This window comes from Acanthopagrus latus, chromosome 4, assembly GCF_904848185.1.
Source record: "Acanthopagrus latus isolate v.2019 chromosome 4, fAcaLat1.1, whole genome shotgun sequence".
In the NCBI taxonomy this organism is placed as follows: Eukaryota; Metazoa; Chordata; class Actinopteri; order Spariformes; family Sparidae; genus Acanthopagrus; species Acanthopagrus latus.
In genome coordinates this window covers 5,394,070-5,538,248 of record NC_051042.1, presented here as the reverse complement: position 1 = coordinate 5,538,248, position 144,179 = coordinate 5,394,070, and the positions used below count along the sequence as shown (strand labels likewise).

Below are 144,179 nucleotides of genomic sequence, written 5' to 3'. Positions count from 1 at the left end.
TATATATATATATGCTGTTTACGGTTAAGTAAGACTGAACAAACGTCACATTAAATTTAAAAAAATGTAACAAGCTAAATACTGTCTAACATAAAATGTTCTTACATGGAGCTAGTCCTTCAGGAGCAGCTACACAAATGCATCATGGCCTGCACTACAGCGTGTCAGCGGATTGATATCTCATTAGTGTGATGTGGTCTCAGGTGCGCTGTTATCGGATATTTTACCGCGGCCTTGAACGTGACTCAGCCAATCAGCACCGAGGACCGGAACTATAAACAACACCGTCCATCACCAGATCAATACTCCGTTCACACATGCCATCAAGTATCGCGATGCACTGGCTTTGCTCTCACTACGTAAATATCACATTTAGCTTCTTTTTCAGTCCGAGCAGATGTAACGCGACGGTTCGGAGGCGTTTGTTTCCGCCCGGTACCGAGCTGAAGTGTAATGAGAGCTGTGCGTGAGTGAAACAGACCTACGAGTCGTGCACAGGGTCATTTGTGAGTAGGAGGGGCAGCCGAGGCAGATTAGATAGCTGCCAGGCAAACGTTTCATTGTGTCTCGCGCTAAACTGTTGCCGATTGGATCGATGGCGTGTATAGACTCCTAATAATCCAAAGGTATGATCAATCGATCGTCATGTGTGTCGAGTGAACGGGATGTTCGCGGTGTTTCGGATTGCCTTTGTTTCTCGGTAAAATGGCGGCTTGTCCTAGATCTGGAAAAGTGGAGCAACGGCGCGGCTCGACGATTTGTTGTCATTGTGTGTCTCGGCCTCGCGTCGACGTCGACAGAACCTCGACGAGCCAAGTGGACGAACACCGAGCGGTCCAGAACCAGGCGAGGAGTGTGTTTGTATGCATCGCGCCGCCGCGTTCTCGGGTAACGGTCCGTGCTAGCGCCGCTTCCTCCGGCCCGTCCGTGCTCCGCGGCTCGGCTCGGCTCGGCGGCTGCAGCAGGCTCACCAGTGCGCGCTGCTCCGTGTTCCCTACGGCTCCTGCACAAATAAACGAGCCCGTCCGGACAGTTCGTGAGCGGCTGTACGTGCAGGATGCGGCTCGGATCGAGGCTGTGATCTTTATGCATCACTGATAATGTCATGACTTTGAGTATCCGCATCCTTAACGCGCCAAGTGCTCGGCTCGAACGTGTCGGTGTGGAAGGTGTTCTCCCGTCACAGCGCATCAGACGCCGAGTCAACAACAACACGAGCGGGTTTTAAAAAAAACGAGCCGCTGCGTTCGTAGATGAAAAGTTACAAATATGGCTCCTCGCACGGCTCCTTGTTTATACCGCTGGCTCGAGAAGCGGTGCTGCATCTCTAACTGCTCATCACAAACGTGATGCTGGAGCCGAACAAAAGTTCCGCCAGCGTCCCCGTAGCACCTGCCGGCTGTAAACACGCTCCCGGCAATGTGACCCGAGCTCTCCATCATCTTTTAACTTGCAAGAAACTTTGAGTCCCCACGCCAAGACATCACACGAAGGATTCTCCATTAGCTGAGTGTGAGACGGTACCGAGCGAGATGTGAGGTCCAACTTACGTCTGACGGAGTGCGGTTCCGCAACTCTAGGTGAATTCTTTTCTTCATGTCCATCCTGGATCCGCGCGCCCGGGATATGATACACACTTTTACAAAATTACTGCAAATGCAACTAGCAGCTCCAGAACAGACTGCTGTTGTTCATTCAAACTTGATCCGCTCGGTGGGCGGGAGCTCGGCTCGGGATTGTCGTCACCGCCGACCAATGGCAGCGGCCGAATGAAGAGGGAACGGATTTACAGACGCACGGGCCAATGGAGCCTCCCCTTTTAAACTGGGTGGGGTTTTGTTGTCGAAGTTTGGCTGTTTGTTAACTTCAGTTTACATGTTTAATGTCTCACACAGAGGTTTAACACTGAACACACACGTCTGTCAGAGTGTGAGCCTCAACACCAGACCTCCACTGGACCTCAGGTTCTGATGGTCAGAGCTGGGGGTGATGTGGAGCTCTTATTTATTGTCATTAAACAAGGTGCACACAACACACTCATCCCAGAGTTTACAACACAAGAGCAACAAAGTGACAACAACAGAAGAAAAACACTCCCAGTAAAGGAATTTTAAAACGATATGTGACACAAACAAGATGTTTTAATCAAAACTGAAGCAGGACTGGTTTAAATTAATAAATAATGACAATGATTTGAACAGGTTTGCACAAACGATTATATTTTTTTATCGATTCATCCACAGATTATTATAAGATAATCCTTAAGGAGTGCAGAACATCCTGGGCTTTAGCCCCGCAGACAGTGTTGCCACAGTTAGCTTGAAAAAGTAATCTGATTACTGATTACTCCTTTAAAAAGTAACTTAGTGACTTTACTGATTACTTCTTGATAAAAGTAACTAAACTACCTTACAAGTTGCTTTATTTGTGACATTCAGCGGCTGCCACCAACAACCCCCCCTGCCTCAACATAAAAATGACAACCAGTTTTGCCCATTATCACTTTATTGGAAGTGCATTTTTAACAGTAACCAAGCATGGCATTGATAGTAGTAGGGATCTTGTTTATTATGGCACCAAAGGAAATTTTGAAAATTGGGCTGTTAAAGATGCAATTTCAACTTAGTTTGAGAAGGAAATGAAGGCCAATCGTTGGGATCCTCATTGTCATGTTTTAATCACAAATAAAGCTAATTTTCCCTCACTATGGACCTACTGAGTAATGTTTATGTTGCACAGGTCTTATAATATATTAGAGCAGGTAGAACATTCCCTATAATTTCTTCACTTCACTGTCTATCTGCATTAGGCCTACAGTAGGCTCTGTAGGGTATTAAGAGAAAAAACCATTGTCATTTACCAGAAACTACACACCCAGACTACACCCAGGACCACAATTCAATTTTTCACAAACCTGAGCTGATGGAAGTATTATCAGGGGCTGGGGGAGATGATGTCTCACTCACCACATTTTCTTGCTCTGGCTGTGACATTTTTTTTCCAAAGAACCTCCATATACCCACAATAACTAACTACTCTAAATGCTGCAATGATACCAAACAGTAGGCTAACAGACGAGCTCTGGTAATATCAGTGAGGCATAGAGGCGGAAAGAATAATACTGATGTTGAATTTGCAACAAATTATTCTGACTCTGCCCATATATTGGCATCTGCCATGAGGAAAGCCAGGCCAGCTTCTGCGCAATTTGCGCTGGTGACAGTGTTGCATTTGTGGCTGCTGGTCGTTCCATACGCAATGACATAAGAACCTCTGGAGCTGTTTTCATCATTAGGCAATTGTATTTGATATTTTTTTCTTTTCTTTTTAAGGCACAGAGATCCGGGGGTTATTCCCAAAACAATCAGGGCTATAGCCGTGTATGCCCAGGTCTAACAACGGGCCTGTACAGCAGCAAAGGGGATATAAATATATTTAAAGCAGTAATAAGTATAAAACTATAAGTGAAAAGACGGGAAGAACAATATAAAATATACAAATAAGCAAAACTTAAAAGATCTTTATGACATTGCAGCTAAACATTTTACTCAGACTGCATTTTAGTGCAAAAACGGCTATAAAAATACTTTATTAACATTATTTTCATCTTTCACTGGGTTACATTCTTAACATCAGTCCTGATGATAACGACCAGATATTCATTCATCTTCTGGATTTTAACCTTTTCAATTTTGTTGACATGATGCCACTGTTTTTCAATGAAAAACACAATTATAAACTTCACATAGTATTTCTATGACAGTGTTTTACATGGAGCATTTTTTTATTCTAATTTTTTTTTTTTCAGTTTCAGTTGGGCGCAGTGTTATTATGAGGCAAAGCCCCCTACAGGATACAGGGGGAACGACAATGTATCTGGTCTATTACGAGCCAAAACATATCTAGTGAAAGATAGTAAAAATTACAGAAACTCCTCCGGGACAGAATGAAGCCTGATGACATGATCGTGTGCTGTAATGACATTAGCTGTCTGTAATACCCACAGGGTTTATGGACCTATTCTATGAGCTGAGGCTGAAATTGAACACCTCTTTCAAAATGTTTGTGTATGCAGTGTAACTGATCCAAAAATTAAAGTGAAAACAAAACATAACATGTTTCAACAGTTGCGTGAGGGCTGAAGGTAGAAATTATGTAGAGCTCTTATTTATTGTCATAAAACAACATACACCAACACTTGTTCCGGTATTTACAAGACAAGAAGGAAAACATGAGACAACCAAAATATAATCACAGAAACAGTTTTGAATAATATGTAACACAAACAAGATGTTATACTCAGAACATGACCGGTGAAAAAAAATGCAGTTTACTTTTCGCTAATAACTGCCATAATACTTAATGATTAATCTGCAGATTATTTAAGAGAAGAATATTCTTTATTATTCCTACAGTGGGGAAACTTGCATTAGAACAGCAGCACAGGGGAGAGCAGAAATAGAGAGCATCAGCTTTAAAATGGTAATAATACATGAGGATAACAGCAGTAAGAACAACAGAAATGAGAAACAAAACATCAAGATATTTACAACACAGCACATCGGGCTCATGTAGCAGACTCACATTTTGCACTGACCACAGAGTGAGTCTCCAATGGGGAACCAACCAACGTATTTCATATATTATTAATGATTCACCGATAAGCAACTATTAAGGCAGCCGACTATCAGTAAAAGGAATACATTCAAATTTGCCACTAATGATTATTTTCAAGACGAATCATTTGTTGTATAAAATTAGAGCCTGACTAGTATTCGGGCAATTTTTTGAGGACCGATGCTGATGTTACAGAGTGAAAGATTCCAGTATTGATTCATCAGCTGGTATAAACCCCGAAAATGTGGTTATAAAAAACTGACAAAACAATCAACAGTACACTTTATTGTCCACAATGACCTCAGTGCACTAAAACCACAGACTTCACTGAGAATGTAATGATTATAAATGACCCCACACATCTTTTATTCTCCATTATAATGTCTTTAAAAAATAAGAGCACATCAGACAACATATACAAGGTTGATCAGTTCATCCAAGCAGTATATCGGTCAGGCGCCATATAGAACGTAAAAATAAAATAAATACATGGTGAAACACGCTCTTCATAATTTCCTAGAGCCCAAAGCGACATGTTTGACTCTTTTTTGTCCTACTAACAGTTCAAAACCCCAAAGAGAAGCGGCGGACTCTTACATTTAAAATGTTTTTACCTGAAAAATGTCTGGAACAAATGAGTTATTAGACAAATAGGCAACTATTTTCACAATCATTTAATCAGTGTGAGGAATTAAAAACCAAGTAAAGATCACAGCTTCTCAAATGTGAACATGTCCTGGTGTCTTTCCTCCTCTGTGACAGTAAACAGAATATCTTTGGCTCGTGGACAAAACAAGACACCTGACGATGTCTTCTTAGTGCTTCGTGAAACACTGATGGCCATTTTTCATTTCTGACATTTTATCGATAAAACAACCGATCGATTGATCGAGGAAATGATAGAGTAATCGACTACCATGATACTTCTGTCTCCATTCCTTTAGGGGTCATTGTAACTGATAATGATATTGATTGTATAATATCAGGAAACTGATATTTTCTGAGATGTGGTGGGAAAATGTCACAACAAGATGCAGCCATATAACAGATGTGAATAAAAGTTGTAACCTGTAGATTAAATCTTTGAACATTACGTTGTCATACAAATGGGACATAAATGTGTATTTATATTTGACTGTGACATTAATACATGATAACTTAACTACAGGCAACGTGTACAACTATATTTAAAGGTTATTGATTTGTAATCTATAGGAGGAATCTCCTCTATCAGCTCATTTAAGTAAGCACTAAAGTGAGTGGATGTTTAAAAGATTCTTATTTTAGGGTTCACAATTATATTTCAGGTGACCAGCACAGCAGGTCTACATGCTTTAGGCTTGAAAAACTCAGTTTCCTCATGGTTCAATGCAGCAACACTCACATTCCCGCCTGAGATGCCCAGTTCGAGCTCTTTCCTCTGTAAGATGTGACAGAAGGAGAGCTGTTGATTCTTACGGTTTGCGTTCAAATGATCAGATGTTGCTGTCCGTTGCATTTGCCCGCACAGAACTGGGAAAAGGGGCTTTCGTCTGCTCTGCTCCTTCTACATGGAGCGTGCTGCAAAAAGACTGGAAAATAATTGAAGTGATTTCTTTGAATGCTATTAAATCCAGGCTGAGAGCGCTTGAGACAACCTCCTTTACTTGTACCTTTTTTTTATATAATTTTAATTGCTAATTGTTTTTTTTTACAATTCAAATTGCTGTCCGTATGTTGTGAGTGTAACTGTAATTTTTTGCTGCCACTTGGCCAGGACTCCCTTGAAAAAGAGGTTTTTAAATGGGACTTTCCTGTTAAAATAAAGGTTAAATAAAAGAAGCAGAGTTTTCTGCAGGAGCTTCTGTTGGCGTAGACTTTTTACATTCCACTTTCACAAGCACAAGAACCTTTTTAACACACTGGAGGACAGAAACAAACAAATCAAAAAAGCATAATAGGTCCCTTTAAACGAATTAAGATATATAACTGCAGTTTCATCTTTATGGTTTTGTGGTTTTTCAAAGTCTCGCATGACAAACTAGTTTACATTTTCATAATTTTAAAAAACAATAGATAGCTTTACTTAAAAAAAAAAAAACACGAGAAGCTATCTATTGTTTTAGAAAACAACAAACAGCTTCTCATGTTTTTATGTAGTAAACTTATCATCTGAGCTGGGTTCTAGGAGGTGAACTGTCTGCAGGTGTTGGCAGGTTGCACAGCTCAGTCAGCTCAGTACACTGTTGATCCACAAGGGGGCAGCAGCTCTGTTAGTCTATAATCCACATTTACAAGTAAACTCTTGCTGTTCAGTTTTGCAGAAAACATGAATAAAGGTTGCTGATGAGGACTATAACTACACTCCTCACTCAGTAGTATCTGGTCACATGTATGGAGAGAAAAGGAAGCAAACACATCAGTGAGGCAGTCGTCTGCCAAGTAGAAATACATGCCCATGGTTATCAGGAGTCTCACTGCTTGTCCTCTGACTTTATTAGTGTGAAAAATACTGTGCACGCTCGTGATAAGGGGGACTTGTAACTGCCAATAACGACATTATTGGTGTTTTGCAGCTCTCTGCCCGCCGTCGGTCGTCCGTCTCCTCTCACTCTGCAGTCTGAGCTACACATTAACTCCCAGCTTTATTCCATTAGTGTCAGACAGGCTGCAGTTGTGAAAGCAGCACACATGCATCATGGTTAATGAGGCTTAACAAAGGGGAACACCAGCAATTTAAACTTAACATGTATTATTAATCCGGTGGAAACAGTGTTGAAGGGTAATGAATACAGTGCGGCGGAGCTGCTGAATGTGGGTTTGTCTGCTGCACCGAGACAGTGGACATCTGTTGAGACTGACTCAGAGCTCTGATGGAAGAACAGACATTGTTCAGATATGTCAAGATCATGTTTTATGGCCGCAGCGTTCCTCAACCAAGCTTTAATGTTCTCGATGTCTTGAGCATCATTTTATGCACATTTCCACAACATTAAGCCGGATTCCGTCTTGAGATCCAAACCAGAATTTATGGTAAGTCTCTGAGGAATTCAGCAAAGTTTGGTTGCACGACATCACTGACCGACCCAGCAGTGGTTCAGTGGGATGAAGAGGTGAAAGAAGGAAAAGAGCCACTAGAGGGCGGCTCAGAGCTTTTATCCTCCACCAGGGTTCACTGTGGGAAACACCCAGCCACTCTGAGCAGGGAGCCAGTACATCTCCATGCATCTACAGCTCAGTTCAGCTCTGCAGCATGAGTGTTTTTCTGTTATCAGTTATCTGTGCTGATTTAGCCGCAGCATCATCTCCACCACTGTCGTTTGACTCGTCACCCTATTTTTGTGTAATGATTCTGTCCTCTTCTATATTTTCCTTATTGTAAATTAACTCTGAAAACACAGTAACGAAAAACTGTGACTCTCTCTGACAAATAACTGCTACGACTGACTAATATGTTGATTTGATTTGATTTATTTGCCCAGTAAAACAAAGCAGAAGAAACACACCCCTCAAGTCCTAAAGGCCTCAGTATGCATCACGAACATGCAATCACAAACAGCATAACTCCGCCAAGGTCCAAAAGTTCAAGCTTAACCCAATGTCAAATAAAACACGTTTAAATCTGCTGGATCCAGATTGTTATTTGTACTCACTCACAGCAGCCACCAAAACACATCTGATGCGATGAAGATCATTACAGCCTAAAGAAATGCACAGGAAGGCTTTGAAAAAATGTCTCACAGTGTCAACGAGAGTGAGAAGAAGTTCCAGGATCTGTCCCGTACCAAAAGTTAACGGGTCTATTCCGGGTTGAGACATCGTCCGTCCACGTTTCGTTGAATCAGTTCAGTAGTTTTTGCGTCATCCTGCTGACAAACCAACCAACAAACTGACAGGAGCCGAAACATATTCACGAGTATCGGTACTGTCCATTCAAAACGAGCCATACGGTGCAGCTGCTGATGTATTTTTAACCAGATTTCTTTTCTTCTAGAAACCAATGTTTATAGATGATATAGGAAAAACTTCATATTGCCAAAACAAGCGCCCAGAACAGGGAGAAGGTGGAGGAGGACTTTGTGTTTATTACAGATAATGAGTGAAGCATATAGAAAATAATGGCATCACTTTGTCGTGTAAATGTTGCTTTATTTATATTTATAGCCTAAAATCACAAATCCAGTGTCCTCAGTGGGCTTTACAGTCTCCACGGTGTACGACTCCCTCTGTCCCCTCCGCCTCGATTCGGTTCAGAGAGAATCTGATTCTTTTGGAAAATGTTTAGTTGAGGTAAAGCTTCAATTACCTTTTCCCTTTGAATGTGCCATCCACTGCACACCAGCACTTTTCCTTTTGAGGGTAAATACAGTAATCCGTCTGTGGTTAACAGGGGTTAATAACAATCCTTTTATCACCAAGCGTCTAGCAATCTGCCGCAGTTAGAAAACACCTCATTAGCTCTGTATGCAGCCTGCTGAATCAGACCTTTCATTCAAACACAGCGTGAGTGATATCGTGTTAACAGGAATGGTTTTTAAATTTGACTCTCCTAGGAGAACAGTCACATTTCCACAGTCGGTACAATTACAGAGTTTGATTTACTTCAATAAACATCCAGTTGTTCTAGTTCCCTCCAGTCAGAACAAGTTTTTCTTCCTCCAGTGTAACGTTTGAGCTTCACTCTGTAGGATGACAAATGTCCAGAGTTTGACATAGAAGGCTGTTCTCACATTCATTTTTTTCCCCTTTTATTGTTACAGAGGTGGTAAAAATGTATATATTGTTTGCTCAAGTAGAAGAACACATAGTTGTGTGAAAATGTACTGATTCGACGACCTTGATCAGGTGAATGTACTAAAGTACATTATCAAAGTAAAAAGTTTCCCTCTGAACGATGTACGATACCAGTCATTTTTGTGCAAAGCTAACTGAACCTAATGTCATATCAATATTACTGTAACACCCCATAAAAACCTACAGGTAGGATCAGTGGGATTTGTCCCAGCTGTTCCTGAACGCGCCACAGAGACAGTCAGTTGAGTCTCATTCCCAGGACGTCACGCTGACACATGTTGAGCAGCAGCAAAGTGAGAAATGCAGGCAGACGCAAAATAAAAATAACCAATAACCAACGCCTGTAGTTGGCTCTAGTTTGAACTCTTCCCTGCATGACAAACACAGGGTCGCCTGTTCAAATCTTGATTAACTTGACAAATATGATGTGACATATTTTTTATGTGTCTTCCGTGTGTTTGCCAGACTGCTTGCCTCATCATGTCAGAGCGGTCTGGCTTTAACTAAACAACTTAACTTCAATTCTGGAACAGGAGAAAAATGCGTGTTTATCCTCATAACTCCTGGACGAACGACCCTTGACTGTGTTTGCAATGTCAGTGACTCACCACGATCACAGATGTCTCACCATGTCAGAAACCGCTTCTGTGAGGCCATTTTGTCGGTTGTTTATCATCACAAGAGAGAGAGTTTGTGAATTTGAGAGAGTAATTCTTGTTTAGATTGCTCAGAAAATATACGGCTCATCCAAATCCAAACTATACAGAACCAGAACTGGAAGAGCTGCTGCAGACTAACATGTTTCTATCTTCTGTTTGAGGAAAATCTTTTTTTCTCTGCTGAAGCCTCCCAGCTGCTGGACTTTGAATTTAGATCAGCCTCCGTCATTTGTTTACAACTTCTTGAGGCTTATATCTGCAGAAATGGAGCATTTATATGAAACTCAACGTCTGAACTAGCTGCTGGTGAAAGTGGCTGATCTGTTTGTTTAGATGTTGTATTGATTCCTCTGGGTTGTGTTTTTGGTTTTAGCTCTGTCCTGTTGTATTCTGTAGTTTTATCCTCTTGTGTCGTGTCATCACTTTAGTTCCTAGCTCACCTGTGTTCCTCCTCAGCCTAATGACATCACTGACCTGCTCCTCAGCCTCTCGTTAGTTCAGTTTGTATTTAAGTCTTCTCTTTGTTTGTCCGTCTGTTTCCATCCTCACATCAGTTCCATCTCTCCTGCAGGCTCCAGTAGGGCGCTTCCTTTCCCCAGGAACATGTTCCAGCTCCAGGGGGAGCCCGAGGCATCGCCAGGCCAGATGAGATACGTTATCTCTCCAGCGAGTTCTGGGTCTGCCTCAGGGTCTCCTCCCAGTTGTACGTACCAGGAAAACCTCCAAAGTAAGGTTTGCGCCCAGGAGGCATCCTGATAAGGTGCCTGAACCACATCGGCTGGCCCCTTTCGTGCCAAAGGAGCAGCTGCTCTACACCGAGTTCCTCACCCTGTCTGTAAGGCTGAGCACAGCCGCCCCACGCAGGAAACTCATCTGGGCCAGTACCCACAGCTCGTGGTCATGGGTGAGAGCTGGAACGTATTCTAGATCGACTGGTAGACAGAAAGCTTTGTCTTTTGGCTCAGCTCCCTCTTCGCCACAAGGGTCCGATTCACCAAACCACCTTTTCATCTCACGCTCCACTTTCCTATGACTCATTAACAAGACCCCTAGATAATTAAATGCCCTCGCTTGAGGCAAAATCTCACCCCTCAAGGACCATGGCCCCAGACCTAAAGGTACTCGAACACCAGGTTTGATTAAAACTTGCTAGCCACATGCCCTGCCTCTGTTGTGACTGTATTTGAGTATCAACATGTATCTCTTATGCAAGTGGTATGGATAATCATTCTTTTTATTTTATTTTCTGGGTTGTTGAGCAGGGTTGTTCTTCTTCTCCAGTATTTCCACAGTTATTCCAATATTCACACTGTCACCTTGGGATAGTGTCCGTGGGAAAACACACCCTTCTGCATACCTGTGCCGAAACCCAACAGGTGTTTCTTCTCTCCGGCTGCATCTGTTGAGATGTAATTCCACTAAAATTTTGCTCAGCAGGTCTTTTCCACAGAGGCCATGTAGACGTTTCACAGCAGTGAAAGTGCAGGCGTGAATAACAAAAGTGATGCTGCGCAAGCACATGCTGTCCTAAAGCGGAATCTGTTTAGTGATATCTGGTAGCGTCTCTTTGATTTTGGTCTTTGTTTGTCTGCTTGTCTTTATCTGCTGGACTCTGTATCTCAGTCAGATGACCTAATTACATATTAAAGGTTATAATGCTCAGGAACCTTATGAAACATCTCTTTCAATCAACTTCTGACATTGTGGCTGGCTTATATATAAGTGTGTGTCTGCGTGTGTAGTTCTGCCTATCACACTGCAGGATGAGGAATGATACCTATGAGAATGTGCTTGTGAAGGAGCTCATTAACCACAAGAGGGGGGTGTTTGTTAAGAGGAGACACCATCAACAGGCCATGTTGAGTTTTGAGGGGAAATTGTCCAGATGTCTTTTGTGAATATGTCAGACACTTTGATTTAAAGAGAAAGAACTACACTGACAATTGGCAGAAAGCCTCATTATTAAATCCTAAAGCACAGATAATTCGTGTATGCAAATCTTCAGTTCTAGCTTCACTGTTAAGACCAATTCAACACTCTCTTGAATCCTTTTCAAACCATAATTTATCAAATAAGCGTCACACGACCAAGCTAGTGTTTCCACAGTGCCGACAGGGAGGAACAGTGTCCACAGAAATAATCAGGCTCTTCCACTCTTCCCCACATGGCAGCACTTTTCTGGTAACCTCAAGTGCTCACACACAGCGGATTTCACATTAAACCCTTCTCATGATGTTACCTCCTTGTTGAGTCTGATTAACTCCTCTCCCACCAGCAGCTGTCTGCAAATTTAACTACAAAAAAAAAAGAAAAGAAAAAAGAAGTTGATTGGACTTGATGAGAGTGAAGCTTTTCCTCTGCTGGAGTTTGGAGGGATTTGGCAGCTCTCCTGGGCAGCGACCAGGTTTTAGGAGGCAGGATTAAGGCAGGTGTTCTTATCTTTATATAACGTAAAGCTCCAACAGCGGCTGTGCCGTATACTGTGTGACGCACAAGACATCTTTGAAGTGTCAGAACAGCTCTGCGTCAGGACGATGTAATGAGACAATAATGAACTGATGCTGTGAGATGATAAGATGAAACAAAATTGCCAACATAGAATGAGAACAGAAAGTGTTTCCCTGTGAGTTATATAACTAACAAAGTTTGCATGAAGACGCCTCAGATAAGAGAAGAGTTATTTGGGATCGCTGATTTGAATCTGGCCTCCGGCTATGATCTTGAAAACAACCCTACTTCTCTGTGCTTAAATATTCTGAGAGCACCTCGATTATAAAAGTGAATCGTGCATCCTAATGCACCCCTCATACTGTGTGTGACTCTGGGTTTAGCCCTCACATTGGGCACAATTAATCACCACCTTGTTAACTGCTCATTGGCATGAAAGTCAATAATGGAAATGCTAATAGATTGATCAGGCTATAACCTGCAGAGCGGCACAAACCAAGCAGCATACTGACCCAACTAATCCGTTCAAATGTAACGGTGCAGTTTAAACATGCAGCCGGTGAATAATTTCATATCAGTTCTCTCAGTCAAAGGCTCCTTCAACACTTCTCTACCATTTATCACCCAAACGTCCACAACATGAAAATGAAGAAACAGTCGCACTCATTTGCACTTTCTCACATTATTAAAACAAGAAAACAAGTTGGTCAGACAGAGGACTGCTGAATTGTCAATTTTTGACAATGGGAACGTTGTTGTAATTGTTCCACTGTGTAACGAACTGAAAGGAACCAGATCGCTTGCAATACGAGGTGCAATACGAGGGTGGAGCTTCACAGATCCGCTAGAATGGCTGTACACCCTTTTGCTCGATCTTGATCTGAAGTTGAGTTTTTTTTTTTTTTTTAGAACTGTAAATATTACACTTACTGTCACATACTGTATCACTTGTCCGCCAAAATTAGCAGGTCTGCAATGGTTTTTTTTTTTAAATGTGGGTCGACATGATAAAAATTGACCATTGACCCCATCATGTCACGTGGCGTCACATCATGAGTGCACTGTTAACGAGAGAAAACAACGATAGACCCATTGTGAAACGGTGAATAAATTCTTTTGAGGGTCACAACCCGTGAAATGACTCGTTTCTCTGTCATAAGTTGAGCCATTAGGTCCAATGACATTTGTAAAGTCTAGAAGAGCCACACAACTAAAGTATCTCATCCTGCGACAAGTTCCCGCTGGGTGCTAAACCAGAAGTTAGCCGGCTCAGTTGGTGATCCAGGTATTTACATAACCAGGAAGTCTGACGTTTAGATCACAGCCGAGCCGAGGTGAACCCGTGTCTACTGCAGAGTCAGCTGACCCGGGTGTCAATGCAGAGTTTACACATTCCCATTGGATGCAGCGGGTGTAGCTGAGATTTCTAACGAGTGGAAAAGTTACTGTTGTTTGTCCTCGTTGTTCTCCTCTCTCAGCTGAAAGTGTTCATGCAGCAAAATCCATTCAGCCAAAAGTCACCATAACTGGCAGGCGGTTTGCAAATTTCCTCCCACTGCTCAGGCACATAAAGTGGCACTCTCTGACCTCAGGGTGGTGCTGTAGCACTCAACTTGACATTTGTACAAATTATCTCACAAACAGCTTGACCTTATTTCTGCATCAGGTCATCTGCTCTGAATTAATGCCACTAACAGGTAAATGTATTATTCCATATGTACCACTCAGATTTCCCAGATTTGTTAGGAACATGTATGATGGACTACACTGACTTTGCCTATCTGACATCTAATCACGACTAGTCCTCAGACCACTGTTGCTTCGAACTGGTGTCTTTTGTTTTATTCCCCTGGGGATAAGTCAGAACACGCTAAACTAGCTCTGGTTTTTAAAAATGGCGGTCATACAACCCCGCTCCAAGCTTCTGACGTAAGTGGTTCTTTGTTCTAGACCAGCAAAATGTTGTTGCCGCTCCAGAACCAATTTTACTAATTGGGAACCAGTTCTTCTGACCATCCAAATGCAAAGAACTGGTTCCAGAGTGAGCACTGGCTCTGAACCAGCACCTGAACCACCTTGGTTGGAATCGTGTTTCAGTTGATTACAGCAGCATTCACAGTATTAAACAACTTTAATTTACTTTACTTAACGGCACAGTGGAACCTGGTCGATAATGGAGTGGATACACATTGGCCTACACTGTGGTTTTTCTGTACACTGAGCAGGAAATCAGCAAGAGTCTGCTGGTCGACAGTTAGAGCCTGCTGACCTGGCTCGTATGTGCAAGGCCTCCAGTGTGTAAGGTGATCTTAGTAAGGTGAGTGATGCCATCGATGTGTCTTGATTTCAGTCAGTGGTGTCAGTCCGGCCATGAGATGAGATCGCTCTCCTCCCTGGATCCTTTTTAAGAGGATGTGTATCTCTTGTGGCGCTGTGGAGTGCAGAGTTTGTGGTGTGAGGCTCTTTGAGGGCCTGCGGTGCCTTTAACCTGATAAAGAACATCTCAGGACCTCCTTATATCCATAAAAGCATTAGCTCCTTGTAGCTCCTGCAAAATTAAACCGCCCTGCATGTGTGAGAACAGTGGGAGCCGGAACAAAATGAGCACTCACGACCAACAGCGTCAGGACGCATTCATTATTCATTTTAATTGATTCTGGCAGTTTGGAGACAATACCTTGTAATGCAACACCCATCCTGGACAGGAAGACAATAAACACACACACACACACACACACACACACACACACACACACACACACACACACACACTAATCTCCCTGCTCCCTGCTCATGTGACTTCTTCTTCTTCTCACTTCAACCTCAAAACTGTGACTCAGTTTTTATTGTTCGTGATGGAGTGTGATTTTTATGTGAGAGCATCATGATGTCTAATGTTAATATATAGATGGAAACTATCAGGAATTTAATGAGGATTTCTGTGTGCAGTTCTGTTCATATCTCAAGCAGGTTGGTGCTGAAGGAGACACATTTAGCTCCCTCTCAGATTCATAATTCTAATTTGTGTTAACATGCTATGGTGCTCAGGTGCAGCAGCACTGTGTTCTCTCTCCTGTCTCTTTAAAGGGCCACTATGTAGTTCTGGAGAAGAGATTCAAACTCAAAATTTTTATATTTACAATATTAATGGGGTAATAATACAAACTCATAAGGTCCCCAGAGCGTTGTTTGAAAGGTGGCAGGGTCCGCTACATATAAACAAAGTCAAACAGTATAAAACAGTGTTGCCCTTTTAGGTCAGTTTGTCTTTTCAGTTTATTCAATCATGAAAACAAAGAGAGTTTTGGTCTCCTCTGATTGGTCAGCTCACACATGCCTGACCCAGCACTGCTAACAACCACAGAGCAGCTTCGCTAAATCAATTCTTACATAGAAATCTAGCCACTATGCATAAATTATGCAAATGTATGGTGACATAGTGTTTTGTCACATAGTCACACAATTAAAGGCGGGGCTACTGATGAAGCATTCCAGGAGCTTTTGTTGACCTTTTTAACTTTCAGGATCTTTTATATGCACAATAACCTATAAAACACAAAGGGTGAGGAAGCATAAAAAAGCATAAAATATCTCCTTTAGTTTTCATATCTTACTCTGTGCTTCAAATAGAATTTCTCATACATAACACATGTGCAACAGTTTCCACAGTTGGTGTAAACGATGCTCATGTGGGATGCCGAGCAGCTTTAACTGTTTCTCTGTTTATAATCTAAAAGATCTAAATTGCAAATATTAACCAAGTCCGTGTTTTCTCCCACGTCCTCTTATCTAATCACAAGGTTGCTAAGCAGACAAGAGAATGGATGAGATGCACACGCTCAGAGTGGAAGTGAAACAAGAAAAGAGAAAAAGAAGGAGGAGAAGAAGGTCACATGCATCTTGATGTAAATGGCAATGCACTCAGCATCGCGCTGCAATTAAAATTTAATGAGGCCTCTCCATTCTGCTCAACTAGAGCAGTCAGATGTTACTGTACAGACTCTCTGCTCCTCAGCCTCGCCATTCCCGTCATCCACCAGCTTCTTCTTCTTCCTTCCCCCTGCTGGCTTTGCTAAAACAAACCACATGGAAGATAATATTCTGTGTTCTTTAAAAAGGATTCGTGCCTCACATTGATCTCGATCTTTGGAGATGGTGCTTGCGTTTCATCTGCTGCAGGGCGGCGCTTATTTAATTCATCAACGTGAGATCTAGTTCACATAACAAGGGAGGATTTTAGACCTCTTTGTTTTGCTGTAGCTGAGACATATGAGAAAGTAAGGAGTATCATTAACAGGGCATTGAAGCAGCACCTGATACATCCTCAGAATACACCTATAACACACTCTGTCACGACATCCATCCCTTTCTCTGCCTGTCTCTGTCTCACACACACACACACACACACACACACACACACACACGCACACTGACACCAAACATCCCTGCCTGTGCCTAATCATGTTTCAACATGGTGGATGATGCATAATTACATATTTGCAGAGTGCTAATCTGCCGCCATGTCGTCATGTTTATAATGAGGTGAAGGAGCGTTTGACACAGATCTGATAATCTGTACAGTATGCTGGAATTAGGCTGCGGCACACGAGTGGGTTCTGCAGACTCGGTAGCTGTGACTGTAATGTTGTAGCTACAGATGATGAGCGATGAGGCTCCACGAACGGTCTTCTCTGAAACACGGCGCTGCAATCAACAGTTTCTACATTGTCTGTTAATCCGTTGATTATTTTCATGATTAACTGATTAGTCACCTGGGCAGTAAAATGTCAGAATTTTTTTTTCTCAAAGCCTGAGATGACGTCCTGAAACACAAACATGTCTTCTGTCACAGAGGAGGAAAGAAACCAGAACAAATACACATTTAAGAAGCTGGACTCAGTATGGATTCTCATGTTCCCCTCAGGATGATGGGGCCGGCTGTGGCTCAGGAGGTAGAGAGGGTCGTCCACTAATCAGAAGGTTACTGTTCAATGGCCAGCTGCATCTCGAAAATATCCTTGAGCGAAATACTGAACCCCCCAAATTGTTCCTGATGAGCAGATTGGCAGCTTGCACAGCAGCCTCTGCTATCAGTTTGTGAACAGTTGAATGTGACAAGTCCTGAAAAGCATTTTGAGTGTCGGCAAACATGAAGAGCGCTACAGAAAAGTCCATTTACCATTTACTAGTAACTATGGTGTCACCATCAGCTCGACATTCTCTGTCGCCCAATATTTGATTTATGTCCAAAGTTAATGACATATTGGTGCTAGTTGGCAAATATCATCTTCACCATCTAAACTAAGATGGTGAACATTATTACAATACCTGACAAAAGTCAACAAAAGTGAGCTGTCCCCAAACCCTCTGCTTCGTCTTACCCAGGAAACTAAAGACAGAGCACAGGGAGCTTCTTCTCTGTGACTTGGTCCTCTTTAATGTCTGCTTCACCTGTGGGACAACACAAGACTGGCAACAATCCTTTTCACTGTTGACAACATATCACTCAGAAGTTCTCCCAAAGATGAAAATTCAGTCATTTTCTCCTCACCGTTGTAAAGTCAGGCTGCAGCACCCTCCTGAACAACTGAAGGAGATGGGGACTTGAAAAATGAGAGCACAAAAAAAAAAAAAAAACCCACAACATGGCTCCACACATTTGAAAAGATGTTATTTACAGCTTGTCCATGAACACGTCAGGGGTGTGAATTAAATCTTTTCATATCATTTTTGTGATCTGTGATCTTCTGGAGGTTTGGATTACACTGGAGGAGCTGTATGGAGCCGTTCACCTCCCAGATCTACTGATATGCTGAAGAGAATGCTAAGTGTTTTTTTTTAAGGAGACCTGGGGACAGGCAGGCATCACCATGATGTTTCCCTAACGATAAGCAGAGCAGAAGTGATGCATTGTTGGGTTCAGTTCTAGTTTATCCGTGGTTTTTCAGAAACTTACTTTGGTGACATTCATTCTGGTGATTGGGTTGCTGCTGCTGTCGTGGTGAGACTTCCACATGCAACATATATGTATTCTCAATAAAGTAATCCAATTAAGCTGATGTACAAAAGTAATCTGTAGTCTTCACTCACCCTCACTTCTCTCTGCAGCAGCAGCAGCAGCAGCATGATTGACATTCATGAAGGCAACCTGTTCCTCTCAGAGTGAAGCTTCGTGTCCTCAGACTCCTGAGAGAGACATGTCAGAAGTTTCCGTTGAACTACTCCTGAAATTCACTGCAGTAAGAGAGAGAAGCTGGGGAGATGAATGAAATTATAATTTATCTGGTATCAAGAACTTTTGTAATTTGCATGACTTGTGTTAATGTTTTAAAGGCCGAGTCCTCATTTGCATAATTTCCATTATCCCATAAGAAGAAGTGGTTGCAGCCTCATAAAGCCACTCTCTCTCTTTCCTCTGGTGCTCATCTCTTCCTGCTCTCCTCTTGTAGGGAAATGGTCTCACTTAGTTTTACATGGAAAGACATAGAAATCCATTTTCCTCAGGTTTTACAGCGCAAAGTTGTTGTTTTTGTTTTCAGTTGTACATGCATCTCAAATCATCTCATGCGGACATGCTACAGAGATATGATGTGCTGCCATCTCTTCAGCAGGGACAAGATGTTTCATGGTTCTCTGAGGTGATCCTCTGTGGCAATCATGATCGTATCAATAACTTACCAGTAAGCAACTGTAATGGATTGTATCTGAGTCATGGTAAAGGTACAGGATACTGATGATCGACACGCACAGAGGCAGCAGAATTCATTGTCAGCTCTGTAAGAAGCTCATTCTGTCCTGAAACCATTTTTAAAATCTTAAATATTTCCTCCGCGGTGTCTGTGCGGCCGTAACAATGGCGGCGCTGATTTGCCAGCAGAGCACAGCTGTGCTCTCTTATTCTCTCACGGTGTATTTTGACTCCTCCACACCTCTTGCTGTCTTTTGACTTCTCGCCTGTAGGAGGAAAAGAAACTGGCAGAAATATGTGAGCAATGCCTCTTTTCTCACTGCTGGAAAATTGGCACATCTGCCAGACAAACAGTCAGCCCAGACGACACAAAAGGAGGCCGAGCTGTGAATTGATCAAGAGTGATGTGGGAAATACTCAAATGTTCGTTTTTGCTATACTGTCAGAGATTGATGAGAAAATCTGGAAAAAGACTGGAAGCAGGATCATCAGCTCACCTGGCTTTATTTGACAGTTTAGACAAACCACATGTAACTGAATATGTCTCATTAGGCTAACTGTCATCTTTTGCCTCTAGTCTCTATGCTAAGCTAAGTTAGCCAGCTGCTAGCTGTGGCCTGAGATAAAACCTTTTCTTACATAAGAGCGGTTCTGAACTTCTCATTTAACTTTTGGAAGGAAAGCAAATATGTGCATTTCCCAAAATGTCAGCCTCTTCCCCTGAGACTCACAGCCTGCTGACTGCTCACAGGACTGAACAGAACTCCCCTCGTACAGAAACGTGATGACAGGGAAGCTTTTTGAATTCGTATCTTGGACTAAATGAGAAAACACATGATTTCAGTACATTTTTTCCTCTCCCCTCTGTTTACAACAGATTCTGGTATTAAATTGTGTGTGGGTGTTTTTTTGCATGTTGTGCGCACATAAATATTTCAGTGTCATCTCATGTTATTTTGTTATTTCATTATATTCTATTCATGTCACTTGTGTTTATATGGGTCACGGTCATGTGACTGTCGACTTAAACACCCGTATATTGTTTGTTGTTGGAGTCCTGACGAGGAATGTTCTCAATGCTCGTGTTCATGTGTAGAGACCCTGGTGATACTATTAGCAAAGTTTCATGCTGTGTCAAGCCCTCTTAGTGTTTTAAAAAAAAGTGATTTCCATGCTATCGCTAAAGTGCCTGTAGCACACCCATTGTAAATGAGTTTGACAAATTCATGGCAAATCTTAAAGGTGTCCCTTTCGTCATAGTTATGCTTTCTAATTTACATTTGACTCGGGTAAATTCACAAAAAGACCCTAGGTTGCATTTTGGCGAGAGTTTCACTTCAAGGCCCCCACACTCCGCCCAGACTCAAACCAACAGCCAACTGCCATCTGACCCGTTCGGCAGAAAACTGGCATTGAACATACTGCTTCGACGTACTGCCAACTCCACAGTAGTCTGTACATTCTGTGCTTACGCGAGATGCAATAAGTCTCCTTAACAGCTGGTGGCGCTAGTCTTGGGCCAGTACTCCAAAACATGAAAACAGGAAATGACAGATCGGAGTGCATAGAAAAACAAGGCACACACAGCATTCTGCCCCTCCCACCCACCGTGCTGATTCGCTAGCACACCGCCAATCAGAAGAGTCACACAGCTAGCACACAACCAATCAGAGTATCCAATGGCTCCAACGGCCGACAGCCAACCTTCTCAGACTTTGCATGTTGAATCGGAGCAGACGCAGCCGGCATGGTTCCAAAAGCTTCCAACGCAGCTGAACACACCGAACAGATTGTTCCCGAGTCTCCCCAGACGCTTCAGACGGCCAACAGTTGGGCCGGTGTGTTTCAGGCTTTAATGCCGATTTTCATAGTGGTTGAACCAAGTAATTACAGTGTAACGTCATGCACAGAGGCCCAAAATGACTTTTTCCCATCAGCTTATGTTGTCAAAGAAGTGACTATAAAAATCATGAATGATTTTCTTTCATAACCCACTGAAAATGCCTTGTTACACCATCATAATTGGATCCATTCAGTCCAATAACATTTCCAGTTCTAAAAGAGCTGCACCATTAATTCCTTTCATCCTATTTACATTAGCCCGGTGCTGAACTGGAAGTCTGCTGGCTTGGTTAGCTGAAGTCTGGTTCGCGTGCTCTACGGGCCCCAGAAAATGGAAGATTGATCAAATCTGCTGAGTGGTGCACAAAGCCCCAACAAACTTCCCACGCGTAGAATTGCCCAGATCTCTGTGGGCCACAGAGCATCACACTACAGACGTCTGCTGACCGAGCTGGCCAACATCAGGTTTAGCGCCCGGCTAACATGTTAGGGAATGAACTGTTTCTAGTGTCAGTTCACCACCCAGGTCACTGTGAGAGGATGGGGTCAGGTGATGATGATCTGCAGGCTGTAGTTATCCTCATATCGACCAACTTCACCACCAAGTCTCAGTCTAAGAACCTCCTTTAGATCATTATCGTAACTGTCTCAATGTGCAGAGCCCTCACTTACTTCTCCGTCAGCTTATTGATTATTTCAATTTGGTGCCGAAGTCAAACGGCACATGGTGAGCAGAGTATCCGCCCTCCAAACAGTTGACTTGAGAGCAAGTTGTCTTCGCTGACTCCAGATTTGCAAATCACGACCGAGGACAAGGCAACAAATGCATCCAGTGAAAAGTGCACAGACTCAAATTTGTCAGAGCGCTTTAGCTCCGTGATGGATTGCGAGCGAAAAAGCTGAGCTTTCATCCGGCCGTCAGGAGGAGCTGCCTGCTTCAGCACTTCTATATCCTCTTTAAAAATGAGCAGCTTTATGGTAATTGCCACAGAAGTATTAAAGTAATAAATAACAAGTTTTAACAAAAGCAAGAAATCATATTCATGATAGCTGGGCTGACAGTTTTTGTTACAGTAGTTTTGAAGTTTGCCTGGATATTAATATGTCTCAGAATATGTCATCGCATTTAAATTCAGATGTAAATGCGTGGTTCAATCTTTAATCTGTAGTTTGGTTATTTGCACCATGGACCACACTTGTGAGTTTGTTTGGATTCAGTTAAGGAGAGACTGGAGAGTGTGGGGGTGGATTTGCATTTAAAGATAAAACTGAGCTGGCCTTTTGGATTCTTTGGCTTGTTTTTATCTGCTCATCAGACGACCCTTCTTCCACTTTGTTCACTGTTTAAACAAAACTTTCTTTCTGAGGAGAGCTCAGAAAATATTTATAAAATCAACACGGCGCTGTTCCCTCTCGCTGTCTCTCTGAAATGCTCTACATAAAGTAAATTAAAAAAAACACTGGGAGCCGTAGCACATGAATCTTTTATGACCTTGAGAGAGCCAATAAAGTGAAAGACAAAAGGAGCTGGGCTTGTGATGCTCTCTGAGCGCTCAGATCAATCAAATGTCAGACAGACGGACTCATCTCTGGCTGGAATCTTAATCCGAGCATCTGAGTCAGGAGAGAATCAAGTGCTGTGGTTACATTACATATCGTTATAAATTGCTTTAGCTGACCTGCAGATTTGTAGAGATATGATTCAACTGAAGCCCAATTTAAATTCTCTTCATGAAGCACTGATACACTGATACATTAAGGGAACAGTTCACACTAACAGTCATTACCTCCTCACCTCCGTGCCGATTGAAAGTCAGGTGAAGTTTCGTCGTCCACAAAACATTTCTGGAGCTTCACAGTAAAACATCGGGAGAAGTCAGAGGACAACAACAAACAATGTAAAATGGCTCCAGACAGCTCGTCCGTCTTGATCAGGTTCTCCAGAAGCCGCTGAGATCAAATTGATTTGCAGGCTCAAGGTTGTGCAGCCATTTCAGACAGGGTGGATGCTAACACTTTTAGCTTAGCCGCTACAGTGGAGAGTTCAGCTTTAAAAAGGGTGTAAATGAAGTCTTTTCAGATGAATTCTGGATGTCAGGACTCTTGCTGGACGAGCCTTCTGGAGGCATTTCTACTGTTTAGTTCTGTTTTACAACACGTCTCCAGTTACTTCAGTTGTTTAGCAGAATGCTGCAACTCTGTTTTTCCTGTCAAGTTCCAGAACTATTCTGTGGACTATGAAACTGACTTTCCATCAGCAAGAGGGTGAGTCTATAGATGTACCTAGTCTTTAAGACCTGTCCTGTATCTCACTGATGTATTGTCAAGATAAATTACATGTAGATATACTGTCCAGTGAGACGTAAACGTCACATGGTCTGGCGCTGGAACAGACAAGTGAATGTGTCTGAAAAGCGTCTCTCTGTGTTCTCTAACTGGGTCATTTTCAAGGTTTATTTATTTATCATTCCACCAAGCAGGGTTGTACAACAAAACGCGAGCTGTAGGCCGGGCGCCTCGGGTACTTCTTCATCCATCTTGCATGAATCTACCTGGATTAGTGAGTTGAAATCTTTATTAATTTACTTTTATCCTTCCAAAACAGGTTAGCATGCAATATTCAGGATGCTCAAGGAAACGTGGTCTGTTGTTTGGTACAAAGAAACTGTGTCATCGAAGCTCATATGGAGCCAGACGGACCAGAAGACGAATTCTGCAGTGCAATAATGCTCAGGTAGCAAATCATATTATAAGGTTCCTCTATGATTTAAATAATTTACAATAATGCTTAGGTAGCAAATCATATCATAAGGTTCCTCTATGATTTAAAGCTTCAGTGTGTGCACTGAAGATCACAACCAATGAACGCACCAGCATAAACACATCACAGCAGTATGGCGTCACACATAGTGAACAATTACTTTTCATCCCTTTTTACTTCATATGGTGTTCATTTGTGCAGTAAACACAAGTTGTTGTTTTCATTTTCATTTTCACTTTCATTCGATCGATTTAGTTGATCTGTGCTCGACAGAAGTCAGAACAGTGACAGAACCGGGCCAGAGCCGACTCCTCTTGTCTTTAAGTGCCCTCACCTGTTAAATCAGCTGCTGCAGGCGCTGTGAAGTTTTCAGACTTGCCATTCAAACGCCGGTTTACAGCGAGTGTCCATGTTGTAAGAGCAAATGTACTGGGACACTCTTAGATTGGACATTGGAAATATCGATTAGAACAATGAGTCTTGGATGAAAACACACATTCCCCTGGACCAATCAGTGTCTTACGAAGAACTCCTGGCAGTTGGTGTAGATGTGACAACCAGTGAGAGAAGCAGCAGTTCATGTGAAAACACCAATGGAAGCTCCTCAAGAGATTAGAAAGGATGCTGCTCAAGGGAAGTGTGTTTCCATAACATAATCATGATCGAAGGCAATTCAAGATGCTTTACATGGACAAAGAAAAGTATGCGTTATGTCAGAACTGGGAAGAATTTCCTCCCAACCGGCTCCACTGGTGGCCGCACTCTCCTACTGGTGATCTGATTAGTTGAAGCCTGTGATGGGCGGTGACAGACAGATGGTTCATCCAATCACCTGCCAAGTATTTGTCAAAGGCTCCTTCCCAGATTCCCTGCAGAAAACCATGTGGTGCATCAGATCAACAGTACATACTAAAGTCTTGCTCAGTGTCACATCCACTTTTCCAACAGTAACTAACTCCTTTATTCCCCAGTTTTCACTTGCTGTTGATAAATACATTTCACTGCATCACTTAGAATTATTATTAAACAGGACAGCACGCAGGAAATTAATTTCTAAAGCCAACTGCATCCAGGCCTGTATCAGTCCTGTCCCTGGGTGCCATGTGTGAAAATTAGCATTTGATGATTTCCCTTTGCTCTCCTTCTTCTTCCATTAGCAACACAACTTTATCGCTCTCAAGGACTGAGAATGTAAATTAGCAATCTAACTAACAAAGTATTATCAATCTGAGCGGTCCCCGAGGGATTTTGCGTATTTCATGAGACGGTGAAAACACTCTTCATTACTGCAATTATATTACACTCAGCAAATCTCAGTGTGGTGCACAATATGATGCTGCACACACATCCTGGATATTAAATACACAAATCACTGAGTGGCATTCGGAGGCTTTGGAGAATGAATGTACGACGCTGTCGCGTTGATGTAAGAGAGGAGTTTATTTTGAATGTCTCCATCCACAGCGATGCCTCTCCTCCCTCTCCCCTCTATCTCTGTCCACACTGTCAGTCAGTTCATTTCTCTTTCTCGTGCCTGAGGTTGATGTCAGATACAGAGAGCAGCACATTAAAGTGGCGCACCTGCTCTCCTTTTCCAAAAGTTAAAATGAGATATGGACTCAGAATACCAATAGCCACAGATCAAATGAATGGCAGGGATTTGGAGCGCCTTATCTCACTCAGTCAGTCGGCTTGGCGTTGGCGCTCGGTACAAAGACGCAGAGAGAGGACCACGGCCTCAGAGATCCTTCCAGCTATCCCTCTGGCTGCAGAGGAAATATCTACACGCCCATATTAGATTCATATTTTCCTATATTTTCATCGCTTTTTCAAAGAATTCCTCTATTTCCTACCCATGTTGTGTTTGCCCAAGCCTCTTCTGGTAGACACTTTGGAAAGGAGTTCATGCAGTTCTTGCAGCATTTTTAAAGGGGGAATTTGATTTTTAAGACAGAGCATTAAACCCGCTAATCCCTATTTTCTGCTGCTGTCGCAGTGGAATGATTTCTGACAGGTATTAAAAAAGTAGGCCGCTGTTTGAAGTTCATTTGAAACAGCTCCAGCGGGTCCACATTTTGAACTTGGAGGTAGACTTTGATAGTTTGAGCCACCAAAAACCACCCAGAAATCTCCTCAGCTGTGTTGTGTTTAATCAGCCTTTGAACGGAATTTTTTTTTGAAAGGAGCCTCTTAATTTCCATGAAATTCCTCAGTTACTCCTCAGCGAGCGGGGCTTGATGGAGACGGCAGCTGCTGCTTGTCAACCAGAAATGTGATTAAGTTCTGAAATATTCTGTGTCAATTGAAGAACCCTCAGTGAGTCTTCACCAACAGCGACTCACGTGTTCCCTCTCTCGTTATGCATCCTACGGTGGAAGAAATGAAAAGGGAAAATTATCTGCTCTGAATTGCTTCTTTTTAATCCCAAATTTAAATTCTTTGGTCTCCACTTTTTCTTGCAGAGCAGCTTCCTTTCGGCAGCGATGGTGAAGAATATTACTCTCCACAAAGGGGATGATGGATTATTATGCTGTATGCATGTTGAGTGAAGAGATGAGCTGTGAAGGTATATTTCCTTTACCTTTCAATCTGTTATCAGTCCCATTACACTCACACCTGATATCATTTAAAATGGTATTCTAGAGCGTATAACAATGTTGTGTGTCTTTTTTTTTTATTTTTTATTTTTTTATAAAAGAAGGGTAAGCTTGGACGTGCAGTTCAGCCTAATCACAGAACAATGTCACAAATATACAGCTCAGATTACCTTCTCAGCTCATTTGAATCTATTCTGTCACAGATGAATATCCTGCTGGAAGCCTTTTTCATTGATTTGGCTGCATAACATCTCATTACAGACAGTCCAGTGGCTTCGTTTTCTTGTTCCTGCCAGGTAATTCTGCTAATAAATGTAAAATAAACAACAAAAAAAACCCTCTAATGACTAATATAAACTTCCGAGGCAAGCTGAAATAATCAATGCACAATACCGCACACTGAAAATAAAACTCCACATAACACATTCCTCCCAGTTTCACAGAATGTATTAGGAATAAATTATCACCTGGGGTTTCCTTGTTCTTCTAATGCAGGAATATTAGAAGACTTATAGAGGAGCAACATTAAAAAACAATGGAAAATGATTATGAAAAACCCTCCTCTAAGAATATTTCTGCATGTAGAAACACATGAATCGCCCGGAGAACATGAACTCATCTTTCCTCTACCTGTTTAATCATCACATTTTGAGTTCATATCAGACTTTAAAGAAAAAGAAAAACAGTTTAAAGCAGTGCGGGCTCTATAGGGTTAACAGTGCTAGCATATTCATAATGACAGTGTTAACATTGCTCATGTTTAGCAGGTATAATGATCACCTTGTGCAACAACTTAGTTCAGAGTGCTAGCATGCTTACATTTGCTAATAAGCACTAAACAAACTCGAGGCTGAGGCTGATGGCAATGTCATTAGTTTTGCAGGCAGACAAGTAAAACATTTGACCTGAGGATGGTTCTCTGCGAAAACGTAGGAGAGCACCTGAGTCACTCCGGTTCATCTTGAGTGACTCTGACTCTGTCTATGACAATCCTTTTAATAGCTGTCGAGAAATTTCACACTAAACGCCGTGGTCACACTAGATTGAAATTCAGAGGTTTATTAAAGTCACCGGGATTCATCATCTGGGGATCATGAACATCTGTATAAGTTTTGGTGCCATTCCAGCAAGTAGTGTCATGATTTATCCATTCATCCATTTTCTTGCGCTTTTTCAGGGTCGGGGCTGAATGGCAGCTGGGTAGGCCCAGTGTACTCGGTTGAGATATTGTACTCAATAAGTGGAAATCTGGACATACTGGTGGCACTCGAGGGAAACTAAGGGATCACAAAAGTGATAAAGATTCATCCTCTAGGGAACAAGAATGTCAGCAAGTTAAAGTTTGCAAAAGTGCACACATCCCAAAAATGTATTTATACTCAATACCAGACAGAAATTCAAATGGGAAATTACAGATAATGTTCCAATGAACATTTATAACCTCCGTGTGAAGTTCTGGGCACATCCCTTTCTTGCTGCCAAGGCAGAGAAACATATTCTGAAGATGAATCACTCATGAAGAGATCTGCCTTTGACGGCTGGAGTCTGTGCTTCTTTTCTCCCTTTCTTCTCCTTTTGCTCATGCCTGTAGGATGCACATGCTGCCTTTTGCAGGCTCTGTCTGCTTGGTTGTTTGTGTCACAAATCACAGCATCACAGTGGACTTCTCTTGTTTTTCAGAATCTCTTGAACAACTGTATGTGAAAACATGTATAATAAATTCTCAACCACCCAAATACACCATAACAGAATTGTAATGTCAAATAAACCATCATATATCATGGAAAATTGAGGAGGGAGAGCTACTCAGCATATAAAATAACCACGTGATACATAGTGAAGAACAATCAGGTCCTCTGATAAAACATCAGATGTGTCTTTACATGTTTATGCTTAAAAATGATATCAGGTAGGTCGAATGCTTTGTAAAGTTTAATCAGATCAATTCCATGTCTCATTGCCAGAGCATCAGGGATGAGCAGTCAATGAATGTCTGTGCACAAAATGGCAATGCAGCCAGTCACTGCTGAGATATTCATATCCAGACCAACCAGCAGACAGACAATGCCCTGCTGCCTGGAGCCACGCCGCTGTATGGCTAAAAACCCCTCACTGCAGACAATACCAAGAGTTGCAGTTTGATTGCAGTGTCAGCTTTTTCTTTTGCAGTGCATATGGAATAAGAAAGAAGAGAAGCTTGCAACTTCGGCCATAAACTATCCCCATAAGACCACCAGCAAGCTGTGAATCCATACATATTGGTTTAATGAGCATCCTCGACCAGGACCTCTGCAGCTTCTGTGACAGCATTACTGGCAGTCAACTCAAAGTGAAAGTGTGAGAACTCTTACGCAGCTTTTTCAAAGGGAAGATGTTGCCGTGTTGCATCATGCACGTGCTGTACCCTGAGGTCTCTTTGCCTGTGATGATATCATCTTCCTTTATTCATTTGCACGGTGTGTTTCATGAGGTCTGGCATCCGCATGTGTAGTGCAGAGCGGGGAATGTCTATTTTATTTAAGTCTGCGCTGAAATACCATCATCCAGCCTCATGCAAAAGACATTAGAGCTCAAAGAAAAGCTTGAAATTGCACTTTATCTAACACATTTCAGCATTTCAACTGTGTTTCCTCACTCCTGTCAAAAATACTGCAGTGCCTTATTCATACTCAATAACTTGGGACAGGTGCATTTATCCCAGAGTTCCCTGTGCCAGGGTTGAGGGGAGCTGTGGGGCACAGTGAATAAGAGGCAAAGGAGGTTCTGGGCTGGTCACCAGTCTGTCACAGGGCCGATTTCACATTGAAAATCACAACAAAGGGTAAATTATTCCCCACCAGAATCAGCCGAATTTGCCATTTGAATCCAGTTTTCATTTGCTGTCAGGCGTCTAACACACACTGCCAAGAACAAATGTACAGGAAGAAACACAGTAAACTACTCTTACTTTCTGGACAATGGTCATTTTGAAAAGACAAATTTCATTCACTCCAATCAGAAATGAAGTCATGCTGCCTCTGTGTTTTGTTGTTTTTTCTGGAACAATGACAATAAAAATCTATTGTATTCTCTTGACCTCTTTGTTTTTTATGAAAATCTCCTATTCCTGCCAGAGGTATCGCCTCTCTATGCAAGATTTAAAATTAATCAGCATGGTGGAATGAACAACCTTGGTTTATCACTGAAGGTATTCACTTCCTTGACATACTGGAATCAAACTTGACATGGTGAGTCTTTTCAGTTGCAGATACACGAGGAGCAGGGTCTGAACACAGTGAATAATGCATTATGTTGAGAAATGGTGAGAAAAAAGTGAGACGTAAAGCAATGCAGAAAAAAATGTCAGAATGCTGGATATGTGATGCCTCCCAAAGAGCTGTCAGAAAGGAAATGAATCATTTACAGAAATAATTTGTTCTCATTAACTAATCAAATGTTGATTTCTCAGTGTTTCACCCTTTTAGTCCATTCATACAATCACATATGTAAACCATGACTGCACAAAGTGGGGCCGTGGGTCAGCCGACCATGAGGTTCAACATGGACATGCAACATGATGTTTCTAGTGATAGTGAATTACAGTTTGATTAAAGAATTTGGTAAGCCTTTCTTTTACAGTCCCCTAATTACCAGGTATTTACCAGGTAAATTCATGGTAACACAAAAGTGTTACTAGGTATTACCAGTGGTAAGAAGAAGTAAATACAATGAAACTATTGCCAAAATGCTGGGCATTTAACTGGTAAATATATGGTAAATTATAGTGTGTTATTGTGTAATTACTAAGAAGGTAAGTACAATGAAACTATGGCCAAAATGCTGGATATTTACCTGGTAAGTATATGGTGAATTATATTGTGTTACTGGGTAATTACTGCTAGTAATTAGCAGGTAGCTACAGTCCTAGTTATTTACCCAGTTAATAATAGTACCAAAAATGTGTTACTAGATATTGTATTTACTTTCATATTACCACTGGTAGTTACCTAGTAACACTTTTGTGTTACCATGAATTTACCAGGTAAATACCTGGTAATTAGAGGACTGTAAAAGAAAGGCTTACCAAGAATTTGTATAATCTTCAATGCAGTTGTATCTTTTGTAAAGGTAAAAATGCTCTTTAATTATATATGATCCCTAATTGTTAAATATTTTTCAGAAATTTTGCAGGAGGAGCCAGGCTTTGTGCATAATGCCAGTCAGTTCTGTGGAATCCAAGTGACAATGTTGTGTGCACCCCTGTATCTGCCATATTATCTAATTCACAACAAAAGAAAATGTGTTTGGAAAAAGTGCTTTGACACAAGATTAAGAAAATTTTACAAACACTGAAAGAAATGAACATGCATATAAAGTGATATAATTCACATATAATCTAATTTAATCCTCATTTATCACATTAAGATCTGTAAATTATCGATCACAATCAGCAGACTGGCCTAGACCGTAATAACTGTGATTGGAATGTCTACTTTGAGATTTGCTGCTCCATTTTAGTGGAACAATTTACAACAGATGCTGAAGTTCACTTCTGTAAGTATGCACAGGTTATAGCCGATGTATTTTTGACTAATACATTGGTGCTTGTGACAAAATTACATCTGTAAATATATTGATTCATATTTAAATTTTTTATATAACAGATGGTTATATATGACCATCAACATAACTATAGCAAGGATAGAAACATCTGTAAATATTAGCTCTTAATGTAGACTTTACAATCACATTATTAACTGTTGGTATGAAACTATACCTGAAGCCAGTCTTTTGATCGTGAGTTATTAATTACAGATCCTCAATTAAGAAATGAGGATAGATGTTATTATATAAGTATTATATTAGTTTATTTGAAAGCAAATACGTTTTCATTTACAGTATATATCTGTGCTTCTTACCTTTTTAAAGTTGTGTTGTTTTTATAATGTAAACCTGTTCTTCTATGTTCCCATTGGTAAAAATAAAAATAAACAGGTTGAGATTCATTCAAATGGATAGATATTTTTCTATGGTTGCTGTGTTCCTTTAAAATATTTTTATAACATCATTTAGACAAGCTCAACACAGGTCAACGTGATATTTTATTCAAACACTTTTATTTTGTAATATTTCACAATGCACCGACTTTACAAGATTAAAAGCAGTTCCCCAACAGCACCAACAAAACAAATCCTGGACTCCAGCCGGATAATTTGATTGGCTCGTAGATTCCGCCGAGCTCTCGTTCTTTCTCGCGATACTGAAGATCCTTCCCAGTGAGAGGCAGATCTCAAAGTGCATTCAGTTGCTGTTGTGGCTGGGAGTCAGCACAGGCAGTCAGTCAGTCCCTTTGGTTGAACCCTTCTTCAGCCTGAGGTGAAACGGGAGTCTTTTAAACTGCCCGACCAAACGAAAACAACTCTCACCGCTGTCTCTGAACCAACTCTGATTCTGCACGACACCTTTAGTCCCGCAGGTAAGGCTGCTAACGTTACGTCTTGTTGGCTCCCTCTGTCCAGACACTCATATGCAGTGCTAGCTGATATTTTCAGTTCAGTTTCACATCAGCAAAGCAACATTTAAATCCCACCTGTGTCGGTTTCCTCTCCTGTCACACCTTCCTGTCGTGAGACACTTTGGCGTGAAGTCTTTAATACAACCTTGAGCTTGTCGGGTTGTGTGAACTGAGCCAGAGGGGGAATACAGGAACTTCAAAGCTCACTGTTGACTGTCTGTCTCTGGAATGCATACCCCCTGTTAGCTTGTATGCTAACGATAGATCTGCTTAGTATAAAGTAGCTGTTGGCTGGCTCACTAGCTAGCTGGCTAAGTCGCCTGCAATACAAAAAATATCAGCGTTTTACATTGTTGTCCGGTCGGAGAGGTTGTGATGAGGTGGCTGCGCGAGGAAGCCATGACAGCTGGCTCTGTTTTTTGTGAATGGACCAGAAACTGACAAACTTAACTTGTGGCACCGGTTAGCTAACGTCCAGTCATCTGTGGGTTAACAGCAGATGGTTTCTTCTAAGATCATGTTGTTACATGCAAGATATTTTGACATAAGTGCTGCGTTTCATTTCTAGTTTCCTCTGATGACTGATGGATAGTGTTTCTGTCTGATGTGCAGCAACTTCTCCATCCTCAGAGATGTTTCGCTTCCACCTCCACGCGGCACACGTTTCTGGAGCTGTCCTGTTATTATAGTCTGAAGCTAAAGTACCACTTTTGTGCAGTTGTGCTTCTGGCAAGACAGCAGTCAGAGATGCAGTGACGCTAGCTTTACTTTATGTGCTCAGCACTACCCTTGATATCCATACCAGTCCTTCACTGCCGGATCTCTCTATGTTCTGGTGAAGATACAGCTGTTGCATTGTTAGTGTGTGTGCACTGTGAAGCGTCAGCTGTAGTTGGAGGGAGTTTATTTTCATGATACTGACATTTTGCTGTGTGCCCGTATCCTCCTTTTCCTTGCATGTGATGCTTGGCTTCCTTGGTTAGAGAGGAAATGTATTATGTATTATGATCTGTATTTGGATAAAATATACAAACATACAAAATTTCAATAAAAATAGTGAGCATGGCATTACAAGCAATGAATAATTTGTAAGATGCCATTGTAGATGGCCCAAATGAAAGTAGAACATGTTATTGAAAATATTTATAATAGGAACTTCAGATATTACTCCCAAGTCAGTGTCCAGCAGAGAGTGTGTGTTGTTGTACTAGACACCGGAGGGAGGAAGGATCTCTTGCGGCGTTCAGCGGTGCACCTCGGTTCTGTCAGTGTATTTGCTGAAGGAGCTCTGATGTTCATTACAACAGGCTTAAAGGGAATGCGAGGGAAAAAAAACACAACTGGACAATTAACAATTTGGCTCATCATCGTGCTTTTGTACAGAGGAAATTATTTGAACATTTGCCACTGCTTAATATTGCGATAGATGGATGCAGGTGGTTTTGTGGATTTTATGTCACAAATATTGTACATCTTGGAGTTTAAAAAGCTGAATAGAATAAATTGGCTGATAGTAATTTCTTTTACAAGCATAAAACAATGAAACTGATCGTTCAGTCGATATTTTCTGTACATCTCGTGACTGAGTTGCACTGACTTGGACCCTTTTTTTCAGTTGAAAAATCAACATATCTCCATGTCCAAATTAGCCCAAACATACACTGATAGAGTTCTGTACTGTAATTTGCATAGGCTGCATATTGCCATATTCCATGTGTATTCCCATAAAAGCTTTTTTTGATGGACGCTATGTAAATGAATTAATTTGATGGAAATGGTGTTATGTATTTCATTTTATATATGGTCTTGCAGTGCCCATGTCTCTGCTGATCTGCACTTTGCTTCCTGCGCAATCTCTGAATCTGTGAATTCCACACAACAGACAGTGTTAAGAATTGTCTGTGGCTCATTTTGTGTCCTTGCTTCAACACATAACCTCAAACAAAGTCTAGTGAATGCGTCTAGTTTCAAATTGTAAAGTTGAATTCTTCTTTTCACAAGGTCTTTCATCTTTGTCAAAGTGCTATGACTTGAATTTCTAACTACTCCACATTCTATACTGAGTTTTTAGTTATTTCACTGGGTGAAATACCTTGAATGCTTCACATTTTGCTGAAGAGCGAGCTAAAACATGTTTGAATGTTTGACAAATTCCATTTCACTGATTACATGCCTATTTTTCTCTTAAACATGCGTCAGTATGTGTCTGTGCACAAACATAATTTGATTATGATTGATTGACTTAGGTCGATACTCAGTCATCAGCAGAGTATCAACCATCATCAACCTGATACGCTCACCTGGTTTATTACTTATACATTGAGGTTATTACAATATGTAAATGTCTGATAGGGCTCAACACTATCAGCTTCCATGTTTTGACCACATCAACCATTAGTTTCAATCCGTCTGATGCTGTTAACAGTTCATTGTGTGTTAAAATGCCTTTGAACCTCCCAGTGCGGATGTGTAGTCCTCCACCTGGATAAATACACATTTCATTGTTAGACTGATTTTACACAGTCATACATAACAGTTTGAACTTTGCAAGTTGGAGAATCTTGGAAAATCCTTTTAAAACTGACCTCTGAAACAGTGGGAAAGTAGAACATTAGAACATCAAAGACGACCTTTTACTGGGAGAGTTGATCCCAAAATCAGCCTGAACTATACCCGCCAATCATATTCACATGCAAAAGGAAATTTGCCGATGTTCATGGACTTCAGGCTCGGGCTGATGACATCATGAACCTCTAATGTAAACATTAATGGCATCCTTCTCAGGTGAAACTGCCTAAAGCAAAGTCTGTGAATGATCGTGAGTAACTGGGGCATGATTTCAGGAAAGAGACATTTCTGTTTAGTTTTTCCAATGTATTCCTTTGGGTGCTTTAAACACCACAAGCCAAGCCTCGTCTAGTTCCATTAAAAAGAAAAAAGGCAGACAGCTCTATAGTCGATGTCTCCAAAACATGGCATCTCACACCAAAACAATCTAGATAGATAAATAATGCTGTCGGTAAAAGGAGCAATGTGTATTTTTAATCTGGATTGGACTGTTGTTTTAGTTACATTTACGTGTAAAGGTTAATTCCTGATCTTGGAAATACTGAGGAAGACCGTGAGATGTGATTCAATATCCAAGAAATGCAAATAGGCCTATTTAAATGTTAAACTGAAGTATGTGTTGTCAAGTTGTAACCTATGACATGATGGCAGCTGCTGTTTCAACTTTGGCAGCCAGCATTGATCCCTGGCAGCCAGCCGGCCAACCATCTAAAACTTGCTGTTGGGCACTGTGTGGTGTCATTTGGTGCTCTGAATTTACACATGAACCAGAAAGGCAGTGGAGTGAAGCAGATGCAGAGTAGGTTTTCCCTGAGTGGAACGTGCGGAGGAAGATGCACACAAGCAATGAGCATTAGTTTTTATTGAATGGACAAGAAATGTATTTATGTTTAATATTAATGTTCATATTGTGCTCATATTAATACAATTTTTCAGGCTGCCACATGTCCATCCACACATCAAACATGATCATATAAATTGGGCTCTTCGATGCCAGTGTGAGCTCTGTACACAATCCAGCAGCTTATTTTGTAAATGTAATGCTGCATTCAGATTCAACATGGTACAGTGTGCAAGTGATAATGCATGTTTTTGCAGCGATAACTTTACCTTGATAGTTATTTATCTGGCACACTGTCTTTGTCCCCCACATCCACAGAAAATCTTCACACTTGCGTTCAGATTTGAGGCTTCACATATAAAATGCACACCCGCACACACATTCTGCAGACATTCACAGTCTGAAATGAAACACTTCAAATACAGTGAGAAGGTCCTGGTTTCGAGACTGGGCTGGGTCAGGTAATTTCATGATCTCTCCGGGGCCTGCATGGGTTCTCTCTGGGTAGTCAGGCTTCCTCCCACAATCCAAAAGACGAAGCAAGTTAGGTTAATCGGTCACTCTAAATTGTAGGTGGGAATGCGAGGGTAAATGTTATGTCTGTATTACTCAGCCCTGTGATAAACTGGTGACATGTCTAGGGTTACTCCCAGAAAACAGAATAATGAGTGATGAAACCTAGACATGTCACCAGTTTATCACAGTTTTTATCAATTGCTTGTCTCACGGCGTTCATCTTTTTTGGAGCTGCAACAAGTATTCGAATAATTGGTGAGTCGATCAAAAGAAAAATAATCTCCAACTATCACTAATCACTTCTTAATGTGAGGATTTGCTGCTTTTCTGTCTGACTTATGACCTTAAATAAAGAGTCCCTGGCAATCTGAAGATTACACTTTCACTTTGGGAAACTGAAATGAGCACTTTTCATACTTTTTCTTTAAAGAATGAATTGATTAATTGATGATGAAACTAATAGTTAGCTGCAGCCCTACATCTTTAAAGCCTGGCTTTGCAGACAAATATTTAAATACCTGACTGACTGTTCAAACTGGTGAAAACATGTGAAAACATTTACATGATACAGAAAACAGAATAATGAGTGATGAAAAAAGTCATATATGGTTTATGGTTTCATTGCCAAAGAGGGTGTCCTGAAGTGTGCTTACAAAGATTTGCACACAGAACCTTGTTCCATTGAGTGTGTATTTGTACTATTTTTGAGTGGTGGCAGATTGCAATAACACAGGCAGAAGTTGGCAGCTTGCTGATTAGGCAGTGAGCTAATCAGAACAAAGACTTTATAGAAATGCCTAAAGAAGACCAAGTATAACACTCCAATCTCACACTGTGAGATATTGCATAAATGAACACTATGGAATGGATGATACTTTTAGAATACTTTATGAAGAAGAGAGGAGATTCTGAGTGAAAACTATTTGGACCCAAACAAGTACCTTTTAAAATCCATAAATCTCAGCACCGGGCAAAGTAATCCTTTAGTCACTGGTATTGATCAGCGGCTCCTCGTAGATGTATTAAGGCTATTTCCTGCTGTGGTGCAAATTGTTCCTCCTCCAGCAGAAAACACCAGCAACACAATGTTGTTGTAATCCACTTTAACACTACAGCTTTGTTCCATATAGTTTATTATTTTATGATTTTCAATGCCAATTCTGGTACTTTTTTTGTTTTTGTTTTAAACGCACAGTATTTCAGTTCAGTCTTACAGATTTTCCAGCATAAAGCATTGATGACACTGCTGCTGAAGTTTTGGCTTCGTTTGGTTTTTCTTTACATACATATTGTCGTCCTGTAGCTGCGGCTCTGATCTGTGAGTGTCTTGCTTTTTAGTTCATAGATCCTGGTGTTTTTCAGTGAGAGGTTGACTGATTAAGTATTGGAGAAACTTGGCTGTGATGGTGGCTGAGGATTTAGTGATTGTTCAGACCCTTCGGGATCCTGGATAACAATTTGGAGAGAATTTGATGAGCATTGGTTCCACTGTTACTATATCAGGCTTCTCAACTGGAAAATTATTACTTTAAGGGGAAAGTAAAGGCTATATTTTTTCCCCACATATAGGTTTGTTATGGTTGGTTTAATGCACAGTTACAGATTTTTTCTTTTTCTGTCTTAGGGATTGACCACTATTTTATTTTTCCAGGGCCAATACCTATACTGATTTTTAGTAAGGATACCAATAACCAATATTTGGAACAGATATGCATTTGCACAAAAAATAAATATATTGACATTTATTCAATATCTTTTGTTACCATGCAGATTCAGATTATTCCGTTTAAGCTATTGTGATGTGTTACTAATCAGATTGTGTTGTGGGTGGGATATCGAGTGAGACAACAGAGTGGTGAATACAGAACAATCCTGCAACAGTCCAAAGTAATGCATTTTTAGATTTAATTCAGTTAATCAGAAATGGGACACAATAAGCACTGAAACCCATAGCCGGAAAATGCTTCTGAAAGAAATTCTCTTGATTCTGGGGTATTTAAGATGTCACAGGCGTCGTCGTTGAACCCTTATTACACATCTCAGTTTGTCACCTCCAGTAAATATTAATCATGTAGTCTATCCGGTGATATCTGCTGAATTTGGCAGAGTGCAGTTTTATGTCACTGCTCTTTGATTTATTGTTGATGTATGTCCTTCCAAAGCCATTTGAGTCTCTTCTCTGATGAGTGCCCTTAATCAGCACATTTCACCAGCCTGCACGAAACAGTCAAGTGTCCTTGTGACTGGAGTTCTCTCTTCTTTTCTCCGACTGCGTGGTCTGTTTAAAATACTGATACAGCACAGGACAGAAAGCTGTCGATTGTTAAGTGTTATATATTGAACTCTAGCTATTTTCCCCCTTTCATGCAGATCTTGTACTGCAGAATGGGACCAAAGAAGAAACCAGATCTGCAACTTGTAGCATTTCCAGTCCTTTGCTGTGTACACTTTAGTAATTACTAACCTTAAACCTGAGACCAGTGCTAGTTGTCTTTGATCCACTGACTCTCTGAATTATGCAGAGGCCTATAAAGTAATATTACTCCCTATTATTACACTGCCTAAGGTTTTGACCAAGTTGAAACATGTCTGCCTCGCCAAGAATCAACAGCATAAAGATCTCCGTCCCGGCTTGATTACAGTCAGTATTTTAATGTGTGCATGACAATCATCTGCCTGAACCACACATTTTCTAAAGAATGAGTCACTGTGTGGCTAAAACATTGGGTTAAAACATTTCTTCTGAGTAACAATTGATCGAGGTTCTCACTCCAGCTGCTGTATGAATCCTCCCCTGCTTCTACCAGCTGATATGGTGCAACTACGAGCGGGATAAGATGCCAGCTGATACAGTTTCTGACACCTCTTTATTTTTCTAATTATACTACAGGCCCTAAAATATATATATTTTTTCCATCTATTAGTATTATCATCTTTTATACTTTTGGATGATGAAACATTTTCTTCTCAGCTTAAAATAGAAGGCAAATGTAACATTTATTTTCATATGTGTTTACAGGACCTCTTTTTGGAGCGTGTTTATCATCTTAATTAGGCTTTAAAGGAAAGGTCTGTATGAGGCTGAGTCTTTTCTCACACTCTAGAGGCTTTCCCATCTGTTTTCTACCAGCAGCCCAAAAAGAGATAATTCATGACTAATTATTAGCAAAAGATATTTAACTATCATAAATTATCCTTTTTAGTGTCCTCGGCATTTAGTTTGAAGTCAAACAATCCTCACTGTTCTTCATCTACAGGCTTTAGAGATCTACATGCTATTATATGCTGTCACACACTGAGTTAATAATCTTAACCCAAAGCGACTCAATACTTTTCTTAAGATGGCAGAAATATTAACCGGAAACACTTACAACGAGACATTGGAGATTTTTCATCCAGCCCAGATTTTTCTATAACCTTTCTATCAAAGTGGTTACACCTTTTTAATATCTTTTTATTAGGCCATTGTGGGCAGTGTTGCAAATCAGCCAGCTGGAGTGGTTTATTACAATTCTGGGTGGAGGGGGTCTTTGCATCAGTGTGATGAAGCTGATTTGTCACGCACTTCAGTCAAAGGATTAGCCAAAAACAGACATTTCCATCTGTTTATTTCTGGATTAAATTGCCAGAATATGTCTTAAAGACAAGACACTCCTTGCCCTGACCTCTTAGCCCTGCCGATGTCTAGGTTGTCCTAGATATCATATCATACAATATGAAATGATACATGGCCCTCAAAGGGATAATATCACTGCGATCAATTCTGCAACAATCACTATATTGTAAGGTACATCACGACATCTGTCCAACAGAAGAATATAAAATGCCCTTAAAAAGGTAAAGCAGGTGGCAGAGGGAACATTGTCACATTCAAACGTTGCAACTAAACCCAACAATGGACTTCATAATACTGGCAGCCCTTGGTGACAAGAAAGGAAGCTTTCACTGCTGCAGGGTGACTTACAATGTTAGCATTAGCTGCTTTATCAACAAGGAGATCTGGGTGGTGGCTTTGCTTGCTTGTGGTGTTGCCCTTGTACTTTACTTTTTGCCAGGCTGTTGTTGCATATCATGTAGTCTTTATCGATTTGGGGACTCACTGAGGTGTCAAATTGGCTGGTAAATCTGTTTAGAGTGCCTTGTTTTTTAGATTAGAATATCAATATAGAGGATATGGACATAGATATATATGGAGCCAGCGTATGTATATGGGTATTGCACGAGGAAGGACGATATATTTTGCTGTTTGAATATTTTGTCCCACCCATAGCCTATAAAGCCTCACTAAGGTAATGAAGTAGTGGCGTTGTTTGTATTTGATGAGTTCATTAATAGTATGATGTTGTGATAGAATTGCAATTTTCTATCTCCATCAGATGAATGGCAAACACCATTGTCATACTACCACAATAAGGAAAGAGAAAAGACCACAGCTGATGATCGGCATATTTGAAATGTCTGGTCATGTCTGTTTACATAAACACCGTTGACAGCAGATGACATTTGGATATCACATTTCATTGGGGGAGATTTTAACCACCAGCCAGTGTATCTCTGTTCGGAGGAGCAAGGGGGCGTTGAAATGGGAATGATCCTGTATTTCTTGGTATACAGTGTATCACTATTGTGATATAAAATACATATACCCAACATAAGACTTGATCCACATTGCTGACACCGAGTGGCAGGAGAGAGATTATCGGATGTTGGTTGTTTTTGACTAAGCTGGCAGATGGCAGTTCTACTTTTGATGCTTCTTTCCTTGCTGAAGTTGACCAGACTATCCTCTTTAACCCTTTAAACAAGGACCTTGGGGTTTTTAACCCAAACCCTAACCCTAATTGACTTCGGGCTCAAAAGGGTTAAACTGGCCATTTTTCCTGCTCCTCACAGCCCATCATCCTCAACCCTGCTGCCTTGTAAGAAGTTGCTTTCACATGTGAACTTGCACTTTCACACATGTTGCAAACAACAGCAGATGGTCTGTTTCAGACACAATATCACTTCTGGAAATACTCTGTTTGGTTTCGGTGAGGGGCGATGCCTTCGTAGGATGTGTAAGAGGGTTACTGTCTGCTTACCTATACCATATGTATGTGGGCGTATCTGGATGCCGTACAGGACAGCAACAGAGTACAAAGCAACGTCATCAATATCATCATCACGCCAACTCTCTTGCTGTGAATTGTCTGAACAGTGACCAGCTCTAGTCTCTCATGGGCTCAGATGGATCACACAGCCTTTGTTCTAGGGAGATGGAAGGTTGAAGCTGGTTTAATGTATGGGTCAACTGGTTTTGAACATTTGTGTTCACACATGCTGCTCCTCTGGGTAATGTCTTTGAGACCCTTTATTGCCATGATTAACTTGAATGGCTTGTTTGGCTTGTTAACAGTCAATGTTATATCCACTCAAAACCGAGGATCTTTGTTTGCATGTTTTATTTGCCCCAGCAGGGGTTTCACACATCTGGCCCTCTTAAGTCCTCTTGACCTGTCCTGGGAGTTTTCATATCACTGGTTAGATGGAGAAAAGTGTCATCTATAGGATGTTTGGAGCAACATTACAGATTGAGGTTATTTCTTACTAAATTAATTTCAAGGCTTAAATGTTTGTTAACAATATAGAAATTGTAAAAACATGAACAAAGATTAAATCTCCTGCAAAGAACAAGTATACATTAGAATTTGCATACATGTAGAGGCAAATGCATGATTAATGATGAGTAATTAGAACTGATCACAGGAAAAGGATACAATATGTCTCTAATGCAAATCGTACATTCCAGCGCCTGAACTGTCCCCCATGTTTTCTCTCTTAATAGGCACTGAACCACTCCACGCTTGGATCAGCTGGGTGTTAACTTTCCGTTTCTTTTGACATCAGTGCCTTCATTGAAAAAATAGTGCTGTATTAAATATAATGCACCACATACAGCCTCACGACTCCTGCAAAGCAAATCTTTTATGTGTTGAGGAGCAAATGTTAAGAGCACAAAGGCAGCAGAGGAGAAGATGAAAAGAAGAATGCAGTATGTGTTGGTTAAGTTGTTTTCCTGTTAGAATAGCACCCTTTTCAAATAATAGTTTTAAGGCCATTGTGGAAGTTGCTGACCTCAAGCTGTTCAGCCTTCTTCCTGCAGAAAATGTCATTGATGTCTCTGCTACAGGTGGCCAATAGTAACTTTCTCTCTGCCTCGCTGCTGTAGCTCAAGCTGAGATTTTTGTCTCAGTTTCAGACAGTTTTGTCTTTGCTTTATAACAGGCTAATAGAAACACTTCCTTAAGAACAAACCTCAGACCACTGAAACTCTCAGAGTGTCTCTCATAATTACCTATTTGATATTGGTATTAATGAGCAAACAGGTGGAAGATCATATGTTTTCTTGAAGATGATCATGGTGGATTGCGCAAGGTTTCAATATTATGAACAAAACATGGGTTTGTCAGGTGAAGTTTTGATTGTGTTAATGACAGGATTAGACTCCATGCTCTTTTTGCTTTTCAAGGCTTCTGTGCCACATTAAGATTGGACCACGGGTTAGTAAATGAATACTGTGACTCAACAGTCGGGGTAAAATAATCAGTTCCTATAAAGCAGTTATATCTTGATGCAGAAATGTCTAAAATTGGAAATTTAACACCCATTTGTCATAATCATCGGTTTCCCGGTGTGATTTAGAAGGAGGTGCCACAACTGATCTCACTGTTCCACTTAACAACTTATCTGTCCTTTCACTGCTTCACCATATTTAAACATGTGCATGGAAGCTGGTTGGCGCTCTGCTGGAGCAGCGTTAGAAAACATTACGCAAAATGCATTGAACCAGTTGAGGGACTGTAAAAGATTCGGACATGCTAGCTTGTCTGTTGGGACTGAGTCCAGATGCTGCTCCATTTTTCTTACAGTCTGACACATTACATTTGACAAGATGAGCAATTTGAAAATGGCACCCAGCAATTATTTTTGCTCCAGACTCTGCACATCATCGAGTCAGGCGAGTATCTTTAAATTAATGCCTGAGCAGGTCTCATCCTGCGAGGTCCCTATTGTTTTTGTAGTGACGACTTTTTTGTCCCAATTGATCGCATTTTTCACTGCCTGAACATACCCCAAAACTCACCAAACTTGGAATTTAGCTCACACCTACCAAAAAATGTTGTTAATTCCCACCACTAGGTGGAGCAATAATCAAGGAAAGTGCATTTAGCCTCATAACTCCCGTATAATTTATCACAAGTTATGTCATAAACCTTATGTCCACGTGTTCCCTGAATTGTGTTGAGTCTCATGATATAGGCCATGCCCATTTCCACCTACTGTTTTTTTCTGCAAATTTGCGATATATCACAAACCTACTTTTTCACCAATTTGCATGAAACTTTGCAAACAGCATCTGTGGATCCTCCTGACAAAAAGTTCTTGAAGTAATTTTGATATTTCAAACAATACTCAAGTTATTAACTTCCTGCAGATTTTATTACAAACGGGAAGTGTTGCATATCTCCACATTAGTCTGTCCGAATGACATGAAACTCAGGCTACTACTACCCCATGAGCCCCTGGGGTTCTGTGGCCGATTACCACTAGGTGGCACTCTATAAATTGAACTATTCTATATCTCCACATTGGTTGGTCAGATTAACACGAAACAGGTACAGTTATTCCTTTCCAATTATTGCCAATCCTGACAATAGCTGATGAAAGGTGTTACCATCGGACTTTACTGTGCCCCCTGGAATATTAAAAACCCAAGCTCTGCCTCCTACATGCACGTTATCTGGGATACCGAACTGTCACACCTATGGGAAGTCGGCCATTTTGATTCAAAGTTCCCATTTCACCCCCATTTTGATCCATTTACATGCCTCGTACTTTAATGAACTTCTGCTACAGATTCAACACCACAGACTTCCAGTTCACTCAGTATCATCCTCATACCTTGAACACGAAAACGTATCAAAAGCTTTCACCTACATCAGACATGGTGGGTGTCATAGTGCGGTCCATTTTCATGCTTCGCCATAAAGCATCAAGTCCTTATAACTTCAACATACAATTTTCCATGTACACCATTTTATCACACATGTATACGATGTCACCCGGAATCCATACTGTGTCATATCCATAGCACCACCTTCTGGGCACAGGAATTCAGACAAACATCATCCTATTTACATGACATTTGTAGGTTTTTTTCCTCCATGTCATACACAAGATGACATGCAACTAAAAGGTGAGCACACCATCTGACAGCGTCGCCGCCAATCAATAATCAGAACACAACTGACCACAAATTTGTTTGAGGGATTTTTTTTTACCTGTACTCCATTTTGATATAATGTAGAGTGCGCAGACTTCGGATTATTGAATACTGGCAGGGGCAGTTTACGAAAACATAAAGGAACCACTTCCTCATTCCTGTCTGGACCAAACTTCACGTTTCATAAGAGTCCAGCCCTGAACACGTAGGCCAATATACAGTCATTGTCACAGCGCCACATGTTGGACACAGGAAATTACATTTAACCCTTTCCTGCACTGTCCGAAAGACGGATGGTTAAGAGACGCATGTACAATAATCAGCCAATGGGACAGGGTACGCGGCATGCCCTGACAGCAGACGTTCATCGGAAAACTTTCTTTTTTAGCAAACTCTGTGTACACAAACAATGTTCTCAATGCCCGTGTTCATGTGTAGAGACCCTGGTGATACTAGGATCAACAATTCATGTTATGTCAAGCCTTCTTAGTGTTTTAAAAGTAGTGATTTTGATGTTATCGCTAATTAAGAATGAGTTTGACCCAAAAACGAAAATAGGGTAAATCTTAAAGTGCCTCTTTTGTTGTAATTATGGTTTGACTTGTATACATTCACAAAAAAAGCATAAGTTGCATTTTGGCGAGAGTTTCACTTTAAAACCTTTATACTACTGCAGTTCTAACACAGTAGAAGTTATCAACTGCTTGATAACCAGTAGACCATAATTTTCTAAAAGAAGTTCTGGTTCTGGGGACTCAAACACAGCAACAGCCGGTCATAATGGCTGCCTTTGTTCGTCTGGGTGTTTCTTGTCTAGTCTTCATTCTGTGGTAATATTTGGCAGTGGATAGAGGGGGAGGTTGGATGAGTACAGGCTCTCTGTGGGACACTGCTGTTGTAAACCCCTGCCCTGTGACCTCGCAGTACAGCCAACCACAGCCTGCTTCAAAGGCAACACGCAGACAGCTTATGTCTGCATACTTTGGAGCCGTAACCCCACCCCAGGCACCTTCCTCTATACCCCTCCTCTGTGCTAAATACCAACCACCCTGTACAACAAAGAATGTGGCCCCAGTTGCCCCCAGGCACGCAGACAACAGACAGCAGATACAGGCCATTCCCCCCACTCATTATTCATCATATTTTCTGGCTTTCAGTGAATAAGTCTTTCTGTGTCTAACACTGATTTCTTTCATTTTTTATTGTGGATTTAGCCAAGAATAAGAGCTGGTTGATCCAAACAGGCTTCCCAAGGAATTGTAACACTCTACAGGGAGTGAGATGCTCTGGTTGGCTGGCTCATGATCATGTGTGGAGTGCTTGTGCCTGTGCCTTCTGTCCTATCTGTCACAGTGTCATTACCCAAACCCAAGAACCCCACTGTCCCTTCACACACATGGTTTAATCACCCGCAAGCCCATAATGTAGTGCTGTTCTTCTCAGCCACGATTGTCTCTTTCAGTTGTCTGACTTGCAAGTCTGTCTTCAGTGGCAGTGAATAGAGGTGCCACTGTGTTGTCCCTCAGTGTGTGTTTTGTGCAACCAAAGTTAATAACGTCTTTCGTGTTTTACTGACGGGCTGAACGCTTCTCACTTCATTTCTCACTCATTGCAGACTTCATGTGTCATTCACTTGTTCAAACAGTCGTGGTCTATAGTGGAACTGAGGCAAAAAAAAACCAAAAACTTGGCACCTGCTATACAAACAGCATGTTTGTCCACCCTGTCCTTGGTTCTGGAGTTTGTGCCAGTCAGCTGTATATTGATGAAGTTTTTTCTGCTGCTTTGTATTTTTGCATAAAGTAGGCACTGGATGATAAATTTCCTCCTCATCAAAATATTCTTAAAAACGTAAAGTAACTACTAAAATTGCAATAAAACATCACAGAGTGGACACAAGGATAAATTAATGGTGGTCATTTTGGAGTTTGGAATCAGTAGTATGTACACGTCCAATTTAACTTGTTTTTTCTTGGGGATGCACTATGTAAGTCAAGCCTTCAGCCCTAATAAATCAGGAAACCAATGTAGGACTGTACGTCAGTGAGCTAGACATCTTTTTGTGCCACTGTAAGAATTCTATATTATCTCAATTCTCAATTATCCTGATGATAAATCACCTCAATCAACTTATTGTCGGTGTGTTTTTTATCATGAGATGCGTTAAAATCTTGTATCCCATCCCTCATTTAAAGTAAAATTCCTGCATTGTTCTAACAGGGTAAAAACTAAAATACTGAGAGTTAAACACATGGACATTTCAAATGCACAAACATGAATAGAATATCGCTGCTTTATGAAGAAGAGAACAGGGCTTTAACTAGGATTGTGTGGTTGCAAGATGTCACCACCACCCACTTTGAGGCAGGAGGGAGGTGTTTTAGTCCGAGTCTTATTAGTTTCTAATTGAGATGTAAATCCGGGCAGCAGTGTTTGACTCTTACTCAGATTGGCCACATGTACCAATTGAAAGGTCCCTATGGACTTTGGCAAAACAACATGTTGGATAAATGACTTCAAATGCTCATGATCCAAACACTTGGTTCAAAAGTAAACACAGAAAGGACCCCTTTCTGATTTGCTAACTGAGGTCACTGCATAAGGATCTACTTCAGGGACGACTTGTTGGTCAGCCGGTGCTTTACAAGTCATCATGAGTTAAACACGGGTGTCCTTTAAAGCCAAAAAGACTAAATGAAACTACCTGAGCCAAATGCAGTGAGGTCTACAAATAAAACTGTATTGGCTCTATGATATTTAACTTGAATAAATAATGATTCAGAGTGCTCAGTGTGGTATGTCAGATGACTTGTGTTGACCCATTCAGCCACCCAAGATTAGACCTGCATCACTGTTTCGTTCTGAATAGGGCAAATAAAAATAGGAGCAAAAGAGTCTCCAACGACAGTGACTCCTGCATTATGTAAGAGCTACAAAATTACTCAAGACTTCCACGTTTGAGCAGTTCACCGTGATGTTGATGCGGCTCAGTAGAAGAGGGTCACGGTCATGCTTTGTCCCTGCTTCCAAGAGGGACCTTAAAAGTGTGTGTTGCAAATGTACTGTGACCTATGTATGTATGTATGTATGTATGTATGTATGTATGTATGTATGTATTTATTTATTTATTTATTTATTTATTTATTTATTTATTTGAACAATCTGTGGTTCTTTGTCATAGCAGGAAAGTAGTTGACCAGGAAAAGAAGTTGAACCTTGAAAGGCATGCTGTATCTCAAAAGTAGTTCTTTTCCATCCAGTTTCAAGGGCTCAGTGCATGAAACCTGTGTAGTTAAAAGTCTCTGGGCTGGCATTTAAGAGCCACCCACTCTCGCAACCCAATGTGGATTACGGATGTCTTAGTTAATGGTTTTTATAGCCATCTTTAAAACTCCACACCCTCCAGTAGTGCAAAACTGGGAGCCTCTGAAGCCCTCTCATCCTCCCTGAACAAAATTAGCCTTCCAAAACCCTGATTTGCTGGGTCTCTGTGACATTCACACTTGATTAGGCTTGCAAATGAAGTTTTCCTTTTTTAAAGGTAGGAGGCGCAACCTTGGCCTCAGAGACCTGCTAAGTCTTTATTGGATTGGTTGGACATTTTAAGCTATAAGGATGTCCCAGCAGTGTTTTTTTTTTGTTGCAGCAAGTGGGCCTGCTTCATGGCTGTTTTGTAGCCTCAAGTCCGGACACCGGATGGCCCCCATTTGCGAGGTATTTTGGTATTTTTCTGTAATTATCTGGTCCGTTTAAAATGTCTGGAGTTTATTTATTTACTTCTCCGCCATAGTGCATTAGCTGTGCTCTTGTTAATTTACTTTCAGTTGCTCTTTTCCTACCTACAATTGAGCAGAACATTTTTTTGTAATTTCAGCCGCCTCTCCTTTAATGAGCTTCTGCTCAAAGTGGCAGGTCAAAAAGAGGATTTGAGCTGGAGTGAGCTGGTTGATTTCAGACAACTTATGCATGTCCCCAAAATTAGATTGCCATTTACAACATAACTGGGCAGCACAATTGCTCAGAGGCCTAACAGCAAGACGACTCGAATCTGCTGCCTTTCTGAGTGGAGTTTGCTTGTTGTCCCCACGAGTGTCTCTCCTCTGGGTGCACCGGTTTCCTCCCGCAGTCTAAAGACTTCCAGATTAGGTGAACTGGAAACTCTAAATTGCCTGTGGATGCCACTCACGCGAATCAAACATTCAGTGATTCAATGAGTTAAAGTGTTATTCATCTTGTAAGTGTCAGCAGAGTCCCAGATGAATGCTGTAAATCAGTGCTGGCTAGTGCTTGGTAGAGATCAGCTCTGGGTGAGAGTTGAGATGAGAAAGTGTTTGTTTCCAAAATATTCAGCAAGCTTCAGTCGACCAGACAAACACAAAAATATTGGCTTCAAAAGAGAAGCACAAATGTTTTTTTGTCCTCTGCATGAGAATTTGGAGACTGGTGAATTCCTCATGTGATTGGTCAAAAGCATGGAGACGTGAGAAATGTAAAGTCTGTTTTCTTTGGTTTAGTGGTTGTGAAAATAATAGATTCAGTGACTTGCAATGTTTGGGCCAATCCACCTTTAGAAACCACAAGTAGAAGTACAATAATTGTTTTGTTCCTGTCAGATAACATATCCTCCTCCTTTTACCCCCTTATACCAGTGATCTCATGTCTGAGTTAATTTGATTGACAAGCTAAAATACTATAATTCTTGCATAACAGTTTATAGATTGCTCTTTATTATCGGCCCTCTCATTATGAATGCTGCTGAAGTCTACATATAAGCCATGCAAATGCTGACGGCAGAAAAGAGAGTGAATCTGCTCTCTTTTGAGCTCCACATATGAAGAAGTGCAGCTGAATAAATAGGCTTTGCTCTACCATCAAAGCACAGGCATGTCTCCTCTCCTGTGAGTCTCCACACAGTACTGTGTGCCACCAGTATCCATGCCGGAGAAGCACATTTGCCAGCTCAGCTCTGACAGCCCTGTTAGTGATGACGAATTTGATGGAGCATGCTTATCTCAATGTCATATCTCCAACCAGCTTTTTCAATCTGACATAAAAGGGGCTCTGAGATTGTACAACCAAGGGAATAGTCTTGAATGTGTGGGTTGATGCAGTGAATTGATCTGATGAAATATATTTAAATAAGAAAAAAAGGGAATCGAGAGGCAAGTGTTATTTTGCAACCTTCAATCTGCGTTCTGTTGTTGGTTGTTTAGGTTTCTGGTAAATGGCTCATTTGTGGTTTAATGTAATGACTTACTACAGAGGCAGTTTCCAGTTTTCACATAGTGGAAGAGGTCCTTAACATTTCCACCTGCAGTAAAGAAATGCACACGGCACAACTCTGGGTCTCTAGCTGCTCCATATACAATATAAACTCCAGAGTTGACTCTATATTGAGCAGTAAATTGAGATTTCAGACACTAAGGTGTAGTGTTGCATGAACCTAAGTATTGCGTCTATACATTACAATGCATTCCATTGTGGGAGATGCCACGGACACAGAGGGGATATTTGAGGCTGCTATATTGAGCATTTCCATCACACTCAAGAACCTGGCCACTCAAATAAAATTGCAGAGGGTAAATGTAGTGCACTTTACACTCAGAGGCCACTTTATTAGCTACACCTGCACAATCTGTTACAATTAAATACCACAGCTCTACCTTTTACAAAGCTAACAATGTTCAGTGTTGTTGACATCATTGTTAAATTTAGTTATGTTTATGACTGTCAAGTCATCGTCACAGGTTGGAATGTACTGGATAATTCTAAGAGGTGTTTCTCATTTTTTATCCTTCTTGTTTATGTCAAGAGAATGGAATATTAGAAACATCTCTGACGCACTGTTAAAACACCACCACCAACTATCAAGACTTGATGGCAGAATAGTTGTGATGGAATGGAATGTGTAGTTAATCACAGGGATTTTGGGCACAGCCTGTTATTTTATTTTTACTCAAGTGCTCTCTCCTTGAATCCAAAATAAAACCACACAGAATGCTGTTTTTTTTTTTTTTAGTGATGGGCAGTATAAAGGTGTATATTTTCGTTATGATATGAATGTTTAATAGACCCCACACCGGTGTATTTGATTACACAACGTTCGGGAACGCTACGCCGCGCAACACTGTATCAGACCGGACCTTTTTCAGTGTTGCGCTTTTAAACAGGCATGGTACGACTACGAGGCATAGTGAGGGTAAACAGTAGTGCTCTGGTGTTACGTTACAGTGAAGATGGCTAGAATAGACATTGCAGTTCATGACTTCATCCACAGATATCAAGATGAGCAACTGGACAGCTGCTGAGATCCAGGAGATGCTAGCATCTCCTCTGTCTCTGTAGCTGTCAGCTTGTTGTTGTAGTGACAAGCTACTTACTTTCAAATTAAAGGCCCCCTGCTAGGAACCGAGTTCTAAACTCCAATGGGGTGCAATGTAAAGCTCTTATTTTGAAGACAAATTCGACCTGCTTCCTGTTAGCTGTCTCTTGCTTTAGGCAGCTAACGCGAGATGCTCAGCTGCATGCTTCCTTTAATAGCGGGGGTTTAACATCGGCGTGTGTTTGACTGAGGAGGCGAGAATATGGTCCACGGGTCTATAATTGAGTAAATCTTCATGCGTCACGTCTCATCACATGTTTATGCCTACCCCAGTGGCGACTTTTTGGGAAAGAAGGAATATTAAACCTCCCTTTTAGATAGACAGGGCGGCAAAGTGCTGCCTTTACCTTGCAGCAAATGTGCAGAGGCAAGTAATTCCTCTCTCAACCAGAAGAAAATGCTGTGAACACCTGATGATGCATGAAAAAAAAAAATAAAATACGGCCATATACCATGAAACTGTTGAAAAATACCGTGATATACATTTTTGGTCATACCGCCCAGCACTACTGATTTTATTTGGCAAGCACTCAAGAGTCCGACCTGAATATGAGCTGTGAACTTTCCCATCCAAAGTGTCAGTTCCCACCAGCTGCATGCACAGAAAACTTGCATGTGATGATTTAATGATAATGTGCTATAAATAGCCACGTTCATGGGTAATAACTGCTGCTCAGGCATAACTGGGGAAACTCAACAATGTGACAATGTTTCACAGTTGGTGAAATTACACAGCCTATTTTGCCATTCTTCTCATTTTTTCAAATATTGTTGGAGCAGACATATTCATGTGCAAACATGTGATTAAGGTCATGTCTGAATGAGAAGACATCTGGCTCCCACATGTGAGCACAGCACCACTGAAATAGAAACATGGGTACAACTTTATAAATCTGACAACAAGTCAGCTGTTTCTATCCTTTGAACATACAGTCTTAGTATTACATATTTGGCCTTTCATCTATTTTTGCTAGTTTTGCTGGAGTCTCAGAATTATTTACCATTCCAAATGACAGTTCTTTCATAAATTTCAAATATGGAATATATGATTTAGACTGGCCGTAGTAGTCGGTGTTACCAGTGTTGCACAATGTTCAGACATACTCCTATAACATTGTTTACCCTCCACACTAACGTTTTGTAATTTTTTTCCATCAGTACTTTGTTATACGACCATCGCTACATTAATAATCCAGAGGTGTCTGCAGCACCTGCAGAAGAGTTGCAGGATTCGAGTAAATGGAATCATATTTCACTGATCACTTTTGAAAGTGGAAGGAGGATTGAGAAAGTAATATTTGGCATATATATTTGACTAATACTTTGGCAATATTTAAACCCAATTGCTAACGATGAAAAAGTTGATTACCTCACTGAGAATCCAGAGATGTATAGCTGTCACTGGCAGCTCCTTCTTGTTCCATCGCTCCCATGGACTGTATAAAACTACTCACTGACATATATCAAACAAATCCACTGTCGACAGATGCAGAAAATGGGTCATTTTGAACTTGCTGCAACTGTATTTCCTGTGAATATCCTACTTCATATTAAAAGCCAACTTGTATTATGCCAGTTCAGTACTTTTAATGTGAAGCTGCCGCAAAGGGAAATGTTCCATTTGCATTAGCAGTCAGTTAATAAAGCACTCTACAGATAGTGAATATCCTTTCTTGTTTAAGGCCTGGTGATATTGGTGACACTGGTTTTGTCAAGATTTGATTAGCTGGTGGGAACTGTAGGACAGCACTCCAACCCTAACCCAAAGTGACTTCTTTATGCTTCCAGTGGACATTTGAATAGTGGCACATTGGTTACAGCTGAGCCGCATGGACGTTGTGGGTTACAAAGTGAGAAGAGCAGATAGACTTGTGAGCAGTGTCAAAGAATTGGCATGGCCTTGTTGTACAATCTGTAAATCTAGAAGATTACATCCTGAATCACTATAACGACAAGAACACAGTAGTATAATAGCCTCAGAACATATTCTCTTGCCATGTAAACACATACGATGTTGGCCTAAGGATAGACTGAGAGTGAAGGAGATGGCCTAAGAGCTACAGAGAGAGGTTGAAGGGATTTATCCGAGAGCAATTACAGGGAAGAGAGAAAACACAAGATTGACAGGACACTGCCGCCCTGACTGGGGTAATAATTTGCTTGGAAAGGCCACTTATAGGTAACCCTGCAGAACACAGCACAGACGAGCTCTGCTGGAAGGAGACATTTTCACATCGCCTCCAGGCTTTTAAGGCATTCAACCTCGCTGCTGGATCGCCCTACAGACTCTTGACATTTCAGGTAAATTCTTTAGTTCGGTGAGCCAAGATGCTTTACATATTAAATTTCACAACAGACTCTTGATTAACTCTACTGTGAGTGTTAAGGACCTGACGTGTAGTGTCTCTCAAGCTGAATATGACAGTCTGAGATGTTTTAACTGAAGACAGGATTAAAGCCTACCTCAAGGTCAACAACCTGTTTTTCTATGACTGAAGGAAGAACATATTGCAAGAGACATATTACCAGGTGGAATTTAATCTCTTGAGTGAGCAGAGTGAATTTTCTCAAAGTAACATGAACGCAGTTACAACATCATTATGTTTAGCTAAGAGTCATACCAAAAAACAGTGTGTCTTTGTCTCATTTAATCTTTCAGCAGGAACTTACTATTTCCATAATTATTCCAGCAAAGACTGCTGGTTATCTAATATTTTTATTGGGAACCTGACCTTAGATTCCTCACTTCATCTCCCACTCATAAATCATAGAAAGGATATCTGCTTTGCTTCTTGCGTCTGTTTCCTCCTCTTCCTCAGACAGATGCAGTATCTTTCATCACCCCATCCTCGTTTCTGTTACCATCCCAGTGGAGAACAGGCCAAAAAAACAGGAAGTGAACGCTGAATAAGGTTGCAAATGTCTGACTGACTCTAAAATTGACATCAGTGCACTGAAACCGTAAACTTCACTGGGTATTCAATAGTTATACATGATCTTAAGTATTGTACTGTGCATTTTTATCTCTGTTAATCTCTGCACATATCAGACACCATACAGGCTGATACCAACATACCTGGAAAAGGCCGATATCGGAAGATGTTTCCTTTTCCTTACGGAGCAAAGAAGCAGCAGCACCAAGCTTCAAAGTGCGGAGCAGCAGAGAAATGTAACTTACTTATTAATGCAGTGAATGTGCTCTGCCGTAGCACATTACTGGAAGTGAGACAACTAAATTTGCCTTACTTGAGTGTGCCTGTTATGATAAATGACCTGAAACATTTTGGTGTCCCACTTTCCCCCTTTTTCTATTTCTGTCCTTCTTGTACAATTGGTCTTTTCAGTCAGAAGTCTTGACATTTTAAGAGCAAGACACTCTGATTGAGGAATAATGATATATGCAGAATTCAGAGGGGGGAAGAATAACCTCCGCCACGCTCCGCTCTCACAGGCCCTTTGTTCCCATGTCTTTATTTCTTCATTCCTTCATATCTGCTAGAGATTGAGCGATATATACCATCAAAGCCTTTTTGATGCTTCCCACTCTCTTCCAAAATCCTTTTGATTTCCGACAGCATGAGCTGCTTAATATTCCAAACTAGTCGGTGGCCTTTTCAGAGAACTAACAAGGTTCTGAAGATGCAAGTCTTGTCTTCATGTGAAAGGCAGCTGGGGCGCAGCCCTCTGCTTTTTCAGAGCTCACACCGAGGTGTCTGTGCTACTAACAATTTCAAAGCTGTTCGTCAGATGCACAGAGGCTGGTAGGACATGTTCTTGTGTCAGTTGTCTTTCTGTACTTTGACTGCAAGAGGTCCCACCCTCTGTCCCTTCAAAGACCAGATCTGTGTTGCTGCACTCTAGGTATGGCTCTTTATTTTTATTTTTTGGCTTTGGGAAGTTGGGGAAAAGAAACATAAGATGACTGAGATGAAGCGATTGTTGTTCTGCATTCTGTTTCACAATGATGCTCACGTTTTGGCTCGTGTTTCTGTTACAGCCGTGTATTTTCGCCCCTCTCTAAAAGCTCAAACTTATGCACGTTCAGCTCGGCTCACTGCAGCCAAGTTGAGCCATGGTTTGCAAAAAACTGGTAAACCCCGCTACGGTTTGGATTTTGATGCATTGTTGTTGTTTCACCAGTGACTGGAGCAGCTACAGATGATGAGAGAGTCATTTTTTAGAAATCTAAATCTATTTTATTATCCTTTATTATCCTGCTGATCATAAGACATGTATTGTTTTTGTTTTCTGTTTGAGGTATAGAACAAATCACCACGACAACAGCAGCAGTCGCTTCCGGGTAGAAAACTGGCAGTTGATTTGCATTTCAGAGATATGTGAAATTGGCAGACTTATTTATTTCTGTTGTCATTTTCAGCCATAACTGTAACTTTTAAAGAATATATAGTAAAACATAGCGTTACGATCTGTCTGATATTTCTATCGTGCTTTCATGTACTGTGTCTTTGATATCTACCCAAGAGCAACATCTCGGACTAATGCCTGGTTTTGCATATTCAAACTGTCATTTTCTTTAGGTAAACAAAGTCTCTCGCTTATTGTTCATGAAAAAAGTGTCATTATTATTAAGATATGAAAGCATCAAACATGCTTTTTAGATGAATAACATTCATACACTGAAATAACACCATGGCTTAAAGACGTAAATGTATAATGTTAAATTTCTAGTGGTGCAGTGGGAATGCTGGCTTTTCTACTGTACGTTATCATAAACAAACAATGTGAGTATCAGTTTTAAAGCTGAAACATTTAATTTATTAATTGATTAGATTATCAACAGAAAATGAATCGGCAACAATCTTCTCTGAATTAATTGTTTCCGCCATTATTCAAGCAAGTGTTTCACAATTGCTGGTTCATTTTAGACTTAATTTGAGGACTTGCTGCCTCCTGTTTGATATGATTGTAAACTGAGTGACGTTTACGGCATTTTGTAATCAATTATGCAACAAAAACAATCTGCAGATTGAAACCTGATTAGCCTAAACTCTAGGCTAGCAGCAAGATTAAATATCTGTGGCGCTCATGTGGAAAGCACTTTGGTTGTTGTAAGTTTAGACTCTCAGCTTTTGCATACTTAGGGAAAATGAATAATTCCCGTTTGTTAACTGCTGTTTTGCCATTGCTGAGGTTTGTTGTTTGTTTCGGTCACTTTGCTGCGCCTTGGACTTACTGCTGGAATCTGATAGTCAGGTCTTTTCATCGCCAACTCTTGCCTACAAACATGAAAGAGTTCATGGGGGAGAGCACCACAGGGTCTTGACAGGCACCATGGGTATTTACTCAGCTTCCTAAAACTTCCAAACTCTTATTTACTTTCATCTTGGCTTCCTCTTGCAAGCTTGCCTTTGCAGCCTCCCACTCCAAGTCTTATCCTGTCATCCTGTTTCTTCAGTTTTGAGTTGGAGTGCAAAGCAGGAGTGGCTCTCAGAGACGCTTCGGTTTTCCAGTTTCTCTCTTTTGAGCTGTGTTTGTGACTCCACCTGCCTCCCCAGAGCCTGTTGGTGCTTGTTGCCTCAGCTTTTAAATGTGTCTCTCTAACGCTGATATTAATGTGATCTAATGAGTGAATGCAGAAAGTATCTTGGAGTGTATTTAACTTTAAAGGGTAATTAATGTGTGCTGTTATAAGCTATGAGGTTTTTTAGGGAGTAGGAAATCTACAAATGTTTCTGCATGGGAAAGAAGAGAGCAAATAGTGGGTGAACAGCTGCACCCAGTTTGGATGCAAGTCTCAGATACAAACCCACATTTTTTCACAGGCACAAAAAGGGAGCGACACAGCCTCTAAATATATGCAAAGCACCACTACATAACATCAGAATTTACTGTTTATATTCCTGAACACTTGTGACAGCCACAACGCATCTCTCAGCATGTGATGCAGACCAACTGAAACCGTCTTTGTTCACTAAATCCAGTGTGAAAATTACCCTAATGTTTTGAGAGTCGGGAGAGGTTGGCATGGGGCCCGTTCTTTAGGAGAGTAACACTGGTGACCAGCACTGGCCCTGAGGTTTGAGGCGTTTTAACTGAGCTCATTGATTGAACTAACGGTGGCTGCTGATGTTAGAAGATCGAAGATCAGGGCTTGAAATTTTCTAGGGGGAAGTTCTTTTCTTTTCACTTCTTCAAGAGTGCTTTATTGTGTTCTATTTTCCCTTTAGATATAAAACATGCATAATGTAAATGTAACTGAATCTTTTAATTGTAGCATTTTATTTTGTGTTTGCCTTTGTACACACACATAAGAGAGTCACACAAGTATTATATTTGTTTTGACTCTGTACTCAAATGTCTGTCTTCCAAGTTTTCCCAAATATATTTTCAGCTGCCTAAAACGCAGTTCACATGTGTTCAAAAGTCCAAAATACAGAGAATAAGCTACATTTAAAGATCCTCATACGTGGACAGAATCATACATAGGCTCTGCACCAGGCATCTTGTGTTCGGCCAACGTCGAGATGTGTTGCTTGATTTTGCAGAATCGTATCATGAATAGTATCAATAACTAATTCACACCCCTAAAAAAGACAATATCTGAAATAAGAGCAGGCTATTTCAAACCCGCAACTCCCTTTAATTTAAACTGTAAAAAAAGCAATTGACAAAATTAGCAAAGTGCAGACATTGACGGGGGTTTTGAGATGTTTATTTGAATTACAAGTTTACATTTTATAAACCAGACAATTAATGCATTTGTTGAAATAAACAAAACTGCAAAGTGTTAGATAATGAAAGCAGTCTCTAACTGCCGACTCTGCAGACTCTAATAAAAATGGACGAAAAACTTATTTGTGTTGAATCTCAATGTGTATCAAACTGTGTGTGTGTGTGTGTGTGTGTGTGTGTGTGTGTGTGTGTGTGTGTGTGTGTGTGTGTGTGTGTGTGTGTGTGTGTGTGTGTGTGTGTGTGTGTGAACAAGCAGACTTGATGCAATGTCTAATAAGAAGTGATCACATTTAATCATTTCTCTCCAGGTCTGCAAGCAGAAATCTCAATTAAACAAGCTCCTCACTTTGCAGATTCAGAATTCTTGGATATTGCTCCGGGCATCAGATGGTCAGTGATGGCTGGCGCCGTGGTGGCATCAGTGGTGCGATCATTCAATGTTTGGCCAGCCACTGACTCCCCAGAGTAAGTGGATGTATTATGAATGCCCAACAGATGGGTCTCCATCTCTCCTTTTAGCCCAACTACAAGTCCTGATAGATATCTGCTTGTGTCAGGATGGCAGCAAATGAGGACCGACTAAAATAATTAATGACCTAATGTCGTTCTCTGTCAAGCAGCAGTAAAGGAAATATCCTCAGCCTAATGTTCACAGTGTATGCACAGGAGAGAGCCATAAAATAGATGTGCATGATTCATATGCGAGGTGACAACCTCTTGCTTAAGAAAGGTCGATTAAATGGGACAGCATGTAAAGGCTATGGAAATGGTGTCAGTGCAGCACTAAGCTTTGAGAGCCACATGCTAAGCCACCTTGAAGAGGAGCTGGAGTTCTCCTTGGCTTTCATCGCCCTTGATTACACACCCTCACGAGATTGCTTCTATAACACAAACTTTAATTCCTAAAGTTAAAGTTGAACCAGGATAAACTTAAACTTAAAAAAAGTAAACCATAAAAAACTTTTAACGAAGAAGCTCTTTCACAACTCTTTATTTTATTATTTTTGCAAATAGATTGTTTTTAATTATAGCTTGTATCATGGTCACAGAAGGTTCCTATAAGACATAAATCAGCCTGCACAGACATCCATTTGACACTTTCTTAAAGAAATGGACTGTTGTGATTAAAACAAATCCAGACAGTAACATTGCTTCATATTTTTTCACAATCAAATAAAACATTACACATCAGACAGACAAAGACAATCACAATTTTCAATCCAGTCATTGTAACTTTGCTTTAAATGTGGTTTCATTGTGCAGCAGTTCTCTAGCACTTCTGTTATCTTAACCGAGCTGCTAATCAATCACCTGCTGAGACAAATCAGAGAGATCCGGATGCATTGTATTTTATTGTCAGTGCAGTTACCAGATAATGGCCTCATTTATTAAATCTATGACCTTTGCTGTGTAATGAAGCACTGCTGATTGATTTCCCTGAAGCTTAATAAGCCTAATATTACACTCAGCTACCATTTTGTTAGATACACTTATCTAAAAACTAATGCAGTGTAATCCAGCAGTGCTTCTGTTATAGAGCTGAAACTCACTGTTGTAAATGGGGGTAGACAAAATAACAAACAACTGTCACTTTAATGTAGCTGCACCACAATGGACACAAGTTTAATCAAGGTTTTCAATTCCGACAATAAAGAAACGTAACTTCTATTAAGGAAGGATGAAATTCAGGAGGTGTATTTTATTGTTTCAGATTTAGTTAGGTGTACCAAATTAACTGCAAACTGAGTGCACGTTTTGTAAAAAAACACTGAGCAATTTCTAACCCTAACCCTGACATAAACCACATTCACATGGTGGCCATTTTCCTCCTCAGGAAGGGAAGCTTGGATGCTAATGAATGGGATACTGGGATAGCGTTTGATTAATGATTGATTATGTTTGTACAATTTGCAACCTAGAAAAAGCAGTATGGCATTTGGATTTTGCACCATGAGCATGATATCAAAGGAAAATGGCCGCCGTTTGAATTAACCGGGGGAACTTCAGGCGAGATGACGCACCTCTACGATAAACCACTCCAGAGAAAACCATTATATTTTTTGAAACATTGTGTTTTTTCAGAACTGTTGTTTCCAGTTTATACGCTACAAGGCATCATTAGGCTTTGTTCCATTTGGTGGCCCGAAACATTTGTGCAGATTACCAGAAAGAAATTGATAATCATCACTGGGAGCATGGGATAGCTTAAAGAGATTCCTATTGAGATTCACACTTACACATTCAGCTCTATTGACCGGTGTTTGTTGAAAAGCAAATAGTGATCCCTGTGTGATGGTCCCCTTGGTTTAACACAGATGCTTGTCATTCTGAATGGCTATGCATCCCATTAAGTTGAGATAAGTGTGTTATTCTTGACTATCTGACTTTGGCTTCTGTATAAGTGGATTGCCTGTGCGGTGGCTCAGCTGAGATGCTAATTTAAGCAACACAACACCACATCCAGATGTTCAGAGTGAGGAGATATCAAGAGGAAGTGTTGCCTGGAAAAGGCCTGGATGGCAGGAGTGGTGCATGATAAGCCCCGGGAAGAATAAGCTGAACCTGGCTGACGCTTACTGTCATTTTCTTCTTCTCGCCATCTGCCTGCAGCACACCTTACTCAAAGAAGCATCAGTACACCCATACAGTAGCCAGGGAATATTGATTAAGACTGCTGACATTTCTACTTCCCTTTCACTCTGGCTGGGTACAACATGTGCCATCTTTCAGGTGAAGGTTACATACTCAGACACACACATCCTCTTTCTGCGTCGTCACAGTGTAATAATGATGATTAAATAATTAAAATGACTAAAATGTATTTGTATTGTTTCACAAAATAACCCTGTGCAATATAGATCCTATATGCATGATGTAGATATGGGTTCAACAGAAATTACCAGGGTTAGAGTACTGTGGATCAATGAAAACAGGAAAAAGGGTTGGAAAGCTGCTCTCTCTGGATACGTATTTGTAGCAGACAAGCTGTTGTGTGTTAATGATGGATGAATGGAGTTTTAGTCCAACTGGGCATCAGCACTCGGTAATTTGTTCTTCAGATCCATTTTCAAACTGCAGTTGAGAGAGAAGACACTGAAGAAGAACCTCAACTTTCAGATTGATTGATTTGGGATACAGCAGCAGTGAGTGATGCTCTGTAGTTTAGTCCAAAAATCAATATATTTGAATATCTAAGAACATTTTAGGACTCATTTTCACCAGTAACAGCTGTGTTTTTTGCTCTCCTCTCTGTCTTAACACATTCACTGCTGTAGTGCACACACATAGCCCAACCTCCTCCAGAAGAAAATTGACTTGGATGCTTCCTGTATTCATCTTTTGATAAAAAATCATCAACATTTTATGCCCTCGATGTCCCCATGGTGTCAAACATAGAATGAAATATCTGCATTAAAATGTCTTGAAACAACTAGATCCTTGTTACATATATGGTCGATGTTAGGAAATTTATGTTAGCGGTCATTTATCAGTGTCAGTGGACTTTATAGCCAGTAAATAAAGCAAGTTTAGTTTGCCAAATTGTTTTACTTTACTAAAAAAGTACAGCATCTAGACACTCCAGTGCAGTCGGTGGCATTATGCACCTGTAATGTTGGTTTGAAGAAAAGGAGAAAAAGACAATTGTAGCGTGTAATAGAAACTCGGCAAGCTTTCTGAGAGGAGGGAGAAAGTACACAGTGTTAAAACAACACATTTTATTAGAGCCATTATCTGTTAGCTTATTGCGTTGGCCAGGAGAAGCTGTTAATTATCTGTTATTCCCATTGGCTGAAAAAAATCCATATTGTGCATCTAAACTAATTGTGTACATATAATATCACAGATGATTCTGACGATGTCCAACCCCAAAGAACTATGGCATTTTATCCAAGGTAACCGTGTGTTTCATTTGGTCGCCTGTAGCTGTCACTTCAGAGAGAGTCGGGGAGTGAGGAAGAAAGCTGTGAATGTGACATGAACGTTAACTCGTCTGGAAACATTTGCGCCTGAGTGACGTCAGATTTTCATCAGCAGTGGTGTTTTTTTCACAATATAGACAACAAGTCCCATCATCACATGCATGTCTAATTTTCCTCGGGGGAGCCCTTGTGACAGAAATAACATATTACGTGTTTAACTTATTCCTAATCAGCGTGCATTGTATTGCAAAATGTTGCTGTATTTGTCCATTTCCCCTTCGTCGTTTCATTCTTTTCATCCCTCCATCCTTTCCCCCTCAACACTGTAAAACTGCACTGGGCCATGCAGTGACAGAAGGAGCCCTGCTGATTTCATTGCTACAGTATCTAATTTAAGTGCTTTGTCAATAAGCACATTTCATAAAAAGATCAATGATACTCTCTTTGATGTGGCAATTTAGCACCTTCTTTAGTTTAATGGCCTGTTTCAACAGAGGCTGGAAATACATTGGTGAGATTAATTGCAGAGTAAAGTATCCATGTCACTCTCTGCATATTTGCACTGATAGATTGGTTGTACATTAATGACCCTGCTGTCGGAAAGCCTATAAATTCATCACGCCTGCAATTACAAAATATGTATTTGTTTCCTCGTCTTAATTTATAGAGCATCAGTGTCAGAATCTATGGGGCATTGATTTAAGGTTGTAATTAGCCACAGTGAAAAAGAATTACATCAGTTGATAATTTTGTTTCCCTCAGAAAAGTTTATATTGAAAAGCTGCTTAGTGTGCAGGACCGATCGATCATCATTTCCCCAGGAAACATTTAGCCTTTTAAAGGATTTCATTTGAGGAGTGTGGAGCCAGTTCAGGCCGAGAAGCAGAATGCAGAGGACGTCATTCTTCTGCATGATTAACAACTATGACTGAAACCTGCTCGTCTCCACCCTACTGTGAGCCTGAGTAGCAATAAGCATGTATTTGACAAAGATTTAAATCAACGTAGTTAAGTAACAAATGTCATTTTGTCTGTGGAACCACTTTGGCTGTGTGTGTGGGTGAAAGCAGCCACACAGCTCTTCAGGCCAGTTGTTCCCAGTCTGGGAGTCACAAGATGAATCTAGAGATCCAAAGATAAGGTTAGGGCACAGAATTCACTGTGTATTTATTTATTTATTTTTTTTGTTTGGACTTTCATCTTATTTTTTGTGGTGAAATACAGCACAGAAGATTTATTATTGTCACATGCAGTCATGCATAATACAATGCAGTGAAACATATTCTATGGATTTAATTCGTCCAAGGAGCAAGGGGGGGCGGACACAACAATTAACATTATGTTCATGTTTTACCTTAAACAATCGCAGAAGGGGATATTCTCCTTGATTCATTAGCTCACAACTGCAATTCGTGATGAGGCAAAATATATTTTGATATTGGAAACATTTGTCACAACTAAGGTTGGGATGATCACAACAAATACACTCACAAAAAGCTGATTGTGGTGAATTTTCATTATTAATCAACAATATCTTCAAATGAATGACTTGAAAAGGTTGTCAGTCTCACTCACAGACAGTGATATATTGGTTTCCTGATTGAGTCGATTTGCCTAAACCTGTCAACATGGCTGAAAGCTCGGCTTGCACATTGTTTCTACCAGAAGAAAATGTTCAGACAGTTGTATGTAAATACTACAGATTCTAAACTAAAAGACAACAGATGAAGTTACCACCATTTATGTATCCTTGTACAGGAACATCACATAAGCTGTAATTTCTGTAAGAATGACATTTTTGTAAGATTCTTTGATTGTTTTTTTTGTTCTCTCTGTGATACAAGACATATTTTTTTCATAACAAATTGTAAAGTTAGTTAAATGTGTTGCAATTTAAGTTTTTCCTTTCACAGTTGTCAGAATATTTATAGGAAGAGTCGCCCTCAAAAACTTAAACAGCATGAGCAAATCCTGGGGATGAAATATGTACATTTCTGTGTGTTTATATTCAGACAAATGAGAAAAGCTGTTCTGTATCAGCCTTACAAATTCAGATGTGTATGCATGTTTACGCACCTTTCATAGATGCAGTTAGGCCACAGTGATGGAATTCCTCCATCTTTTCCTTTCCATAGGTGTTGAAGGAGCTGCGAGCAGAAAGGATCAGAAGAACCAGCTGTGCAACAACTGTATGGTGGATGTCAACAGGATGTGCAGCCGGTTGGTCGTTTCTTTGTAAATGGATTAGAGGTCAGTATCGATATCTTTAAAGTACTCATTTCACAGCAACATACACATATGTTCAGGCTTCTCTAGTTCCAATTATTGTACACAGGATCATGACCGAACTGAAACATAAGCATGCACAAACTGAATCCTATGTTTCTGCATGCTCTTATTTCTACTGTGGAAAACATGGCTGGTCTTACTTGTATGATGGAATAATTAAACGTAGATGTTACCCCCTCAGCCCCCCTCAGCCCCCTGAGCCCCGCATCCCTCCTGTTGTCACCACTGAATCATCTTTGATAGCATGAGGAAAGATGGAGCTCTTTGAGCAAACTGTGGGCTCATTAGGTTGTATAACACGGATAATTGTGTGTCTGCATGAAGAGAAACTGCTGGACTTGAAACGCCGACACATCCCCATACAGCACTGCTGTAATCTCTGGATAATGGTACACTTCGGTCCAAGGCTAATGTTTGAGACAGTTATGTCACATGGACATTGTGATATAATCATTTTTGCATTTCAAAACATCAACCTGGCATTTACCACACAGCAATGATTGTACAACTAAACATAGATGATTATGCAACAATTTGTTTCATATAATTCTGATGTTTAAGTGTTTCAACAACTCTAATGGTGACATTTGGCTGATGTGTTGGTTGTTTGGTAAATATTAATAAGCCTACCAAGAAAAATTAGAGGAGATGTTAATTGCAGAAAAAGAAAAAAAAGAATATTGCTCAGGATTTACTAAAAACCTTTTACAAACACAAGGAACACATGAGAGATGTGGAAACACATTGGATTCTAAAATTTTCCAAACTTGGCATTCTTCCTTTCTCTCCCTGTGAAGGAAAGTGTGTAAAAGACTTCTTATTTTTGTGTTGTTTATGTTTTAATTTCACACTTAGTTTAATAGTTCTTAAATGATTAGTCTCTGGGCTTCCTGCCTATGTCATTAACTGACAGAAACATGAGCCATTTGGACCTAGAAAGTAGTAACGTTTGATAAGATCATACATCCAACCCTGATTACCAGGACGCTGTGTAAAACAAACGAGAGCAGATTGTGCTAATTTGTCTAATGTGATTAATTAGTATCGGACCTTAGTCCTCAGAATGAGACAACAATCTCTCGCCAGAATCCCTTCGAGAGTTTGCATCCATGGTGTGGCATCATTCATCTACCTTTTCCCACACACATGCTACCTCGCCTCTTTCTGTTTCTCTTTCTGTGTTGGGCATCGTGTCTGCTCAGTCGAATTCAGCACGTTTTATGAAGTCAACCAAAAAACACACTTCAGGTTTTTTTTTTTATTATTTTATTTTTATCCCTTACTCTGTTTTCAGAACAGCAGATGACGTGATAGAAACAGACGAGGCGCTCTTACTAGTTACACGGTACAAGTTGGCCTACATTAAACCAAAGAGGTTGCACCAAAATCAGTGAATTTAAAATGCCAGAGAACTTCTCTCTCAGAGCGAGGGGTGATTGTCAACCGGTTAATTGTCAGAAGATAGTATTTTTATTAAAAAGAAAATGAAAATGTGTTCCCTCATCAACTTCATTACTGATACACTTCAATAAATTTAATGCCAGCAACAAGGTTGAGGCAAGTTTGGCCAGGAGAGGACAGGAGCAAAAAGAAAGAAACTCCTAAAACACCCGTTTGAAACATTCTACACATGAACAGGTTCAATGGTAACAGCTGATAGTCGTGATTGGGTATTAAAGGAACATCCTTGAAAGGGTCAGTCATTCACAAGCAAGGATGGGGTGAGGTTCAACACTCTGTGAAACAAATGACTGTATAAAGGATGTTACTTCAGGGGGCTCATATTGGTCACATAGAATACCAACATTGCACTTAAAATTACCAAGTCTAGAGAGACTGTGCTTCACTCAACACAGACGTGTGTTATTGCTAAATTCTTCCTAAAACAGAGCCGGAACACTTAGAAAAAAGCAATTTTATCCCAAATCCTCGATTGGTGTCCAGATTCTTGTTTTAGCACTTGGAGATCATGTGCTTTAAATCCTACCAAAGCATGATTGGTCTCTGTTCCCAAGATCCTCATTTGTGTTTATGGTGTTGTTGGACAAGCAGCTGTCATGACCTGCCTCTAAAATAATGCCTAAAGGTCCTGTGTATGTGTTTTTCTCCCTCATCTCCCCCTCCATTTGATTAGGAGTTTGCTTAATCCCTCAGTAGGGCTCAGCTATAAGCTTTCTGGTAATGACCTGCTTAATCCTCCTACTGGAGATAAAACACAGAGGCGCATTAACTTCAAAGCAGTTTATTCACTTCTCAGCTGCCTCTAAACAAAGCTTTATGATTGAGCTGTGTTGCTGGTGTGGTGGTCCGTTGTGTTAGTGCAGGTTTGTCTGTCCAGTGGTCATACAGTCCAGTGTTTTTTTTCTGTTATTTATCAGGAAGATATTTTCAGATTCGTTGTCTCATTCAGAGTTTTGGGGCTGCGAAGATACTTTGAAGATTAATGTGTTATGAAAACAGTGGCCGGTTGTAGCCTGGCTGCCATTCGGTGAATTTTCGAGATTTCATTTTAAAAACAACCTTTACGACATGTCTACTGGTTGTGCTGGGGTGTCAGGCAGACATTAGCAACAGTACGACCGGCAGTTTTCCTTGAAGTGCGTCCCCAGTGCCGCCTCATGAATATGCAGACCTCTCAGCTCGCTGTGGCTGCAGTTTGAGCTCTCAGCTACAGTCAGAGAGAACGAGAGGGCTGAAGACTCAGAGGCCAGACTGGAACAGGTAACCGCACATTCTGCACTTGTTCTGGTTAGTAAGTGTATTCTACCAGCAGATAAGTGTAGTCAGCCTGACCTGCTTTTTTTCTTGCAATCTTGCCATATTACACAATCCCAAATGATTTACAGTGTCACTCTTTTAAAAGTCTGTTATCTAACGGCCATATGACTGACCTCAGATCACTTTCTACTTTGATATTTATGACTTAACCTTTTAGTTTACATTGCTTAATGAAAGAAGTGTTAATGTTTGTTTTTTTATGGAAAACTGATAGAAATGAGCTTTGGATTGACATTGTAATCAAAAGCAGGATCTGTGAAAATATTCCTGTCTAAAAACATTAACGCGGGTAACATAGAAACAGAACAATCAGCAAAACAGTATGTTTAAGTGCAACACTAGAATGTGAATGGGTCACAACAGACAGATTTATATAATTCTACTAACATACTAAATGGCTGTGGGATTAAGATGCAGGGCATTTTTTTGCCTGTCAGTCATCGCCTTAAATTCATCCTGATGCCTCCACAGTATCATAATCAGGCTCGGAAGCACAACAGACACCCACAATACATATGCACACACTCACACACACACACACACACACACACACACACACACACACACACACACACCATCACAGCTCCACAGGAACTAACATGCCTCACAGCTTCAGCATAAGCTGATGATTTAGAGGCAGTCTCGGGCCCATACCTTACTTCACCCGTGGAGGAGAGCAGTGAAAATGTCAGGAGTTTAGTTGGGGATACAACACCTGCCCCTCACACATAGTCCAGGCCTCTGCTCCAATAGCTCCCTTAGGGTGGCTCACGAGCACTCAGCTTTTATTGCCATTATGACTGCCTGTGATTTTTGCACCAGAGGACTGCAGGAGAAGAAAAACATCTCTGTTCGTCCATCCCTACGCTCACTGCTGCAGCAGTTGTGACATGTTGTCAACGTTGTACATTCTGCACCAGGGACTATCATGGAGATTAGCAGCTAGTTTGTTGTTTTAACAAGGTCACAGTGTTTTTGCACTGATTTGATTTCTTGTGTTGCTTTTGAAAAGGCCTCACCCTTTCAACAGATAAACACATCGGTATGGTATCATATTAGACACCTGATTGAATTTTCCCAGCCATGTTACTGAGGATTTGAGGGATAAAGACATCCAAATATTTGCATAAGTCAGGCGGAATTAAGACCCATAATTTTAAGACAGGGATCACTTGCAGCATATGATAAAACAGCCATCAGGGCAATCAGAGATTCCTATTATGTTACAGTCCATGGCAGCCTGAAGGCAAAAGGCAAAGTGTAAAGCTGTTGATGCTCTGCAGGAGCAGCAAAATGCTGCATGGACCTCAGGAAGCAAGATAGTGACGTTTTCTTGTCTTGTCAGACTGAAGTCGATGTTTTAACAAGCAGCTTCGAGCTGTCAGTAATATCATGTGGGATTATCAGAGCGAGATCATTAAGCCTTTACAAAGTCAGATGTGCAATCAGCAGCTTGTCATTGTTGGAACACTAGAGGTGCGTATCCTTGATGCCCTGGTGATTATTTTTGAAAACTGTTATCTAATGAAATGAGTGCCGCTAGGGCTGCATTTAATGAGTTCTTTAGAGCCACAGGTGACATCTTGTTCAACCAACAGTCCAAAACTCATGATATTCAGGTCATTATCACACAAAGGAAAGAAAGGAAGGGAAATCTTATGAAGGAGATGCTTGAACCAGTAAATGTTTGACATTTTTTGGCAAAAATAGGTTTCTACTGGTCAACCAATCCATTGTTTCTGCCCTGTATACCACTTATGTATTATGTTTCTAGAAAACTGCAATGTATAGCTAGAATTAGCAATTTACTATTGACAAAGTAAGATTGCCTTCCCCTGGTTTTGTGTTTGCATTAAGATGAACATAGCACAAAGTGTCACTGAACAAGTACTGAAAGGGCTGTTAATCTTGGGTTTGTTGGGGTTAAGTAACCTAGTCGACCCACCTTCCTAAACACCCTCTATGCTCATCTTGACTAAGGAGAATTTCTTTAAAGGCCTCAATACACACCGGGCTGACAGTCTACTGTCGGCTGCTGTCAGGGCCGCCAATCAATGTCAGCCTCTTGAATTTGTCCCCCGTAGTATCCATGATTTCACCTTCCAAGGGTACGTTGTTGGGTATTGTGTCCATAGTATAGAAGAGTTTTGTTCCACATTACGTTAGCACTGAATCCTGGACAATGTTGCCATTATTTGATTACAAAACATCACTAATAGCTGTCATCGGTTTCTTTTAAGAAAATATTTGGCAGAGCTGAGAGCGGCTGTATTGAATACTGATTACAGTGTTTGGATTTTTGTTGTTGATAATTGTGCATTTCCTTACTGTTTAAAACCACAAGGTCTGTAATCTTTGTACGGTAAGTAAAATTGTGCCAAAGCCTTCCGAGAGCCAAGTTTGACCAGTTATGTATTCATGAAGAATGATAGCATCATATAAAAGTCTGTTATTTCAGGCACTTTTCAGTTTCCTGAGGCGGGACACAGAGAGCACATTGCTGCACACTGAAAAGCTGCTTTTGTTTTCCAGTCCATTTTTATTAATCTGTCAAGCATGGAGGACTTTTATCCTCCAACAGGATTGTCTTCCTCCTCCTGTCCAGTTGCATCTGTCTTTTTTAAAAATGTATTTTTATGTCAGTGTAGTTTTTCTTCCAGATCAAAACCATGATATTATCAGAGGAATTATATCCAGTGGAACTGATAACCAGTGTATTACAACAAGGTCCATCCAGATCTTATGAACGAGTCCTCATACCTAGATATTCAGATATTCAACCATATTACTTCCCTGTTTTCTGACTTCTGTAACCATGTCTGAAGTGAGTACTGTCATAAGGAAACAAACTTTATAATTACAAGAAGCCTCGCCACATATATCGCTCTCTGACAAGTAAAATTCAAAAGTTTACAATTTCATCATTCATTTTGATGTTGCAGAGTCTTATCTGCTACTCTTTTTAATTATTCTAATGATATACAGAGCAGATAAAGTTTCAGTCTCAGCTTAGTTTAGATCGCCTGACTTCAGTCTTCTATCTCTGCTCTCTTTTGTCTTGTTTTTTCCAAGAATGTCTGTCTTTGCGGAGCTACTTTCCGTCGCAAAGCCGATGCTTATTTGTTTGTCTGACGTGGTTGAGACGGAGTATGACATCACATGAGTCAAAACATTTCTGATTTCTGATCCGTAAACAAACTCTGTCTTGTAATTTGCTCACCTGTGACATTATCTCCTCTTCCAGTCTGCTTGGTGTTGCTGCTTCAGGGTTTAAATCCCGCTCATGAAATGGGACATGGCTTTAGACGAATCGTTTTGCACTTGGCGTGAGGCATTAGGATGCTCTCCATGCTGCAGTGCTTAAGCTCATGTCTATCCACCTTGAGCCAGAACTCAACACGAGTGACGAATCACTATAAAAAGAGCCAATTATTTATAGTCTGTTCCCCGACAGGGCCGGCCCTACTTATCTTTCAGGGTGCAGTCCGCAGGCCTTCCGCCTCAGTATTGTCAGAGCTCCCGTCGGCCCAATCTTTCATGACAACGCCAGGCTGACATTTCTCTAAATATCAATGATAGTTTTTATGTGTGGCAATAATTTATCAGGCGCAGTGATGCACCAAAGCCTTTCTTCCTCTCTGACTGGAAGAAAACAGCAAAAAGTTTCTCAAACTTTTCTCATGGAACGAAATGATTCATTTGTTTATAAGATTGAAAGATGGCCTGTGTCTATCTGAGTAGACGCGTCTCGGCCCCTTTATTACGCAGGCAGAGCCTAAATTCAGTGTTCGTTTTTAGAATTTTGCTGTCTTGATTTATAGGGAGGCTATTCTTCATTTCTGCAACCTGCAGTCTCTCAACATTTGCTTATTAAAGCACTGGGAGGGTCATCCAAGACATCAACTTTGTTCAAAAAGCTGCAAGCACTGTAGTTTGACTGCAATGCTGGAGCGCTTTGCTATTGCCCAATTACTGCACGTTAATTGAGCTGACCTTTAGTAGTGTCTAGTTTAAGCTGCGATATTGAAAGGATCTTGGGGAGTAATGATTTTCCTCCTCTCCTCCGTCTCTCATCAGATGACCTAACTCTGTCATCACTGCAATAGTAAATTCTATGAGCAGTAAGCTGTAATTAGTGTGGAGGAGGAGAACTCCAGTATCTCCATTGATTTCTGCTGGCATTTGTAAAAATGCCTGATTTGTTCGGTGCATTGTTTGAGGTCATTAATACAGAATGTGGCAATCAGCAAACCTATAAATAACATGGACGTTTGTGCAATCTCAGATGCTGCTGACCTGCTATGGAGGGGATCCTCAGTAACAAACAGTGACCACAGTAATGTGCAGAGAAGTTGAAAATATATCCAGATGAGAATAGATTTATAGATTGGAACATAATCTAATATATAGAGAACATAAACGATCATGCTGTTACGGCAACCTTTATGTTTACTTAGATAAAAAGAAACATTTATTCAGAAATGCCAATAGGAAATCTAATTTTGAGTGACAGTGTAAACCTTTTATAAGAGTTATTAGGCAGAGGATCTTAGACCTAAAGATGCAGTATGGGCTGAGAGAGTCGGATATAAAAACAGCTGCAGTTCTATGCAATGCTCTAAAATTAAACAGATGAGACTTATAATTAATTTTGGACCAGGCTGGTAGCGACTGACAGGAGGTCAGTGTCAGGAGGAGGGACAATACTTGGGGAAATTAGTTTCTTTCTCTCTTGCAGAGATAAAGAAGAAATGCACCTCCCTTGTGCTTACCATTAAGCAAAGGTTAATATAAAGACAAGATACTAAGGGGAAACTGCTGGACTGGCTGTGTCCAAAATTCAAATTTAGCCTACAAGACCATCTGCCGAAACCTCACTTATTAAAAAGATACATTTCCTTTGGTTAAGCTGTTCAAAAACATAGATGCTAGCTGGTGGAAGGTGGGTTATAAGCATGGTTATTTCTCAGCCAGGAGCTGTGTGACCTGGAGGCTCTTTTCTCAGTCTAGCTGAGAAGTTTAGCCATAGACCGCTTACCATGCAGACATGACAGTGAGGACAATATTCTCATCTTACTCTCTGCAAGAAAACAAGTTTGCAACTTAAGAAGGACAAGTGGATAAAAAATACTTGAAAGACTTGTACAAAATGTAGATTGGGTAGTAAATCAGACTCATATACACTGGCAATCAAAGCACAACCCAGAGCTTCTTTTGATCAAAAACCTGCCAATTTGCATTTACAACCACGTCCAAATGGCTTTTGTCTGAATTCTACAATCTTGATTACCAGCATACTCTACATTCGGTGCGTTCACATGACAATCAAGAAAACCGAATTACTGGGTTAGTCCAATTATGATCGGATTTTTAAGATGCATGCATACACCTTAGTCAGTCAAAATCAGACTTTTGCTGTAATCCGACTAAGCTGTGCGTGTAAACGTACTGATTGTGTGCCTGACTCATCCACATGCAGACACTCTCCTCGATGAACAAGTGAACAAATGTCTGTTCACTTCTTTTTGGTTAAAATCATTTACTGACCTTATTTAATGTTTGAATGGTTGATATAAATCCCTTAACAATAAAAGAATTAATAGAAAATTCATCTTGCATAAACCAAAGTAACCAGGTTACAGTGAGCCTTCTCAACCGCTGATTCTTTTGTAAACACCATGTAAACAAGAAACCCAGTTTCAGTGGGTGATTCAAGATGTGTACAGCCAGAGATCTCCTTTAGAAAGCTGATGTGTTGGTCATGTTTCTAATCAGCTATTTAAATATACTCATGTGCATGACAAAGTCCTCAGAAAGGGACTCTTTTAACAGGAAAAGAAGATCGTTACGCAAAGCAGTGCATCCTTGTTTTGAAAATAATTGTATTCAAAGTCAGAGTGATACTAAAGAGCCTCTAGATTAGTCTGCCTCCACTGAAAAGCACTTTGTCAATCTGCTCTGTGCACACATGGCCTGTCCTCACTGCAGTGACAGATAAAAGATATCCTGTGAAGCCGTGGCTCCTCGTCAGAAGGAAAGGAGAAGTCGTATTACTCACCTGCCGCATATAAATGCGATTTTACAGTAACCAAGTTGATATAGCTCATAGTAAAGACCTCTCTGTAATCGGGTCTCTTGAGTGGCTGATTTGACCTCATGTTAAACACTGAATTTTTGTCGCCACATTTAGATTTGCACATTTTTCAGCTTAGCCTTTGCTCTTTAAAAATAAAGTAAATCTGTAGTATTTCACTGCAGGCTGCAGGTCCACAGTGCTGCAGTTGTAGGGTGTAAATTTCCTCATACCAGATGACTTGTTATTGGCCTGACGCTTCTCGACAAATCATCCATCATACATGTCTCTAATGGATTCCTTGTGTTTGTGTCATGCAGGCAAGTTGTGACCATGCGCTGCCTCGCTGCTCGGGTCAACTACAAGACCCTCATCGTTATCTGTGCCCTCTTCACACTCATCACTGTGTTGCTATGGAACCGCTGCTCAAGTGACACCTCCCTTCGCTTCCTGCCCCGAGCCGCCTTGGTGGCTCCGAGTCCCAAGGTGGGGGATGCAAGCATTAGCAGCCAACAACACCCTCCACAACCTCCAGAGCCCCCACCTGTCGTCGGGGTGGTCAGCGGGATCAAGTACGAAGAAATCGACTGCTTGATCAACGATGAATCTACTATCAAAGGCCGACGAGAGGGTGGAGAGGTCTACCTGCCTTTCAGCTGGATGGAAAAATACTTTGAAGTGTACGGCAAAGTAGTGCAGTACGACGGCTACGACCGGTTTGAGTTCCAGCACAGCTACTCAAAGGTTTACGCGCAGCGTGAGCCCTACCACCCCGACGGAGTCTTCATGTCATTTGAGGGATACAACGTGGAGGTCCGCGACCGTGTCAAGTGTATAAGTGGAGTGGAAGGTAAGACTTTTTTCTGTATTTTTCATCACAGCTCAGATCTTAAATTTCACACAGTTGTGCTCACAGTTTAACCCGTGAAGACCGAGGGCGCTCTCAATACTTGGGCTTTAATGTTTTCTCTTCAGTCACATGTCTTGAAAATGAATACATCATCCAAAACCTTTTGGAATTTCTGTTTCCAGTTGAAATATTGAATCATGTCATTTGAAATGCTTAGTGCTTTTGAGGACAAGCTTTCCATTTACAAGTGTCAGGTGTGTGTAACCAAGATTTCAGAGAAAAAAAGCCCTTTTGACAAATAATTCCGTCAGCATAGAGCATCTAGCAATGGGATCACGCCAGTCTGTTCTGTTCATGTCCTGACCCATGACTTCTCAGTCCTTAACACATTTTTAAATGAATACTTCGGTGCCAAGGGTTTGGACCACAGCAATGTTTGAACTCGTCCTTCATTTAAATCTCAATTTACAGACCTGGAAATTTCCGTAGCTGCATCGTTCGAGGTTTTGGCGCTAATGTGATGACAGTCTGTCCACGGACAGAAATGGATCATTCCACACCAACACACAACAATCATATATACTGTAAGCATCATTTGGTTGCAAAGTGAGGTGGAGATGAATATTTTTGAAAGTGGAAAAATATCAGTTATTCATTTAAATACTGTAATTATTATGTGGCAACTACTTAAATTAATACATGTTGAAAGTTATACTGAGGGTTTTTTAGATGTTCAGGACAAATTTCAACATCACAAAAATTACCAAATTTTAAAAAATGCATGACTAGAATAGTTATTGGATAGGATTTTGCAAGTTCTCATGAGCACAATGGGAGATGAAATTAATTCTTTAGAGAGGATCGGTGATATAAGCTCTCGGTCTTCTTGGTGAGTTGGCATTGAATGACCCGAATATAAACACCTGGTAAAGTAGTCAAATTTGCTTCTGTGTTAGTTTCTGCTACAATAGTTATCTCCAGGAATACATTGTTGTAACCTTGTTGCATATGCCATTAATAAAACATAGATTTAGTGTATTGGGTTCAAAAACATACAACGTAGAGTGTATTTGATGAAAACTTTGAGTTCTACAGGTGTTTAAAACACCCCACTTCCCTTTGCTTAATGAGGTCTCTTTCAGCTGAGTGATGCATTGTAAATTCTATTTGATCTGTGAGAAAGTGAATCCAGACTTGATTTAACAAGATAGATCAGGTTCCTGAAGTACCCACCCAGTCTTTGCCACCCCATTCCCAGATGCTATTAGCCTTTCTTGAACTGACTACCAAACGTGATTTGTGTTCAAGTCAGTTGAGAATTTATCTTTTCACTCAGACGTCATCTGTCAGCATTTCTTTGCACAGATATCTGTCTGATGAGTGAGTGTATCCCTCCCTGCTCTTTCACACTTGGAGTCAATCCTCAAAGTTGTTTTCTTTCCAACGTTCCTTTTAAAATAATTACCAGGAAGGATCAATAGCTCATTTTAAAAGGCTATTAGTTCAAACCACATTGTCATCAATATAGTTCCATGCCTCTCTCGCATGAAGAAGTAGCCCTGTATACTCGCCTGACATTACAAAATAGATATTCATTATTCTTCTTTTATTGTCAAACCGCTCGAGTCACAACCAAAAAGAAAAAGATCATCATACCAGAAGCTCTAAATGTAGTGTTTGTTTTAAGTCCCTTAAATAGTTCCCTTATAGATTCAAACACATCAGTGTGATCAATAAAGATGATTGAAGTAGAAGAGCTGTGATTCGTAGTTATCCTGAGTCCTTTTCCACTCAAGAAGCAAGCGTTCTTTTTGTTGGGGAGATGCAATGAAAGATGACATATTCTCTGGCAGCTGCAGAGGTTAGCTTGATGAATAATGATAGCCAGTGTTTGTCAGAGCGATTTGCCAGCAGTAAATAGGTATTTTTGCTGAGATGGATAGTGCACCTTTCCACATTGGTATTTCTTCTTTTACATGGTGTGTCAAACCTGCTCTTCTGATCTTCACACAAACAGGGACACACGGTAGTTTTCTTTCCTTCATACAATCTTCCAGAAGTTGTAATACTCACATGGATGTGAAGAATAATTAATTACTATGTTGGGAAGCCTGATACCAGTTTAGGTCAACGTTCAGTTATTTCAGGACTCACCAGAGACTCTGGTTGTCTCTTCGCCTCCATTTTAAGCCAGCATTCCAAGATGAAGTTCATAAACACCCAACTAGGGAGGGAACTTCTGCAGATCACTGCTGCAGTCAGGCCGATAAACGGGAGAGAAGGTAAATTCCTTTTATTATCCCGAAAGTTCAAAACTAATCTCTGAGCTTTCCTCCCGTCAGTAAACTCCTCTGGATCAGAGCAGAATCCGATGTGACTCGAGGTGTTTATTCTTCAGAGAGTCATGCTCTCTCTCTCCCTTCACCAGCCATTCCTCCACACAACACTCAGCTAACTTCTTTTATTTTGATAGAGAGCCCCTTAGCCTTTGGTAATACGTAATATTATGTAAGTAATGTAAAGTTCTGAACTTACCAGCCTGTTCTACTTGTTCTAATTCTTGCCTTTTCCCACTTACTCATTGTATCAACTTTATTGATGATTAATTATCAAACATTTTGTGCTTTTGAGAGTGTTTTTCAGAATATCAAAATATTTACTATACTCGTAATATAACTTAAAGATGGCACAATATTTTTAAGGTCATATCACTCAGACTGAATTGTTCCAGTAAGTTTGGTTGATTTTCAGTGAATTGAATCATTCATTTAGTGCTCATTATTTTTTATTTGTGTGCGGGCCCATGTAAGGACATTTTAAGGTGAAACATTTTTTTAATAAATTTCCATAATTGTACCTCAGTAAAACACATGTATGGGTGGGACCGTACGTAAGGAAAAATTGGGTCAGACAGCAGTCGAGACAAATCTGTTGGTACCTCTGGCTGAGCAGCAGGGAGCCAAGTTATTCTCACTCCTATCTCCTGCAGAATGTTTCCTTTCGTACAGAATATAGGAAACACATCTTTACTCCCATACACACACACTTGTACCCACACAAACATACACAATTTACCAAGGTCCATTAATTAAGCCCAAGGCTTCTTGCTATTTAGCACTCCACTTGCGCAAGTGTACAACCGTCTCTTCAACTTAGCATATTTTTCATAGGTGAAAATAGCAGTTCATTAATTAGCCTGTCACAGTCTGAGGTACCGCAGGGCTTAAACAAGGTCATGGGAGCATTTCACTCCCAACACACCCTGCTGCCTGTGAAGAAGTTATTTAACAGGACCTTCAGCAATATTCATTAAATATTATGACGGCTTTTACATCGCTCAAGCTTCTGCCACCTTGTGTTGTAACTTGTGTCAGGAGTCACATGTACACAGTACTGATATATCAGGCTCCATCACTGACTCGCCTCTTTAAACTGTGATACTACTGGGATGAGAAAATATATTTAGATTGAGAGAATTTCAGATAAAGTAGTCTTTGAATGCAAATGTATGCTGTCAGTCTTGGTATTATTATTAGACATACAAAACAGAACTTTCAAGTGTTGTTACTTGTCACATCTCCTGCAAGGCTGGTGATTTTATTTCGAGGGTTTAGGAATTGAGGTCTCACTGCTTCCATGAGACAAAGAACAAAAGTTGAGAATAAAGAAGCTCCGGCAGCCAGAGCATTATCATTAGTGGAAGTAGTTAATCCTCTCTAGCAACACTCTTAAATCCCGATCTGTCTCATTTTGTGTGTCTCTCGCTTCTTCTTGAACCGTCTTTATCTTCACTCTCTGCTCTATTGCAGACCACCATCAATTCAAACATTCACACAAACACGCTCAGGCACAGTCCTAAAACAAACATTAGATTTTTTTAAGTGCTTGATTAAACACACACACTCTCATCTACACTGCTGGTGCAAACACATACCCGATATCTCTTAGCCTAACACCTGTGCACACTCAGCCTGCTGGCTAAGATGGATACAGTGCTTTCTAGTGAAGACACAGGTGGATGAAGCCACTGAATTGAATCCAGGACACCGTTGTTGTTGCAGCTAAGTTACAGTCACTCCAAATCACAAATGAAATTGAACAGACAGTATTTCGATCCGAGCTCCATCTGTTGCGTGTCAAAGATTAAATAAAATTGTGGTTGTTAGTTGTTGTGCAGGCAGCCTCTTATCATCGGTGCTTTTTTTTTCCAACAGGTTTGCACCTGCAGTGCATGTGGTTGGTGTATAATTACGCTTGTTCTAACAGCTGTTTGTCAGTTGTCTTCCACTGAACACTTTCTATCAGAAAGTGGAAAATCCAGACAAAAGGTATACTATTATCCCCCCCAAAGAGTTTCATGTTGTGCCCATCTACAGTGCACATTTTGAAGCTGCGTTAAGCTACTTTTTCTACAAGTGGGCAGAAAAACTATGAACATCCTCACAAAACCGATCCCTGATAAACACTTTAGTCTTTGAAGTTGTTATTTATGGCAAATGTTTTAGCAAATAATGGCCAATGTTACTTTTACATCCAGCAGACACAGAGAAACATCCCGCTGCTGCCATATTTCTGACTATTTTACATTTACATTTATCCATCCACCGTAGAGAGCGTTAGGGAGGACATGTTTTTTTTAGGCTAACCCAGAAGTTTGCATCACCCTGGTTGTGCCTATGGGATTTTTCACTTGGTTTTATTTTGAAAAATAAGCTCTGGGGCTCTTAAGGCTGTTTTTTTTTTTGTTTTTTTTTGTATGATGTGTTTTTAATGTGTTTGTATATTCTGTGCTACACCACAAAGTGCCTCTCAGAGGACATTAAATGTTTTCTAACACACGTTAATTATAATTACACATTTCATTCAGCAAAATAATCTTAACAAATGAACACCACGTTTATGGTTATGAAGCATAAATGCTTTCAGCATAAATCACCAGAAGTCAAACGCTAACAGTGGCTAAAGGCTTGACACAAACTACGTTTTGTTTGCCTACAATGTCACCATCACTTAGCTTCTTACTACACCAAACTATGCACGCATTACAACAATTTTATCAATCTACCAACTGGAAAATTAGAGCTACAATAGTCTTGTTTCCATGACTGCCCTGACTGGTTTTCATGGCATTGCACAAAATGTAACTTGTGTTAACCATAGACATCATTTCAAAAAAATATGTTCACTTCAAGATGAGAGAACCAAAAGAACAAAAATGCTAACTTTTCCCACCAGTTACTGAGAACATGTGAGTTGTTAATCTGCAAACTATTGAACTTTTTCAACCACATGTACATTCTTTCGATTTTTGATAATTCATTCTCATTTTTGTCTCATTTTCAACATGCTAGAGGACAAAATGAAAGTTTGTGATATAAAAGGAGAACAAAGAAGACATCATTACTATAAGATGGTGTAGCACTTTGATGCTTTATTAACTTCAGCAGTCTTGGAGTTTACTGTAATTGGCAGAAGACTTAGTTTTTCACATTTCTCTTAAGTCCACTCTCTAGAGTCACGAAAATATGTGGAGGCTTACCAGTCAATTCCCCATGGATTACTTAGTGTGATCCAGTGAGTAGCACAGTGTTACAGTGTTATGATTCTGACAGTCATTTGACTTAAGTTGTCAGGGGAGATGCCAGTAACGAGACAGGCATGAAGAAAAGTCTGGCGAGGGATTGGAAACTGTGTTTGCGTGTGGATGTATGAGTGTGTGTGCACTTATTTATTTCCCCTCTTTCACGACCACATTAATCAATGTTCTCATTCAGGGGCTGTTTGTGACCACTGCACTACTTAAAAGTGCTTTTATCTTTTATTGGCCCATGCCTTGAAAATAAACATTAAAATGGGGCCTGAATTCATTTCCCATTAGTGATGCTGATCAAACTGAAGAAATGCATATTTCAGATGTATTACGTACTTATTTGCCTTGAAACTGGCTACAAAGAGATGGTAACCCACCAGAGTTTCTGTCCATAGGGGAAAATTAGTTACCCATGACAAACAATAACTTGACATAACAAATTACACTGGTGTTGCAGGTTTGTTCATGACAGTCCTGTATTTCTTTGTCTTTCAGTGTTGCAATTCCCCTTCTGATGGCTTATGACGCCTGAAATGTAACTTAAGTCCAGCAGTGAAGTTGTTGCAATTGTTTCTGCTCCTCCGACATCAGAGCAGACTGGCAGGGTATTAGCAGGCATTGCTAATGTTAGCCTGTAAAGCACCACTAGCGTCCAGGTGTTCCTTTTTATTCAGTGACCTCACTGATAGTAGCAAAAGGCATTGTGATGATACCATCCAGAGCTGAGGACAGGCTGTTGGAGTCTGTTGAGGATCTTAGGGGGAGAATCAAACCACCATTGAGACTGAGGGCCTTGTAGCTCTGTACTGAGAGGCAAGGAGACAAAAATGATGGGTTAGGGGGGAAAATTAGAAATGGAATCGAGCCAAAACCTCTTCGCATCAGCCCCTTCTGGAACCTGTGTTCAACCGTCAGCGATAGAGCAAGTTGTGGAATACAGATTACCAGTGTTTGGGGGATGAGGCATCAGTGAGGGATCATGTCCTTGTTGAGGCATCGACTCCTACTATGGTGGTTTTGTTCACAGGGTGAGTTAAAGGTGGATGGAGGGTTGAGGTGAAGCTCCCCATCGACAGGTGAAAGGTGACTTCATGTTTTAACAATGAGGACACCAACAAAACATTTCTACTAGATAGAAAATGGAAATATTTAGTAATATCATTCATGCTAATATTGGTGTGTAACATCTTTCTGTATGATTGTTCATGCAATAATGTATTAATGGCTAAACTGTTGTGCTCCTTTCAGCTGATGCAGTTGATCAACACTGGACACAGCATTACGAGCTGAATGTCTCTTGAGAGTTTAACATTGGAGATTTTCTAACAACAACTTAATCATAATCTCCATCTTTTCATACTTTGCCCCCATTTTCAATTACACATGCACAATCAAGTATAAAAACCCCTTCACACCGTCTCTGAGTCATGTCATTTACTGTCTATAGAGTCTATAGTTGAAGATTACATCCCACCGTGGGAGGAAGCGGCCCAAATCAATGAGGAAGTAGAAGTAGAATTTAAGTGATCAGCTATGTATGCAGCAGTGATTAGTTTGAAAGGAGGAGGCATATTATCACCCACCCCTAATCAGACTATATTATGTTCTCCTCAGAAGGATGGGGTTTGGGTTGCTCATGTGATCTCTCTGTCAAAAGGTCTCTAAGTGAACTATCTGTTAATCAGAGCGATTCTCCTGCTGAGCTATTTCTGGCTGCGTGAACAGGGAAGCTCGCCTGCAGTGAAATGCAGTCGCTAAGCTTGAATTTCACCACACCGTCCAGTCATTAACAAAGCTGGTGGGTTTTTTTCTAACCTATTTCTGTTCCGTTGCTTCTGTCTGCACTCACAAAACAGGCCCCAATTTGAACCTTTCTTACTGCTGTAGTTCGCCTCATCCAGTCACCGGAAAGTTTTAAAATGTATGTGTTTTGGATCAATAATTCATTTTGGAGCCTTTTAATTGATATGCCGGTGGTTTTGAACTCAATGTGGCACTGCACTTAACAGATTCAGTCTATTCTCAAGCCAAAAATAAGCTGCTACGTGAACTGTCATCTTAAAAGGAACATTTTGCTTTAAATAGACCTCAAAGAGCTGAAAAGACAAACCCTCACATAAATCAAGATGATCGCGGTAGCACAAAATGTAGAAACATCTAGAAACAGAAAAGGACGACCGACCACAGTAGGATAAGAATGTAAGGCAGCAAACCACACACGCACATACTAAAACCATTTAGGGAAGAGGCTGAGAAAGCTCTAAACATATTTTAAAGATAGACTTTATAAAATGGCCCTTTCCCAGCTTCTAACCCAGTGTTTCCCTTTTTCATTATTATCTTTAGTTAGTTTTTATTTAATAATTTATCTATCAAAAGTATACAAACCTGAAACCGACTGAAGTAGGTATGGGAGGAATTTTCTTTAGTGGAAAATAATCAAAGGATCTTAAATAAGTCATCATGAATCCTAAAGACTTCCTGTAAGAATAAAAGATGAATAAATGCTGATAACTTAATCTCCATGTTGTTATATAGTTAGGAATACATAGTGTTTATTCAGATCAGATTTAACTTGTTTTTGTGGTGAATACAATGTGCAAACCAGCCTTCAGCCTTGGTGGCGGGCAGAGGAAATTCAGAATAAATCAGGAAACCAATATATCACTGTCCATGAGCGAGGTAGATGGCTTCTTGAAGTCATTCTTGTGAGGATGTTATAATTATCTTCATTCACGATAATCCCAAAAATTAAAAACTGTACCACGATCAACCTATTGAGTAAGTGTTTTTATTTATTGCTATCCATTAAATCTTTCATCATTCTTACACTGAAGTAAATCGAGGGGGAAAAGGAAACAGAGCAGTAAAGTATTAATGTTATGATGTCTTGAGTACAAGGCGGTCATTTTCTAAATTTGCTCAACATTACTGTCCTCATCCTCCTCAGGTGTGCCTCTGTCCACTCAGTGGGGCCCTCAGGGCTACTTCTACGCCATCCAGATCGCCCAGTACGGCCTGAGCCATTACAGCAAAAACCTGACAGAGCGCCCGCCCCACGTTGAGGTCTACGACACCGCTGAGGAGAGAGACAGCCGGGCCAGCTCGGCGCCCTGGAGCGTGCCGAAAGGTTGCGGTCTCAGCCGCGTCCCCGACAAGTCCCGAGCTACCTCCGTGCGTCAGTTCAGTGCTCCAGGTATGTAAGCCTTTCCGTGAGCCCAGATGGCCTCGGGGCAAGGAGCTTATCTCCTGTTAACTGTGGCTGCAGGAGGCTCGATATGCAACTACACCCTCAGGACAGGATGACAGTCTGCAGTGAGTCACAGCAGCAGTGCCTAAATACTGGCAGACGGTCCTGGTTGACAGTGGACCCACCACATAATGACAGACTCCTAAAAAATTATGATGATTAAGAACCAGCAGACACAACATCACACAGTTCAACTTATGTTGTTATGTATCTTATGTAGTCAGACATTCTCACATTTAAGCTGTCTGGATGCATTGTGGAATTTGCTGCAGACAGAAATGAGACCAGCTGACATTATTTCCACCGCCTCTCCCTTTTTATCCAGGGTTCCAGGATCAGCGGCTAAAAAGATAACTGTTGTCTCCAAACGTTATCAGCTGGAGCCAATTAACCTTAATTCTGTTTGTTGCACAAAATAAAGCTCCAGGCTGTTGTCTGCTTAGATTGCTCTTTGCAAAGCCATTGTTCGTGACATATGGGCTTTAATGAAAGGAAGTTAACGCTTTCCTTTCTGTTGTTCTGGCTGAGCAACAGTGTTCAGTGATCACATCGTGGTCATGGGATTTGATTTTTTGTGGCCAACTACAAAGCTCTATGGCACAGAGAAGCAAGCTATATCAGGCTCTGTGGAGGATAAATTCATTGTTGGTTTTAGTCTTTTCATGGTATGCGTTCATATGTTCAACACAAATATAGAATATCATCAGATTATTCCTTAATCATATGAATCATCAAAATGCAGGTAAAAGTAAACGTTGGCGAGTGAAATAGATGAGGTCCGCTGTTTGGAGGGTTACTGAAACAGGCCCACTTCAACATAAACATATGTAACAATTATTTGATTGATCCTCGCTGTCTCCCGTCACCATCACCATCATCGCGCTTCACTCAGTGTTTCTGCTGATAACAGTTATCCGTTACTAAAATGGCAATAGACAGGTTTCCCGGTTAAACATGTAATTATGAAGTAAATGTTGATTGCACAGTAGGTATGGGCGATATGTTTTCCAACAAGCCACCTTCAGCCCATCAAACGGCAATAGCTGATAGACTCGTGCAGCAGTGTGCCAGCACTGCACACATTTTCAGTGCATGCTATGAGTTGCTAGCTAAACAAGGAGCTAGTTGCAAAAAAGAAGACAAAAAAATGTAAGTTACTTTATTAGTACCCAGAGGTAGATTTTGTTTGCAGTAGTAGAGTCCTTACACACAGATATGGGAAAACATAGAGACACAAGCACACATCATCCAACTTAGGACAGTGAAAGTTAGAAAAAGAGAAAAATTTAAGAACTTCTTAAAAGTTTTAAAAGGTTCTTATCGGTCTAGGTCATTCTAAGATAGTGAAATTTAACTAAACTACTAATAGTAAGAAAATATACAAAATTAAAAAAAAACAACAATTATTTAGGTTGTAAAAACAGACATAATGGGTAAAATATAAATGGATAATTAAAAAGATAAATAAATACAGCAATGAGTAACAAGTAAAAGCAGCAACAATCAATCATTTGTGCAAAATAAAGTAATTACATATTCTTCAGTGTAATAGCTGCAGGGACAAAGCTGTGTCTTGTGTCTTTTTGTTTTGCACTTGGGGATTTTAAACCTGCTCCCAGAGGGGAGAAGCTGAAAGCTCACTGTGGGTGGGAACTGTCCTTTTAAAATTGAACCACATATGCGTTGTAGTTGTTTTGTGTACAGGGTCTCGAAGTTGAGCTATTGGCTCACCAATCAGCCTGCTGGACCAATTTACTATCTGGTTAAGTGAGTTTTTGTTTTTCAAAGATAGGTTCCCAAACCAGGCTGCTAGTGTGAATAATAAAACCGATTCAATAAAAGCATGGTAAAAGAGGGTCATGATGGATTTGTCGATATGGAAGCGACACCGTTTCCTCAAGCAGAACAGACGCTGTTGCCCTTTTTTACACACAGCTTCACAGTTGCTTTCAAATGTGAGTTTTGAGTCAATAATTGTCCCCAGATATTTATAAGATTGCACACATTAAACGGTTTGACCTTTGATTGATGTGCCAAAGGACCAAACTGAAGCAATTTCCTGTTTCTGGAAATGTATGATACCAACAAAGACTCCAATGCTGCCAATTTGCACAAGCAATCGTGAATACACTGTCCTGCTGAGTACGCTGTGCTTACATCTGCTCTCCACAGCGTGCAGGAACAAAGTGGATTTTTGCTGGGAAAAAAATGGATATGGAACGTTGCAATTTGAACTTGCGTATAGGTTAAATTCACTCCCAACTGGTTGGTTGGCGATTGGTTGAGCCTGTAGCCAACAGACAATATATTCATCCAGTCGCACAACCTTATCACACAATGTCTTGGGTATACTGCAGAATAATGAAACCATCACTGTTTACTTTGTTTCCCTTATAAACCTTGGTATAACTACAAAGTTCTTCCTCCCACTGGATACTAAATCACCCAGAAAAAGGAAGGTTAGCTGGCGACCATTTCTATTTTAGGCTAAATGATTGAATGAACTCATCACTAACTGTATTACTATTCTTTGACTGACCCCATCTGTCCATCGTCACTATGGTCATCTAGCTCAGTGTTTCCTCTGATAACATTTTCTTGTGGTTGTTGAGAAGCATTTCACACAACTCTGCTGTGCAGAATGCAGGAGGATACCACAGTAACACGGCATAAACAATTATTTGTCTTATGAGCCAGCAAAGACTCAGAAGTGTGACCTAAAAATAAAAACGTGATATTTTTAGGCACGCTATATATCGATATTTTAAAAACTCCTCAGAAGCAATTCATGAATGCTAATATATCACCATAAATCACGACTAAATACTTTTGTAATTGACAGTGACAATATTGTAGGGATGCGCACTTTCACAAAATATTAACACCTTGACATTTTTGGTGAATAATTATCAAAAATTTTAATAGTTATAAAACAGATATTAGAATGGGTAGAACAGTCCTGTAATTTCAGAAAACTACATCAGTTTACTGTAATGCCACCTTTTAAAACCAGCAAGAGACAACAGGAATATACAGAAGCTGAGAATGGCCATGGATGTGTCTTCTTTTTCATGCACTGTTATGTCGTGATAACTTATTGTCTGGTTATCTTAATATAACAAAGGTTGTTTTCTCGTGATAATGAATTAAAAAATAATGCGTTCCGTAATATTAAATGAATTAATAAACATTTAATTAAGTTTCACATTACATTGCTAAGTTAATTTTAGCCTACCTTTAAGTTACCTTAGCTGAAGCAGCCAGACAGATGGGAGTTTGTCAGCCAAACTTCATGATATCCTTAATTTAAGATGATATATGTAGTCTCATATCACAATAATTATAATATTGATATACTGGCCGGCTCTGGTGGCAGTGAACACTACACAACACATAGTTGTCCAGAAACTATAATGATTATCTGGCCATGTTGCAGCAAACTAAAGTAACTTAACTACACCTCATAGCATGCACCTCTCTGTTACTGCATGTCAGGACTGGAGACCAGAATTCTGACGCATACCAGAGTTGAAGTTTCAATAAAGGTGAATTTATTGGAATAGCACAAACAGATCTTGGTTTGAATGGCTGGAGATTCTGATGAGTCAGAGAGTGGGAATGGGGTCCGGGCTCCAGTGCTCTAGGTCTTGCGGTGCTGGCAGGCAGAACTGGGTCCAGGCTCAGGGCGAGATGGTCTGAGGTGAGACAGGGAAAAAAGCAAGTTAGCAACAAGTTTTTCACAAGAGTGCAAGTTCAGGTTGGCTGACGCGTTCTCACGCAAGTTGATTCAACAAACAAATTGAAATCATTCTGGTTCTCCAGGCATCAGGGCTGTGAGGCAGCTTGTCTGTGGAGATAATATTAACTAACTCTGCTGCAGTGGAACTAATGACAGTGTCATCAGGTCATCAGTCAGATATCATTAGCTTTATTATGAGTGAGAAGGGATTCATCTGTTGTTTCATCACCATGACCAGAAGTTTTATAATAACCAAATCTGTACTTGTTCCCTGAGGGAGACACTGAGTCAGCATTACAAAAATGTCGCTGAACCCTTTTTGTTGATGTTGTTTTAAAAGGATTTGGTGAGATGTGAGCACTGCAGTAGATACTTGAATTGAATAGAATTGTCCTGTATTATCTTTTTAATTGTGCACAGTTAATAGGCCTTGAGAAAATGTTGGCTCTCCGACTGAAGGCGACTGTCCTTGGGGCCACTTCGCACTATTTCAACTCGGAGGGATCTGATTTAATTCAGCTCGCTGTCTTTGTATTCGAGGCCCATATGTTACTGAAGAGAGGCTGCGGCCTCACTCGGACTGGACTGTGTGGTCGTTTATTGTGCAGCCTTCTCCCTTATACATCTAAAATTTGATCAATAAAGAGGGAAAATATGAAAAAAATGAACCATCTACCACTTCACTTCTGTCGTCTTTTTCATTATACCACAAACAGACAAGTATTCAGGGCTGCAGTATGTGCTGGGAATAATAGAGTCCAATTCAGATACGCTCCAAGAGCAAGTTAAAGTTTTATCCAGAGAGCGGTGGTGTCACCGGCCGTAATGACAACTGACTCTGGTCAATCTACTCAACTGTCAATTAATGTTAATTCAAGAACAAGCTCTTGGCTACTCCCTGGCTAACGTGCTCATGTTATTTATTCTGGCCATAAGGTCTACGCATAGACATAGGTTTTGTGCACAAATCCAAAACATTGATATTTTGATAAGATGTAAAAAAGGTTTTTTTTAATTTTTTTTTTATTGTTGCTGTTAATAAAAGATTGAGTGCTCAGTTTTTATTTACAGTAACGATCCGGATGATTGCCTCAGGTCAGTGTTGGACAAGCTAGCATGCAGCTCGCTAGTTGCAGAGTGTAACTTTTAGTGAGGGTTGTTTTAATTATCTCTCAGCTAAAGTTTTGACTTGTATGACTTGATGTCATACAGATGCATTAATAGATATCTGAACTCTTCCAGAATCACCTCTAAGAGTTTATCTAGGAATGGACTTTTCTTAGAGCTGGGCGGTATACCGGTTCACACCGAATACCGGTGTATATTTTCGTTATGATAGGAATTTTTAATATACCCCCATACTGGTGTATTTGATTACACAACATTCCAAATGCTATGCTGTGCAGTACGACTCTGTTTCAGACCAGACCCTTTTCAATGTTGTGCTTCTAAACAGGCGTGGTGCAATTGTGAGACGTGGTGAGGGTAAACAGTAGTGCTCTGGAGTTATGTTACGGTGAAGATGGATAGGATAGACATTGCAGTTAGTGACTTCATCCATGGATGTCAAGATGAGCAACTGGAAAACAGCTGAGATCTGGGAGATGTTAGCTCTCCTCGGTCTCTGTAGCTGTCCGCTTGTTAGCTGCCTACGCGCGCTACTTTCTAATTAAAAGCCCATCGCTGGGAATCCCATTCTAAATTCCAATGGGGTGCAATGTGAAGCTCTTATTTTGAAGACAAATTCGACCTGCTTCCTGTTAGCTGTCTCTTGCTTGAGGCAGCTAACGCAAGGCGCTCAGCTGCATGCTTCCTTTAATAGCGGGGGTTTAACATCGGAGTGTGTTTGACTGAAGAGGCGAGAATATGGGCCACGGGTCTATAATTAAGTAGATCTATCAAGTGTCGCCACATTTCTTCTGATGCATATGTTGTACGTCACTGTTCACACCCAACTTCCTGCTTCAAATCACATCACATGTTTATAAGAAAATGCTGTGAACACCTGATGATGCATGGAAAAAAAATACCCTCATGTACCGTAAAGAATTTTGAAAAATACTGTGATTTACATTTTTGGTCATACCGCCCAGCATTAACTTTTCTAAACTGAGCTGAACCTGGAAGCAACGAGCAATGGCAATGCTGCTACACACGGGTTGTTACTCAGCTTCTTGTTTACATACTGTTTCTGGCCTTTTAAGAGTTTCACCATGAAATAACCATTACCTATGTTTCATCAGAAGAGTACCTTGGATCATCCTTTTTTAACTTTTGTCTTCCCGACCAAAGTGATCACACCTTGATAGAAGTTCTGAATACCTTTTTGTTTCTGAAGCAGCATAAATAGTTTTGCTACACAGTTTGTGTAGTATTTTTTATATCATGGAACAAAGGAATTAGGACTGTGCTGAATAGTTTGAAGTTTTGAGGCTTTTTCTTTTTTTCAGCATTTGTATTAAATCTGTTTGAACCTGGTATAAATGTGAGGTTTCAGATAAAGGTTATACTTGTGACTTGACTTGGAACTCAACTTTCCGTAACTAAAGACTCATCTTGACTGGAGTTGACGCAATCTGTGACTTGACTTCACTTGACTTGCTTAAGACAAAATGACTTGAGGACTTGAGTCACATGTCTTGACTACTGGCAAAATTAGGTTCTTGTGGTGGTTGCGTAGGATTATTTTAACCCTGTTTGATCCAAACTCTTTCAACAACTACAGTGTGTTGTGAAGTCCTAAAGTCAAACTATTGAAAAACAAGGTTACTGTTGGCCCTCCTGCTTGCCACACACAAAGAGACACTTGAATCTGCGGTAACAGTTCCATAAATTACATTTATATGACTACAATAACAAAAGAATCTATCTCAGCTTGAGCACTACTATCATGTATTGCATATGTTGTTACAGAATAAGTCACTTTATTCAAGTTGAAGCTTTTGTTCAGTGATCATAGTTTTCTGTTTATAGTGATGATGTCATAAAACATGATGACAGGCATTCACATTTTTATTCTTAAACATAAATAGAAGCTTCAAATGTATATTTAAAAAAGACATTCATCGTCATTCAAGATGTGACTCTTTATCTTAATAGAGATTGAAATCCTTGCATAGTTTTACAGCTGTAAAATGACCGGGACCATGAAAGGAGTTATTTTTGGAGAAGTCAGAATGTTTCACCGAGCGCCGACTGTGAGCCGTCTTTTATTCTCCCGACTCTGATCTCCTGCTGATATCTTCAGGAGACTCACTCTCTCTTCCTCTGTCCTCTGTCGAGCTGCTGCCTCAACTGTAATTTTCACCTCCGCCTAATTCCTCCGCTTTCAACCTCTCATCATCAACAATTTCTTTTCATTTCACCGCCTCTCTCTCTCTTCCTCCCTCTAGACCTCGCTCACCTCGCCTCACAGCTTTGGCTCGCCATTATCATTCTCTCTTTCCTTGACATCATCATGTTTTCATCATCACTCTTCAGCCCTCCCTTGGCGGTCTTCATTCTCCATTAATCTTCCTCGTCTATCCCCAGATTTCAGTCAGTCTTCCACCTCTATTTACCCATTTCCACCCACTTATCACCTTTCAGTCCTCCTAAACATTGCAATCATATAATCTCGATCCATTTTAACGCCTTATTCTGCTCCCTCGCCCAAACTTTTCTTGTTTTCTTCCCCTGCTGTCACTTTCTCTTTCTGTCTTTTCCTTCCTCCACTTCCTCCTCCTACTCCCCTCTTTCTGTTTGGACCTTTTTTTTCCCTCCTAACTGTATCTAGGGCACCGGTGTTGAACAGCCTCTCAAATGCTCTGACAAGTGGATCAATCGTCTGTCCCTTGATAATAACCTACCGTCTACCATCTGCACATTCCTGCTCGAACACTGTCCGCCACCGAGACTCTTTATTTTCTGAATCCCCTCGTGGTCAGTTTGTGGTTCAGAAATGTAGTTTGCATAAACCAAACCCTGCCAGAATTAGCAAGATGATCTGAGTAGTGAGATACTGTGGAGCAACTGTCACCAGCTAGTGACAGAGCCTGTAAGAAGAAGTGTTCACTAACCTTGAAAGTTTTTCTGTTTTACTGACTTTGAAATGTTGAGTCACAGTGGAGTTAAAGTGACTCTTCTGAGACTGATAAAACTCATTCTTAAGACTCTAGTCCTCATTAATTTGGAGACAGCTACAACCTGCAACAATCTTTACTCATGTGAAACCACTGACTGCAAAGATAGTTGACAGATCCACCATCACCCACAGATTTCTAAAGAGTCAAAAGGAAGCTCAAAGTGGGCGATGCCAGCTGCTGCTATCTTGACAGTTCCTGATTCCACCCAAAGTCCTTGAGCAGAAAGAGTCACGTCATCTCTGTTCAAACCAATGGAGCAATTCGTTTTTTTGTTTTTTTACAGCAATTTTGGATCATGGAGCCTCTCTAGCTCCTGGAAGTTAGATGCATGTCTGGCAGTAGAGTTTCGGCAGAATAGATCATTTGAGATGCTCGTTTAAAGGGAAGACCAGAAAAGAATCAAGTTGTGTATCATCGCATCTAAATTCAAAATAATGAACTTCAGGGAACTATTAGAAGTCTCTGTGAATCATGGCATCTTGATCTTCTGTTGTTGCACCTCTTCCCTTCAGGGTTCTAACTCCACCTGATTTTCAGGTACTAGACAATTGGCAAAGAGTTTGAGCTGAAGCGAGTCTAGTCAGTGAAACAAGGCCACCTAGCTGGAAGCTACCAATCAAGGCTAACCATCTATCTATGATGACACACAAACAGAAGCATGTTATTCATTTGTGATCATTTGTGTTTATTTGAGTTTCTTGCAGTGACTTTGAGCAAACAGCCAGAGTATCTTACTGGACATTAGTTGCAAGATATCGGTACTGCAGCTGTCTGACTGAATGTTAGTTTTTAGTTTTGTTTCTGACAAAAGAGCTAATCATTAGATACTGTTTCTGTCTGTTATCCTCTAGTGTCATGTCTTTCCCATCTCTTATCTGTACATTCATGCTGTAAAATACATTTCATGCAGTCAGATAAAGAATTACAGTGTATTACAGTGAATTTCAACACCTCTGCAGCTCCTTGCTGCCGACAGGTTTAGCGACAGTGAAGATGGATCCACTTTTTAATCCCTAAAGTTTAGAAAACAAACTCTGTGCTCCCATCAACTCCAGGTGTTTTCCGCCAGAAGCTTCGGGCTCCATTTAACCAGGCAGCAAGCAATATTATCTGCTCAGTATTTGCATTCAAAATCATAATTCACAGGCTGGATGGTTTTAGGAAATGTTACATTTGCATTAACGGGGAATTAATAAAGCTCTGAACAAAAACATTGAGGCTGATGTCAAATTCAGCAATCTGAATCAGCACAGGAGTCATGGGGACTTCTAATACAAACTGAATGTAAATATACTGAACGAGCATTGTGGGAAAATATTGACCATTAATATCAAAACAGGGTTTGTGTTCCTGAAAGTCTTGAGGATTGTATCTTCAATGTCAATGTGAAAGCGGATTTCTTCTGCCCATGTCAGAGTCCACATATCAATTCAGATTGAGAATTTGTGACTGGACCTGTTAATGGTTTGTTCACTCATGATAACACAGAACTGACAGAGCTCGACAGAGCTGTGAAGAATAATGAGATGAAGACCCATCTTCTTTGATTCAATGAAGGGAAGCAATAAAACCTGCTGAGCTGAAACAATTAGTCAATAATGATGCGTTCACATGCTCCTCTGAGGTTTTCACCTTCGGAAGCTGGAAGCCGTTCTCCCAACATTGTTGTGTTGGTGTGCATCAAATCAGAGCGTGGGAGCAACATGGATGCCAGAAAGTTGTTGTTCTGCATTTTATCGCTTTGATCCCTACACAGTACTACAGTTCTGAGGTGTTCTTCTGACTTGAGGGGGAGATGTATGTGAGTCCTTCATTTCATTTGCTGGTTGATATTCAACAGAACATCAATCAGCAACTTATTTGATTAGCTGTCAGTCATATTTGAGGCAGTAATGCTCTGATTTGATGGCTTCAGCCTGTCAAATGTTCAATAATTGTGTATTTAGATGTCAGATTATAAATTGAATCTATGAGCATATGAAATAAACAATCTGAATTAGTCACGTTGAGCACTGGGAAATTATGAAATGGTTTTTCACTGTTTTCCAACATTTCACGATTAAAGATTAATAAAGAAAATAATTGGCAGATTCATCAATAATGAAAATAACAGTTGCTTGCGGCCTTAAAAACATTAACGCTTCCCGAGAGGGTGGCTGGTTTTTCTTGGTGCTCTGTGTTTGTGTGGTCACACTGATGAAGTCACTGGAGGCTGTGGATGAATAATCTCATGAGCATCGACCGTTACACAGGTCTTTTGTATCTGCACATGCACATTACACACTGTACATGTGTTTGCAAGTGTTCGTCTGACGTACCCACATGTGTATACAAGCCTGGTTTCATGCTGGCACATTTCTTGCTGCATGTCATCTCTGTCTGCTGCCTTATTGCTAAACAGCCAGAGAGCAAAGCAGAGCAGAGGAGGTGGAATCTCGTCTATATTCCCTGCCCATCCTTTATTGATGCCAGAGTAATCACGGGGCCAGAGTACAAATCCACTTACTCTCTGCATTGCCTTAAGTAATGGATTTATGAGTGCATTAAAGGGCCGTAGTCATCCAGAGGCCCCTGCCAGACTGGCTCTCTCCTTCATTCTCCTCCTGATCGACTGCCTTTGTGTCTCCGTCAGCCTCGTCTGCCTCGGCTTTCTCATGACATGTGAGATCTCGCTGTCTCTGTTTCTCACTTGTCTTCTCACTATTGGCTCATTTTCACTCCCTGCGATCTCAGGCTGCTTAAAAGGGAGCCATGATTCCATTACCCCCCTTTTTCTTGACTCCTACACTCTTTCCTCTCTTTATCCTTCGGGGAACCTTGATGAGAAAAAGGTGCTGCGCAGACCACGTAACAAGGCCAAAGGAGAGATCATCCCAGAATCTCTTTGTGCTTAAGGGGGTTGAAATGAATTCAGCACAGCAGCTGAAGTGCCTGGAAAAGAGTTGATATAATGTAAGAAGAGCGGTGGCGGTGTGGAAACTGAATATCAGCTGAGTTCATGTCTTTGGTGGGCTTTTATGGAAGTGATGTGGGGACGCAAATGGACCCAATTGCAGAGTTTGATTCAGTGACTTCGAGAGAAACCTTACAAGCTTAGATTTAAGTTAACTGTCTTTTTCGTCATTTTATTTCAAACTACATACATGTCTTCATTAAAATGACACAAAGAAATTAATATCTAATATCGGCCTATGCCTGGTGACGATAGTGCTCCTCCTATGTGCATGAATAATGATAAGAGTAAAAATATTCTGTAATAACACTGTAATATATTAATTTGAAAGGCTTTTGAAAATGACTCATTATAGACTTCCTTGAACACATAATGTGAGTGGTCTCAAACAACATTGAACCCACCTGATACTTAAACACTCATGCTACAATGTTGTGGCTCGTGCTGCCCAACTTCCTGCCTCTGAATCTTCGGTGCTATGAGCAGAAAAAGTTAACTAATTACATTTTACAGAATTTTACATTTATGTGTTTTGCAGCTGTATAAACGGGGAAGAAACCCTGTCTTTATTTTTTATTTGATCACAATTGAGATGTCACAAGCACAAGACACATTTACAGATGTATGTTGTGTATCGACTTGCAGTCTTAAAGTACTAAAATATGATTTTGGGTCTGTATCGCTCCTTTTTCAGTCTGTAGGGAAGTTGCTGCTCTGTTCTTCACTTCTTCTTTTAATTCTTCTTACATCTTCCCGCTGCTCTGTTCTTCCCTCCCTGCTGTCCTCTTCCTAATTAAGCTCAGTGTGCAGTGACACATCTGTACTATACATCCCATGAGAAGTGTGTGTGTGTGTGTGTGTGTGTGTGTGTGTGTGTGTGTGTGTGTGTGTGTGTGTGTGTGTGTGTGTGTGTGTGTGTGTGTGTGTGTGTGTGTGTGTGTGTGTGTGTGTGTGTGTGTGTGTTCGGCACTTCACACAGATATTAAAAAAATACAGGATCCTTGGTTATACAGAGGAAGGTTCTCTAAAGTTATCAGACTGTTATTGATCTTTTGAATATTTGACTATCAAGTGAATCTGAGGAAACGAGGACAAAGATGAGCTATCATAGCAGAAGGCATCAGAGGAGGGTGTGTGCGTCTGGAAAAAGGCTTCCAGTCAGTCGGCTAAAAATAGTCCATTGTTATCAGAACTTCTTAAAATCAGTCAAGCGAGGGTTTTTTTTTCTGATGAGTTGCATTTGAAAAAAACACAATAGTTTATTTTCTGCTGCAGGTCATTTTTAACATTTTTAACACTCACCTTGTTTATCTGCTGCACCCCGCCCCCCCTCACCCTCCTCACCCTGCCACAGAGGCCTCAGAAGGCGTGTCTCTCCAGCTGGGCAACTCCAAAGACTTCATCCTCAGCTTGGACGTCAAGTTCGTCTCCAACGGCAGCGTGTCTGTTGTCCTGGAAACCACGGAGAAGGGCCCGCCCTTCACCATCCACTACGTGACCAGCACGCAGCTCATCGCCTTCAAAGACCGTGACATCACCTACGGTATCGGCTCACGGACCGCCTGGAGCACCCTGACCCGAGATCTGCTCACCGACCTCAGGAAGGGCGTCGGGCTTTCCAACACCAAGGCTGTGAAGGCAACGAAGGTCAGTTTACATCCGATATCTGGTGCTGAAAGTAGCCTTGATAAAACATCTGTTGGTTTATTTATGATTGTGTTTTAAGTTCACCTTTTAGTGACAGAACAAAAGACAGAACAGGACAGATAGAGCCATTCTTTTGGTACCATCCACAACTTATTTTATTGGAACAAAAAACAACTGTTCTAATGTGTAACAAACTGTTGATAGTTAAATAAGTGTTAAAAACATCATTCATATTGTTGTCAGCACTGAACTGGACTGTATTTGATTAACTGTGTTTTAAGCTGCATTTCAGGTAATGCTATGCACCAAACTAACAACATGATGACTCGTGCAGCATTATACTCAACACAGTTTTATGAATAGATATTAAATACAAATGTAGAGTGTTAAATTATGTTGGGATATATTTTATTATGGAAACTCCGACACTCCACATGTAGAGATGATAATTTTATTCCACCACTGATTGTTTTGTCTGCCTCTGCGTCTGATGTCCTCCTCAGATCATGCCCAGACGGGTGGTGCGACTTGTCCTACATGGGCGTGGCTTTGTCGACAATGTCACCATCTCCACCACTGCCCACATGGCCGCCTTCTTCGCCGCCAGCGACTGGCTGCTCCGCAACCAGGACGAACGAGGTGGCTGGCCCATCATGGTCACCCGTAAACTGGGGGAAGGCTTCCGGCCTCTGGAGCCCGGCTGGTACTCAGCCATGGCTCAGGGCCAGGCCATGTCCACCCTGGTGAGAGCCTACCTCCTCACCAAGGACCAGGCTTACCTCAACGCTGCCCTCAAGGCAGTCGGACCCTACAAGGTGCCTTCAGCGCAGCACGGGGTCAAAGCTGTGTTCATGAACAAATACGACTGGTATGAGGAGTACCCCACCACACCCAGCTCCTTTGTCCTCAACGGCTTCATCTACTCCCTGCTGGGACTCTTTGACTTGACTGAGACCGCCGGAGAGAAGCTTGGCAGGGAGGCCGGGCAGCTGTTCAGCCGCGGCATGGAGTCGCTGAAGGCCATGCTGCCGCTCTTTGACACAGGGTCTGGGAGCATTTATGACCTACGTCACTTCATGTTAGGCACGGCGCCCAACCTGGCCCGCTGGGACTATCACACCACACACATTAACCAGTTACAGCTGGTGGCATCCATAGACAACTCTCCCGTCTTTAAGGATGTGGTCAAACGCTGGAAAAACTACTTAAAAGGGATTCGTGCCAAGCACAACTAGACCGTAACCCACATATAGATACAGCTGAGATGATGACTGAAGGGTTGAGTATACTTTATGTGTGATGGATGAGTGCATGTGAGACGGATGCTTCCTCACATTGCGTGTGTGTGTCACAGTTTTGGTTGAGGTTCATAATCTAACGGTGAGTTTATTCAGCTGCAGCTGGCGACACTTAAGGTTTCTGTTGCAGGTTAATATTTTCTGCAACAATGACTGTAGCTCTCCTCCCTTGTTTTTTTCCTTGAGCGAGTGTTTGTAATTATGCACAGACCTAGTTTCACAGTGTGTGTGTGTGTGTGTGTGTGTGTGTGTGTGTGTGTGTGTGTGTGTTGGTTAAAGGAAGAATATATGATGTAAGAGAACTGAATTGTTAAAACAGTCTTTCCAACTCTCTTTGATGCATCCTCCACAAGTTTTCCTCCAGTTTTTCACCATTTATTTTCAGATTTGCAAAGTTTATTGAGACAAATAAACAGAATATATTATAAATTATTTTAAGGAGAATGTTGCCAAAAATATATCTCATCATTATAAAACACTTAAACATTCTGGGTTTGATTTCTCCACTGCAAAGTTTTTAATCCGTAACCCTCAGAAAGTTTTAAATCATAAGTTTACCATATTTAAGCTGGTAGGTGAGCTGAATTAATTTGGCTGTCATCCTTTTATAAAAATGCCTAATGCTTCCAAACTGTCATCTTCCAGTTCTCTCTGAAGATGTTTCCCCTGAAACACAGTTAAATTATTTTGAGGAGGATTATGTTGTTATGTCTTTAGTGAGCTTAAATCCTTTAGATATTTATTCTTTAATTTGGGATTAAGTTTCTGGCGAGCTGCTCTGAGGGATAAACACTTCACACCACTATATTTGATTTCAGGTGATTAAACCAGAGAGTCTCCTCATGAGTGTTCAGCTGAGCTCTGGTTTATATCACACCTGGTCAGAGTTCTGTCATGTGACTCACACTGGAGACCGGAGACTGCAGGTAGCACGCTGCCACATCCCCTCAGATAAACCCATCAGGCCTGCAGCCATCTTTAAAAAAAACCCACCCTGATTAATAATTCATCTTAATAAGCTGCCAGTTGCTGAAGCTCCTTTATGAGATGTTTAAGGGTGACAAACTTTGTGCTACCACTCTCAGCTGTAACCAAAAGCCACTAAAGTCTGACAGTCGGTCGCAAAGAAACTAAATAATTCATGTGCCATTACAGAACACAGTTAGTTCTGCATCACCAGGATTTCAGCCCAGTTTGTAAAGAAAAAAAACTTTCCCCGAGTCAGAGATCCTACAGTGAGAAATGAGCCGACGATTTCACTGATCAAGAGTTGGGAAATGTTGGGAAAGAGTTGGGATTACATCAGTCATGTCGCCGTCCTCAAGTTTAACACGGGTAACTTCAACGGTTCAGACGAAACCACAGAGAGGAAGAGCTGCTTCTTTGACCACTACTCAATATAAGTGTGTCATTACTTAAAGACCTTCGAGCGGTTGGCCCTGTTGTCATGGAAATGAAAATCCGCCAGTTGTCCAAATTGAACCAAATTCAGCACAGAACTTCCTCAGCAGTAAACCTGCCCTGTCTGAAGGAGATCGGGGTGAATGGCTCTCGAGATAACTGAGGCACAGACAGAGGGACAGACAGAGATTCTTTGCTTTTGAGTCAGACGGCTCTTGCTCTACTTAACAAGATGAATACAAATATAAAACTCCTCTAAAGCTTCAGGTAGATCAGTCTACATACTCCCAGCAGTGTCATTCTAAGCTTCCCCATCCTGCATCAAATAATCTATTAATCGATTCATTGCCAACCATTTTGGAATTGGTTTGAGTCCTTTTCAAAATAAAGTCTAAATTCTCTGATTCCAGCTTCTTAAATGTGAATGTGTTCTGGTTCATTTTCTCCTCTCAGACAGTAACCTGGATATCATGACCCCTGAGGACATTTAAAACCAATTATAAACCAAATAACTAATTGATTAATCGAAATGAAAATGACCTCCATGCATTCATGTTGTAATTAATGTATGCAGGACTCACCGAAAGTGATTTGAAACTAGCTCTCGGATGAATCCCATGACTTTCCCTTGTAAAAATTCTTTTTTACAATCTTTATATGACTTTATGTCCCTTGATTCGAATAGTGCCCTTAGTTTTAGCTACGTTTTCATTAATCTTCACATCCCGTTTGACCTTTTTAATATCTTGTTTTACTTATAAACTTGTCTGAACAGCTCTCCTTCTATAACTCCTCTGCATGTTAATTGCAGGCTGTGAGTGTGGGTGGTGTAGACGTGTGCGTGTGTGTGCATGTGTGTGTAGGTAGCTAGACGTGTGGGCACAGCTGCGTCTCACTAACATGTCAATTTATAACATTCAAATAGACAATGGCAGGAGCGCTGAAGGTCGGGGTAAATTCTTGACAAACATAAAGAGGCTGTCGGTCCCAGCAGGCTCTCATTGCGCCTCTCTGCTGCCGTGGGTGCATGAACTCAGCGTTTTTAATCTCAGCGCTGCCCTGTTGACCGCTGTACGAGGAGAAACCGGCTCGCCAAGACACTCACAATTCACCCGGCTAATAGGCTGGAGAGCCTGCACACCGTACAGTCGCAAGTCGGGGATGAGTCAGCACACGCCGGCACCGCGCTCACAGAGAAAACAAAGTGGAGCCCTTCAGCATTAATGAGGCTTTTATTGATCTACTTTAAAGATTTTTAATGGGACGCAGGAGAATCAGGCGGGTTTGTTCTTCTCAAAGTGTTGATGGTGAATTTCTCCTTTGGTCATTTTCATAAAACTGGTGAGATGAGAACGTTCTCCCAGACGGTCGGCTTTCAAAAGTGTGCGCTTTTAAGAACTAGATCAAAGCAGCAGGTGATTCATTGTGATGTAACGGAGAAGAAATAGACCTTAAAGTACAGCTCCGTCTGTAACTCGACTTTTTGCATCGAGAACTATGTGAGAAATTAGGGCAACACAGTCAGCTGAGATTTAGAGGAAAAAGTTGAATATTTAGATAATAAAGTCATGATGTGGTTGTGAGGAGAAACAGCAGCTGTACAACACCGTAATAACACCACGACAATAAAACCACTGACATCTTGTTCTTTGACATGGAACAGCCTGCACCACACAAACTACTCAGGAATGACCCGAGGACGGTGACGAACAGCTCAAGGCTCCGATCTGGCTTCCAAATTCCTCAGATATGAGTCTGATCAAGCTTCCTTGGACAAGTCTGATCCATGGAGGCCCATGGATCACACTTGGCTCTCAGTGATCAAGGCATGGACACGACACCTCGAGGGTTTCCCTGTGATGTCTGACGTCTCTGAGTCCTGTGTGATGTGAGGCGGGGCCTCCATGATCAGAGCTGTTCCAGCAAAGCCCCGGGCTCTTTCTGGGATTCCTCAGACCGCTCCTGAGCAGCTCTGCCAGTGCAGCAGGGCGCATTAAGGCCCTCATCGCATTATTTTCACTGAGTCTTCATTTCCTGAATTGGGAAGCCATTCTTCCCATTCCGGTGTGCTCCACTTGCAGTCATGTCAGAATGTGAGGACAACACTGACGCCATTAAAAAAAAAAAAAAAAAAATTTATTGCTCGGAGCGTTCATGTGAATTTTCAACAGCACGTGAACACACAGTTAATGCTGTGTCGCAGCTGGTGTATAGTGCTCCTATATGTTACAATACAGTTACAGGAAATGCTCAAACATGCGCGTGTAATCCAGTCAACCCAGTTTAAAGGGACTCTGTTGATCGTCTGTGTTGGGCTGGAAGCCAGTCGCTCATTTATGCTAGAGGACGAAATCCACAGTCCAGCAGCGTTTAACGGCTTAATTTAACAATCTGAACGTTACAGTCCTCTCACATTTGGGTTTATTAATACATATAGATAACTAAATATTGTCACATAGAGCCCATTTAATCTTAATTTACAGCATTTATTCTTAAAGCAACCATTTATCGAGATGAAGTTGAATAATGTCACTTTTTTCTTATTCACTCATATCTTACCTGTTGGTAAGAATCAGCAAATACTGACTCATTGGGACGTTGCCCCGCCCCAAACGTCAGTATTTATCAAGTTGAAAAAAAAAATCACCTTCTCTTACAAATTGGACCTTTAAGACTTTTCTAAACATCGGGCCCTAACCCTCCAACTCAGACGTTTATCCTGAGGTTGTTTTGAGTTTAAAGATGAGCTGTGATTGCAGAGACATGTGAGTGCACTTTTCTGTTTGATAATCGCAGTTTTTTGGATGCGTGCTGATTCTTTGCTTTCTTCACTTCCTGGTGGCATTTTCTCCCCATGAACCTTCACATAACCAACCCTGACGGGACATGTGGAGCTCTGGTCTGTGGTCTAAAGGGAACATTTAGGAATGGAAGTTGTGTCTGTGTGTGTGTGTGTGTGTGTGTGTGTGTGACTGACTGTGTCCATTTTGTTTATACCAAAGTCATGAATTTTTGAATTTGTATATTTTTGTGTGCAAACCGATTTTTCCATTCAGCATTTAATGACGTGGAGTCTCCTCGGAGGCGTCACAGAGACACTGCCTTCTGAGAAATGCTAGTTTTTCAAATGTAGGTTGGATAGATGATAGCAGGAATAAGGAGGTGTAAAATGTGCTTATCGTGAAGGGGATGTGTGCAACTAGAGATTAGCATTTAGTCAGCTGCTGTTTTAAAGGCAAATAGCTGCAAATTCTCCTCAAAGTTTTATTTCTTTTTACTGTTGTTTTCTTTGAGTGTGTGTTTGCATCATTTGCTGGAGGAGGGAGATGTTTTTTGTTTTTTTTTTAGATAAAAGCACAACTGCTGTTTGTTGTCACATGATTTCTATTGTGTTTCTGTTGTGTTCCTGTTGTGTTTCTGTTCAGGACAATGTGCAACGCCTTCATTAAGGAAGCTGCTATTATTGTTCACTGTCTTACAGGTTTGACAGCTTCTTTTCTCCTCATGGTAGTGCTGTTTCTATCTTTTTTTTTTTTCTATTTTTCCACTCTCTATTAAAGACTTCAGCAGATGACCGCTGAGGTCATATGTGATTTATGCAATAAAATGTTTACTGGGGTTGTGACACCACAGGAGACCCAGAGCGGTTGTACAGACTTTGCAATCAAAGCACAAAGTGCAAATGCTACCGTTTTTTTTTAGTCAAAGGAAGAAATGTGTTTATATACAGAGTAATGCTTCGTGCTTTAAAACTTTGCTTTTTAAAGGTGTAAAAAAAAATAATAATAATAAAAGCATTTTTCTTAAACGTCTGATCTGATTTTTCTGTTTACTGAAGATCCAAATGAATGTTTTAACTCAGTTATTGATTTAAGACTTTTTTTCAGGAAAATGTGGCAAACATGTTTTAAGTTCCGGCTTGTCTCTTCTGATCAGACACTGAATATTCTGGGACGACAGAGCGAGAAGTGTGAGGACATCACGCTGGCTGTTGGGGTTTTTTTAAACTACTGACCAGAACTACAGGACTCCAAACTGAAGGCTGTTAAAGACTACACCCTGCTGTATAAGTAGTTTATAACTTTTATTATAATTTGTTTAATCATTAGTTTTACAGAGGAAACAGCAGCTGCAGCCTTTAAGTTTTATTCAACGATTGTAAATGTATTTTTGCATATTTACTTGCAAAGGACCTCAGCAATGCACATTGTTCACACTGCAGTATTCCTGCAAACCTCCAGTATTCATATGTTGTTTCTTTAAAGGAGCATTATGTAGTGTGTGGGAAGAAATTTTAAGAGAGGTAAATGAACAAACTTTCCTCAAAGGAAACAACACTGGTTATATCTGCACATCGTTCTGAGCAGCCAAAACTACTGAACAGTCTCCCCAGAATCTTAGATGGAGGACGTTTTTTTTTTTTTTTGGATCCTGGAGTTATTTCCAACTTTCTTTAACATTACAAGACAATCCGTTTTTCTACGTTTTCAATAATTTGTCAGAGAATAATGTCTGGATGTTGATGAAGAACATCAGGAGAAGTGGATTTAATTATGTTTTGTTTGATATTGGATGAAGCCTGGCTTTAGGGGAGGTATGCGCTCTACTTCTGCCCACTATTGTAATCACGCAGTCGTCGATCATTCTCAGGGCTCTACCTCTGTTACTGCGTGTCGCGTCGATCTGCTCAAGTCTAAAGACAAACCCATGAAGCCATTTCTCCATCATCTTTGAACTTCTCTTTGTATGCAGGATTTATTGTGTCAGTAACCTGGAAAATTCTCCCGATTCTGCTCAGACGTTGGTCCATTTCCAGAGTGACTTCTGCTGGTTTTAGACATGAAATAATACGTTCAGGTTAAACTGCTGGTGTCCTTTGTTCTGAAGCTGCAGTGGAGAAACAGTTTGTTCATACTGAACGTCGTCTCTGTGAAACTGCTGAGAAGAAAAACAATCCTGATTAATAATTTATCCTAATTAGGCTATTCTGATCCAGGGAGGAGTGCAGACACCTGAGACGGGCTGCATCTCCAGCCGCACGTCTGCACTGCATTTTTCATTACCTTCCAGCATTTATACAATCCAGCCGTAATTTCTCCCTCCTCACAGCCTCACATCTCATTTCTCCTAGTTAATGATATTACCGTCCCTCCTGACGCTGCGTCTGTCTCCCAGTCCTGTAATTAGCCGACATAAACCCGATAAGCTCGGTCTCTTCTCGGCCTCTGTCTCGGCCTCCTCTGCTGCCATTCAGATGCCTTTGAGATGGCTGTGATGACATTACAGTGGATCCTTGGTTCTCGGAGGCCACAGGCTTGATCGTGTCCATAAATTTACCCACTTGATAAAATTAACACCCCGTTGAACCCGGCGTTATTGGATCTGTTTGTGTGTTGTGTGGAGGTCCCAGAGGAGGAGGAGGAGGGAGGAGAGGAGCTGGATGTGGAAGCATCCAATGAAATGAGAACAGAAACGAGACACCTGCTGCACTTTTTATGAGTCCAATCTTACAGCTTTCATCCCAGAGGGTTTTAGAGGTTTTGAGATCTGATCTTTGCACCTTAAAGCAACACTTCAAGCATTTGTGGTGATATGCCTTTTTGCTGTCTGCCAGTAAGTTAAAGGTCCTACAAGGAGCTCTGATGTTGTGTTGAGTTCTGGCGCCCCCTGTGGACAGAGGAGGGACGAGCACCGCCTCCTCCTGTAGTGAACTTGATCCGACTCGAGCATGGATTTGTTTTGAAAGCGTGTGCTGTAAGCGCTTCTGGCGTAAATCTCTACAAGTTTGAACACACTGAATAATTTATTTATTTTACTCGCCTACTTTCATGGAAAAATGATCCTGCAGATAACATGTAACTCCTTTATCAGCTAGAAAACACATCATGTAGTCTTACATGGTCCAAGTTCAAATTTTATAACAATGTTTTTTATAAAAATGTCATTTTGTGACCCAGAATTCCCTTGCCTGAGAGTAACAGGCAAATTCTCATTGAGGTTCTTTATTTCTCTTATTTACACAAACTTTGTGCACATCAAAAACAAGAGCAGAGGTGGAAAAACAGCCTAGTCAAAGAGCAAAATGTATAAAACTGCATACATTTGCACATTTTCCAAGTTTAGGGCTTTAAAAACTGATATAAATTATATATTACTGGATTTTATATCCATGATGTGGGGAATCTGCAGAGCCCAGCCTTTTAATGTAGGGGTTGAATGAGAAGTTAACTCAAAAATTTAAATTCAATCATTATATACTCCTTGTTTTGCAGAATGCTGCAACTCATTTTTACTGTGAAGCCCCAGAAATGTTTCGTGGCCTATAAGACTTCACCTGACTTTATATCAGCACGGAGATCATAACTGACAGATCATTTTGGGGGAACTCGTCCTTTAATCTTAAAGCAACAGTTCATACTCTTCCTCCGTTTTCTGACAGTGGGCTGAAGATGAGAACATAAATGTAACTCTGTGTTAGATATACAGTTGAGGCTGCAGCAGCTGCTTCGTTCTGGCACAAACACTGGAAGCAGGAGGAAACAGCTTGTCTGAGGCGGAAAGGAAAAAGTCCTCCCAGCACCTCTAAGCCGACTAATTAACATGTTATGTCTCACTGGTTTATTTCTTGGCTCCGGGCAGTAACTCACTGGAATCTGTGCTGGTTGCTGGTTGAAACCACCTGGTTGTACAGACAAGAAAAAATAAAATCAGTTGCTGCAAGTATTTCAGTATTTCAATAACATGTATTTAAGATACATATTTAATGATGCAGGTCGTTTTTTTTGTATTTTGCATTGAAAACATGTGATGTAATTTGTAGTAAAACACCTGAAGAGCTTTTATTTGTGTATCTGAAATACAGAAAAGTACATTTGTTCTCAAATAAAACACATTTTTTATCCAAAGGTTTAAAAGTCCTGTTTTTTTTTTAGAACAATAGATTTTTGAGTCTCACTCCCAACTCGTCAATAACTTTAGGATGGCTGCCGGACACTTCTTGACAAGGTGGGAATGAGACTCAAAAATCAACTGTTCTTACAAGTAGCACCTTTAAGCTGAAGAAAACAGCTAACGATTAGCCTTACAATGACCTTTGTCCTTGAATCAGTCTGTCTGACACCTGCTGTGGTGTGACCAACAGGAGCTGAAACAAATCTATCGATCCAACAACACTTCACACTGATATCTGCGATTAACAGACTTTATATATATAGGTTGCCGGGAAATGCCACGGACTTGCCACAGACTGCCACTGCGGTGCCACAACCTGCCAATGCCACTGAGAGGATCTCGCTGTTTCTCACATCTTCATGGAATAGAGAGAACATTCAATGGAAACATTCAACATTTCATCTTCACATACATACACATACTACACTAGAGGGAGCCACAGTTTAATGCTCTGTACTCTGTCGGCGGGCAGATGTTTCTTACATTTGCACAGAGCTTGGCTAACTGTTTCCCTCTGTTTCCAGTCTTTGTGCTAAGCTAAGCTATAACTGGAAGCTGGTTGTAGCATCATATTTAACAGACAGGTTTCTGATCAATGTAATATATTCTAGCGCCGTCTCCTTTCAGCAGTTTGTTGTAAAGCTTTACCAAACCCTCAGGATTCAATTTCTCCACGTTCTCTGACAAATCATCTCCAAACTTCACTCCTTGTCTTACTTCTTTTGTGCTCCTGAGAAAACAGTTGTCAGATCGAGCTCAGCCCCAGCCTCTCTTCTAAACGATCACCAGAGACGGGGAAAGGCTGTTGCACTAAAGCAAGATGAGCTCCTGTTTCAGTTTCCGAACCTGGTAACTGCTGTTTTTTTTTTTTTTTAGCTCATTCATGAGCAGCTGGCACACTTTGGTTTATGTGGTGGAGAGGAAGAGAAAAGTCTCGATGGTGCAAACACCAGCAGGGCCAGAGATGATGCTGCTGCTGCTGCTGCTGAACGACGAGGAGACGGAGCAGCAGAAAGAGAAATGATAAAGACGGGAGTGCATGCATAGGAGAGGAGGCAGTACTGTGACGGGGGTCTACACCGAGCCTGACATTCAACAGAGAAGAAGAGGAGCCAGTGCCTGGAGTCTGACAACTATTAATAATGTATCAGGGGGTGTCTGCCACACACGCTGCTCATTTGGAGACACAAACTACACCTCATCAACCAAAACTCCAGGGAGGCTGCAGCACTGTGAGCAGCTGCAGCACAGCAGCCCGGGTTAGAGAAGCCTACCACCCATCTGTCCCCGTGTGACCTCACACAGCGACGACACACCACTGCACAAACTCTGCACATCATTAGCATCGTTATTAGCATTATTACTGTGTAACATAGATGAGCAAAATATTTTTTAACCGAGTTATTCAAGAGGGAAAAGGACTGGTTGTTACATCTTAAAGACTTCTTACTTCTTATCGGTGCAGCGATGGAGTGAAGTTACTCAAGTACTCCATGAAACTCCTTGAAAATACCTCTGCTTCACTTGAGTGTTTCTATGTGTGCTTTTATTCTATTGCATTTATTTGATAGCTGTTGTAGAGATCAAGATTTGACATACAAATGTGATGATCCCATGAAATATGATGCACAAAATAAACTACTAGACTAAATGATGTGTAAAGGGATGTAAATGTTTAATCATTAATCGATTAATCGATCTTGAGAATTTAACCAATTAAAAATGTACAAACCAGCACAAATACATCAAAATGTATCTTGTTAATTTGAAAACAAGTTATTTTTAATCCAAAATCTACAAGATATTTGTATATTTATAACCATTTTTTTAGTTTATTTGATTTTATTTGATTCGAGTAACCAGATGACTGAATTCTTCACTGTATACTGCAGCTGCTAAGCTAAAATTGTTGCCATGCACCACATCTGAAGTTGGTGTATGAGCTTGACCGCATGTAGAGGGTGTAAAGTACGTCTTTTCTAATCAGGGCTTCTGAAGACTTGAGTACGCTGGACGAGCTGTTAGGAGCCATTCATGGTGAGTTCCTCATCTACATCAGCTGTTGAGGAGAACGCTGCAACACTTCTTTGTTGTGAAGCTCCAGAAATACACAAACTGCAAAATTACCTGAGTTTCCAACGCAGCAGTGAGCAGTGAATCAGATTTTGTGTGTAAAATCTGAATCTGCAAAGTGCTAAATGAATAAATGAAGTCAGACAGATATTTACCTCTGAAAAGGATGAACTAAGAACAAAAACACGTTAAAGAAATATCCTCCAGTGATCATATGTAAATGAAATCTAAGTATTTGAAGTGTCTTTTAAACTAATGAAGAGGTAAGTGTTGGATATTTGTGCTGTGAGTCTTTGAACCGTCTCACACTCATCTAAGAACCAAAAACAAAGTTCCTTCAATATTCAAGACTGTTTGCATCCACAACAATGACTCACTGCATGCTTAATGTGAGAGGTTGTGCTGATGGTACAGAAACAGGAGCAGGAGGAGGAGGAGGAGGAGGAGGAGGGCATTGGCCTGAAGCAAACTTGTTACTTTTCCTCATTAACAGTCAATAAAAGAAGCACACAGCGCTCTAAGACCTTTGCGTTCCTGCTGTGATGCACTTTAATTCCCTGTGATGTCTCCAGGAGGTGCAGCTCTGTAGCCTGAGGTCAGCCGGTGAAAAATGAATGAATAAGAGAGAAAAACACAGAGAAAATATCAAATCTAAGAGCAAAGTTTGAGGACGCGACCTTCAAGTCAGGCTAAAAATAAACTGTGTGGACAAAAGCCTCTCATGCATCTTCATCACCAGCTGCAGGGCCCGTTCACGCCCAAACCTGAGCGGCTTCTGTTGGACAGCACTGACCCCCTGTGGTCACATGAGGTGTAACATCAGGTTCAGGATCAGCGTGAACGTGAAGTTGAAACGTTGTTTCCTGTATGAATGCATCTGCGTCCTCATTCATTCCTTTAATTTGTTCATGTCTCATCTAGAAAGCAAGATCAAACTGAGCTTTTACTGGATGTTAAATAGTCAGTGTGATGGAAGTTACTGAACTAAAACAGCACCAGAACCTCATGCTTCTGTCACATCATTACAATTTTTTTTAATTATTTTTTTTTATTAGAAATGTAGATTATTCGTATTTTAGCATTGAACATACACACAGTTTGACTCAAGTCATTTGCAGTCCCAAGTCTTTTTTTTAATGGTCAAGTCCCATGTTCAGTGTTCAGTGTCGTCTTACCTGCAGTATCCGGTCTTGACAAAGAGAAAGGAGAAGGTATTAACTGTCTAATAATTATATATGTGGCAAATGTAAGTAATCTGTGTTATACTGTCTTACAATGAATGATATTCAGTTAAACAAATGTAATCAAACATCAAAATATAACTTTATAAAAGTTATTTCCTCCTCCTGGCCCGTCACCGTCACACAATAAATTAAATAAAGATAAACAGTTATTTGAGTCATTGTGTCTCAAGTCAAGTCACAGGTGTTTAATGTCCAGGTCATTTGTCAAGTGCTTCATCTTCTGTCAAGTCAAGTTACAGTTCATTAGAAAAGCGACTCGCCTTCACTCCAGTTCACGTTTCTACCACAGAGTCTGTGTTTTGATCAGGCGACAACCCTGAAACAGTCAACCTCTGGAGATGCTCAGATTAAAACACACACGAGGGTGAAGAATAAGTTCCTGAGTAAATGTTTTCAGGTGTTCATACCTCTGCATCATCTCAGAACTCAACTATTTTTACTCACCTACATTTATTTCACAGCCTCAAGGAGCCGTTTACGCTGAGTGAGTTTAACTTCACCAGAACTTCAAGACAAATCATTGTTCATTACATTACATTATATTATATATCTAATGGTGAGATGTGGACTCGAGTCGCCGTTTTAAAGTCTTGCAACTTGTCTTGACATAAAGTAAATGACTCCAGACTGAATTTGGACGTTGAAGTCATCGTGACTCGACACATATGTTGTATGTAAGAAGGAGCTCCAGAGTTTTATCATCATCACCTGCAGGTCACACTACAGCATAGTTTAGTGTTGCAGGTGTTAATGAACCAGGTTTCCCCACACCTCTGACATCATCATTCTCTTCAGTGGTTTTAAATCTGTCTAAGAATTAATGTGAGGTTTTTTGAAGAGTAAATGAAATCTCATTTTGGCGACCTCCAGTGGTTACACTTGACATCGCAGCTCTGATGTTGACTGTCAGCTTATGATCAAACTTAAATCATTCTGTAACTTGTAGATGTTGGTGAACACACTTCAGAACCTTTTCTGTTTGGACTCAGCAGCTTCAGTGTGAGACGTGTTTTTATTCCTCTGTTGTTCCATGCTGTCAGAACATGTGGTGTTCTGTTCACCTCCTGCGCTGAGCCGGTGATTCAGGTCATTACATCAGCATGTTCTGACATGGAGAGGAAGTCACCACCAGTCTGGGTGTTGGCGTGCAGACAAAGGTCTCTCTCTTGACCTCCACCCAAAGACACCCATGCATTGTGTCTGGGTGGAGGTCAGAGGTGAACTGATACCTTCGCCCAGCGAGCAGACAGGAAAGGCACACTGCAGGTGAAGGTGGCTAAAAGGTTTTAACAAAGAAAGAGGTATCAACATGAAACTTCCCCAGCTGATGACTGACATGAACACAGTTATAGCAGTAATCACATGATTAAATATTCAAATGAGGCATTCAAAAATGCACCAATCTGCATGAATCTCCAGTACAGACAGGTAAACATTTAAAACCAGGCTCAAAAGTCTTATTTCATTTTGTTGACATATCAGAGTCAAAGGTTCTCACAGACGGAATGTTGTATATCTGTTTATATCTTTACATAAATCAGAAAATAGCGTCAACAGCATGACACACACACACACACACACACACACACACACACACACACCATGTTTTAAATAATAAAATCTTCTATGATTCAGGCTGTGAAAGATATTTGTCCCGCCACCAAAACCTTCAGATTATGGATATGGAATAAAAGTGGAAAGTTTAGTTAATGTAAAGTGGTCACCAGTTTATTGCAGTATCTAACACTGCTATTGCTGGCTTGCTAACAACATTGCTAACGTTAGCTAGCTAATAGAGAGCCGGAGTAGCGCCTCTTCCAGTTTGCACCATGGGACCTTGTTTCAGAAAAAAACTTTGTATGCTATCCTGGATATTATCCGCTTACAGATTTGATGAACTTACCTTTCACATAACGGCAGTTGTCAATATGAGCATATTTGTTCTGATTCTCATCTTTTTTAATACTTTCCTGTGCCAAGGTGGTGATGGTGATGTGTGTTGACAAAGGGCGCATGAATAGAATACTCAGTGTAACCCTCATGAACCCTTTAAAAACACTGCAAGGTGTCTCCATTAAACCAGGTTGACTCTCCCTGCCGGAAAAACCAGCATAGACCAGCACCAAAACACAACATATGCTGGTCTTGTTAGTGACTGGTCACACAATCTCACAACCACTTTTCTTTTAATACAACAGGGAATATATTTAACATTGAAGAGTTGGTGAATCAGGTGTGTGATAATGTGCGAAAGTGTTCCAGCGGGTGAACAGCCCAAAAAACATCCTCCACAAGATCTCCATTCTAGAAACACAGTCAACAGTTCAGTTTCTTGGTTCAGTTCAGTGAAAATGAAAATAGTTCAGTCCTCCTGGATCATCACACCAGTGTTCCCTTGTCAGAGTAGGAAGGCCAGACCAGGACGTACTGGTAACGCCTGTGATCCACAGTGCAGCGATCAGAGCTCTTTATACAAGACGGGTACTTAAATGATGACAAATGGTGACATTCTTGACTCGGAAGATTATCTTTTAAATTGACAAACATCGTATGTGTGATTCATGGCTCAATATGTCTCTGTTCCGTGAGGTCACAGAGGAGCCATGACAGCGCCTTACTTAATACTGCTAATAAAAAACTGTTAATAAAACTAATGCTAGCTAGCTAACAATATGACACTACAGTGTTCTGGGCTCACACTGCAGAACTCACTCAAGTTTTACTGACTTTTCCACAAACTGGAAAACTACCAAGACACAGATACCAAACATTATTATACTGTCAGATCACAAACTGGAACCAGTTGTCAGAATTCTGACGCACACATCAACAAAACAAAAAATTTGGACCCGACAAACATTTTTAAAGTGATTACTTCACTATCATAATAGTGTTTTTAAGGAGAAGAGATGCAACATAACCTAATAATACAGTTTTTACCTGGAGAATCTCCTCATTCAGTAAAGAAGAAAGGTACATTTTAAACATAATATTAAAACATTAAGACACATTAAAAGTCAGAGTTCTGATGATCTGCAGTGACCTCCCTCTGAGTTTTTTCTTTGTTATCATCATTTGACCTTGTTTATATTCTCTGGCTCTCTGGAGGCAGGACTCCCAGCTCCTGGCTGTGTTTATACTGTTACGCTAAACCTTAATGACTTACATATTATCTCACACATTAACTGTACTGACTGACTGACTGACTGACTGCATGCCAAACCAAGCGGACCTCCAGTCAGACGTCCATGTCCCGTCGGTGTGTTATGTTCGACGGTGCTGCTGTGACTCTGACTGCAGCTCCTCTGAGAGAAAACTCAGTGAGCTCCCAGGTGCATGAATGTCTTCCTCACCTGAGCTGTTGTGATCGCAGCTCGTAGTACAACGTGGAGGAGTTCTGCAAGTGGAAAACAAGGACAGATGTTTTGGTGACTAAATAGAGACTTCCTGATAAATGCTTTACTCCATCTAATTTGAGTGGACTTTGTGGGTGTGGCATTTGAACCCGGAATACATTGAGTTTTCCATCAAACCTTTGAGATGAAGCATTAACTTATCTTTTGTGTTAACACTAAAGCGAGCGTGACATTTTGTTCAGGGCAGCTGACCTCAGATCAAACATGAAACAAATCAAAGTATCATCAGGGATTTCTTTATGTGTGACACGAGCGCACTCTCAGCCGAACCACAATTAACGTCTCACATTTCCACTTCCTAATTCTGCGGTGGCGGTGAGCCGTGTTTGCTTTCATTGCTTCAGCGTTTAAACAAGATAACAGGCCCGGGGGAGCTCGGCCGTCTCGGCTTGGGCGTGATGGCCGCCGAGTCACAAGTCGGTTTGACCGGGAGGCCGCCTCTGTTGACTTTTACTGCCAGACGGATTCACACCCTTCATTCATGGTGTCAGCCTCATCCGGAGCGCCTGAACATCAGGTAGCTCCTGTGAAGTTCACCTCTGAGCTCACTGAGAGTTTGTGGCAGGAAAATAGGCTAAATGGTGTCAGTTGCAGGACATTCATAACAATGAGAGCTTGTGTTTTTGTCACCCCCAAGGATCTTTTTTCAATAAACCTGCCTGACCGGCTCGACTGTCCTCTCTTTGTGAGAGCATTACAAAATAAAGGGTTTGTTTTAAGGTGATCGAGGGTTGATGCATGGTTCTGGGTCTGATCTTGAAAAACCGGTCCTCCTCTCACCTTTGACTGTATATGCCTGTGTGTGTATGTGTGTGTATGTGTGTGTGTGTGTGTGTGTGTGTGTGTGTGAGTGTGAGTATACACCTGTGTGCACACCTCCAGAGAGACAGCGGCAGGAGGAGGAGGAGGAGGAGGAGGAGGAGGAGTGGCACAGGTGAATATTCTCACTGGGTTTGGCGAGGGAGGAGATGAAGGGGACAAACCCGGAGGAAGGCATGGCAACACGAGCCTTTTAAAGACAGAGGCACACCCAGCCGCTGGCCTCAGTTCAGCTCTCCTCCAGACAGCAGAAGCAGCAGCAGTGTGCAGTGGAAGTCATGCTCAGCCTCCGATTACCACGAGTCTTCACCATCAATCAAGTGCCCAAAGTAAGTTCATCTTCACTGGATCGTTACTGGACATTTCTCTGGTTCCACACGCTCACACTGGGCTGGATTTGATCGAGTGTCAGGGAGGAAATATATTAAAAAAAAACACGCCACGGGTTATTTTTATAAAGAAGTCAAAAGTTTGAGAAAAAATTGAGCCTAACTTCCAGTCATCGTATCTCATCTCAGTGTATCTCAGTACACTTAGTATTGTATTATTAAGACACAAGCATTTCAAGAGGCACCTTTTTTTCATTGTTTTTGTTTTTCTATTTTTCTTATGTCTTTCTTGTTTGTGTGAGCAGACGGCACTCAGACAAAAATATCTTCAAACGTAGTGGACTCTAACGTGATGTCACAGAGCTGGCCAGATATCACATTGTCACAGCACTGTTATTGATTGTCTGATGAACTCATGATCATGAGCGATATTGCTTAATAGATGATTGAAATAGTCGATTGCTTGAGGGATTGTTTTGGAAGCTGAAAAAGGTAAAAAGTGTCCAGTATTTAAAAAGTAACAAGAACCAACAAGCATCAATCATCTCGAGACCTCTCAGATGTTTCGCAGGACGCCTCAGGACGATGCTGAACTCTGCTCTGCGACACGTCTAGAGAGAAAAAAAGTTTTCAGTTGTCAGACGGACTGAGGAGTAAACAAGAGTTTTCTTTCTCAAGGTTTTCCATGAGGACAGCATCATCTCCGGCTACAGACACCCGCGCAGCTCGGCCACCGACTGCATCCTGAGCCTCTTCCAGCTGACCAATGAGACGCTCAACATCTGGACCCACTTTCTGCCCACCTGGTAGGGCTGACGCATGTCATCACAATTTAAAGATCTCTAATCATGTCGTTTCTACATCACTTGGTACGTGAGGGCTTTTAGAGTTAGTTGTTTTTCTGAGTTGTGCAAGACTTCGGAACAGTCTGATGTCACGTGTAACAATCTGGGTGAAGGCATTTCCTTTTGCAGCGCTGCTTCTGTTGTTTGTTTGAGGAGTCCACCTTCAAGTTTAAAGGAATCCTGCACAGCTTGTTGAGTCTGAAGGCCAGAGAGTAATCCCCGATGTCCTCGAGTTGTTGAACACACTCACATTCTCTCTGTCAGATTTATCAAATCAGTTCAGGCACATTAACGATTGAAGACTACGGTTCAGTTTTACTGCTCATCGCCAGAGGTACAGTATCTGTCTGCTTGGTATTCATGTTATGATGTCAGTGGATTCGTCCCAGTGTGTATTTATTACCACAGATTCACTCTTCTCGCAGTTAAACAGAAGCCAGGAGAGCAGTGGCCTTTATATTGTCATAAAGCTGTTGGGGATCCTGCAGACAGTCTGCACAGAAGAATCACACACGCAAGTAACAGGAGAGGATTGTTCTAAAACACAAGTTTGTTGTGAAGTCAGATATCCCAGCAACCACGTGGGTCTCATAGACCTCCTGCAGACTCACGGTGTCTCCCTGTCAACAAGCCTCGAGATCAACATGACTCTCACAGTACAGCTGTGTACATACAGTCCACTTACACTTGATTCAGTTCATTTGCTCAACTTTGTACCATGCAGTGTGAAAACTGATATTGTTTGAGCATACAAGGCACAAATATCCAGCTCATGTATTAGATAACTCATCAGATATGTATTGTATTTGGCGCTGGTGACGACCCCCCAGTGCCCCATGTTGGAAAAAAACTAAACAAACTAAACAAAGTGCCCTCTGTGCTGCCCCTTCCATTGGCTAAATGTGGTAACATGCGTTAATTTTTGTCCACCCCTGCCCCTCAGATATCCTGAGTCCACCACTGGTATTTGGGTTAAAAATCTCCAGAAAGCCTTTATTTGTAGATTTTTTTTTTTTAAGACTTTTTTTTATTAGCGTGATTTGTGACATTGCAAATAATTCAGAAGCCAATCCTGGTCAGTAGACACAAGTCTGATGCTGAAACTTGAAGAAGTTCAAAAGCAGGTGTCATTTTAAAGGTCAAATGTAAAAATGGTACCCTAATCCCTGCAAAAGCCACGTTAGACAAACATTAGAGAATTAATGTGTGCCTTCAGCGGTCAATCACACAAAAACTCATCGGCAGCTTGCTAGCCTCTAGCGACAACTCTCTGTGCGATCGGGGACTAATGTATCTATGAAGGGATCTTTACAGGTGCAAACTGTAAAAATGGGCTACCTGTCAAATTCATACTCAGAACAAATAGACATCAGAATTTCACCAGAGTAACCCCTAGCAGCAGTTAGCCGGTTAGCTCATTTAGCTGTGCAGCTAGCAAGGCCGGACATGGCTAGCACTGGATTGGCAGGGGCTGGTTAACATGCAAACCTCAGTTGTAACCTCTGCAACACAATTCACTGAGGTTGTAAAGTCTCGCACTTGCAGGAATAGTCCGAGTTGCTTAAAATCTGAGGAGTAAAAAGCATGAAGGTTAAAACATATCAAAGACGTGTGTCGGCTCTGTACCACTGCAGATAGTGTGTGTTCATGTGAGTACGTTTTTTGATTTAAAGATACTACAAATGTTCTCCAGGGCCACACTGCACTTCCTCCCTGCTGAGATGCCAGTTGCTTTGACTGCATGATCCAGGGAGAAAGTGTGTGTGTGTGTGTGTGTGTTTGTGTGTGTGTTGAAGATATGCTAAGGGCTCATGGGTATTTGTGTTGTGGGGTTTGGCTTAGATCTACAGGCCAGCCGCTAATGAGCAGATCTGTGCTTAAGGCGTACATACAAGTTGCCACAATTAGCTAAGTGCTCAGCGACAGGGAAAAGCACAAATAATGTTGATTTGTCAATGAGGTGCACTGAGGAGGGAAAACAGAAGCTGCTATCCAAAAATACACACAGCAAACTGTCGCCCGCTGATAAGATTCAGCTTTGCGGACTGTTGGCTGTTATGTAACCGACAGTTGCTGACGAACGCATGATTTAACTGAGCGAACATGGACGTGAGACTCGATCGTGGACATCTTGGGTTTGTCTACACTGACGGGTCCTGTCGGTACCTGTACAGGGATGACAAGCCCAACCCAGTTTATGGCTTTTAAATGTATCAACGTGCAGATTAAATATCATCACAGCTGACACTTTAATACTCTGTAGTTTTGCTCATTTATACGTCTCTTTCTGACTGACTCACATTAAGAAGCAGTTCAAACGTTCCAGTTTGTTTCGGATATGTTTCATATTTTTGGAAATTCCCCTATTTGCTGTCTCATTGTGAGTTAGATGAAAAGACTAACACCACTCTGATGTCTGTGCATTTAATATGGAGCAGTTAGCTTAGCCTAGCATAGATGCACTGTAGATGCACCTGTCAGGGTTAGAGGGAAGTTATTTACAATTTTATGTTTCTTGACGTTTTTTTGCCTTCTCCTACCTGTCTTTATCTTTTACCTGCCTGTTTCCTGTGCCCACCTGTGTTGCGTTAGTTCATTTGTCCCTGTTTATTTTGTTATTGTTTCAGTTGTCAGATTGTCTGTATGTGCTCCTTGTGTTTCTTCAGTTTAGTTAAGTTTTCATACTTGTCAGCTGGATTTTGTAGTTTGCCTTTTGTTCTTTAGAGTTCAGTGTTGTCATACTCACGCTTGTTTTTGGTTTTTCAACCTGCCTTGATGATACATTCATTAAACCATTGCAAAAGGGCCAAGAGAAACTATGGAGAAACTGGTAAGACAGAGGCAGAAGAATACAGACAAACTTACAAATCAAAGAGAAACCATTCGTTGACTAAATATGCAGGAGGATGAGGCAGGTTGAACAAATCAGGGCAACCACAAAGGTAGAAGACAGACAGAGAGTAGAACAGACATGATGCATGAACAGAAAAAAAGGCCCAAAACCATCAGCTAAAGCTCAGCATAACTACTCCTTTAGTGTTTAAACAAACAGAAATGGAAAAAAGACAAGTTGTTACGGGACGTCAGGAGCTTCAACTTCAAGTCTGGAGGGAAAAATCTCTTCATACTGTTGACACACCCACATGCTATGCGTGCGATGTCCAGATATCATACAACAATATTCAGCCTCTTACTTCCCATCTTGTGCATGTGCAAACATTCCAGCAGTACTATCAGTTTAACTACCACAGTGTGTGGGATGGTGTCGAGCAATGACTCAGCTGTAACCAGCCATGTAGTAACAGCCTGAGGAGCTGATCAGAAGACTGTTCAGTAGAAACCACTCAAACACTGAAGCTGTGTTTTCACTAATTAGACGGCTTCCTATATTATTTTAACTATGAGCTACGACTTCTTAAATAAGTTGTGTTAATACACTTGTAACGTGTCAATGTGCCACTTACACACTGTTTCGCTCCAATGTCCAGCAGTTAGAGTATAAAAATATCCTTCTGCATCCACTCCAGTCTAATTCACTTAATGAATTACCTGCTCCTGTTCCAGGTACTTCCTATGGAAACTAGTGTCGGTGGTCCTGATTCAGACAGCATGGCAGGACTCCTTCACCTGGCCTCTGCTCACGTTCCTGCTCTCCTGCTGTATTTATCCGCTGGCGTCCAGCTGCGCTCACACCTTCAGCAGCATGTCGGCGCGGGCACGCCACATCTGCTTCTTCTTCGACTACGGCGCCCTCAGTTTCTACAGCCTGGGTGAGTACATGTGGTCCACTGTCAGGGAGTAATGTACGGAGTGGTTTGTTTTCGTGCACTGAGCCCTCCGCATGCTACAGCTAAGGATCAGCAACACCAGATATTGTATGTCAAATAACTGCACAAGCAGATGACTGAATGAATGTTGGCAATGCACAAGTTTTGCAAACCACTGATATGTTTGAACTTTACAGTTCTTCATGTTCAATTTGTAATTCTGCAGTATCTCTGTGCTTCTGGTCTGGTTAGGTTTATACTGGAACACATACAGTACACACTGGTACTGAAACATGAAAAATAATTGAATCTTACTTTGACACTTTTTGCATTTTGATGTGCTATTCAGTGACAGTTGTCTGAGTTTTGACCATGAGAACATGTTGAATGCCAAATTACTATTATTGTCCCATGAAAAAACTTTTGGTTAGAGTTTGGAAATCATCACGTTTTTCACCAGTTTTTGGGTTGCAAAATGTCCCAATGTCTCATTAAAGATGATAAGTGTTCACTTGTGGATGTGTCCTGCTGCAGGTTCAGCCATCAGCTACTCAGCTTACGTTTTCCCGGATAAGTGGGTGAACGGCGTCTTCCATCAGTGCTACGTCCCCATCGCTGTGTTCAACACCGTCATCTGCACCAGCATCGCCTGCTATTCCAGGTGTGGAGAGAGAATGCCATGCTTTAATGTCGTGCTGCTGATACTAAATCTTAATGGTTGTGTAGCATGTGTAACCATGGCAACATGCTAACGCTAGGCCGTCCTAGTTTCAGGTCACAGAGCTAGCTTAAGATTTGGTCTTCTAAAAAATAAATAAGTCTTAAAAAACCAAAACAGTAGCTTTAAACAAATCAGCTATAGGTAATTAAATGTGTGATAAATATATGAGAGGCTCAAACTGGGGTACAACATTAGCATGTTAGCATATTTAAAAACTACTATTTAACTATGTTAAATGCACCAAGCAAAATATTAGCATGTTCAAATACTAACGTGCTGAATTTCATTTAGCTACCATCCACTTCATTTTGAGGCGAATATTGTACTTTTTTTATCAGCCAGTCCAATAATCAGTGACCCGGAGTATACATTACATACATACATGTAAATATATGTAGGCTATAATTGAATTTTACTAATACTTTTTATACAGAAGTACATTAAGTATAAAATATTCTAAGACAAGATAATGTTGGGTATATTTTACAACATTGTTAACAGTGGATAAAACGGGAGCTTTGACAATATTTTCGCAGAGTTGTATTCTTAGTGTTTAGGTCACTAAATGTGGAACTAACTGGCCTTTTCTCTGTTGTCAATATAAAGCAAATCACAGTTTCATTTGTAAATAAGCACAATGTTATAGCATGTCCATGACAACACTTTATTAGTAAAATAAGTAAAATGAGCCATCTTCGAGGTTTGAATGACCTGAGAAACACCTTACTGTATGAACACAATGCTGTCTCACCTGTTACAGTTATCACATTGTTGCCACTGTTATCTCTTCATGTTCTGATTTAATGTCAGCTTGGTGGAGCTAATTATTGTTCTTTGCTCGTCTCTCCCCTCTGCTAAGGCTTGGCTTACCATACTGGCAATATAATCATGACACCATAAAGAGGTAAAGACACCTAGAAATAGGCTTCCCTCACTGTTCTGTCTAAAAGCAGGTTCATTGTGATGATGGTAGCAGTAGATGAATGCACTTTAATCCTTTAAAATGTGCCATTATCCTTCAAAAGCCTTGAGACAGACTTCATCCCACATACATTGTTGACTGGGATTTCAAAAGTAGAATTGAGCAACTGACTTTTTAATACAAAGGGCGTTACCCGACCGTGACTACAGGGACCAAGCCTAAACAGTGATTTACTTTGATTGTAGTTTCAGTCGAGCAGGTTGGAGAAGCTGACAGACGGGTGGCACAACATGTTCTGTAACAACTGACTTTAACTCTCAGACAATCACACGTGGTTGAAGTGATAGCTGGCTTTTGAAGCTTGTGAATATAAAGGTTCAGTGAAGCATACAAGTTACGTTGTTTGTCTCAAATCTTCTGTGATTTCTTTACTTACTTATCTGGAAAGGTGCAGCTTCTGTTCACACCTTCCTCAGCAGATTGATTATACACATGCTGGTTAAGGATTACAGGACTTTTAAACTTTACCCACATTGATTCCTTAACATCTGCAGGGCACACAGACAGCACCAGCCACCACTCAGGTGCTGGTAAATTATTATTACCAAAGAAATGTTGGTAATAACAGCTGTTGATCTATTGAGTGCAATGTGAACGTTCACTCGCCATTTGGCCAGTGAACAAAAACATACATTTTGCATAGTGCACATGGTTTTGTGGTTCACTTTTAATTGCTTCAGTATTATGGCTTTAATGAATCACACATGCTCAAGTACGACATAACTAGTGGTGATGTTCTGCATAGATTCCCTCCAGAGTTGTAACAATAACAAGTAATGTTCAGTGGATGTAAGTGTTAAAGAATTGTTTATTATTGAAAAATAATGTCTCGCTTCTTTTATTTCAGATTCCCTGAGTGCCAGAGTCCAAAGTTCAGCAAATACCTGCGTGTTTTTGCCTTCGCCTACCCGTACCTGTTCGACAACATTCCTCTGTTCTACAGGGTAGGTCCACCTGGGGTGCTACCTCAGTTGTGATGTGATTTAAAGTCATGATAGTAGTTAAAGGGGCAGTTCGGCCTAAAATCAAAAGTACACTCCTCCCTTTTACGTTTAGGCCTATTTATCGGCCTTAATGTTTACACCCCACGCTGTCATGATCAAAAGCCTCTCATCCTTGAGTAGATGCACATTTCCCTCTGTCCGACGAGTGCAGTTCAGTGAAAAGAAATAGTTCCTTTATGAAGTTTCTCAAAACAAAGTACACAGGTCCGTTATATTTAAGAGAAGTCAGACAACTTAGTGGCTGGTATCTCCAAAACTCTGCAACTCACATCAAAACAATCTAGATGGATAAAAAGCACAAAAGGTAAGATACAAATACGTGTTTTGGACTTGTGAACTTTGCCTCGCCACATTTATTGAAATGCACATGTTAATGTTATGCAACCTAAGATATGACATGTGATATGAATCTGGTGCAGTTTTACTTGTATACTGTGGTGCCCAGTTAGTGAAGACAGAATTACAAAACAATTGATGCAAAGACTTTTTCACCTGAACTAGTTCACAAAAGTGGTAGCTGCATGAATTCAATTAAAATGAGTTACATTTCCAAACACACATGCTACATTAAACACAATGAATGTATAAGACGTTTGTTTTTACTTCTTGTATTGGAAACATAGGGACACATGCTCTTTGACAGCAACTTGACAGATACTGTATCCCTCTATGATATGACAAATCTTTGTGAAATGGAAAAGGAAATGAAGTATATGAAACATAACTTATGGGTCACATCACCAGTGCCTGAAGGTTGAGAGCTGCAGAGAGTTGAAAAGCATTTTATTACATCATAAAAGAAATGAATCATTTTATTGAAGGTTAGAACTGATTTATGATGCAGCGTCTGAAGTTAAACAGGATGCATTAGAGATTCTCTTTCAAAGGGTTTGAAAAACAACAGCCAATTATTATATCTGAACTTGTTTGTTCCATTTTCAAATGTAGGGTTTTGTCAATTTCTCTTTATAAATGGGATAAAGGTGGAAACATTCCTTTTCTGCTCTGCGCTGTCTTCACAGGTGTTTCTGTGTGTCGGGGAAGGCTGCACAGACAATGACACCAACATCCTCCACTACTACCACATCGCCTTGGCTTTACTCACAGGCTTTCTGTTTGCCACACATTTACCTGAGCGCCTCGCACCTGGCAGCTTCGATTACATAGGTAAGTGTGATCTGAGGAGTAGCTGTTGTTGTCATCGACACGCTGAGCATCGGTTTACTTTGTCGGGGGTGCCAGCCAGAACCTGCCGAGATTTGTCATTGGACTATTTCCTGATCTTTGCATTGCATATTTTCTCCAACTGTTTACATATTTTGGTGTGTAAAGACTGACAGGGAATGTTGGAATCGGTCCAGTAGATCATCTCAGTTCACATGAGACACGCTGAAGTGTAATCCTTGTTGGCAACATCGACTGTCAAAGAACTTCCACTGACACTGCTTGTTTGTGTGTTGGTGTGCATCCACAGTATTGGAAGAAAAAGTTCCCTGAGGAAAAGCTCGTGAATGAGGATTTTTTTTGTCTCATACCAGACTTATCATCCCTACAAATAAACACTGGGTTCACATTAACAGATTAACACATTAGACAGATTATTCCAATGTCAAACCGCCTCCCAAAGTTTTCCATTCTGTTTAATTCAGTGACACATTGCGCTCAGTTATCAGAGTTTGAGTTTACGGCTCATTTCACTGACACGTGATTGTGCCGCCTGAGCTCACACACGCCTCGACTGCTCCCTCTGCAGGTCACAGCCATCAACTCTTCCATGTGTGTGGCATCCTGGGCACCCACTTCCAGATGAGGGCCATTGAGCAGGACATGGTGACACGGCGGCCCTGGCTCCTTGAACACTCCATCCCCATCACCTCTTCTCACTCAGTGGGTGCAGCGCTGTTTTGTGTGGTGGTGAACCTGATCATCATCCTCCTGTACAGTCTGCCTCTGCTCTCTGCTCCAGCCTGCCAAGAGAAGAAACATGATAAACAGCCAAAGAAAACCTCAGCCAAGGTCGGCCGCTGCTGCTAAATCTCTGGCTTCATAAGTCACGGCTGAGGGGACGCAGCTCGTCACAGACAGGTGAAAAGAGGGCATTATGGGTGATGAAGAAACATTGTAAAGAACACTCCTGATGTGATGTTTGAGTGAATCATCTCTATCAGTCTGTACTAATTTAAGGCATCACTGTGACGACAGCTGCAAAGTTGCACTAACATACAATGGAAATCTAACAAAATGTTTGTTCCCATCATATGTAATGAATGTAAATGTTTCTGAGGAAACTTGTTCCTGCAAAAAAAGCTACACATGTAGCAGGTTAGCTACATTATAAGGGCATTGCTATAGTTGTTCATGATAATATTGTTTTGCTTTGGTCTCTGATGTGGGGCATGAAGAGACTCAGCTAAAGGGAGAGAAATGCTGATTTCACTATCAGTTTGAAACTGTAGTGCTGCATTTACACACTGTACCTTTTTATATTTATAGTGCTTGTACACAGTCGGTTGGATTGTTTGTTTATCTGTCAAGACAAAAGAGAAACAGTTATGACAAGGGAAGAAAAATCAGTTAGAGCTTCCTGCAAAGTAGCAAGTTCAGTTTCTGTTGATATAAAATATCTGATACAGAGTGAATTTTTTCCCTCGTATGACTGCTGTTTCTGTGACATGTCACATTGTTCTGTTACTGTAAAACTGAGAATATTTATATACAATGTTATTTATTACGACTGATTTTTCAAATAAACTATTTACTGAACTTGTCTACATGTTGTAATTCTGATCAAGAGTGACATATGGTTTATGATAAGAACATGAAATTACATTATAATTACCACTGATACAGGATAATGTCAGAAACTGTTCACAATTTAGAATATAGGACAAGAGAAAAAAGGTTTTAGAGTTATATAATTGAATAATTTCAATTAGTAATCTCTTTTTGAATCAACTTTCAAGACTTTGCTAGCTTTTATTTTGCACTTTAGCTTTAAATGTGGTAATAGGTGAATTTGATAGAATTCAAGAAAAAGGTAGTGTTTATTTCAGATCCATTTTTGTTTAAAATCTGCTAAAAACAAACAATTTAAATAGTAAGATAACATTCTTGTTTGTTGTCATGTTTCTAAAAATATCACACACAGATTAGCCACCAACAAATTGTCAATAATCACTTTTCATACATAAAATAATAAACGTATAATTGTATTTGTAAAAGAAATTATAATTGTAAAAGTATTTGAGTGCATTTTGTGTACATTGTTACATTGTTTACATATGTTTATTTCTTTTGTTTTAGACCACAGCAAGAATAGTACCACACAGCTGGTGCATCAACGAGATAGAGGTAGAATGAAATAACATCAAGTAAAATACATTTTTACATTCAGAGGAAACATTTCCAAACATGATGAACAAAGTGAAATCAATCTTTTCAGACGCTGCAGCTCGCTCAGTGTGTGAGCCAGGGCCTGGGGGCGGGGCTCTACCCCTGGACGCTGTGCCTACCTTGTGATTGGGTGAAATCTCAGACGGGGCGGGAGTTCCGCTCCTGCACGCCGTGTCTGTACTGTGATTGGTCGAAATGCCAGACACTCGGAAAAACGTTTAACAACAGAATTTTCAAATCGAGAAGAGGCGCTCTCGTTAGTGGAGGAAAGGAGTGTAACACCAACAATGCAGAGACCGGGGTGAGTTTTACCACTTTTTACACAGACAAACTGCTGAAAATGTACATCTACGCTCTGTGTTAAAAACTAGAAACATTATCCAAGTATCTAACGTAACCTGCGAGCGGTCTTTTCTAGATAAAAACTGTTAACGGTAGTCGGCATAATGAGGGGGGCTAAGCTAGGTCAATCGCAGCTAACGCTAGTTGACCGTCTGCCAACTGGTCAGCACTGATGTTTTAGCTCAGAAGTCACTTTTCAACTAACGCCATTATAGATTCATGTCATAACACTAACTCTGTGAAACTGGCAGACCTCAGCTGAACGGTTATCTGGCAAATTTAATACAAAGTTTAGGTAAATGTTGACCATTACCTGTGAATTAACGTTAGCAATTTACACCTGAGCTAATGTGAGTTTAGCCAGTTAGCTTAACTGTACATTAGATGAGGAAAAGTAGATAAATAGTTGTCCCTTTTTTTTTTCTTGTTTCAACTTGTCCTAGTTCAGCTTTACTATTAAGCATTTATCCGGTAGTGTCTTGCTGTGGCTCAACGCAATTTGTAAACTGATTTTAAAGGTGGTCTATGAATAAAGTTATTGTTATTAGTTGGGCACATATCGAAGAATTTTACACTATATGACTAAATGTATAGGACACGTTTGCTCACCACATATCTGTGTATAACAGACAACACATATGAAATGTCATTTTTGGTCTGGTGTGGTTTTGGCTCCTCACTGCCAAACTGAGGAAAATCTAATGTGATATACAAAATATTAAAGGAAGTTTAAGATGACTCAAGCATCTCCAGTTTTGTGGAAAATCCTATCCGGTCCCTATATAATGACTTACATTAGGAAATATTTGTATTTAGTGTGGAGGAGTTTTACTTGCAAGAACATCCTTGCTGGTGAATTTGACCCAAATGTGTGATCCAGGAAATGTTCAGTGTAATTTAATTGAATTATATGGAGTATAAACATGTTAACAGTTAATCATAATAATCGCAATCACGATAAGTGCAATATCCAGATCAAATAAGCTGCATTCTCTTGATAAAGGTAACATGTGTCACAACATTTAAATGACGCCCCCGACCTATAAATGATATTCTTCAGACGTGAGGGAACATGCTTGTTTATGTTTCAGGGACTCCACCAAAAACAATTACAATTTCTACATTTTCAGTGAAAATTAAATGCAAAAATTACTGTTCTCACTAAAATCAAATGTTACAATATCTGTCAAAATAACTGCAAAATGATTTTTGGTGTTTGACATTGATTCTGTGTTGTTTTGTCTCTTGAAGCAAAGGCAAGACTCCTCGGAGGCATGGCCCAAAAAAGGCATCCAACACAGAGAAAGATCCTGTCGGAGTAAGTGAAGAATTTACTTTGTTATTCCTCAAACTGAAACAGCATCACACCACAACACAGTTAAAAGAGTAGCTTGTTTCTGTAGTGAAGCCCTCGACAGAAAAGTTTTTCCTGAAGCTGGATTTACACTGTGCTTATCTAGGGACACTTAGGAACACAACATAGCAAGACTTAAACTCACAAAATCAGAAGGAGACGTTTGTTAGTGGCTGACACCATTGATTAATAGATTTTTTTGAAAGATTGTGTTTAAATGAGGTTTATCTGAATGTAGCGCTTCCAGTTGTGATGACTCTATTGCACGCTGCTGTCGACTCACTCCTCTGCAGGTATACTGCCGGATACGTCCACTTGGAGGCGAAGATGAGGAATGCTGTGTTGAGATGATCAGCAGCTCCACAATTCAGCTTCATGCTCCAGATGGTCTTAAAGCCAACCGCAATGGGGAGTACAAAGAGGTAAGTATTTCGCAGCCCTAATCTGAGCATGTAAAGCATAATTACCATTTAAAACTTTTGGGAACCACCTGACATCTCACTCCAGAGCTAATATCTAAACAAGCTGTTAAAATGGAAAAAAATTCAAACACTGGCAGCAACCAGGCATACATTTACTCAGGGTTACTCAGCGAAGATTAAAAGTGGCACAACAAAACCGAACAAAAGAAATTCTTAAAGATAGGTCATAGTTGAATTTGGTAAAGACCTCAGATTTTATTGGACATGTTTCATCATTTACATCAACATGTTTAATGCATGATGACGATGAGGATGATAATTATAACTCTTCTTTTTCATTTTCTGTTAAATGCCATTCATATGTGCTGTATATTTTTTTCTTTCTTGTAGACACAGTACTCCTTTAAAAAAGTGTTTGGTATTAATACCACTCAAATGGAGCTGTTTGAGGATGTTGCCAGGCCGCTGGTAGAGGACCTCATTCACTGTAAAAATGGTAAGTGAGTTCAATGTTTTTCAGCTGTGAAATGTGCCCTATGCAGAATCCCATATATTGATGATTTACTTCTCTAGTGCTAAAATGATTATGTGATCAGCTGAAAATGAATTTAATATAGCTCTGATAATTGATGAATAATGGCTGTTTTTGCGGTCGTCTGAATAAACCATAATCACACATTCATTATCTAAATCCCAGACATAACTTTTATCTTACCAACATGATATATTTAACTGACATTAGCACAATCTTCTCTGTGAGATGTGGTTAGCTAACTGTGATGTTCCCTGTGCACAGGTCTGCTGTTTACGTATGGTGTTACTGGAAGTGGTAAGACCTTCACCATGACGGGCTCACCTGGTGAAGGTGGACTCCTCCCCCGATCACTAGACATGCTCTTCAACAGCATCGGCCCCTTTCAGGCCAAAAGATTTGTAAGACTTTCATTTATTAGTCCGCTGGGTAGCTGGTCTCTAAAGAAAGAATTGCATATTTTGAGAGTGGTGGGACATTGACTTGAAATGTTTTATCATCAGGTGTTTAAACCAGATGACAAAAATGGGATGGAGATCCAGGGTCAAGTCGATGCTCTCCTGGAGAGACAGAAACGAGACAGTCAGCCATTAGTGTCCAAAACGCCCTCCTCCAGGTAGCTATGTGTCATTTTATTTCACTTCTTAGTTTATATACTGTATATGGTGTTCACAAGTACTGTTGGAATAAAAAGGAACTGAATTAAAAGTACAATTTGTTCATCATGTTGCTTTTCTTTCGATGTATTTATTTTTTTTAGGCAGAAGACTGACCCAGAGTTTGCTGATATGATCAGTTCAGAGGAGGCCTGTAAATCTGATAATGTGGATGAGGACTGTTGTTACAGTGTCTTTGTGTCCTATATCGAGGTCTACAACAACTATATCTATGATCTCCTTGAAGATGCTCCATTTGACCCGATCAGACCAAAGTAAGAGATAAAAAAATCAATGTAAAGGTTGTCTATACAAAGCTAATTGAATCCAGGATTTTGGTGGTGCTTTTGATACAGTACATGATAGATGGCTCTGTTCAACTATACCCACACTGCTACGCCCAACTAATGTACACTACACATGTTTTTCTAGTAGTTCTGCAACCACGTGTCACTGCATAACAGCCACTCTGACTGTGTTCCGTGTCTGTGCTGAATGAGTTCATTGAGACAGAAATGTTTGTCTATGTTCACAAGATGCCCTTTTTAAAAATCCTGTTTTTGTTAGGTGGCTCGGTGGAGGCACGCCTGTACGGAACAATGAGTTCATGTATGTGGCCAGTAAAAGTGCACTACACAGTACTCTGTTCATTCATAGTCGTAACTTGGCTGTAGCTCACATTTTGCGTAGGTTATCATCAGTGCATTTCCATCCCATTAATCCAAAGCCCTCTAAGTGGCATACATAGGTGTAGTTTATCAGCTTTGAGTTGTTTTTGTTGGCTGTTGTGTTCAAGGACTGGCTCCCTGTTGTTGCTGTTAGTTTGGAGACCCTTCCCCGAATGGCTCGAGCTTGTGTGCAAACCCAGTGTGCATGTGTCTGAACCCCTGAATGTATTTCTGCTTCCCCACAGACGTTGACACTAACATCAAATAAAGCCATTGTAGCTGTTGCTGCTCGTCTTACTAAAGCAACACATTGTGTGATATTATTGTTGTATGTTAATTCTTTGCATCGATTGTTTTTTAGACCACCTCAGTCAAAGATTCTCCGTGAAGATCAGAATCATAACATGTATGTTGCTGGCTGCACAGAAGTGGAGGTAAAATCTACAGAGGAGGCTTTTGAAGTCTTTTGGAAAGGTGAGTGTAAAAAAAATAATCTTCTTCATAGATGCCATGTAGTTGTTGGAAATTTTTAAATGTTTTAATTTGTGGCTTTTGTACGTTTTGATTGAAAGCATTGAAATATTTTAACAGAAAAATGATAACAAAATGTATAAAAACGTATGCATTGCATATAAGGAGGCAGCCATAACTTTGCCTTGTCCTTGCCATGTCCATGCAGAGAGGATATGGTGATCTGCAACTGGGCAATTTTGAGATGTAGCTTCCAGTGGCCGTTACCAGCATTCAAAATATGTTGACCAATCAAATCAGCAGGAATAACTGGACTTCAAATGTATTGCCCTTATAAAGAAATGATTTTACCTATACAGTTGCTTCTGTTGTTGGTGTTTCATATTGTATTAATGACGCTCTGCTGTGTCTCCAGGACAAAAGAAAAGGAGGATAGCGAACACTCAGCTCAACCGTGAATCTAGTCGCTCTCACAGTGTGTTCACAGTGAAGCTGGCCCAGGCACCACTCGATGCTGACGGGGATCACATTCTACAGGTCATATGTAGCTCCACATTACATACAGATAAATATTTGTTTTTTCTGTATGTAAAACCTTGAAATCTGTTTGTTTTTATGATAACTGTTTATTCAGAGGAAAGCAGGTAATCCACTCTGATTTTCAATTTAAGCTAACCAGTTTGTGACAAAACTGAGCTAATACACATCATCTAGTAAAAAGGACTATGGGGAATGTTTAGTGACACTGACGGTGTGATATTAAATTGCAGGACAAAAACCAGGTGAATGTGAGCCAGCTGTGTCTGGTTGACCTGGCAGGCAGTGAGCGCACCAGCAGAACCAGAGCCGAGGGAAGTCGTCTGCGTGAAGCAGGTCCGTTCATTCATTACTCCGTCCTCCGTCAGTTAACCATTTCAGTGTATCTGCAGATGTTCACTGCATTTCATTTCTTTATGAAGCATCTTCGAGTATTTTGAAAAGTGCTATATAAGTTTAATGTATCATTATTGATAATAATGTTTGATCACATACCAAACAATTCAAGTAATGTCTTGTTAACAGGGAATATTAACCAGTCCCTGATGACACTGCGCACATGCATGGAAGTGCTGCGTGAAAACCAGATGTGTGGAACTAATAGGGTTGGTATTTCACAATCTTGTCAAAATAGTGAACTGTTGCTCTGATTTATCATGAATAATTTTAAATTGGGGAAACGTTTAACAGAGGCTTTATTTTCTTCCAGATGGTGCCGTACAGGGACTCTAAAGTTACACATCTGTTTAAAAACTACTTTGATGGAGAAGGCAAAGTCAGGATGATTGTGTGTGTCAACCCAAAGGCTGATGACTATGATGAAACTATGGTCAGTCACAAAGTTCACAGCTGAATTCAAACATCAGCATCTAATTTGGAGCTTTGCTGGTTGTTTAAAATGTATTATGAAGGTAATTCTAATAGTAATCCGTTGTGCTGTAGCTGGTGATGCGGTTCGCTGAGATGACCCAGGAGGTGGAAGTGGCACGGCCAGTTGACCGGCCAATCTGTGGCCTAGCTGCAGGACGCAGACACAGAAACCAGGCCTTCAAAGACGAGCTTTCGCGTCGCTTGGAAGATCGAGGGGGTCCCAGTAATGCAGGTACATCACTTTAAAGTCTGTATGACCAGAACTGTGTTCTACAATTCAGAAGTGTTCCTGTCATTTACTGTATATGACTTGTTGTTAACAAACTTTTCCATGACTTTTTTTTTTACCCACACAGTGGATGACCCAGCTCTGCTGAATAGAATCATAGAAAGCCTTCCAGCCGTCCCTCCCTGTGAGCTTGTGGACCCAGCTGATGATCAGACACTGCAGCGCCTGATTGAGGTGTTGGAGAAGAGGCATCGGATGCGACAGATGATGACAGAGCAGGTCAACAAAACTGGTACAGCTCAATTTTTCTACACCACAAAAAATCCTGTGGATTATAAAGAGCCTACTTCATAACTGATTTAAGTTTAAATGAATTATTGAATTTGTTAAATCCAGCAATGATGTATGAATAATTTTGAAAAGACATCATTTACTCAAACCCTTGCTCATCATCTTCTGGTGAAACCTTGAGGCTGTTATACAAAGTTTCGGAGATGCCGATGAGCCTCTATTCTGGGTTAGTCACTTCATTATGATAAGAGTGTTTTTTAACATTTGCTGGGAAGAGCAACCTTTCAAGACAAAATGCTTAACGTCTCACATTCATATTTTTTTTCTCCTTCAGCCAGTACACTGTCGTCCATGCTTCAGCAGCTTGACGGTCAGCTCAATGCGAAGGAGACTGTCCTGCATGAACAAAGAAGCAAAATGGGCGAGAAAGAAAAGTTAATCATCAACCAGAGGACAGAGATAGAACGACTAGAAAAGAAATCCAAAACTCTAGAATACAAGGTGCATTATCAGTTCAATTATAAAACCTATTTCTAACCAAGCTTATAAAAGTAAGAATATTTGAATTCCCTTTTTTTCCCTCAATACTGGTCCCCCTCTTCAGATCGATATCCTACAGAAGACGACAGAAATGTATGAGCAGGACAAACGCTCACTTCAGCAGGAGCTAGAGACTCGGGAGCAGCGGCTCCACCGCGAGCTGTCGGAGAGGAGGCGCATGGAGCAGCGCATGCAGGGCATGGTGACGGACACCAAACACAAGTGGGAGAAGGAGTGTGTAAGTCACTGCTCAAACAAGTACAAAATAGAAAGGGCAACAAAATACCGTAAAATGATTAATTTATTCTCATGTAGAATACACATGGAGCAGATCTACGTCAGAGGTGGATCCTGTGAGCCACTTTGTTAAAAGCAATATATCACCTGAGCAATTTTAGTAGAAGTCTGCCCATACACCATTAATCTCTTGAACTTGTTTTCCCCTCAGTAACCTGGCGTTCCTCTAGACAATATCTGGCAAAGGACAGGCCCTTAAAAAAATATTGGCCAACTGAACGGGAAAACTGTCTGTCCATCATTGTCTAATACAGGCTAACTTTAACCATTTTGATCAATAGTAGGAGCTCTGCCACCAGGGGAGCCAGCTGTTTTTGCTGAAGTCAACTGAGAGATTGGAAAATGTTTCTTTAACACTGAAAAGAGCCTTCAGTGTCGTCCTTTACTCTTCTTTCAATTAATTCTCCAGTTCTGATAAAACTGCTATTGCAGCATCTACACTTACACCACCCACCAGTGTTGTTTTCAAATAAATAGTTGCTTTTCCCACACGTTCCCACACCTCACTTAACCATGCTTGGGCTCATAGGATGTTGTTTAGTTGAACCACTGTGTGTTCAGCGCAAAGCTTGAAGCTTGGCTAGATGGATTTGCATGGTCACTTAATCTCGCAAAGCCAGCTGCCTCTCGTGGTAATTTATTTAATATGTTTTGTTAAATTCATATCATGAATGCAAGTACTTTGTGATTACTAGTATTCAACATACAGTTCTTTTAGAAATGAGAAATATGAGCCCCGACACCTTAGGGAATCTTGTCGAACAGGATTAAATAATGAGTCTGTTCTTTCAATTGTTTCCTGCTGGTGTTTTCTAATTAGGAGAGGCGAGTGAACGCCAAGCAGCTGGAGATGCAGAACAAGTTGTGGGTGAAGGATGAGAAGCTGAAGCAGCTCAAGGCCATTGTGACAGAAAGCGGTGGCAGTGGCAGCTGTCCCACTGAGCATCCAGACAAGCCTGACAGGCCGTCACGGGAGAGAGATCGCATCCTCACTCAGAAGAGGTCTGCGTCCCCTTCGCCACTTCCTGTGAGTTATTTATCACTGCATATTCAATCACTGTCTTATAAAACTTTATTTAATGTGGAAAATTTGCATGCTACTAATCATTATTGTGATGATCTTAAACACAAATCCTGCGATTTCTGTACTTCCTGTACGCAGCAGCTTCTTCTCTGTATCACCCTGTTGTGTATTTGTGTTCACCTGGAGCTCCTAACATCCACAATGCTTTGCCCCATTCCCTCATCACTCTCCAGGAATTCAGCCAAACACCTTCCCACCAAACTCGAGCCAATGTTAGGGCAGTTCAGGACCCTGACCCCACCTCCTCCTCCTCCTTCTCCTCCTCTTCCTCCTCCTCTTCAGCCTTTCCCTCAGTAGCCTCCTGCATCTCTGACTGGGAGCACAGGTTCCCTGTAGACTCAAGCAGCCAGTTTAGGCAACCTGGGACCCCCCAGTACAGGAGCCGGAATCCCGACCCTTACCACGGCAGCAGCAGCGTGGGTCGCAGGAGAGGCAGGCAATGGGCCCCAAACACTGAGGCCCCTGCAACAGCTCTTGTCTATGGTCTAGACCTAGAGCCAGGCAAAAGGGTTAGTGTGTGTTAGAACGTAGATGTCTTGAAGATTGTTTAGTTTATTTCTACAAGTCTGTTGATGAAATGTTGCCTTTGTGCAGAACTGCACCCGTAATGTCATCAGCAGATTTCTGCTTGTCTAGAAATGCATCAAGTAGAAGTGCTGCATCATTGAAGTCTGGTGTTTCTTTATCCAGACTGTAGGAGAGACTGCTCTGTTGTGCCTGTGAAGCCTCTTGCCTTGCATCTTAGGCCTTATGAGTAGTCATGTAGTGTTTGTAGTTCTTTATGTTGCTTTCTAACATGCGCTTTCTAGACTTGCTATTTCCTTGTAGTGCATCATCACACATTTCAGTACCACCACTTTAAATGACCAAAACTGCCAATGAGCACTAAAACAGATGTTTATCTCAAAGAAGAACTCCTGTCACATAGTAGTGGAAGCAGGACTGAACATTTGCTGCAGACTCATGCAGAATGTTGCATGTTCATGTAGAAGTAACAAAACCAAATGCATCAAAGAAGCAAAGCCTCCATCCACACTGGGTCTACAAAAGTTTAAATTGGGAGCACCACACAATAGTTGTTTGTTATTTACCTGCTCAGTATGTTGGGACCAAAACAGAATTATCTAACAGTCTGATGTCCACAACTTTGGTCGTCATTTAAAAAAAACATTTTAAAATCAGTCACCTGTCCTTTACAACTCATCCCATACCTCTTGAACAAACCACTTCTTTGTTCCATTTGCATGTCGTCCACATCACCTCTTCGCTGCTTTGCATGTAGATTCATATTCACTAATCGTCTGGTTTCACTGCAATTTCTTTAGTTACTTTATGAAAATATGGATTACTGGAAGGCCAAAATATTGGATGTGATTACCAGGGAATTAATAATCCAGCGGGACACACCACACCCCTCTTTGACTTCCAGTAGCACATTTATTTTCAGCACAAGCTAACTCCCTGTAATGATCGACCTTCACTCCACCAACACTTGAAATGGTCCCTGCTGGTGTCACATGTGAATAACGTCCTGATTTGTCTTCCTCACAATGGGATCACTAGACGGCTCCTCCAGTTCATCCAAGGCACAGGCGCTCACAGTCTGCGGGTGGGGAGAAATGGGTAGACCACAAACCAACCTCTAATTTGGACCTAGACACTGTCATGCAGCCAATCATACCCAATGCAATCAAGGTGTCGGCCCCGAACGAGAAGGCTCTGTCTAAATGTCACAAGTATGTGCTTAGACATCAAGAGCTTGCCTCCGACGGGGAGATTGAGACCAAATTGATCAAGGTAAAATGACGTGATTGTTTAATTTGAGACTCCTGATTATTTGATATTGTGCATGTAACTTTGACTTTTGACTTTGACATTCTAACTTTGATTTCACTTTGGTGTCTTTCACTGTTCACTGTGAGCGTGTGTTTCTACCTGTATTATCCTTTGGACATTTGTGCAAAGCTTCTCTTTACTTCCTCAGGGCAATGTTTTTAAGACCAGAGGCGGAGGGCAAGCTGTGCAGTTTACTGACATTGAGACACTAAAACAACAGTGCCCATCAGCACTAAGGTAAAGTATTTGTAATATTTGTGTCTACTGAGCAATATGATATTATCTGTAAAATGGTATCCTAAAATATAAGTGCCACATTCTTTTAGCCTGATAACAAGAACCCTCCAAACATATATGATGAACATTCATATAGCAAAGTGACTTTGCAAGAGAAAACCTTTTTAGTTTGTTCTTGACAAAACTTCTTTTTTGTTTCAGTCGCAAGAGACGATCAGGGTCTGGAGAAGGACCAGCTCAGATCGAGGACATTGAGAACAGAGTAAGCTCTTAATTTAACTAATCATACAAAATCTATATATTAATTTACTTTCACAATATGCTTCAGTGTACAGTCAAGTTGAAGTGTATGCATTTGGTCTAATGTGTGTCTGTTTTGTTTGTCAACACTTTTCCTTCCATTAGGCTCCAGTTTCAAGCACGCCTGGTTATCAAAAGTAAGCAAATTAACCGTGTTCTTGCTTTGTGTTTGTGTGTATAAACTGTCCAACTTATTAAATAGTGGACAACATTCCAGCTGTTGCCTTTTAAACGTCAGGTCATCAAGCTTTGTGCTTTTTCTTTTCTTCCAGACGCAGAAAACCTTGAGTTGCTGTGCAGATGACGATTTTGCCTGACTATCGGAGCAGTGAAGGGACCGCCATGTCAAACTATGCATCACTTTGAGAGACAGAGCATTTTCTCTATGATGTCAGATCTCCACTAAAAGTGAAATAGGGTGCAATTATAATTTAATCATCGTTAAAGTGGTATTGATTGAACAGTGTAGAACATTTCACATGTATTTGCTGGATTAGTTTGTGTTATGAATGCTGGATTATTACTTCTTAGAGACATGGATGTTTTATTACTAACGTTATCACTCTCTTTAACTGCAACCCAAAGACTAGAATGCTTGAGCTTTCGAACAAAAGATCTTTTCTATTTTTTTTCTTTTACTTCGTAGAGTCATCTTACTATTTTCAAGGGTTATTCATGTGTTGGATGTCACACTGAGCACACGGCTGATTTAAATAATCAGCAATACTTCTCAGTTTTTGTGTGTAAATATAGATCTGTCCAGTAGGTTCTGCTTCAGTCCATCTTTGACCACCTGTAAATAAGTTTTGAGGGTTTTTTTTACCTTTGTGCATTCCAACAACTCCGAAGATGTTTAGCACGCTGCTCTTTTTGGTGGCATTAAAATATATAATGCAAAGTCTTGTTGTGATGAATTCTTAAACCATGAAGACAGAAGTGTTTCAATTATACATCTTGTAAGGCCTTAAACATATTCAAAACACACCTTTTTTATTTTACTGAGCTGTGGGGGATTATTTACACATTGATCACAGAGGACAAGGTGATTTACATTTTGCTAGATGTTGCTAAATACCTTTTAATACGACTAAATCCAAAAATTATTCACTTTAAGAAGCAGAAGGATATTTGATGGCAGGAGGAAATGGGTTGCACACATTATGCTGCCAATTAAACCTTTATAAATTAATCTTAATGTCAAGGAGACTTCCCATCACTAGGTTTAAATAAAGGGACTCCACAAGCTCGAGGTCAAGCACACATTTCCTCTGACATGTTGTCAAAGCCACAATGACCCTCTCAGCCTGAAGTCAAAGGCTCACTTTAGGGCTAAGCACACAGTTTGCCTTGCTGACAAGTCGACACTTTATCCCTGTTTGTTCAACATTTTTGGCCTGTCAACAGGTGAGAGATGTCCAACCAGACTACACAACTAGGTGGAAGCGTACACAGAAGCAAGTCTGTATATGTTTCTTCTCACCACTGCTAAAATCCTGTGGGCTGGATCTCTGCTCGCATTCTGCTCGTGTGAAATTCCACCAACATCGTTCAAATGCTTTGTGGATGAAGGTGTTGGATGATGCTGTTGTAGCATCAGCTTCTTAGACAACATCTGAGCGCTGTGTGTCATGAGAAGACTAAGCAACATTGACAGTCTGCTTCAAGCCTAGACGACTCGTCCATCTTTGTCTCCTGGGTGATTATTCTTATTTAGTCCCTTGTTCATCCCAGTGCTGTAAAAAGTGTCTTTTTGCTTCAGTATTGCTGACAGTGCACTCTGTAGGTTTGGGGAAGACCTTTTAATCAGAAGAGAAATTTAAAAATTTCAACAACAAAATAAATAAACAAGCTGTCTTTGTTTTCATGACTGAATAAACAAACTGATCTTAAAGGACAACACAGGTTATACTGTTTTACTTTGGTTATATGTGGCGGACCCTGCCACCTTTCTAGCTTCAAACAGTGTTATGGGACCTTATTCTCCTCTAAAGAAAACTACACATTGCCCCTTTAAAATACATTTTCTGGCTATAAATGTACTTGAATATAAGTAGATTGGACGATTATCTGATTGTTTTTTTATCTGATTTATCTAATGCTAAATTCACCAGTTTAGCACTCATGTACAGTAGCAAGAAGAAACTATCAAATGCATATAGTAAAAGTACAATATTTGCCTCCAAAACATCATGGAGGTGAATTATAATGGATCCAAAACTGGAAATACTGAAGTACCTCAAAACTGTGCATTACTTCAGTACTTTAGTAAATGTGCTCAATTACTTACAAGCATATAGGGAACACAACACTTGTAGTTCCCCCTGTGGACAATAGGTGGAGCTGAATACCTACAGAAAGCTCATGTGTCTAAATGCGTCATGGATGAATTTGTGCTTGAGGTCAGAGACTTGGGTTTACAGTGTAGCTTTATAATCCACCCGTCTCTCCAGACCTTAAATGACCTCATAATGAAACGATTCTGACAGCCATCCAGTTGTGGAGCTGTAACGCCACCTACTCTGTCACTGCCACTGACTCCAGACAGGTTGTTTTCACCCAGGATGCCCTGCAGCCTCACTGGTATCATTTCACAGTGAATGCGTGGACAGACAGGATGATGGGGTCACTGATGTGCTGAACTGCTTTTCTGCTCGGATGATGAGCCGTCATTAACGGCCCCTGAAGATTGAAACTTGACTTCACAGCAAATGAAGCTGAAGAGTACGTGTGCTAATGGCCAATGTGCACTTGGCTAATTGGCTATGGAAGGCAATTAAGTTGCCAGAACTGGTTGATCAAATATGAGTTGGATTTTGTTTTTTCTCTTTGGAGGCCACTGAGTACACAGTCACACTTTTGCTGCCTGATGTTTCCCTGTATGCACCTGTTGTGAGACTTTAATCAGGCTTATTCAGGCGTTAAGGAGCTTTCTGTATGGAAATGTTCTGTTTGGTTCCATGTTGGTGAGGATTTTGTATTGTTTTAGGATACTCACTGGTTGAAGGAGTTCAAAATCTGAACAGCTCCACTGATCAGGTGTGTGTATGGATACAGTTTGAGTCTGGTTTCTAGTAGCAGTCAATGAGTTCAAACAAGAAGCTGAAAAACATGAATGCATATATGAAAACAACAATGCATGTACTGGACATATGTTGGATTTTGTTCCTTTTTAAAGCCTTGAAGGGTGACATGCCACATATATCAGTTCATGTCATTTTAACATTTTGATTTCAAACTACTCAGCATTTGAATATAACTGTTTCTAACTATGTGCTGTCTCGTGTGGTTGTCTGACGTTTATCTTTTACACACCTCTGTTTTATTTGTGTTCTGTCATGTTGCTCCTTATCTTTCCTCATTTATATGTACCCATTCTGTTTACTCGCCCTGTCATTATGCTTGTTGTTTCGATTTGCTATCACATTTTTGCACCTATATATTTTTTAAAAATTTGTGCTCTCGACAACATCGACAGTGAGTGAAACACTGCAATATTTTTGTCATTTGACCATATTCAACTGGCGGACCTGTTCCTCTGATGTCTCACCCTAGGTGGGAACCTTGGATGTGTTACTGCTCTGTTAAAAGTTGAGAATCTTACAAACGTAACAAATCTGACAAATCATTATCATTTCACCACTTCATTGTTATTTAACAACTGAGAACATGATGGATGGTGGAAATCTGGAGGAACATCAGGTCAACTTTCACTGTAGAACAACATATTTGATACCCGTTAGCTAATGTTAGCATTAGACCACTTCCAAACTAACATTGCCCCGTGTTTGCATCCAGTGTGTTTCACTTCCAGGCTTGAATAAATTATACATTTATAATTCACTGTTTCAAGCCTTTTCTATCGTATCATGTAACAGACAGATGTTGAAAACCAAAGCACAAAATGGTATCCAAGGTGGCAATTGCATGCTAATGTTAGCATGTAACAAATATTGTATGTTGTTCTACGTTTGAATATTATCTGTCCATGTAGATCTTTTCTATCCATTGTCTTTACAGCTGCTGATGAATCAGGAGGTGGTGACATGATAACGATTTCTCGACATATAAACTACTTTAAACCTGGAACAAAGCTGCACGACCTTCGAGTTCGATGTCAGAGGAAAATGGCCGCTGTCTGAATATGGTGGATGGTATTATATTATACTCTATACAATAATATTGATGTGTTTCTTATTGGCCTGAAAACAATTAATTGCTAAAAAAGAAAATACTGTATTCTAATATGTACATCAACACGGTACTGTCTCATTTCACAAACAAAGCTGCTGACACGTTTTTAATTAATAAACCTGTCAGTCCCTGGCTCGCAGCATGTTAACAGAGCTTTGGACGTGCCTCTCATTACCTCCCACCAAACATTAGTTGGTCATTTCTCCTTGTGGTGACTGATGTGGTCCACAGGACGTCCGTTCTGTCTTGAGGCACGACCAGTCGAAGCACTGGTTGGAAGTTGCCTGAATGTGGGAGACGGCTGTCAGCCAGTCTCAACCCTTGTGTCTCCAGGCCTGCCTGTTAAAATATTGACCCTTCCTTCCCAGCCTGTTTAACTAGCCAGCCTTTAAGCAGTGTCGGAGCAAATACCACATGACAGCACTGCCTCACTAAATGGCTTCTTTAACTCAAACACTCGCTAATGGCTGCTTAAACACAGCTCCTCTTATCCGCTGTGGACTTTTGTGTTTGCTTTGGTACATTGTATTAGACCGGTCACCTTTTTGTGTACTGCTGAGTGTGAAAGTGAGAGATTACAAAGCACTGTGTTTAATGTTTGAAGCTTGTACTTTCAGGGTAATTTTCTTTCCGGTGTGGCACAAACATGATGTGGATACACAGCGCTCAGCGGGGTTTGTTGGCCTGTGTGCACACACGAGACGTGTTGATGTACGAGTCAACAAAAAGGTGGAAAAACAAGCATGCTGTTAAATAAAGGTTATGACGTGAGAGGTGAAATATGCTTTATGTGGTGAAAAACAAAAGCAAACATGGCTGATGTAAGTAATCCCTGGTATGCCCTTTCGATGACAGAACGCCATCAGTTGTGATCCAACAGGAGACATCGTCACATTAATGTGATGGTACACTGAGACTGTTTGGTTCTGCTTTTCTTTATGAGCATCAGATTTTATACAGTCCTTTAGAAAACTACATATTCATGACAAAAAGACCTGTAGGACTTAAGGGTGCAATTGGCCACCTGTGGAAATTCATACACCAAACAATGAGGGTTCCACATCCCTAGAGGAAATGCTAGCCACTGCTAACTGTAACTGCTGTTAGCTCAGTTGGCTGTGCAGTTAGCAGTCCTATAAGAGCTCTGAAAACAGGGGGAGTGTTGGCGTTGTTTGCACCTGTATGTAGTATGCAGACAAGACAAATGTAAATGCACCAGGGTTTCTTTCAACTCTCCGCAAAAGGTAAAACGTATCACTGTCTTTAGTTTCTGAAAGTCATGATCATTTTAAAGGATATCTCTTTGATTGCGTTGGTTTGGAGGAAATGTAACCTGAGCAAGTCATATGTAACTTTGTGAAGAATGTTCACAAATATGGCTGAGGATGGATGTACCAGTAGGGGACCTAATATCGGTTCCTTTCAGGGCAAGTGAACCCTGTTTTAAACACAGATGAAGCACCTGCCTCCATGACAGCAGGCAAGGTGAGTCCAAAAGAAGATGTGTTGTGATCTGGACACAGCTTGTTTTTTTTTTTCTCCATGTACTCATCTGCAGGCTGCAGTTAACTATGTCTTGTTTGGATCGAAGAGTTAAGAACAAACTAACAACAGGTTGTTGGTCATGTCTGGTGTAGTTTACAGAACAATAGTGGTTTAAAGAAACCTAATGTCATAATTGATGTCAATAAGAACAAGGCTTTAGCACCGAACAGGTGTCGTGCCAACATAAAAATAGTTCCGCTCACCTTTTCCACCTCCCAGTTTGCTGATATCTGACAATGACAGCCGATCGAGTACTTAAACGAGCACTGGGGTGATTAATGTGTAACATGCACTGCATCATTTGGCTGTTTAATTTGCAATCATAGCAACACGAGATAAAACGATTGTTGCTTTCATAGCGTTCCCTTTGAGAAGCCCTGCTGCCGTCACATCATGTTTCATCTTCCCACTGGCAGCATCGTGTCCACAGCTCTGCAGCCGCACCGCTTGTTTAATGCAGAGCTGCTCTTGATCTGAGAGCTCGCTTGAATCCCGGCGCCTCAGTCATTCTGTGTTGTGCTTTAGTTTTGTCTCATGTGATCACAGTAGTGAGGGTGACTGAGGCTGATAGGTTCTCTGTTGTTCTGTACTGATAAGGGCATTTTTCTTTTATCTTTGGCTTCATACAGTATATACAGATATCGCTATCAGTGGCCATTGCTTGTGTATTTAATGAACCAACTTTTTTTTGTTTTGTTTTAAATTGGTGTCCTGTCTGAATGTGTAGATTTAACCTCCTACCTGTTCTGACTTACACTCTCTGCCACACTCGTCTTGGAGGACATATGACAGTCTCCTCCACATCACCCCCCCCTTCTTCTCCACCGGCCTGCTGTGATCCCACCGAGTCAACACAGCGTGTTTGTACAGCCGTCTGTGTGTGAACGTTCAGAGTAAACAATGGTGTTTAAAGCTGCACTGGGTTCCCTTGTTTCCCATTTCATTTTAAGGTCCATTCCTCTTGCCTTAGACCCTGTTCGGGGGCAGTCAACACAGTTTATCACATTTGTGACAGAAATACAAATGTGTACCGACCGTAGATATAGTTGCACTTAGCAGAGATGGGCTTAGGTTATGCATTTAGGACTGCACGATTCATTGAAGTATATCAAACATTGTAATTTGGCCAAGTGCAATATCCAAATGGTTAAATATGGTGTGCCCAAATATCATTATAATGAAGTACTGTAGTGCTGCAGAGATGTTCGTTTGGTCCAGACTCCGACAAATGTGATGTGATCATTGTGATTTTAATAGTTTTCATCCTCACTAGTTGTGAATCATATCACCATGTTATTATTTGCTCACCGCATCACTCAGCCCTTGTTGCACACACATCGAAAGGAAGAATGACCCCGTCTCCTAAAGATGGTTTCTAAACTACTAAATGTTTTTTCCTGACACATTTTTGGGGAGAAACATAAGTGCCTCAGTCGTGTACCAGAGATTTGCTCTGTTCACAGTTGGTATGGAAAATTGGAATACCTTTTTAAATATTTAACCAAGGAGATGTTCTAAGTACACATGACTTATGTGGCTACTACAATACAACACTGTAATCAATGAGCAGCTTGTACGTGGTGCATATGTGTGATGGAGATTTATTTATTTAATGCTAGTTGTGCGCTGACCATTCTTACAGAAACTGATTTATAGAGTGTCAATATTTCATTAAATTAAACTACTGTTGTGCAGGAAATGACTCGAGATGGCAGCGTTTTATTGGGCCTGTTATTTATTGTTTCCAGTCGCCTGTGTCCTCTGATACTAGCTGAGAAGAGAAATCACATGAGAACGACAGGGAAATGAACGCTCGCTATTTTGTTTTGACCTCTGACTCACACGGTCTTACGCAGTTCATGCGATGCAGGTGTAGCCACTTAAAAAATACACTCTGCTCCACATTCGCTCCGCGTGCAGGCACCGTATGTTCAATGTGGCCACAATGGGAAAATGTTACTCGTTCTATGGTTGCAGTCACAGATCTCCTGTTAGACAGCTTGATGCACAGCGGCACAGTCTGACAGGACCCAGTTCATGTTGGAACAATAAGAAAAAGTTTCCTGTGTGAGGTTTATGTGTGTGTGTGTGTGTGTGTGTGTGTGTGTGTGTGTGCGCGCGCTTTATGAGGAAATCCCCTAACATCTTCCCCGCATGGTTGAAAAGTTCAAGGCAGGGGCTTGTGTGCTCAGCAAAGCTATAACATCCTCCACAGGTGATAGCCTCTGTTGAGCCTGTTTACCTGCTCTGCCTGTTGATCCTGCTAAAAGCCTCTCACGCCCCCTTAACACACACACACGCACACACACACATGCACTAACCATGAGTGCGTGTGTGCCCAGTTTAAACACACACATTAATAACAACTGTGATGCCGTTCTTTGTTGAGTGCTCGTACAGGTTCAACATTGACCTCAGGGTTTAATCTTCCTGCACAAATGACCATCACTTGTTTTGCAAACAAATCTTTTGTCACTGTCGGCCAACTCCCACGTTCTTTAGAGAAGGCTAACACAAGGACAAAGCTGAGGCTATTCTGTGAGATCATTTAAATACTAGACTCTCTAAAACCAATTATGTTATTATTCCCTGATGGCGTTACATGTCAAACAAAGACAGGGCGGGGCTGACTTTTAGTCAGAGTCAAGTTTATTGTTAAATAATCTACATGTAGTCTCAATCAGACATTACAAACATTGACATTTTTATCTCAAGTCAGATTAAAGCTTGAGGTCAGTTTGAAGGCGATGTTGGAAGCTTTGCTGTGAGAAAGCTGTCTTCAACACTCTGCCTGAGGACAAGGAGTGACCGTGTTCATCAGAGATAAAGAGTATATATATATATAATGGAAAAAGACGAGACACAAAGGAGAGACTGTGAGGCAGAGAAAAGCAAACTTGCCCTGTTCATTTGATTATGCTGTCGGCAGCTTTTAATCTGTGTGTGGTGTGTTTTTTCCAAGGATACGAGGAGGCTGACATCTGTCTTTCTCACACAAAGAGCTTTTAGAAATACCTGTAGATTATTCCTATGAACTATCACACATTCCCCTCAGAGGCCCTTTACGAGTCCTTTTCATGAAATGCACACAAAACCGAAACTTACAGCAAATTAAGGAATAAATGCATTCCTTTATCACAAATGATTTGCCTTCTTGATTGATTCCTTGTAAGCGTGACGTGAAGCCCGTGCACACATCGATCCTTCACAGCCTGCTCTGTGTTACCAGCTGCTGCCATAGGATGTCGCTGTGGTCCGTTCATTCCTGCGTTTCCTTTTTCATCCTTCCCCCTTCAAACCGTCGACTCCCTTTCCAATAAGAAACAGATGGGAGACCTTTGCTGCAGGCTACTGCCAAATGTAGCAAATTCTCATTACAACGTCTGCAAGCTCTGTTTATTCTCTCCGAGATTCCCCTCCACCCCCTGCACCATTTTGCCATTGGATGTGTTCAACACTTGTTTCCAACGCAGACGTGTCATCTTGATGTGTCTAGTTTAGCTGATTACAGGATGTTTGTCACATTTAGCACAAATTAGGAAACAGACATCAGAAGTGATCTTTCTGTGCGGCTGCTAACAGTGACTTGTTACCTTGTTGTGCAAAATATCTGAGCCGTGGGCCAGGAAATCATCTGTCAGACTGTCTCTCTTGAATGTCTTGATGTAGAAACGTCAATCATTGGAACATCTGAAACACAGGTCTCGCCATTATGATCGATGATGTAATAAGAACCAGCTGGATGGTTCAACATAATGGACATAAACCTGCATCACATTCGTACTCTAAGAAAAGCTATCTTTGAATCTGAATCGAAATGTTAGGTGCCCAGAGATTCCAACCCCTATTCTAGGTGCTGTTTCATAAAAAAAAAACAGTGGTCTCCCCAATAAAAACAGCTTTGTATGAACCAAGAAAACAACCCAGTTCCAACCTCATGGCAAAGCATTTCTTCTATAATCTGCTGTTGTATTAACCGGTTTGTTTTGCTCAAACTGGTTCCTAACCCGAGGCCTGGGACAACGACAAGGGAAGATGGATGCAGTTTCACCCTTTCAGAATATAAATATAATTTAAAGTAAACAATCTGAGAATGGAAAATCTTCATTTGATTTGGCTCGGGGGGGTAGAGCTGTCATCCAACCATCAGAGGTTGGTGGTTTGAGTCCCAACAACTGTTGCCTACATACCAAAGTTTCCTTGGACACAGTACTGAACCCCAGAGTGCTCCCGGTGGCTCAGTCATTGCTGTGAGTGTGCATGAATGGTTGGTGCTCCTGATGAGCAGGTGTTGTCTTCAGCCACCAGTGTGAGAATGTGTGTGACAGGGTGAATTGTCTCACTAAGATTTGAAAAGTAATACGTAAGTACAGTCTATTCACCATGAACATGCATCATGGGGGTCACTTCATATTTACACGAAACGTTTTTGAATCAGAACATTTGAATATCCATGTTTTCTGGTTGACAGCAGTAACACAGATGCTGCCGCGGTGTTTAACCAGGTGGTGTGTGTCAAAGTAACATCCAACAGAACTGCATCGTAAAGACAGTATCACCTGTAAGACTTTATCACCTGTCACCACGTTTAATGTCTGATCGGCCGCAGCTCATATGAACTTGTACACTTCGTACGTGTTTGTTGGCTTTACCTTTGGAGTCGGACACAGTCAGATGTAGCGAGACAGAAAATCTCTGCTCACCTTCGTCCTGACTCGTGCCGTCTAAACCCACAAACTTTTCCTCCTCCTATTACTCTATCGCAGACAAATCCCCAGCTCTGTTTGAGTCCCCAGTCTGGAAAGCTAGCACTTGGAATGGAATATAAATGACATCATTATGTAATATTCAATCTGTTGCTGCAGCAATATCCTATTCCACAGATAGCCCCCTTCACCACCCACCCCATATGCTCCGGACTCGCTGGTCTCCTGTTCTTTTTCACGGAGAATATTAAAGAGTTATTAAATTAATCTGTGCTCGCTGGCGCATGTTATTGCAGTGCAGAGATTTGTGGGGCGAATGAAGCCGTTAGGCCGCACCCTAAGCTGATTTATTAAGGGTGCCAGGGAATCACCAAATAGACCTGATAACCTGTTTTATTTGCATAAGTGAACACTTTCCCTCAAATCCGCTTATGTCGCCCCCCTCCTTTCCTTTTTTTTTTATACAAGTTCAG

At 40.8% G+C, this 144,179-nt stretch overlaps 4 protein-coding genes and 1 long non-coding RNA gene across 15 annotated transcripts in view; 3 read left to right on the top strand and 2 right to left on the bottom strand.

Moving 5' to 3' along the window:
- anp32a (acidic (leucine-rich) nuclear phosphoprotein 32 family, member A) overlaps positions 1-2,116 on the bottom strand; it is a 7,407-nt gene extending 5,291 nt beyond the window's left edge. Inside the window, exon 1 of one of the 2 annotated variants that reach the window (XM_037094613.1) lies at positions 1,551-2,116. In XM_037094613.1, the coding sequence (XP_036950508.1) occupies positions 1,551-1,604 (54 nt within the window). In that variant the 5' untranslated portion in view covers positions 1,605-2,116. The remainder of the gene's footprint in view (positions 1-1,550) is intronic. The other variant, XM_037094612.1, reaches the window with a different exon arrangement.
- A 29,501-nt stretch (positions 2,117-31,617) lies between these two features.
- glceb (glucuronic acid epimerase b) lies at positions 31,618-100,866 on the top strand. 2 transcript variants are annotated; one of them, XM_037095890.1, is made up of 7 exons: positions 31,618-31,840; positions 57,496-57,607; positions 63,198-63,312; positions 72,523-73,052; positions 81,593-81,838; positions 94,063-94,355; positions 94,859-100,866. In XM_037095890.1, exons 4-7 carry the CDS (start codon positions 72,536-72,538, stop codon positions 95,588-95,590), a joined length of 1,788 nt encoding a protein of 595 aa, XP_036951785.1. In that variant the 5' UTR covers positions 31,618-31,840; positions 57,496-57,607; positions 63,198-63,312; positions 72,523-72,535; the 3' UTR covers positions 95,591-100,866. The 2 variants fall into 2 exon arrangements, with proteins under 2 accessions (XP_036951785.1, XP_036951784.1); XM_037095889.1 differs by lacking the exon at positions 57,496-57,607.
- An 8,669-nt stretch (positions 100,867-109,535) lies between these two features.
- On the bottom strand, positions 109,536-117,198 carry LOC119018351. 2 transcript variants are annotated; one of them, XR_005074721.1, is made up of 3 exons: positions 117,059-117,198; positions 116,281-116,519; positions 109,536-110,719 (listed from the first exon to the last, which is right to left on the bottom strand). It is a non-coding gene; the product is annotated as an uncharacterized LOC119018351 (long non-coding RNA). The 2 variants fall into 2 exon arrangements; XR_005074720.1 differs by having other exon boundaries at positions 116,281-116,497; positions 117,059-117,193.
- paqr5b (progestin and adipoQ receptor family member Vb) lies at positions 111,756-121,958 on the top strand. Of its 2 annotated transcripts, XM_037095943.1 has the most exons (8): positions 111,756-111,886; positions 112,565-112,692; positions 116,296-116,501; positions 117,033-117,159; positions 118,079-118,123; positions 119,049-119,145; positions 120,228-120,372; positions 120,959-121,958. In XM_037095943.1, the coding sequence occupies exons 1-8, from the start codon at positions 111,836-111,838 to the stop codon at positions 121,237-121,239; spliced, it is 1,080 nt and encodes a 359-aa protein (XP_036951838.1). In that variant the 5' UTR covers positions 111,756-111,835; the 3' UTR covers positions 121,240-121,958. The 2 variants fall into 2 exon arrangements, with proteins under 2 accessions (XP_036951838.1, XP_036951839.1); XM_037095944.1 differs by lacking the exon at positions 118,079-118,123.
- An 848-nt stretch (positions 121,959-122,806) lies between these two features.
- Positions 122,807-134,162, top strand: LOC119018348 (kinesin-like protein KIF23). Of its 7 annotated transcripts, XM_037095936.1 has the most exons (24): positions 122,807-122,899; positions 124,192-124,258; positions 124,588-124,716; positions 125,107-125,212; positions 125,513-125,649; positions 125,752-125,864; positions 126,009-126,179; positions 126,472-126,513; positions 126,934-127,046; positions 127,459-127,580; positions 127,814-127,916; positions 128,106-128,185; positions 128,290-128,409; positions 128,523-128,682; positions 128,807-128,971; positions 129,305-129,471; positions 129,575-129,748; positions 130,628-130,834; positions 131,065-131,400; positions 132,455-132,688; positions 132,876-132,964; positions 133,166-133,226; positions 133,370-133,401; positions 133,537-134,162. In XM_037095936.1, exons 1-24 carry the CDS (start codon positions 122,886-122,888, stop codon positions 133,550-133,552), a joined length of 2,958 nt encoding a protein of 985 aa, XP_036951831.1. In that variant the 5' UTR covers positions 122,807-122,885; the 3' UTR covers positions 133,553-134,162. The 7 variants fall into 7 exon arrangements, with proteins under 7 accessions (XP_036951831.1, XP_036951832.1, XP_036951834.1 ...); XM_037095937.1 differs by lacking the exon at positions 126,472-126,513; XM_037095939.1 differs by lacking the exon at positions 131,065-131,400.
- The last annotated feature ends 10,017 nt before the right edge of the window (positions 134,163-144,179 follow it).

Bases quoted from the DNA above. Each gene is read 5' to 3' on its own strand.
- glceb (XM_037095889.1), top strand. From the start codon at position 72,536: ATGCGCTGCCTCGCTGCTCGGGTCAACTACAAGACCCTCATCGTTATC. The intron at 81,839-94,062 runs GTATGTAAGCCT...ACCCTGCCACAG, and splicing joins GCGTCAGTTCAGTGCTCCAG to AGGCCTCAGAAGGCGTGTCT. The intron at 94,356-94,858 runs GTCAGTTTACAT...TGTCCTCCTCAG, and splicing joins AGGCTGTGAAGGCAACGAAG to ATCATGCCCAGACGGGTGGT.
- paqr5b (XM_037095943.1), top strand. From the start codon at position 111,836: ATGCTCAGCCTCCGATTACCACGAGTCTTCACCATCAATCAAGTGCCC. The intron at 117,160-118,078 runs GTGTGGAGAGAG...CCCTCTGCTAAG, and splicing joins AGCATCGCCTGCTATTCCAG to GCTTGGCTTACCATACTGGC. The intron at 120,373-120,958 runs GTAAGTGTGATC...CTCCCTCTGCAG, and splicing joins TGGCAGCTTCGATTACATAG to GTCACAGCCATCAACTCTTC.
- LOC119018348 (XM_037095936.1), top strand. The intron at 125,865-126,008 runs GTAGCTATGTGT...TATTTTTTTTAG, and splicing joins TCCAAAACGCCCTCCTCCAG to GCAGAAGACTGACCCAGAGT. The intron at 128,683-128,806 runs GTACATCACTTT...TTACCCACACAG, and splicing joins AGGGGGTCCCAGTAATGCAG to TGGATGACCCAGCTCTGCTG.